The 144,179-nt window shown below is 36.0% G+C and overlaps 4 protein-coding genes across 14 annotated transcripts; 2 read left to right on the top strand and 2 right to left on the bottom strand.

The window, feature by feature from the left end:
* The first annotated feature begins 4,285 nt into the window (after nt 1–4,285).
* Nucleotides 4,286–38,489, top strand: LOC121427521 (kazrin-like). 9 transcript variants are annotated; one of them, XM_041623958.1, is made up of 16 exons: nt 4,286–4,833; nt 14,826–15,064; nt 23,827–23,947; nt 24,583–24,792; nt 25,290–25,597; nt 25,982–26,216; nt 26,885–26,899; nt 28,905–28,916; nt 30,457–30,657; nt 31,162–31,364; nt 31,838–31,950; nt 33,233–33,467; nt 33,790–33,891; nt 34,223–34,389; nt 35,664–35,796; nt 37,020–38,489. In XM_041623958.1, the coding sequence occupies exons 1-16, from the start codon at nt 4,761–4,763 to the stop codon at nt 37,155–37,157; spliced, it is 2,505 nt and encodes an 834-aa protein (XP_041479892.1). In that variant the 5' UTR covers nt 4,286–4,760; the 3' UTR covers nt 37,158–38,489. The 9 variants fall into 9 exon arrangements, with proteins under 9 accessions (XP_041479892.1, XP_041479893.1, XP_041479897.1 ...); XM_041623959.1 differs by lacking the exon at nt 28,905–28,916 and having other exon boundaries at nt 23,830–23,947; nt 30,445–30,657; XM_041623963.1 differs by lacking the exon at nt 26,885–26,899.
* Nucleotides 38,490–49,234: 10,745 nt separating this feature from the next.
* LOC121427209 lies at nt 49,235–78,011 on the bottom strand. Its single transcript, XM_041623487.1, has 5 exons — nt 77,875–78,011; nt 72,804–73,687; nt 59,648–59,788; nt 51,160–51,613; nt 49,235–50,663 (listed from the first exon to the last, which is right to left on the bottom strand). Exons 2-5 carry the CDS (start codon nt 73,192–73,194, stop codon nt 50,291–50,293), a joined length of 1,359 nt encoding a protein of 452 aa, XP_041479421.1. The 5' UTR covers nt 73,195–73,687; nt 77,875–78,011; the 3' UTR covers nt 49,235–50,290.
* A 6,032-nt stretch (nt 78,012–84,043) lies between these two features.
* Nucleotides 84,044–129,572, top strand: LOC121427659 (E3 ubiquitin-protein ligase MIB2-like). Of its 2 annotated transcripts, none has more exons than XM_041624173.1 (22): nt 84,044–84,552; nt 86,284–86,572; nt 88,025–88,196; nt 89,343–89,449; nt 90,621–90,815; nt 92,405–92,517; nt 101,198–101,305; nt 101,979–102,083; nt 103,210–103,450; nt 105,015–105,155; nt 106,846–106,949; nt 107,643–107,791; nt 108,420–108,576; nt 111,855–112,009; nt 116,726–116,852; nt 117,832–118,038; nt 119,590–119,768; nt 121,323–121,513; nt 122,467–122,653; nt 123,482–123,602; nt 124,489–124,611; nt 128,929–129,572. In XM_041624173.1, the coding sequence occupies exons 2-22, from the start codon at nt 86,332–86,334 to the stop codon at nt 129,343–129,345; spliced, it is 3,540 nt and encodes a 1,179-aa protein (XP_041480107.1). In that variant the 5' UTR covers nt 84,044–84,552; nt 86,284–86,331; the 3' UTR covers nt 129,346–129,572. The 2 variants fall into 2 exon arrangements, with proteins under 2 accessions (XP_041480107.1, XP_041480105.1); XM_041624171.1 differs by having other exon boundaries at nt 117,829–118,038.
* A 7,879-nt stretch (nt 129,573–137,451) lies between these two features.
* Nucleotides 137,452–139,196, bottom strand: LOC121427375. Of its 2 annotated transcripts, XM_041623738.1 has the most exons (3): nt 138,186–139,196; nt 137,794–137,940; nt 137,452–137,749 (listed from the first exon to the last, which is right to left on the bottom strand). In XM_041623738.1, exons 1-2 carry the CDS (start codon nt 139,037–139,039, stop codon nt 137,829–137,831), a joined length of 966 nt encoding a protein of 321 aa, XP_041479672.1. In that variant the 5' UTR covers nt 139,040–139,196; the 3' UTR covers nt 137,452–137,749; nt 137,794–137,828. The 2 variants fall into 2 exon arrangements, with proteins under 2 accessions (XP_041479672.1, XP_041479671.1); XM_041623737.1 differs by having other exon boundaries at nt 137,452–137,940; nt 138,186–139,195.
* Between the last annotated feature and the right edge of the window lie 4,983 nt (nt 139,197–144,179).

The raw sequence follows: 144,179 nt of genomic DNA, 5'->3' as shown, positions 1-144,179 counted from the left end.
GAATGTTGTTAGGCCACTTCCCTGGAGTGTACAGAGAGACACAATATGTATTACAACAGTTTGTTTTCATTTTTTTTGTACGACAGCTAGGACTTGAGCTGAGAATACAGTGTTGTGGAAAGAAATTAGGAGAATATTGAATTAAATTTGCCAAATGATTTACCTGCTTGGAGATCACTTATTTTCATATTTCATAGTAGTAGCGACGATGAGTCATGCATTAAGTCTTTACTTGGCTGGATAGTACAGTCCCATGTATAGCAATTTGTGTCATTAGATTGGTATACCTTGAACAAGTTGTATAGCATGCATGTAGTACATTGTTGATTTTGGATTGCTAATCCATTTCTGAAGGCAACGTACTATAGAGACGTACACTGTACCTGTAGTCTGTGCCAGGCAACATTTATGAATGAGCTCGGAGTGCTTTAATTGGCCCTTGAAGAAATATGATAAAAAATGGCCTGATTTTTATGGATACACATTTCATATTCAATGTAATGCCACTTTATTGCATTGAGAATTCATATTTCGTGTATCCAGCTTTAGTTTTTTTAATTGTACATGTATTATAAATAAAACTTTGTTTCACTTGACAAGGAGGAGAAAATTAGAATATTACTTATTTCATATAATAAAAGAAATAGTGAGTAGGTGACGTAATCAGTCTGCCAATTTGCATACCGACGAGGATGTGCATACTTCTGTGAAATTTTTAGTGTTTTGATGAGTAATGGGTCCACAGGTATGCCTACATAGCAGTTGGGTTGCTGAAACAGTGTCATATTTGGAAGATAAGACAATAATAACAAAACCACAGCCCACAGCTATCATGATGATCATGCAACATCAACTGGATTAATTGTTTTCTGGGGAATCTAAATATAGATTTAATTTATTAAGAGATACTCTATTCATGACTATTCAGCCTTAGGTATAATGTATGAACTTATTTATCATCCAGAAATTATACTGTATTCAAGTCAAAGTGTGTGATATTGATATCTATCAAAACAGCTCCATGCACGCATTCCATCATGACAAACCGGAGTCCCGTCTTACAAAGAGTTACGAAACTATCGACGGCCAGCAGTGCCAACATCTATTAGGCATGTTTATTCAAAATATTTTCTAGCTATGATGTTTATTCATGGAGGCATTGTTTTCTTGAAAATTCACTGTGCTTCTCTTTGCATACATTCAGAGGACATTGTGCAAGTTTTTCATAGAAAAAAAAATTATGGCACTGATGGATTTCCATAGAGTCACGTTTGATCCGATCGTAACTCTTTGTAAGACGGGGCCCAGAGTTACTAGTCAACAGAAGTCAAATATCTGTGGTCGGATAGATTCATGTCAAAAGAATCTGATCATGTGACATAATGACCTAAATATTCATGATCACATGACTTCATGAATGAAGAATAGCTAATTATATCACAACATTGTATCGAGGAAATACACCAGGCAATAGTATAGGAAATTCATCATCGGAAGTCTGAGTTATTCCCATAAGATGATTAAGAACAATTTGTATGTCATTTAGCAGAGTGCTACATATATACATGTAACTTTCTAGAAGTGCTTGCTTTGTCGGGCAGGTAAATTTTTATATAGTTGGATTCTACTTGCCCAAAAATCTATTTCACTTGCCCAAAAAATCTTTAAAAAAGTTGTACATGTACCTCTTCAAAAGAAAGTTTTGCGTTTTTTTACATTAACCATTGACCTTTTTCTCACTTTTGACATGAACTGATCTCCCTTGTTATTGCATGTCTTTTGCCAAAGTGATTTTATCTTGCCTCTCATGACCAAAATTAGGGTCAATGTCATATCGACCCTAATTTTGGTCATTCTACTGTGAGAATTTTGTTTTCTACTGTGTGAAGTTTGCTTGCCCAAAGCGGGCAAGTAGTTTTGGGCTTTACTTCAAAACACTTGCCTGACTCTAACTTTTACTTGCCCCAGGCAATCGGACAAGTGCTTATGTAGCACCCTGCATTTAGTGTGAGGAAGAAAACAAAATTGTGTTTCATGAAAGGACTTGTCGGACGTTTTATCCTACAAGTCCTGTTTTATGTGGACAGTTACCATAGTAACAATGCTTCTCAGCCAATCAAAATCAGGGAAGTTGTCGGGTCTGACAACTTGTCGGACAGAAATGTTGATGAAACGCTCCCCTGGGGAAGCTGGGGTAGGGGATTTTATTGAATATTGAATCTTGTGAAGTATGTACATGTACATGCATCCACTGTGGCATTGACATTCTTTTTTTCCAATTAGTTAAAGCTCATGGTTATGGTCCTATATTGATGATATGAATATTTTCTTCTCTTATCTCTTCGTGTGTTTCAAATTCAATCAAGGCTAAAAAGACAGTAGAATCATCTCACACATATTTTATCAACAAACATAAAGGAGCTAAATTGTATACCGTATGTACTGCTGTAGGATGATGACTTTGAACCCATGGCAAGTTCTCCTACCTTAAATTGCTGTTCCATTATGATTTAATTGGAGATATAGGACTTTAATGGGATCATTCTCCACTTATGAAGTGCTATTTTTGAAAACAAGATATAGACCAATAGACCGGAATCATTATTGTTATAATTTGAGGTGTGCTGTGTCATGGACGTGAAGCGTCACTCCAGTCGTTTCGTCATTATCTAAGTACTCAATACACACATCGTCGGATTTATCTGTCATCATTCGCGGCTTTCGCGCTGCAACTGGTATATAGTGTGCAATTATATCCCCCGGAGCCAAGTCACCCCCCCCTTCTCTCGCCCCTCTCCTTCGCTCCATTCATTACCACTCATCCAAACCTCATCTTAATGACATCTGACGGATCGACAGTTGACAACTCCCATAATCCTTCACCTGAGCTAATGGGATCGAATCTCCGCCGAGCCCACCGCAAACGCTTGCGCCGGGACCTCAGAGAGAGAGAGAGAGCCCGCCAGCGGTTACCGAGCATGGGTCTATTTTTGCCGTTCACCTGCGATCCGATACTGCTTTGAGTAATGTGTTAATTAGGACCACCTAAACTAATACTTCCTCCCTGGCCTCTGGATTGAGTTTAAAAAAGAATGATAAAAGTTCAGTGGACATTGTATGCCATTGATTTTTAGAGATTATAATGGAATCCTGACTCATTATTGAATAAAGGTAGTGAAAGTTAGCTTTTCATTTGCTTTATCTTTGTGCTGATATTGATTATTACTTGCAGGTAAACATAATGTATTAGAGGGCATTTGCAGATATATAGATCATGTTCAGTACCTACGTAGTTTTCTATATTATGGTATTAAGGTGGCTGCAATTGACTTTTTTGGAAATATTATTTGCTGTAGTGCAAGCTGAAACTACAAAATAAAAACTTTTGGAGATCGTATGGTATTAAGCTCTGTCACCATTTTAAATGGGCTCATCTAAAGGGCTCCTCGACTCTGTCAAACTCATCAACCAACCATGATTTAGTTTTTTTATTATACATTTTGAATATATTGGAGGATTTCTACTTGGATTTGTCTACATGCCTAAAGTTGTTAAATGATGCTTGGATATTGTCATTCAATCATATAACCAAACCCTGTTTCAGTATAAAAGTTAAAATATTGCATATTGAAATACAAAATACATGAATGTGTATATTTCTGTCACATAACTTTCTGATTAATTATGAACTAAATTAACATGGTGATTGTATTCATGATCATGAGAATCAGAGACAAATCGCCTAATTCGTCCTCGTGACAAATTAAAATTCTAGTTTTATTATTATTTTACAAGACTTTCTTTTCAAAATTACATGTATACCTCCTATATTTGACAGACATGAAATTTCAGAACCAAGAAATTACACTCGAAGAATCATTGAATAGATTTATTGTTATAAAAAAAATGATAAATCAAAAAGAAAAGAGAAAAATTAATAAAAGGTAATTGTGATCTTTATTGAACAGAAGAACAGGATAGAGTATGTAAAGTTTTTAAGGATCTAAAAAAAAGAAATTATTGACTACATGTACATGTCCATTTTAATCATATCCTACTTTAGGTATAGATTCCATTGAGATGACATAACACTAATCGGTTTATAAAACAATCCCAAAATACTTGAGAGGACAAGTTTAGTTTCGGCAAACTCAATCAATAGCACCCTAATCCTGATATCCATTCAGCCAGTTCCTGTCCGCATCAGCATTCACCCAGCCAAGCATGAATGAAAAGGCATTGGACTTTGACCCATACTTCGATTGTCCTGTTAGTCATAATCGGCGAATGCTCATTCTTCTACAGGACCCTTCGAGAGCAGTACCTAGTTCGGGGGTGGCTCGTGATTTGTTGTGAAGGAATGACGGACTGACTGGGCTTGGAATTGAAGCGAGCAAGCGAGGGGGTGAGTCGGAGACGTCCGTGGCATACTTCCGTGAGCTGATGCCTCTCTGTGGTCACTTTGGTGGTGAACAGTCATCGGAGCAGGATCTCCCCGCAAAAGATCCTTCACCCAAGCCAAGAGATAACTGTATTTTGGATCATTCTGCAACCAGCTTTCCAACTGATCGCTTGTAGTCTTTCCTAACCAATTAATAAAATGTCTTCTTTTCACTGAGGCTTGCATGCGCTGTACTATTGTTGAAGCTGACTTTGGTGTGATTTATTACAACTGAGATATTACCTTTTTGACAAAAACTCAATAGATTTGACATATATTATATTTGGAGGTGATTGATAATAGTGTGTTGATTGTATTTATGGGAGACAGTTATTTTACACCGGACAGTATGGGGAGTGAGGTGGACCAAAAGAAATCAGTGCTTTTGCCTGGTAAGTTTAACATTTTCTCTTTTAATTAAAAATAAAATCATGCACTAGTTTGTTGACTATGATTCAACGCGACAAGAGATTGTATGACCCAGATGCTGGCTTCAAGATGTGATATATATTAACAATTATCATAGCAACACATATTGAAATATTCAACTCTTTAGTTTTTAATGAATAATATTCCAGAATTTGTTACCATACAGTTATCCCTGCCAGACACCCCCTTAAAAAAATAACATCTGCCAAAATTGTGATTCAGTAATTAATAAATTTTTTTTTAGAATACCCAAAATCAAAACTAATTTTGAATCTTATAAACTGTTTTGAACAATCGATTCTGTGCAATCTACATAGTGAAACAGTAGACTTCAAGTATGATTGCCAAACAAAAATAAATCAAGACGAAGAATATTTACCGGTATATCTTGTCCGTAATTCTATGCCATGCCATTGGCACAGAATGTATGAGTATGATATATCACAATGCAGGAAATGTGAATTCTTTTTGAGGAGTAACATGATCTTGATTCTAGTACGCTGTTTTCCTGTCAAATATCAAATTCTATTCTGATATACAGTACAGTTGTAGAATGGACATCCAACATGAAATGCTAATTCATATCTTTGTATGAAAAGAAATGTCAGAATATAGGCCCTATTAAAATGAGTCATAGGTTCATGGAGGTTTTGCATTTTGTTTCTTATTTAAGAATTTGTTTATTTCTTTCTCAGAGTCCCTGTTAATTTTCTTCCAAAAGAGTTTGGTCTTTATTTTTTTACAGATTAAAAAAAAAGTTTATTTGTTGTTCTACTCTAATATAGGCCTTTATATTACACTCCACTGATATTTGGGATGCATGTAAAATGTCAACAAATTGAACGTTGGATTAAAAATATTATACATATAATGTACTAAACAGTGAAAGTTATATACATGTACATGTAAGAGCTTTGTACATTTTGATCTACTTTGGAAAGAACCTTGCACCAATTCAGTATTTGTATTTTATAATATCCTCACCGTAAAAGAAAATATGAACAATTATTGTTTTCGAGTATAGTAGATATCATTAATGATACCAATAGCAAAACATCTTTTTGTGTTTTGAATGCAATAATAATTTTATGCATGTTTTTGATGTATCAGCAAAACCTGTCAGAATCTGGTATGATTCGGTCTAGCCTATGGAGCAATTAAGTCATTTGAATATAAACAATCTGAAAACTGATATTTCTTATCAGTTTTTTTATGACTGCATGTGTCTGGTTAGTTCTGCTTCCAATGGGCGGCTGGATGTGTATTTACTTTATCATTCAAGTCCAAAGTACAATGAATAAACTCTGACTACATGTATATATTCATTGGATGATATGAGCAGTTTGCCGAGTGATTGGTTATTAATTACATCAATGAAATTGATATGAGAGATATATATGACAGAGATGAGATCGGAATGGCCCTTTTGATCTATTTTTCAAGTTTTAAAAGATGCATGTTGTTTCAGTTTTGTGATATCAACCATTATTTGCATTTGACAGCTGGTTGGATAAAAGGAAGTTGATATATGTGTATGTCATTTTTTTTAATAAGTGTGAATGCAACTCCTGTCATATAGCCTAATTCTGAATATAATTTATTTAACCCTGCCAGGAGTGCACATTGAGTGGGTTAGGAATGTTCACTTCTATTGTCATAATTGATCGTCTTTGGACGTTTTGACATTTCTATATCACGATTTCCCCCCTCAAGGCAAGCTCGGCTTTTCATAATAGCAGTGTCTAATGAGGCATGAAGTAGTTAGGCGCAATTTCAAAACAGAATATTGTTTTCATAATCTCCTTCCTCAGGCGTGCAGAAATTATGCCCATGTATGCATCCCTGGTTTGCTTTGAAATTTAGAAATTATCGGTTAACTTCATAGGGATTTTTCATGATTTCTTCTTTGTGAAAAATGCAGCAATATCTGATGTTGGTTGGCGGGATAAAAAGCGAAACAAAATCACATTACCAGTATATGATATCTGCATTATGGGTTGAACATTCAGAAAATCTCTTTTGGAAGGAAGTGAATCTGAAGTTAATTTGGAACTAATTTACAGTTATAATGAGCTTGGGTGAGGAGTTCATTGTCTGTCAGTACTCTTGAATGTGTCATGCTGCAAGAAATTTACAATATTACATTTTAATAACTGTAACCACTTTTGGGGGTATTTACTGCTGTTAATCATAATTTGAAAGGTTGTGTTTGCTGTGAGAAATGCAATGTTACATTTTCACAAACATAGTTAAGTGTTTATTGCTGGTAAAGTTTGAAATTGATCACTTGAAAATTTGCATTAATATCTCTTCATATTATCGGATATACTCGGAAATACAGTAATATGAATGTTTGACCATTTTTTTTAAATGGTAAAAAACTTTACTGCACAATTCTATGGGAAATACTTTCTTTCCCCATTTTTTTTTAGCAAAATCATCCTCATTTGCCATTTACATGGGTAATTGGGAGGTCTAATTATGGTAAATTTGAAAGTGTTTTTTTTAATGTAACTAGCTTTATTCTATGTTTTGATTTTGCCTTTCCCTGTGTACCTGTGGTAGACTGTATAAAGTTACATTTTCATCTTGATTGATAACTTCTTTAAAATGACAAGAAGATCAGCTTCCTTTGCGGTTAGGTGTAGAAAACCCACAACCTGGATGTTATGATCAAGTTGCTATGTACTACTACACATATCTCTATCTTTAGTCCCACACATAAACAAACATGACATGAAAAATGGGTTGTATTTGAGCTTGTCTGAATGAATTAAGTTGAGCGACTAAGATCGTGGGCATGTCAGCGTGGTGTAGTTTCCGTTTGCTGCTCTGGCAGGAAATTGTAGCAGAAATGATGACTTTCAGATGCATCCTTTGTTAAAAGATTAGCTAAGAATCTTCTTTTTGTTAATGGTTAAAGGAGTATAAATGTCAGTTTGGGGCAGTGTCATACTTAATAGTAAAAATGGAAAAAACAATACAATTTTAAGAGCAAGGAAGATTTTGTATGAATATAAAACTTGTATCAGATGATTTTTCATATCTCACTTCACATTGAGAGCTTTGCATGAGTAGTTGACAGGTTTCTTGAAATGATCTTTGCAATTTTAGGACTTATTTGTATCACTGATCAATGCATTATGTAGGTGCTTTTTTGTACATTCATTGTCAAGATTGAATTATTTATTATCTTTGAAAAAATCACTCATTCACATTGCTGCAAATGATGTATTGAAGATCTGTTGATACAAAGGTCTGACAATCTATTATTAGTGAAATACCATCACTAGAGAAATGACATTTATTGGCCGTTATTCACGTAACATATTTTCTCATGTGAAGTTTGTATGAAAATGTATGAAACATTTGAAGTGAATGTGTCGCTGAAACTGGTCCAAATAATTTGGTATCTAAAGGGCCGTCTGCACCAGCCCGAGTTTTCAAAATTAGTGCGCTATTTCTGATCTGGCAAATTATCACGATCTGAACAATCTTGAGATTATTTGTAGTGGAGACGCAATTATCGCGCTAGTTTGCGGGATTAATCTTGAGATTGCAATTCCAAGTCAACTAGGGATTATTTGCAAAATAGCATGCTATTTAACAAATTATCCCGCTAATTCGCCAGTGCAGATGCACTCAGGATGATTTTATTGAGGGCGTCAGACCATAATGCATCGATGCCTCGCTTGAGAAGGAATCGCTCTTGGATTTTGGAGACGGGGGTTTCTTAATCTCTAGAATAATTGCGAAGAGGGCCGATCTGGCTAAAATCTTGCGATTGAGCAAACTCGGGCTGGTGCAGCATCGACTCTCTAGGCTACCCATCTTTATGTCTTGCTTACAATGTCTTTCCAGGTCCAAGCTACTAGTATTTCACACCTATTTTCTAACTGGTAATCTATTCAATGGCTGATCAAATAGACCTTGCCCATTGAGTATCACTTTACAAGGATCCTGTTTGAAGAGGAACAATTTAAACCTCCCCAAGTTATTGTCCTAATTTATAAAGCCCTTTAGTGGTTTAGTGACTTCATTCATGTGTGCTGTGTACTCAATACAAACTGTCCTAAGTCTATAGATTTTATAGGGTTGTTGGGTATAAAAGATTAAACAACTCCTATCCTAATACCAAGTTCACAGAAATGCAGGTATATTTTCATTCTTTCATTCATTCAAGAAACTCATTCTAATCTCAGTTCATTGTTGAAGAGTACAATGAAATAGGTGCCTGGTACTGCCAGATGCATTTAATACCCTTTCATGTGGATTGATTAAAGTATAGATTATCCCAGATTTTTCAAAGCTCATTACAGGATTAAATTTAAAATCAGGTGTTTCAAATTTACTGGTAGTAGCAAGACCTTACTTGTTGGCCTACCCTCATTGTTTGGATCAAGTATTTATGGAAAGGACAGAGATTTTTTGCCCGGGGTTTCTCCTGGAGATCATTTCAACGATTGTCTCTGGACAGCTTTTCTTGGGCTAAAAACCACAGGTATCTGACTGTTTCTAAGGTGTTTCCAAGGTAACTATATCTGCCAAGTCACTTGTATAAAGTGCTCCAAATAATGTCATTTCAGATACTTAGATATTTGATGAGATCATTTTAACAATTGTCACCGGACAGCTTTTCTAGGGCTAAAAACCACAGGTATCTGACTGTTTCCAAGGTAACTATATTTGAAATATCTGCCAAGTCACTTGTATGAAGTGCTCCAAATAATGTCATTTGATTTCAGATACTTACATATTTGATGAATCTTTAATCTGACTTACTATACACATTAAAAATCTGGATAGAATTTTATACAATGCTGTTCACTCCATGCAGTTCATGAACCTAACATAAGTTGTTTAACAGTTTCAACAATCATGCCTAATTTATTAAGATTTGGATATTAAAATTAAACTTTGTTGTTTAAGATTTTAAACACCTTTTGAACTGTGTGAACGACCACTGTTAGGTTCATATATAGTATAAAACAAACAGCTTTGCATACAAATTTAAACAGCGATTTTGCTTTGTACATGTAGGTTGCAAGAACATTTCAGTTAAGTTCAGACAGGTTTGCAATATTCTTTTCTTGTCTGACATTGAGGAGGACACTTGTCAAATTGCCAGGGATGTTTTCTCCCTGGATGAGAGAGGAAGGATTTGATCTCTGTAAAATAAAGTTCGGTTGTTTTTTGGGTTAGGAATAGAATTGCCCATGCAGGCCTCTCCTAAAGGAAGGAAATACAAATCAACTCCATGAATTTAGCCATGCCTACTTTGGATCTACATGTACTTGTCTAAAAATAATGTGATACCCAACCCCTCCCTTCCCCACACCTGTCCAAGGTCTCCAAAAGTTTTGCCTGAAATAACATTTGTTTGATATATGTTTGCATCAGTTCAAAATGTGTGAACAATTTCTTCATTGGATTTTGACTCTTTGAGGCGTTTGTTTTGGCCATGTATTATTGTGCTTGTTATCGATTTCATGTTACAATAATGTATAGAAAGCTTCTGACCTAATAGGAGCAGTTTTCATACTGAGTTACTCCGGTGTAACTCCAGATTGAGTTGACACGCTTGTACTGTGAATGGACATTAGACCCCATTTTCAAACTGGCAAGCTTCGCAGCGGTGTATCTGCAGTCCTTTTCGTGGTTTCCAAGCGAGTTTGCACCAAATGTGTGGCACGCAGAATCTCTCCCATGCGGAAATGAATGAAGTTACGCGCCAGATAGGCGATACCGCACTTTCTGTGCGGACGAACACTGTTTGTAACTCTCTTCTCGAATTTGGTTGAGTACTCTGCTTTGAATCCGGATCGAAATAATCCTAGAATTTTTACACTGCCCTCCAAAGTGGAGCAACCCTTTCTGGACTCTGGAGTTACTCCACTTTGGCTGTCAGTATGAAAGCGTGATATGGAGAGTATTATCAGAACTCCTCGAGTGCAATGATATGTGAATCTATGCTTTATACCAATATCCATTATCATTCTCTATTGATATCATTCACCTTTTTTATGAAATTAGGCCCTGATCTAACTTGCATCCCTGAGGATTGCTTGATAAAAATATGAACTTTTTATGAAGGAAATGTGAGACCCTCCATCTTCAACTTGATCACTGATGTTTTATGATTAGCGAGTTGCTGTGTAGCTTTACTTGGGAGTTGCGGAAACATTTAGTTTTTAATCAGAGATCTGCTGCACCCACTTATATCCCAAGTTTCCCCAGTGGATGGAGATTAAAAGCTATTTTTACTCAAAATAAGATCAGAATCGAAAGAAAGTTGTCTGCACGTGATCAATGTGTAGCATAAACAGCATGAAGTCTCCAATATTTTGATGGTGTGAACTTCTGCTCTGTTCCCTCAAAAAGAAATATCTGGTCTTTTTTTAAATATGAAATATAAAGACATATAAAATGAAATGTAATAGAGAGTTTCCATTGAGAGGTCAAAACATACAGTGTATATTCATTTTTCTCTTTTTTTTGAGAGGGGGTCAAAGTGTACACTAAGAAAACAATTGATTAAAATTACTTTGCTAGAGGGCAATAATAAAATGATTGATTCATGTGACAAGATCAAATCTTTATCAAAAAAAAAAAATCATTTTTACTAGAAATTATATAAAAGATGGGTGTAGAAAAATATGAGTAGATAGTTATAGTCTTTCTGTAGTGAATGTGTGTTAGGTCGCAAATGCATTCTTTCTATTGCTTTTGGATGGAATAGTTGTATGTATGACTGATGAGTGAACTTAAAGTTTTAAGAGAAAGAATAGGACATTTCTGTAATACATGATTTTTCTTTATTTGAAATAGATATTTTCTGAAGTTTTGAACCAGAAGGGCATAGCTTTGAACTTGATATGTGAACAAGGAGCAACCCTCTGAACAGGAAGTTCAGTATTTCTATTTCAAGGGTCTCAGATGAACAGGGAAACTATTTAGATATCAAAACTGCTTGAATTTCACTTTTTATTGATCCAAACTTCGCTATGATACTGAAGCGGGATAAGATAAGCAGGACCCATAAACAACGACTCGCCGGCCCAATCCCTGTCAGAGCTCCCTTTATCGGAACTGTGAAAGGAGATAAGCGCCAATAAAAGCATAAGTTTGTGGAGTGAAAGTCACCGTTAAAGTTGTGATTTTATTGCCACCTGGAAGCGTTGAGCTCCCTGGTGAATTGATGTTTGACGTCATTGCTTACCTGTCCTGCCCGATTTGTAAAGATCTTTCTCGATTCCCCTTTTCATTTATTTATTTATTTTTGATGAAATGTGGTTGTAAAAAACATTTTTGTATCCCAGTAATTCTTGCCACCTTGACATGAACTTCAGAGGCAGGCAAAAGTTGCATTTATATTTTCATTTCTAATCATTTCTCTTTCATGAAAAAAGAGAGGTGTGGGCAGATTTGGCATTATTGCTTTTTTGAGAGGGGGGGGGTTAATACTTCCATGTTTTCATCGTTGGGACAGTGGAGACATACCTTTTTTCCTTCACTTGTTTTGCCCTTAATAATAATTCATAAACCCTTCTCCAGACTCCCCCACATCTACAAATAGCACTGGTACCTAATAAGAAAAATGAAATACAAATACTATGTCTGTGTGTTGTGTTTTATTGTTGTTTTTAAAAATCGTTTTGAGCCTTACGATAATACATTTATAATAATCTGTCAATTTGTGTAGCGCAGTGACTATGTGCATATACTCAACTGCGGTTTGATACTTGGTATCATACTATTACCCCGGCTGTAGCTGACCTGCCATATTTATAGGCGCTAAAGCGTTCAAGGAAAAATCCTACCGGGTACCCATTCACCTCACCTGGGTCAAGTGCAGCACAATGTGGATAAATTTCTTGCTGAAGGGAACTACGCCATGGCTGAGATTCAAACCCACGACCCTCTGTTTCAAAGTCTGGAGACCAATCCCTAGGCCACAACACTCCACTGATATTTACTTTTAGATCCAACTGTGTGGAAGGGAAGGGGCTGAAGAGGGTGAGAAGAAGCAAGGATTTCTTTGTCAACATGACCTGACTTTCTAGCCATGTTGACACACTAGTTATTGACCATGTGCGGGAGTTGTACCAACCATATATTGTTGCACTCTTGAGGGGTCAAGTTTAATGCAGTGATAGAAGTATGAAACCCCTTCCGAATGGGGATAAGATTGTTGGTGTGAAGGGGCCTCAGACATTCCCAAACCTCGTGAATGCCTTCCAATGCAAGGCCTTGAGTGCTTGATCAGACCAGACAGCACTCATTCACTTCATATCAGAGGTAGAGAAAGGCTGAAACGAACTTCACCTCTGTCCTCACAATGGATTTTGCATAATCGTATCCGGATATAAATTCTGAGTGCTTTTTCTGAAATTGGTTTCAATCACATATTCATGGAGGAGCATCGGCTTGGAATAATAGGATGTTCCTAGGTTGGAAGTGATTTTGCCTCAATGATGGGCTGGTATGTACTCCATTCTAATAGATGCTTGCGGCATGTACATGAAATTATCCATGTACTCGTGCACTGACAATGTGTTTTGGCCTACCGGTTATTGTCTACTGGTTATTGTCTGGAGTTATCATCACGGTTGAATGAACGTAAATATTTTGATTGAAATGATTGAAATATGACATGACAGGCTTTCCCAATTTGAAAAGGATATTTTGCTGTCAGAGATCAGTATGTGTATAAGTTTTTTTTATTATTTTGGTTTGTTTGAAGGAAATTTGCTTTCTTATATCAGATATTTTTCAGAAGTTATGTAATTTTTATGCACAATTTGATTGTGAATACAGTTTAATTTTGATAATCACATGACTATGAAATTCTTTTTAAAGGGGCAGGATGTAATTGTACTTTAGTAATGAATAGCAATTTGAAATATATGATACTTAACTCATAATCCCACAAACTGCGTCCTTGCTGGAATATCTTTAGAATTTAAAAATATGAACACTCAATGATAATTGTGGTTCTGAGGTCAGGTATTCCATATATGGTTGAACTTGGACCCAGCCTCCTTCCCCCTCCTGCAAAAAGATCTTCTTTGCTGAAAGTATGTGCACAGTGCCCACTTTATTCCTACACCAAGTAAATAAAATCTTAAACCTTGTACTGAGACTAACTTCTTGTTTGAATGAAGGGTATTCTATTAACGATGGCATGTGTATATGTCACCTCCCTGGTATTCGTATTACTGGTTAGTACTCTTGCACCTGCAACATGCGTAATCGTCGGCCTCTACCGGTATCAGTGTCTTTAGTTTGGTCATTCGCCGCATCCCATGGAGAAATGCTAAGCAATCTTGTCTTAAAAACATGTTAGATTGCCCCCAAAAATAGAAAAACAAATTTAAAAGATAGGAAAAATTTTAAATAGAAGAAATAAAACAGAGAAAACATGCTTTTTGGCAAATGAATAATGTTTGAAAAGTAAAATTTTGAAAAATCATCAAGTTTTTACATCGCTTTCTATCCATTACCTCACTTTCCTTGCAATTATGATAGCACCATCAAGCCAGAGGTCCCCCACTTTATCTTTAAAAATGGGACGCATGGTAGACAATCTTACTGTAAAAATCTTTCAAGATGTTTTAATAATAATAATGATATGGATTTATAGAGCACTTTTGGCCTTAGGATACAGAGTTTTGCTATTATTACCCCGGCTTTAGCTCAAGCTACCATCACCGGCGCTCAGTGCATTGAAGGAAATAATCCTGCCGGATACCCATTCACCTCACCTGGGTCGAGTGCAGCATTATGTGGATAAATTTCTTGCTGAAGGAAAATACGTCATGGCTGGGATTCGAACCTACGACCCTCTGTTTGAAAGGAGAGAGTCAGAACCACTAGACCACGATGCGCCCACTTTATTACTTTTACAATCTACTTCATATGAATTTCATTTCTTTTCTTTCTCTTTTCCTTACAGCCATCCAGTCCCTAGATTCTCTCAATGACCAAATCGTCCAGTTCATCTTCACCCCGAAGTCAGCCGAATGCGACGTCAGCGGAGCTGGCACGGGCGACAGCCTCAAGCCACTAGAGCGTGACTCGCTGAAATCCAACCTTGCGCTGATGCGCAGGCTCCTCGTCGATGCACAGGCCAAGTTCCACCGGATGATGGACGATAATAAGAAGTTAGCGGCAAAGATTGATAACTCCTTACAGGTGAGGGTTTATAAACTAATCTAGTTGATAGTTGAAAAGTATTACAGAAGTTACACCAAAGTCACATTTGTTCTACGGCGGCCGTACGGCGAGTCGAAAACAGCCGTTTTATCAATTTTGATTCAAACCACGTATATGTAGTTGGACAAATTTTTTTCTAAACGGCTGTTTTCAACTCGCCGTACGGCCGCCGTAGAACAAATGTGACCATGGCATTACTTCAAAGTTCCTACTACATGTAGATGGGGATTTTGCAATTGTTTGGAGAAAGACAGACAAGAACCTTTTGATCAAGAATGGACTTCATTTTCTACTAGTACTTGATGTTGACATCAGTTGGAGGGTTTTCTATACATCACATCCTTTGCTCATCGACTACATGCGCAAGAATGGATCCACTAAACGTACCTTGTCAGAAGTCAAGTTTTTTTTTCTTTCATGCAAGAATCCTGGAAACGGTCCTTCGTTACCTATTTTCATGCTTCATCGTAGACAAGGCAATGGGTAATGCAGGAAAGTTGCTATGTAAAGACGAATAGAACCTGTATGGCAGGATTTCTGCTAAACCATGCAGTACAGACTTATGACAATGTACCTAAAAATGTACAAGATACCAATGTACCATGTCAAGATATCAAGAATATCAATGACACAAATGTTCTGTGGAATTGTAGCGGATCGATGACTTTAACTTTTGGGCACGATCTGGCCATCAAAAGCACAGTACTACAGTGTATCAAAGCACAACATAAGCAAGTCTGAGGGCAGTTTAACAAAGAGTTAACTTAAGTGTGACTTAAAAACATGCTAAATAAGCCCCAAAATGCACATGTTACAATACGTAATGTCATTGATTATGAGACAGATAGCGCACGTACCCTCAGCATGATCTGACCAGTGCGGCAAGGAAAGGCTGTACATGGGAATTCTAGTGCGTTTTTTTGTGAAGTACCCCCCCTCTACCACTGTATATTGTTGCATGGAGACTTTGATGATGGTTGCAATGAAATAATCCTGAATCTTAATCTTCTTATAGATGGCATTGGTGGAAGCATTGAAGACTTAATACCAATCCATCACATGCATGTTGTTTGTACAGTGAACAAAACAGGGATCTGCACTGCCACATGACTATTGAAAACTCGTGAAGCATTCATGTATATCACCATGTAATACCATGTGTCATTGACAACACAGTAATGGTGCGTGTCAGTAGCTTGTCCTTGATATAAAAGATTTTGCCTCGGTGCGTTAGAGCATTAGATGATCTCAGTCATTGAATTTAAGCTCCATCAAGGGAGCTTTGGTTGGATTAACACCAATTCAGAATGTTTTTGGAAGGTGTTTTCTTTGAAAAAAAAAACCTGTACAGGCCTGTCAATCATCATGAAGTTCCATTATCACACAATTTTTGATACCCACTACATTTCCATAATCATGTCTCCTGTTGATGATAACCTTGATTCTGAGAAGGCCCTTTTTCAGACCTCACCTTCAAGTGAGAGTATAAAGTGTATGATATAGTTCGTCCATGACATGATGTGTGCTCACTTTGGAGTATGAACATTTTAGCAGTCAAGTTTGAATTTTGATTTACTCCTTAAAAATACAATGTGGCATTTCTCTGTTGTCTGGGTTTATCTCATCTGTCAGTCTTTCTTATTCCATTTGACAGTTGTCTCTTTTTCCCCCTTTCGATACGTTTTCAACTTTCTTGATAGCTCCTTGCTAAAATCTCAAGGTCTTCTTGCCTTTTTTTCCTACTCATGTGCCCGCTCATCCATTAAGGGAAAAGACATATAGATGCTCATAGAAATTTTCCCCCCTGAAATGCTTGAAAGAATCATGTAAAATAAAAAATCAACCTTGTAAAATCTAAAAACTGCAACATTAACGCTTTCCCAATGTTTGGCCAAGTAGGTTGTGTAAAGTAGCCCCCTCCCCCTCAAAAAAAATGCCTTCATCCAATGACCCCCTTCCCTTCTCTGTGTCACATCTCTACATATCTGTCCACTTCAAGTATGGTTTCCAACCATTGTTCTGGTCTCTTCATATCACACAACACGCCACTTCCCTCTCCGTCTACTTCCTGTAATGGGCCTTTAATTGATCTTGAGAGTTTGTGGTGATGCACCAATCCATTATTCATGTATCCATTTCAGATTCTATTTTTTGGGGTTGAAACCGCCACCCGCCTCAAAACATGACTCTCCAAAATGAGCGAGATATCCTGTGATGAATATTGCATTCCTCTTGAAATCTGTGTGGCTTTTGGTGAGGCTGACACAGAAAAGATGACTGGGGTATCGGGAGGGGGTGGGGGGGGGGGTAATGTAGAGAAGGGACGGGGAACTGTCTACTATCAGTCATCGAAAAGCAATATTAATTGAAGAAAGACAAGCCCCTCATCAGGAGCTGTTATTTGTAATACATTTTCATTATTTTTTATTTTTCAAGATTTGTGGTCATTTTTATTTCAAGTAGGCCATAATCTAAGGATGCATTACACCCCACTAAATGTGCACTATCGGGTGGTAATAGCTCACTTCCAATCTTAATTAGAATCTTGGGGAGCATCTTAGGAATGGACTTGTTGGACAGTTTTATCCGAAAAAGTCCCATTTTATGTGACAGTTACCACCTATAGGCGTAGTAGCGGTGCTCCTTTATAGTCAATCATAATCAAAGAAAGTTGACAGGTCTGAAAACTTGTAAGACAAAAATGTCAATGAAATGCTACCCTAGTCCATTGAATGATTGCAACGAACCCTACACTGGTATCCCCTAAAACCTAAGACTATTCTGGAACCTCATTAAATCTTCTTAGTCAAAATAAAAACATCACATAAAAGCCAATCCTAATCCTATTTCGAGGGCCAATAGTAGCAGGAACAATTGCTAGGTCACTGTTTGGATGGTCGGTGTCCGACACAAATCTCCCAACTATGTCTTCATGTAGGCCTACCCCTTATAAATTTTCCTTGTGCATACTACCTGAGGCAGTTCATGTTTATATCAAGTAGCAGAGGGTTTTTTGTACCTCAAAGCTACATACCCTTGAAGGGTTGTCTTGATTTCCAAACCACTAAGCACCCAATTTCCTCACTAGATGAGCAGTGGCAGCTCATCATCATCATATCCCCCCTCAAGACACACATCTCTTGATCTGCTTGACGAATCCCTCAAAGGCAACATGAACCCTTGCTGATCTGCCAAGGTTGCGGATCCAGAATTAGAGTTGGGGATGACGTCAAGGTACGTGGCTCAGGGGGCCCCCGCGAGATGAGACCGCTACACCTTCTTTACCATGCCGATTAACCTGTTCAGGTTATCACACTAAAACACCCCCAATTTAACAAATTCTTGAATTGGATTTGACTTCTTCACACTTGGTGTTCTCGAGATAGAGAAACGGGGGCAGAAAGCAGTCTTTGAAAGTTGCCACAAATTGAAATTGTGGAATGATTAAGAAGCTGCAGAGGGGTTAAGTTTTCATGGCACTGATGTTTCAGCTGGGACTGGAATAATATTTCTAAGCAGTATAAATCACTTGGAGAGCGATTCTTGATGATTCATGCCTGTCTGGTGATGACTTTGAGATTTATAGACACTTTGGCAATGAGCTGAAAGTGATTTGATTTCAAGAAGTGTGAAGCTCAAGACATGGAAAATACAGGACTGTATGTAAATAGAACAGAGTCATAAACAGAACTACCAATCATTGATGCGACGAATTAAGATTGATTTTAAAAAGAGAGATTTTCATCAAGTAATGGGTTTATGCTTGAGTTTTAACCAAATGTTGTATTTGTATCTGTTAATCTGTTTATAGATGAATAGATAACTGGGTTTTTCTTTACTTTTTTTTTTGGGGGGGGGGGTGGGAAGGGTTAGTATATTACAATACTTACAATACAGGATTATGATTTTTTTTTCAATTTCAAATCATGTTGATTAATTTGGATAGACAAATACAGGCCTTAATGTCCAGCAGAAGTGCCACAATTATTGACTGGTATGTTCCTAATGGACACGATATTCACAACACAACTCAGCCAAATAATTGGAGTAGTTGATTCAAAGTTCATAACTTCTTTGCAAGAAAATGTGTTCTACAGCTGCATTTATTATGAAGCATTTATTTGATGCTGGTTGGCCAATTGAATATTTTGATAGTTACAAATCAAAGTCGAAGGCTGTAATCTTTTAACTTATTTGAAAAATCTATGAATTATTGAAGCATTTCTGTGATGCTGGTTGCATGGCCAATGGGCTGTTTGATATTTACAAATCAGAGTCTGAAGGCCGTGATCTCTTAAACTTCTCTTTAAAGGAAGTTTTGAACAGAGAGGATGCTGGGAAGAGGATGAGGGGGATTGTCTGCGATGATTAATTGCTTGCCTCCAACACGCCACTTGGTCGTCATAAATAAATGCTCCCTTATGGAGGCTTAGTCATCTCACACTCTGTCTGTGGGAGGCTTCATCAATCAGAGCAGATGAGCTCTGTTCCAATCAGCCCATGAATGACCAAACAATTTGTGAATCTGATCAAGAGGACTTGGGGAGACCAGGCACCCGTTGCAAAAAGAGTTGCGTTTAAACGCAAGTCAAAAAATCAATGGCAAGTTCCAAATGCGTGCTGTTGATTGGTTGAAAATCAAGTTGTGCATGATTTTAGAGTTGTGATTGATTGCAACTCTTTCTGCAACGGCCCCAGCTGTATAAAACATAATCAATACTAATCAATGCGTATTGATGTTATCACCAAATTTCATGTGACAGAAGTAAAAACTTGGCCAGCATTTTGTCCCTGCACTTCAGTACACACTCTGTATTAGACTGCTTTGGCCCTGTTGATTGGAGGGCGAATGGGGGGGGGGGGTGTTCATTGAGCCAGGCCTTGTTGTCTTTTCATCATTAAATTCATACACACTACAAACAAAGTGGAAGTAGTGTTAAAGAGAGGTTAGGATGGATGTGCCATTGGGCTTTATTCCTATTATAAATTCTCAAGAAGCAGAAACGTTCTTTTGGTCAGCTCAGGCTTGTTCCCAAGAAGTACAATACAGCATCCAATAGCAAAAAAAATTCGCAGTTGAATACAACCAAGAGACCAAAAATCAAACACAAATAAAAAAATCTCTTCTTTTTCAATCAATTTAATCAATTTCAATTCAATTCAATTTATTTTTCTCAGTATAAAAACAATATAAATAGTACAAACATGAAATAAATTAGACATAGACATAAATGAAGTATTATACTGAAAGGGTAGCAGCCAAGAAGAAGTTAACCTTATGTACGGCCGACCCATAGGTTGAAAATCAGGTTGCATTTAATTTGTAGACTTGCCTTTGATTGCAACTTTTTTCTGCAACCAGCCCCTAATTGTATTGATACCCCAGAGATCTGGGGCCCTGTTTCATAAAACTTGTCTTTATAACACATAACAGTGAAAAGCTACCGAAATCATTCAATCTGACTGGCTGGTGATTAACTTGTTATAGATACACTATTACACATTTGTTATAACACGTCTTTATGAAACAGGTCCTGCTTTGGTTCCATGACATTTGCTCCGGCGACAAGTGCTCTGATGGAAAAGCTGCACGTTAAGCCAAGCAAAGCCTAACCTCTAAAACTAAATAAACCCTAATCTTTACAGTATTCAGAACCAGAAGCTGTATTCCAATCCTAACCATGTACCCTCTGATATGTTAAGACCAGAGCAATTGTCGTGTTACCCCTGCTACTTCAAAGCTCTATTACAATCCTAACTCTAACAATATACCCTCTGATATATTAAGACCTGAGCAATTGTCGCAGGAGCAAATGTCGTGTTACCCCTGCTACTTCAAAGCTCTATTACAATCCTAACTCTAACAATATACCCTCTGATATATTAAGACCTGAGCAATTGTCGCAGGAGCAAATGTCGTGTTACTCCTGCTGCTTGATGAGAGGCTAATGAGGATAAAGCCCCTGTGATGGGGACTGGGCGTGGTCAGCGTGGTGATTAGGGGATTGAGAAATGGTGCCTCACTATCTCCCAAAGCTCTAATAATCATTATGGAAAAAATCATCCTCTTTCAAGATGATCTGTCTCTCATGTTCGTAGATGATTATGATGCTCTATTTTTTTTCATTTTCATTTGTTCTTTAGACTCTTTTGTTATTCTATGCCCGTGTAGGTGTCTTCCATCTGTCAATGTCACGTTTCTATTAATACTAATACTTCTCGATCTGTCTGTGACTGTCTACCCATTTCCTTCTTTTTTTATTAATTTTTTTTTCTTTGTTTCCATTTTTCCCAAAGATTGATTATAAAAATACTGTTGTGCTCAAAAGTTAGTGAACACCACCTCGAAATGCACTTCTTCATAATGAGTGTTGACTGTAGACAACAACATAATGCAATGTTCGCTGAGCCCAGAGGAATAACTTTTATTGAATGTAATATTTTATCACCTGACTTCACAAGTAAATATCTAAAACCTGACAGAACTTGAACACTTGAATATGTTCATTTTTCTGGTTGGGGTCCCTAACTTTTCAGCATCACTGTATTATTTTGTAGACACCCCCATCCCCTTTTCCCTCCCTGCATCAGCTGACAGTTACTCACCCCTCTAACTGTTGTCTCATCCCTCTAACTATTGTCTCATCCATCTAATCCTCCTAATTTTCACGACTGCCCCCATTCATTCATTCATTCATTCATTCAACTCACGTGTCCTTTTATAAATCTACTCCACGCTGTCCCCCCTCGGAATCCATTCAATGAGATCGATAATGAGAATATATGATTGTTGACAACCTAGTGTCCGAGTCTTCATTAGAAACATGCCTCGTCTTCATCTCTCTCTCTCATTTAATCATTTACCAACTCCTTTTCTTTCAATAGATACTATCTCAGTGTCTCTTTCCCTCCGTCTCCATCGTTATTTTGTTAATCTATGCTTCATCGTTATTCAGTTCCTTCCCCGTCTATATGCCGGCTCCCCACTAGGTTTCTATCTCGAGATTAATCTCTCTATTCATAGTCTATTTCATATTCCTCTGACTATTGTCTCTGTCTTATCTGAAGTTAAATCTCGTCTTCCCCTCCTCCCCTTCCCCGTTTTTCTCTGCCTCTCTCCCTCTTGCCTCATCCCCCAGCTATCCTCTTCCTATTTATATGTCTGTCTTTTGTTCTCTTTCTTCCACCATACAGATCTAGGGGTGGCCCATGCTTTAGTTCTCTACACACAATTCCTTTACCCCTTCACCTTCATTCTCCCTTAACATTCTGTTCTTTCTTGATGACCACTGTTCTGTAATTCCCTGTTAAAGTCTTTATAGGCCTACAGTGACAACTATGTTTCAGAAGGCAACGGGTAAATACATTAATACTAATCATGATGATGTTTTATTTACCCATGGTAGCCACTTCAGTTAAGAAATTGCTCTTCAGTACCTGCACATAAGATGTTATCATTACCCTTCTCCAATCTAAATGCTAAGCGCCTAGCAAGAAGGCAAAAGGTCCCATTTCTGTATGTCTTTGGTATGACTCGGCCATGTATCGAACCCACAACCTCCCGTTCATGGGGCAGGCAGTCAACCACTGAGCCACACCACTGGATTCTGTGACTCGTAGACATTGTATGGGAACCGCCAGGTTTCAGTAGGCAATGTGTTAATCCGTTGACTTCTATATTCTGTAAATCTCATTATGTTCCAGTGAGCGTTAACCTGTTGACTACAGATTTCTGTGTTTCCTACAGGATTTGTACATGAACCATTATGCTCCAGTAGGCAATGTGTTAACCAGTTGACTACAGAATTCTGTAAACTCACATAGAACTTGTACAGGGACCCCAAGACTTGTCTTTTCCAGCAACTACACGTCGATGAATGATGTGGAAGCCGGTGCCTTTGAAGGTTTTTCACAGATTCATGGCGCTATACAAATGTTGTTCATCATCATCACCTGGTTTTATTAGGTAAACAAATAGGACTGCTGGTTGACTACTGATTTCTGTAGCTACCATAGACGTTGTTCCTGGGACCACCACGATTCCGCCCGTCACTTTTCATCTGTCTCCATCCAGGATCTCCTTCACCATACCCCCTTCTCTTCCACAACTCCTGGAATCCCTCGTCCATCTGTAGATAGAAAGGATCATGAGTATTATGGGCAATGACAGCTTGGTGTGGAGAGCTCATTAATAACATGCCTGTTATACCAGTGGCTATAAAAACAATTCTGCGGTCATACCGCACTGTAGCTTGCTTTCTGTGTCCAGAGTATGGAAACACTATCTTGGCCTTATTTCTCATTGTGAGATTGATTATCTGTGTGCAAAGACAAGTAATATCCTTAATCAATCGATACTTCTCTCTTCTCTAATTAACATTAGCCCATTATTAATTAACTTTAGTTATGTCTATAAATTGAGGAAATATAGGGCCTACAACTCCATGATTACAAAATACCAGTGGAAGTCAAGTATGTGCTAACCTCATATCACATCATTAAATAGTTCTTGTTTGAATTTCTGTATCCAAAGCAATGATTAATTGCTCCAACTGTAGTTGCACACAGATCTTAAGTGTTGGATAGGCTTATTCGAAATTTCATTCTAGTGTATAATGCTCACAACTCTATTACATCAAATTATCTAAAACATTGATAAAATTCAGGAAGAAGAATAATCAAGTAAAGAGTTATTGATTTCTCAAACCATAATTATTATTTTTTTGTTACTTTATTTTCAGCAGAACGCCAATCATGAAGTAGATTCCTTGAGAGAAGAACTTGCTGATACCAACAAGAGATTAAGTCATATGAGCACCGATTCATCACCCACCACACCCGACAACGACCAGGATAACAAAGGTAAGAAAGAGGTGTGGCACTTACCTTGCCCCTCCCACTTTTCATCGATGAGCATTATACTTGATGTTCAAGGTAGCTTTTCGATTTGATCTGCATGTGTATTTCTTCCTCATTTTCCTTCTGTAACTGCAAATCTCAAGAGATATATTGTACAATCGATCTCAAATTTTCAGTTAATGATAAACTATCATGGAACCTTGATTGTGACCGGTTGTTATAGTTCAGATTGATTTGATCAATTGCCACTCTTTATAAGTCGGGTCCAGGTGGGTGTTTTATAATGCTGTTCGTAAGTTAAGAGAGACTTTAAGAATGACTGGTGAACCTTTCTTATGCGCTAAGTAATCACCAATGAACATTTAACAGTGAATATCATTTACCACAAGAAAGGATCACCAGTCGTTCTGAAAGTCACTCTTAACACATGAACAGCGTTATGAAATAGCGCCCCAGGAAGATTGTGCACTGAAAGTAAGGAGAGAAATCTGTTTTGCCTTTATAGAGATAAAATGATTTGATCCCGTAATTAAGCTTGACTAATCTGGTTGAGTACCTCTATGCTGAGAATGGAGGTTATAAATCATCATACATATCAATATGATTCTCATTGATCTTTGAACTTTGACCCTTGACAGAATGGCAGAAGCAACAGGACCAGCATGAACTGCAGAAGCTGAGAGACAAGTGCGCCAGACTGGAGATGGAGAACAAGAGTCTGCTCAAGCAGGTGGACGATGCTCACATCCTAGAGCAAGACCAGGATCAGGTTCCGACCGCTCAGGATCTCAAGATACAGCTGACCCAGACGGAACATGAGCTCGCAAGGGCCAAAGAAGCTCTCACCGGTAAGTCCTAGTCCTTAGTATCGCCTCAGGAATGTTGGAGGAGTTTGACGTTAACCTAACGATTTTCTTCAAATTCCTATGGTTGGTGAAAGGGGCTCAAAGTTTACTTCAAGTGGTGTGTTAATGGATGAAACGTGCCTTGATTATTGAGATCTGATTCGATCACATGTAGCACAATTTTAATGATCATTATTGTGTTTATCTCATTTTCCCATCGATCACAACATCATTGTGATTAGTTCACTTTTATCAGGTCTTCTTATCCATTATGATTAATGTTAGATGAACTCATTATTTTATTTACCCTTGTATTATGAGGGGATATATATATTGGAGCAAAATTACAAAATGGCATAGAAATATTGATATGAGAGATTACTATTGATTCAGTCTCCTTTGAAATTGAATGGAATGGTCCTTGGCATGAAAATTCTATTTGATAAATATTTCACATTATTGAAACAAATGTATAACATTTTATATCTGTCTTACTGCAGCAATGAAAGCAGATCGGAAGCGACTGAAGAGCGAGAAGGTGGACCTCCTGAACCAGATGAAGCAGCTCTACTGCACCCTGGAGGCCAAGGAGGAGGAGATGAGGGACTTCATCCGCAACTACGAGCAACGGATGACGGAGAGCGACGCCAGCCTGAAGAAGATCGTGGCGGAGAAGGAGGAGGTGGAGAAGGACCGGTGGGAGATCTTGAAGAGGGCGCGGGAAGCGGCCGAGAGGTCGGTGGCGCTCAGGGAGCAGCTGGATAAGAAGGAGAAGGAGAACGAGTCTTTGGAGGAAGAACTTGAGAAGGTGAGTAAAGAGAGGTGGTCTTTGAATCTTGAAGATGATCCTTGACCATTTACCAGGATGCTAGTTCAAGTTGATTAAAGAGCCTTTAGTACCTTAGAAAAAAAAAATACAGATTAAATTCAGTTTCTGGTAGGTAGAACAACATGTATACATATATGAAGTATAATGTTAAGTGCAATTTATCTAGTTGCCTATTGCATTATATGTGACCCTGAGTTAAGCTCCAGGTGCTGTTACCAGCACTTGGGGCATTCAAGAATTTAATCCTAGAACCAATTCACATCACCTGGGTAGAGAGCAGCACAATGTCCGTCAATTCCTTGCTGAAGGAAAGAACTTAGTAACCATTTGAGAACACTCTGCCAACTTTCTCTAAACCAACAGGTCAGAAGGCAGCTCATATCCGAGAGGAATGCCCCTCGCATCATGCTCAGCAATTCAAGCAGCGTCAACGACTCCATGATTCTTGCCTCTCACTGCCGAGACGGTTCCATTGGATCTGATAGCGTCCTCTCGCAAGGCCCGGATGCTGCCGACGTCAGCAACGCAGGATCGGACCTACCAGAGACCCCGCCCCTTTCAGCACGCAGCGTCCGTAATACCCATTCTTTCATATCAGGTGAGAATCATGATACATTCCAGATAAAACCAATTTCAAAGTTTCTTAACCAATTATGTCAACCAGAGGGATCCCTGTTTTACACATCTCGGTCATGTAACACAAAGGCTAGCAACCGATTGTATGGCTGGTTTTTATGGTTGATTGAATATTGTGATTCATGCATCAGTTGTAAAAGAAATGTTACTGATATCAATTGTATTGTGTTATCTGGTTCTGTGGCCTGTAACAAAAAGCTTAGGAATCATTGTAGAATAATTTTTTTCTTTACAATTGATTGCATTGACTACAATATTCAATAAATCGTGAAAATTAAGTGTATGATTAATCACTAATCTTTGTGTTACGCTGCCCAGGGCTGTCATGAACTGCGTACAGGAAAATTCATGTATGTTCTGTATAGAGATGAAGATAAGCAAGATTAAAGAGAAAATTGCTAAATTTAGATAGATCTTTCTGATCTGTGACAGAGATGCTTTAGAATTACATCATGAATGAAACTTCTGATTTACCAAAATGTGGATGGTCAGCATAGAAAATTATTTTTTGAGATTCATATCATGGCGATTCCATCCAAGCAGAAAATGATCAATTAACCAATGATGGTTAAACGACTGACTTATTAAGCTGTAAACGCTTTCCTTTTTACCTTTTATGCTCATCAATAGTTCAAGAATATTCAGGTAATATACCCTTGCTCAACAATTTTGTTACAAATTCTCATTTGGATTTGGTATGCATTTCATAGCATGCTTTTTTTTTTTAATTGGCTCAGGGAAGCAGCATCTAACTTATCAAAATCATTTAAACGTATTCAAAAACAAAAATCTAGTTCATTCAGATTCCCCCCGTAAAAAAAAATAGATAAAACTATCAGGAGCTTGGCTGCATAACCTTTCTAAATCAAATTCTTTAAAGTGATTGGTTAACATTGGTTTGACTTTAAAAAAATCTGAGCTAGAAGGCCACACTTGTCACCTGTGTCTGTGAAATGATCCAAAGATGAAGCCCAGAAAAAAAATTGCGTTCGAAAATGATTATTTAGTGCTTCAAAAATTGAAATGTTAAGTGACCGGAAACACCATCTTAATTTCATCCCATACACTTATGCGTACTATTTAGGTGTCTATAAGACGCCTATTTACAAAATCTGGGTTTGCCTTGTAGTTTTAGCTTTTCATTCTCAATAATGGTTGTTTTCAGGGTTTATTAGTTCTAATACATGCACTTGTACACATGTTTCATCTTGGTTTGAGAATTTTTTAAATCGGCTGCTCACAAAGTTAAACAATACCTTTAAGGATCATGGTTTGACCGAAATTAATGCTGTTCAAAACAGTTTACCATCATGATATACAGTTGAAATAAAGTCATGCGATATGTGATTGATATGATAATAAATGAAAGATATCCATTATCGATGACATGTAAGTTATTTGACTCACTTTGGTTTCTCTATCACATATCCGATTTCACCCATATGTATGATCAATGGTAACATTATATATATATGCATTGGTTGTTATAATCTCAGGAAGCAATTGGGGCTTGATACGTGAATGTGGGGGAAACATTCTTTCTAATTGGCCCCTTTTAAAAGTATAGTTACCTGCAGAGAAAAAAAGGAGGAGCATTTGCTATTTAATCTCTAAAATGTCAAAAAGTATTCTTGCGAAGTTGCAAAATAATAGCTCATGGAAATTATCTTTGGAGTCTATATAGAAAAAACATTTTGGGCTGAACAGAAGCAAGAAAGTTATTCCCCTCACAGATCGCCTCCCCCCGAACATTTGCTTTAAATTGCCATTTTTATGTTTAAAATTATTAAAACAGAAATTTTAAATGGATGAAACATCATAAGCCATTGTCTGGTTTTCTTCCGAAATTAACCCCCCCCAAAAAAAACAAACATACAAACAAAATAAATTTCAGCACTTTTCAACCAGTTGATTATTGTTCAAATCAAGGCTCATTTAATAGAATCAACCTCATATGGCAAAGGTACATGTAGTTGCAGCAAACAATTATTTCATGAGAAAGCTTTTAAAATCAAAGTTAATTACCACAATATTATCATACATCTAGATCTGGTACATTGAAATCAACTCATCTTTGTGAAATCATTAAATCTTTATAGCTGAAAACCGATAGTTCTGATAACTAACATAGAAAAGGATATGTGGGACAGTGTATTAATATTGCTTCGAAAAATAGGAATTCCGTGCTTATTTTGCAACTTTCTGAGCAATAAGGCATTTTCTTCCAGAGCTATTTGGCACATATTTTTTATATATCCATACCAACAGTTTGGTTGTGATTTCATTGGATTCTCTTCAAACTCATTTTGAGATCGTAACCACAACTGGTATTTATCTTTAATCGTGGAATGGTTGCATTTTACTGTTCGCAATACTTCTGAAAATCAATTCAAGTCAAATGATTTCCTGATGAAGCTATCATATATATATATATATGCCCCACAGCAGAGGCGGCGGAATATCAGGCTCGGACAAAGAAAGTGGAGGGGCACCTTTTGTCTGCCGAACAATAGGTGCCCCTCCACTTTCATTGTATGAGCCTGACAATCCGCCACCTCTGCCCCACAGGCCATGTTGCTTGGTTGCTTGCTTGTATTGCCCTATTTATTCTTTCAAAACATTATCCTGTCTTGTGTTAACATGCCCCCAGGTCCAAATAAAGGTAAATAATGATACATAATCATAGATTATAACAAATATATGAATACAAGATTGCCTTCTAAAATTTCAAGGAATGCTAAAACGTTAAATGAGGGAAATAATCTGTTTAGAGCAAGGGGATCATTTTTGTGGCTTTCATTTTGTGTGTTGCTGTGTTGTTATAAGCAATTCCATTTGTTTTCTTGCTGTTTGGCAATTTAAATTTCCCATGTAAGCCTAAAATTTAGTTTAAATTATTATCAAGAAGCAAATCATATCTGAAATAAAAAAGAAATAGGTGAAACAGACATTTTTATCCGAGCTGCATTTAGGTTTAGTTTCATTTGGTCTACTGCCAATTCGTCCAATTGCCATCTCGTCTACTATCATTTGGTCTACCATCAGTTCGTCCACTATCTACGTGGTCTAATTGCCATTTCTTCCACTCACCATTTCATCTAAAAGCCAGTTGGTCCAATAGCCATTTAGTCCATATACCATTTGGTCTAATTGGACTAGCAAAATGAATGAAAATAAAAGAGGTATTAGACCAACTGGTTATGAGACGAAATAGTCCTAGATGAACTGGTGATTAGACAAAGTGATGATTGGACCAAATGGGTATTGGACCCAGTAGCTGTTAGATGAAGTGTTGATGGACAGAATGGCATTAGACTAAATGAAGGTAGACCATGTGGTGAGTGGACGAGTTTGCACTTTACCTGCATTAAATACTTCTCTGTCATTGTCTTGTTATTTTTTGTGGAATATAATATATTTTTTAAATTCATGTGACAAAATCAAATAATTCATTAATATGTGTGTATTTAACATTTTTGTACAGTGCCCTATTTCATTCTTTTGCACTTCTATCTCTCTGATAACTCGCATACTTGCATTCTTGTTTTGTAATGCTTGCTTTGTTGTTCTTGCTCTGTTATTCTGCATTGTTTGTGCACTTATATTTACAAAACATTTCTCTTTGTCTCTTTCCCTCTCTCTTTTTCTCATTTTATTACCCACTTCATTATCAACATTCAAATTTTTTCCCAATCCACTTCAAACTTTACACGCTACAATGCACCTGTTTTCCTGATTGCTTCCTTCATCACAATCTTTGTTTCTTTTTCTACAATTTGAGTGTTTTGTTTACTCTTCCCTTTCCTCTGCAAAATATTCCCCTGAAAATGTTTGTAAATGCCTTGTGACATGATCTATGTGCAATTGTCATAACTGCCCACAAATCTCCAATGTTGCTATCTGGTTTCCAACAACTTATAAACGTGCCTTCAATTCGAAAACATGGCCTATGCAACCATTTCAAACATCAAATTCTCTTCATTTTCGTTCATAATGAATTTTTTGAAATGTTATTTCTGTATTATCTGATATCTTTATTTTTGAAATTTTCCACCAAAACGACACTTTGACCCATTTTAAATTTCCATAAAATCTATATGACCCAATACATTATTGAAAAATTAAAAAAAAATATGAAATGATCATTACTATCTGTGAAAACAAACTGGAACCCCCATTAAACCATAAAGATAATACTTCAGCCGACAGCGAAAGCCGAGAGTTCCTGCTGTCACCGGCCGAACATCTTTCCAGGTCTTCTGAAGAACTATGCAACATCGAAACGGCTTCTACAACATCGTCAAGGGAACGCTTCAAGAAGAGGAAACAGAAGAAATTCAACTCGCTCTCCAAGATATTTGGCAAGAAGAACCGGGCAACATTGGAACAAATAGTATTTGATGGTGAGTTCTGTAGCTTCATTTTATTCATAATTAGTCTTGATCTTGCTTTCCTATAACAAGTTTTCATCCAATTAAGCAGAAAATATTTTCAATATCTTTTTCCTCCGCAAACTGAGAAAGAAACCAGTTCATGAGAATAAAGGAATAATGAATTATTAATCTTTCCTTTGTAGAGATTTCTGTAAACACAGCCCCACTCACATCGTATGTCGTCAGATAATTCAGGCCAGTAAGAAGCTCAATCAAAGCTTGTTTTCCAAGCCTGCAAATTTGGGATTTTGGGGGCAAAGCACTTAGCTGGCAAGCAGTGAAATACACAACAAAAGTTGCACTGTTGTGCTTTGCAGCTTATAAGCTTTGATTGTCCATTTCATCTTTCGCTTTGGATGTGTTCTTTTAATAATCAGAGTTTTACAAAGATTTTAAGCTAGTTTTCAGTGCTCTATGATTCAGCTGTGTTACATTTGACTTTGTTTTTAAACAATAATTGATTTGTTTCCACAGACACAAATCTTTCAAGTTCAAGACACAGTAGCACCTTAGAGCTATTCTCATTGGATGAACAGGAGAAAGCGAGACTAGCTGAGAAATGCAAGTCAACGCCGATGTCGCAATGGAAGGCAAATATGGTTGTGGCATGGTTAGAACTCACAATGTGCCTTCCACAGTACAGCAAGGCGTGTGCAGAGAACATCAAGAGTGGCAAGGTAGGTAGTTCTATCCTTTGAGTAAGTGATTTATGGTGTCAGGAGTGGGATGTTAAATAAAACATTAGAAGAGTTGTCGCAAGGTCAGTCTTACAGAAATGGTAGCTTGGTAAGAACTCACAACGTGCCTTCCGCAGTACAGCAAGGCATGTGCAGAGAACATCAATAGTGGCAAGGAAGATAGTACTGCCCTTTGAGTAAGTGATTTATGGTGTCAGGAGTGGGATGTAAAATAGAACAATGGAACAGTCTGTCGCAAGGGCAGGCAAACATGAAAGGGGCTTGGTTGGAACTCGCAATGTACCTTTCACAATACAGCAATTACACATTCATTAATCGCTAGACTAATTACGAACTAATCAGAATTGTTTTTTTTCAAGTTAGTGATTAATCACTAACCCTTGTTTTACGGGGTCTTTTCCAAGAGAGCCGATAAGAACGGACTATGATTATCTTTTTTATCTCACTTTCAGGTTCTACTAGGTCTTTCAGACAGTGAGTTGGACACAGGGATGGGTGTGACCAATGTGCTTCATAGACGGAAACTCAGGCTTGCCATCGATCAGAACAAAGTGCCTAGCGAATGGTAAGCATTGACCAAAGAAGAGTCTGTAGGGCATTTTGGGGTTAGTTTCTCTGTGGGGGCATAGTGGTCTAGTGGTTCTGAATATCACCTTTTAAACAGAGGGTTGTGGGTTTGAATCCTAGCCATGGTGTGTTTTCTTTCAACAAGAAATCTATCCTTACTGTGCTGCACTCAACCCAGGTGAGGTGAATGGGTACCTGGTAAAATTTATTCCGTGAATGCACTGAATTCCATTGAAAAATTGAGAGCTCGAGGTAAAGCCAGGGTAATAGTAGCATCATCTACATATTGTATCTGCAAACCCTTTCACCTAGTCTTAACCACCACGCATCCTTTCAAATCTCTTTTCAGAAGATTCCCCTATATTTGTTTCTATATTAGTGTCTCTGCTGTCTTCACATATTTATAGAAGCCATCAATCAAATAAACAAAAATATCCCTATGTAACCCTTTACATTTCACTTCATTGGATAATGAGAAGGGAAAAAAGGAAAAAGCAGTGGTTTACATCAAATAGTTTTTTTTAACAGCTTATAGGGCAATGCTCTTTATCAGAGGGGATAATGTGTTAATTGATATCTAATTTGCATTTGACATTCTTATCTACCTGGGTCCATTTATAGCTACACTATGGTCCTTCAAATAATCATTGATCAAACAAATGTAACAATGGACACTTCAAGAAGTACGAAGACTTTAATTGTTTAGAAGCTCTTAAGGGCCTGTTAAAGTCAATGACACAACATTTGCTCCTGCGACAATTGCTATGGGCTTTATTTCATCTAAAATCTAGGAATATGGTTTGTAGGTTTACGATAGGGTATAATGTTAAATCCAGGGTTGGAGTTTGTCATTCGATTAAAGTGTGGAATTTATGGCAGAGCAATTGTCGCCGGAGCAAATGTCATGGAACCGCTTAAGTTATCCTATAAATACCAAAGCATTCTAGTGTATCATCATACTGATCAAGAGTTCTTTTCAGAGCTACAATCAGCCAAGAAATATAACCCAACAGTCCTTTTCAGGTCTATACATGGTGTTAACCGTAGCATAATTATCTTAGTTTCCTCTCCAACATGAAAACATTCAAAGATCATCTTAGAGGCTCTTGTTTGGTTGATTATTTCAAGATGAACCCTTTCCTTTTGTTCCTTGCAGCAAATTCCCCAAATCAGCTGATCTTGACCATTGTTGAGGAGCCAGTACTTGGTTGAATGCCCTTGATATAGGCCAGCACTTGTTGATCTTTGAAGAGTAACCCTTTTCCTTTTGTTTCTTGCAGCAAATTCCCCAAAGCAGCTGATCTTGACCATTGCTGGGTAGCCAGGACGTGGTTGAACGACCTAGGGCTCGGCCAGCACTCGCTGATCTTTGAGGCGGAGAGAGTGGACGGTCGGGTCCTATCGACCTTGACCAAGAGAGATCTAGAGAAGTACCTCAAGGTCACCAGGAAGTTCCACCAGGCTAGTCTACTACATGGCATTGAATTGCTGAGGATGCTCAAGTTCAACAAAGCTGTGAGTACTTACCGGTACAAATTTTGACCTGCCAGCCTCAAAACCACCACAAAGTAGCCAGGGAAGGTTCTCTGTAAATAGCCAAAATAATAATTTTGTTTGTTCAAAAATCAAATTTAAAACAAGTAGGTGCCACCAGGCCAGTCAATATGAATCAAAGGTGTTGAAATTACAAATGATGCAAAATAACAACAAAAGAAAAGAATCAAGATGTTGATTGCCAGATCGTAAAAAGCAGTGGCATCACTCGAGGGCACTTATTGCTTCCAAGGATTGTGAAAGGCACTTATCAAATTGATGTGATTTTCTCTTGTTCTTTCAGATGCTATCAGAGAGACGAACCCAAAGTGAGGACATTGATATGGATCCATTAGTCTGGACCACACAGAGGGTCATGAAGTGGGCCCGATCAATAGACCTTATTGTAAGTACTTCTCCCTTGACAATGTTAATGAGGAAAATAAAAGTAAAAGGAAGTTTTTACAGCGAAAAACAGATTCAAGAACATAGAAAATGTGTGGTCAAATGCCCTTCATTTTATGGCAAAGAGCAACAAAGAAGTCTTTGTCGAAAATTGTTGAATCAATGAATGACTTCAGACACAAATAAGGCCAAACAAGCAACAGCACACACCATTGGTAGAAGAAAAGAGAAATTGAAGGACAATAAAAAGAATATTGATATATCTGAGACAGAATGCACACTTATTTGGTATTGATTCATCACAAGTTTACTATTTTTAACGTATATTTCAGGAGTATGCAGACAACCTTGTCGACAGTGGTGTCCACGGCGCCCTCATGGTCCTAGAACCTTCCTTTGATTCTGATGCCATGGCCAATGCACTAGGAATCCCATCTAGTAAAAACATCATCCGAAGACACCTTACTACAGAACTCAACGCGCTCGTCCTACCAGCGAGGTAAGTTCTCCAAGGCATAGGATGTGTTCTATAATGATGTTTGTAATTCATGAACAACTGAACGTTTGACTGGTCCATGTCATCAGGTGCTAAGTCAGCAGTGCGTCCCAAAAAAAATCGAGATTTTATCAGATGAAAGAGGAGACTGAGCTTTACAATGATAGGTCATACATGTATTTCTGTTGCATTTGTTATTGAGTTATGATAAATCTTTGATTATTCTCTGTATTTATTTTTTTTGGTGGGACGCACTGTTTTGGGATATATATCATATAGCATAAGACATTGTCACCAGCCATGCGTAACACTATACGTAACTTTACGAACATCTTCGTGGAGTGTAGTTGGTCACACTTTTCAGGACCAGCATAAGCCCACAAAAGAATACATGGTGTACCATGAAACCACTACACTCCTTTTTCTTCATGGAAACCTTCAGAAGTTCCATCATCTTCATGGAACGGCCCAGAGGAATGTAGCATAGAGGCCTCCTAGACATGTCCTTTGATCTTGTGTTGTGTGCTTTACCTGCCTGGCATGGCTAATACTGTGAAGAATTGCTCTGAAATAAGTTTGAGTGGACCTATTTTTCACTAAACTCTTTTATCATTGGCAAGTCACCATGTAAACTGGTGATCCTTTCCTAGAAGCTTGAGCAACACCAGTGAGAATTTGCAGTGCATTTTTACCTCAGGAAAGGATTACCCAAAATGTTCGATATGTTTTCCCTGTTTTGGTGATGACATTTTAATTGTGTGTTCCCTCCATAACTTGAAGTGTGACTGCAGGGTACAGTAAATCCATGAAATATTCAACATATTTGTACATCCAATTCCCTGCTGGAATCCTGATTACTTGATTGCAGTACAGCCTATTATGTGTATCCGGTGGGTGTTTCAAAAAGCTGTTCGTAAGTTATGAGCATCTTTAAGAATGACTGGTGATTAGTGATCCTCTCTTGCGCTCTAAATAATCACCAATGAACATTTAATGGTCAATGTCATTTACCACAAGAAAGGATCACCAATTGTTCTTAAAGTCGCTCTTAACTTCGAATACAATCAGCTTAATGAAACGCCCCCCCCCACCCAGGAAAAAGAGGAGACAGACCATTTGATGAAGGTCCCACATAGAGTTTTGCCGTGAACGCTTTCTGGAACTTCCCCTTCAGAGTGTTCTTGCATGTGCTTCTTGAGTGATCCATTCAAGTAATATAATTTCTCCTCCTCCTCCTATCCCCCTCCCCCTTCCTGTGACTAACCCTTAACCTACAGAGCTTCCCTGCAGCCTGTCAATGGTACCATGGACGCCAGGCATAGGCGAGCCAGTTCTGGGGCGCTAGGCGGCGGAGGGTTCCAAAGGTCGTACAACACCAACGGAGAGGGCCGGAGTAAACCAACGTTCAGGGTGAGTTTGAATACAGGGGTTTCCACCAACTGAAATGAGAGTGATGATAGTGGAATGGTATCCCGCTTTTACATACCGCCTACCACATCACAGCAATGTCTCCAGACGTGTTACAGATTATCTGATTGATGGAATTGGTGCCTGGCCGCTTACATTGTATGCACACTCCACTACATGGGGAATATCCAAACAATGATGAATTCTTTCGGTCTTCCAAGCACTTTAGAAGACATTAGTTATTGGCTTTTGGCTTACCGCTACATTGTATGCACAATTTCCACTCCCTGTGGAGTATCCCAACAATAGTGGATTCTGTTGATCATCTTGCTGCTTTGGAAGATATTAGTTATATCCCCAGTCATCGTATTCTTGTTTGCCCATGAAAGATTATGCTCATTCCCCACTCCCTTTTAGTGTATTCCAGCAATAATGAAATCTTTTGATCCTCCAAACAAGAGCTGATCATGAGCAATTGAAAATCAAATCAAATCCTGGAACTTGTTTTTAATCCAAGTTTCATAACTTCATCCAGTTTTCATCCCAATTATTTTATAATTTCCACATTTCTCCAGTGACCAAATATACATGTACAAATAAAACTGAATTTAAAAAACAAATGTACAGATACCAAGGATTAAAATGAATTAATTATTAAATAGTAGCATCAAACTGGGTAAAAAGAGCTTTCCTTTTGAGAACATTGAAAGGAGTTTGAGGTCTCTAACCTACCAAAGTCCCTTCCCTCAAAATTGCTGAGGTGAAAATAATCAGGCTATCCCCTATATTTCAAAGCCATGGGTCCAATTAAAAACTTTTATTGAAGAGTCTTAAAGACCTTTTGAAATTCAAAGAAATTTCACAAATTAGTCCATGTTTTATAATCATGAATGATTAGAAATTTACATGACAACTTTTCTATTTTCCTTCTTTGTTTTTCTTTGATTGGATGATTGTGTTTGCATGTTTTATTTTTGTGTTGGTTTGTTTGTGCAGTGATCAGGATGATTGTTTAAAGATTGTGCAATGTATTGACCCAATGATTTCAAACTGTTGATTAACACGACAAGTTGATGTACAGACATGTTAATGTGGAGCGTTGTGGCCCAGTGGATTAGTCTCCAGGCTTTAAAACAGTGGGCCCTGGGTTTGAATCCCAACCATGGTGTATTTCCTTCGGATGCAGCTTTGATTTATTTTTATTTCCATTTCGTTTTTCTCCGCAGGGCTCACTTGGACGAGCTCTTGGACGGAAGCTGCGTCAGGATATGAACACTTACAACTCGAGCTTCGGCGCCATGCCTGAGCAGATCCGCTCTAAATCGCGAAGCCAGGAATTCAGCCAGGAGAGCACCATAGTATAGGACGCCCCCTTGTGACACACCTGGTGCATTCTTGCTCTGAACATATCGTGGTAGACTGACAGATATATTTTGCCTTTTGTGTGGATGAAAGAAAGGACTCCAGATTGTGCTATTTTTTATATGGAGATTACTAACGACAAACTCCGAAGGAATATTGAAAGAATATTGAAAGACTTGCCAGGATGGAATAAAACTTTACTTTTTGTATGGAGAGAGGAATGAATAATTAATGAACTCTGATGATTTAACAGAAGACAAGAGCAGAAGTTGAATCAGAATCAATTGATATACGTGGAGCATCATTATTTGTCTTCATGTCATAAGGGTCACCAACTTTGGGATCTTTGATGGCTTCTTTAGAATGATCCATGCTTGAGTTGCCAATTTAAAGATGGCTCTGATCATGATGTGATGAACGCAACCACGAAGCCAATGATGAAGGAGTGCTTTATTGTATCCTATCGTGCTCTAACTTGGGAGGAATACAGGAGAATCAAAGAGTCGTATGACTGTGAAATGGATTTAATAATGAAACCATGAAAGGTTCCCAACAACACTGAGGGATGCAACTAGTAGAGAGAATTCTTTAAATTATCTTCATTGAAGGCACTTACGTGTAGCTACATCGATGATCATTTACATTTTGATGATTACATGCAACACTTTTTTCAAAAGCGCTGTAAAGATACTCAAATGATTAAATATATAGAGATAAATAAATCTTAACAACTTACATGGGCAATTCCATAAGATAATCAATTAACATGTATGTATGTCGAACCCCCCATTATTCTCCAGTCTTGCATAACTTTCACTGCTAATTCTGTGATAATTTGAGAGCATTTAAAAAAAAATTCTTAAAAACTAGAAAATACAGATAAAGGAAAGTCCCAGGGGGCCAGACATAGATATTTTATGGAATTGCCCATGATTATGAATATTCAAATCATGAAATGATCATGGCACAAAACATCGTCATGGACTTCGAGAATTCATAGATGTGTTTGTGCCCCCAAAGAAAATTAGATACGTATTAGTTATCTCAGGATGTATTCATAGTCTTCATCTCCAGGTGTTTCATTGGACAAAATGTCTAATTCGGTCTTCTCTTAGACTTGTGATCCCGATACTTAATTCATCTGTACATACAGAGATCATCATCTATGCAGTTTATTAGTGAGAGTTGTGTTTGTGTGAATGATGATTTGCGGATTATTATATTTGATGAGTGAGTGAGTGTATACTGCCAAAAATAGTGGGTGTATTAAAATTGGAAATGAGGTGTTAGCGAAAGTATAACCAGGAACCGATTGCACAAAGAGTTGCACTTGATTGTTACTCCAAAAATCGAATGCAACTTGATTTTTCAACCACTCAGATGTGGACATTTAGGATTAATTCATTGTTTGCATTTCTTTCAAATTTCACTTTTTGTGCAACTAGCCCCCGGGCATTGTTTTAATAGCATTCTTTAAGAAATGTTATCAATCTACTGAAATCATAACCAACTGTTGGTTAATCTTGTCATTGAAATTCAGCATTAGTTATCGATGATAAGCTTGTTAAACAGATCCTTTGCGTGTTTGGCTTAGGAACATGTTAATTGAATACTGTATACGTTGTGTTGACACATTAATGGTAAACAATAGTTAATATCAATTGTAAAATTGAAGTAAACATTCAGAAAGATTCAGCTATATTTGATTAATCTTGATTGTTGAAAAGTAATAAAGATATAACAATTTTTTCTTTGTTCAAAAGAGGGTGGGATTTTTTCTTTAAAGTTACCTTCTATTTTATCATAAAGTGAATTTCATAATTCTGTAGATTAATTCTGGAACATGTAGAATATGAAATCATTGAAAATATTGAGATTTTGAATATTTGAAATTAAAAGTAACAAATTTTTAGGTCACAGTCATCTAATTACTTGGTGTAAAGATAGAAATATTCTCAACTTAGTGTTGACCTCATTACATTGAAATTACAGTCATCAAAATAGATATATGTATGTACTGTATACATCGAGTGCTGATCATGCTAATTGTGTGTATATATTTTGTTACATTTCAGCATTGCTAGATTTTTATGTACATTTGAAGAATTTGAGTTATGTTAATGTGCAATCTACATATTAAGTTTGACATTATGGCATCACAATATTATTTCAACAGTATCATATTTTTTTTATGTTTTACCCAGATATAACCATTTTGTATGCTTTTAATGTGGTAATGAAAAGGTCTAAACAAATTCATAAATTGCAATTTTCAAAATGCAGAAGATTCTCATCAAAGCTTTTATAACTAAAGAGGTATTATTTTCCACTCCTATTTTGTTGTTATTTTGAAGATATTTATGCTCATCTATTTGCACAAGATTATCAGTTTATGCGACTCTGTTGGTACTTCAGCTGTGTGTTAAATAAAGCACATGTTTTGTTTTCATGACCAGGGATTATCTAATCTTTCTTTTAAAATAGATTTCCGCACTTTGAATTAGAATTTCCAATAAATCTGTAATTGAATATGCCTATGTTGAGCAATAAATAAATCACAAGTATTGTTTCGAGAGGCTAAGAGCTCATATATATATCAATATTTCAAAAGATTAATAATATCAGGAGACAGAAAGAGGAGGAGATGAGATCATCTATAGCGCCCTCTAGTGGTCTTTCACATACTATGTTAACATTCAATTTTTTTTTTTCATTTTCCAAAGAGAGTTATGTGTTTATTTCATATTCATTCTTTTCTTTCATTCATGAGCTTGCTTTCACACAATGTGTTTGGATGTTATGATTTTTCCAAATTGTGGTGAAGAAATTGTTTTGGAGTACACCATCTTATATTAATGGGACTGTAGATACAAATTCGTCTAATCAATGAACGTAATTGGGAAGTACACAAGCACTGATATATGACTTGTTTTAATGCACAAGGTGTGTATTTAGATTATGCAAATAGTATCACGCAACTGCCGAAAGTGGGTGTTTTGATTGTTTTCTTGTAAATTGGCAATTTTTTTTCTTTTCTTCTATGTATAACAAATAATTCTGAATGCATGAATTTGAATTTCAAAGGTAGTTCATGAATCTTTTTAGATTATTCAGTAATCAGGATGGGATTATCAATAATTTTTGTCCTCTTCTCTTTTGAAATAAATTATGCTTTATGATATCTATTTGTATATTTTGCACTTTGGAAAGTTTTTTTATAGAGTGGAGTTTTTGGTTTGGTTCCTATTTTTCATCATTTCATTGCCCTGTTACTTGGCATGAAAACTTTATTAAATACTTTTTAAAAATTAATTTGGTCTGGGGGGGGGGGGCAGGGGGAGGGGGAGGGGGTATTGTCTTGAGAAGGTGAAATTATGTTCTATATTCTTTTATAAAAGGTTTCATTGGTAGAATTTATCCTGTGTTTGGTTAAATTTCCATCCAAGTACAAACCTTTAATGTTTTAAGAAATATTCCCTTTCCCATGGATTATGTTGTTGCTACCTTTCCATTTTTACAATACTCTTTTTAAGACATATCTCTTTTTTCCCCCTTTAATTATATACGTTGAAATAATGAAGTTACGAATTCTTCATGTAATTTGTGTTTGGAACCACAATGCTACATCAAACTTTCATACTTTGTTGAACTATAGGATGAACATACATGTAATATGATATAACACAAGAATCTGTTGAAATTTTTACTACTCTGAAATTTGATAAATCACATAATTTCACGAAGGAGGGAGTGGATGTTATTAATGATTCATGGATGATTCCCGTCTGGCTCTTTGTGATTTTACACATTTCCAATTATTTATTGAAATCCCCCCGCAGAGACTGCCTTATGTATTGTAATTATAGAGGAGTACGAGTGGTGAATGAATTATACATTTGATTCTGAAACAGAAAGATGTATTTTGGTGAAGCTATGATTTCGATGATCATGGTTTGTGATTTATATAAAGATCTATGAATATATATATGATAATAAAACATGAATTCAGCATTTGATATATGAATTTTAAAGTGTCCTGTGTGGTTGTGTTTCAATTTAATCATAATGAAATTTTGGTTATTACAATATTCATTGATAATTATCTGTACCTTATACTGTTAATGTGAGACAATGTTCTTTTATTGTAGAGCATGACTGTGAACTTTGATTATGCCAAGCTCTTTGTTTTATTTTAAATTTTGTGATGGCAATGCTACACACTCCTTGGAAATGCAATTTATTTCCTTATTTTGAGAAAAATCCTCCTTACAGGTATTTCTATGATTCAAAGATGATCTTGATTAAGGCTAAATGAAAAGAGGCAAAAGTAATGAGAGAGGAGAGATGTATAAGCAGATGATGTGAAACAGAGACATTAGTAGAGACTGTGATAGAGAGAGATGGGCAAACAGATAAAATGAGAAGAGAGGGGACAAGATACAACAAATCTAAGAAAAAAGGACATGGAGACTGGGAAGAAGGGTGAAGAGATAGCTAGATATTAAGATAGAAAGATGGAGGGGGGGGAATAGAAGGAAAAGAGGAGAGAAAGAGAAGGAGGAGAGAGAGATAGACAAACAGATAAAATGAGAAGATGGGGGAAATGATATGAAGAATTTAAGAGAGAGGTCATGGAGATTGGGTTAGGGATAATAAAGGATGAAGAGACAGCTAGATAAGAGTTGGGGAGAACAGTGAAAGCGAAGAATAGAAAGAGAGGATAGAACTGAAGAGAAAGAGGGGAGAGAAAGAGATAGACAAACAGATAAAATGAGAAGATATGAAGAATTAATTTGAGAGGGAATAGAGATCTAGTTTGGGGGAAGGATGGATAGATAGCTAGATAAGGAGATAGAAAGATGGAGAGACAATGTAAGTGAAGAATAGAAAGAGAGGATAGAAGAGAAAGAAGAGAGAGAGAGAGATATAGAGGGGATAGAGAGAGAGAGAGACAAACAGATGAAATGAGAAGAGAGGGGACAATATGTGAAGAATGTCAGAGAGAGGGCATAGAGATTGGGTTAGGGATATTCAGGGAATGTTCACCAGCTCCAACAAGTTAGAGTGAAGAGGTCCTGGGGTGACAGATCTTTTTCCGTTGCTGGTCCCCGTTGGTGGAATTCACTCCCATCGGACATTAAGTTGTGCCAGTCAAGAGAGCTCTTCCACAAAAAATTAAAGACTTTCCTCATGAGGGAAGCATTTCCTTTAACTGTTGTGTGATAAAGCCGAATTGTTATTTTGACTACCATCTTTAACTGATTGTGTATTTTTCTTGTCAGTTTGTTCAATTTTTGTGTATTTATTAATTTTATTTCTGTTTTATATAAGTTGTTAATTGCGCGCCTTGAGTGTCATCGACAGATATGTGCGCTATACAAATCTTTAATTATTATTATTATTTAAGGATGAAGAAACGGCTAGATAAGAAGATAGAAAGATGGAGAAAACAGTGAAAGTGAAGAATAGGAGAGGATAGAAAAGAAAGAGAAAGAAGAGAAGGGATGTGACAAAGGATGAAATAATGGCAACTGTGAGACACGCAGAGAGTGGAATTTATAAGCAAAATATAAATTCTTTCTTTGTAAATCAGTTTCACTTCTTCACTTTCCTTACGGGCACAGTACACTCTATGTTTGCAAGCTGGAATAAAATGCGAGAATCTTCCTTTCAAAACTTTTAAATCATCATTTTTAATCACTCAGTGTGCTTATGTATAGGCATGGAGGTGTACCCATGGTTTTAGGATACGTTGAGATAATTATTTGCATTATTTTAAAACAAATTTTAAAGACCCAGACCAAACCCAAAAGTGAAGTACCAAACGGAAGCTCATAAACTACTTAATACAGAAATTCAAGCTTTTATGCATTTTCACCACTTGAGTCTTACCAGTTCAGTATTTTGCTACAGAATAGCTCTATTTAATAGGCTTCAAACATAGGCTTGCTTTATTGCTTGTGCGTTTCACTGCCCTCAAGACCGGGACGTCATGTTGTTATGTTAGAAGTGGCGTGATTCCATTGGTTTGTGCAAAGAAAACTGGGGTGATTTTTTTTCCCTTTTCCTGGAATATGCATTTATTTCATTTATTTCTATCACATAGAGATATCACAAATGTCTTTACCTATGCTTGAATCAATGAAATCAACATCTTTTAACAAGTCTTTACCATATTTTATTTATGCTTATCTGGCACAGTTTTCAATTTCTATCTGCATACAGATTATGTGTAACAACTTTTCCTGACAGCAATTTAGGCCCAATAAGAGTCAACCAAACGAAGCACAAAAAAAAACTTGGTGAGGAGTTGTCGGTTTCCACACATTCGAGCACTGAATACTTGTCAGTGCCATTTTCTCCTACAAATTAAAAAAAAAACAATGATTTCATAATCTGAAAAGCAGAAAAATCAATGTTTTTCGGTATTCAAACACATGAAACCACAACACTTCTAACACAACATGTCACAGTCTTTAGGCAGGTGAAAAGCACACAAAAGCCTTTTGTTGAGTAAAATACTCAGCTGTCAAAGCAGTTAATATGCATAAAACTTGCATTGTTGTACTATGTAGCTTACCTTTCTTCCATTTGTCAATTTCACTTTTAGCTCAAATCTGGGTCTTTAAAGGTCAAGTCCACCTCAGAAAAATGTAGATTTGAATCAATAGAAAAAAATCAGACAAGCACAATGCTGAAAATTTCATCAAAATCGGATGTAAAATAAGAAAGTTATGACATTTCAAAGTTTCGCTTATTTTCAACAATATAGTTATACGAACGAGCCAGTTACATCCAAATGAGAGAGTCGATGATGTCACTCACTCACTAGTTCTTTTGTTTTCTATTGTTTGAATTATACAATATTTCAATTTTTACGAATTTGACAATTAGGACCTTGCCCGAAGCACAAAATTGTTGAAATAATGGAATTCCACGTGTTTAGGGGGGAATGAAACTTCATTTCACATGACAATGATGAGAAAATAAAAATATTTTATATTTCATATAATAAAATACAAAAGAAATAGTGAGTGAGTGATGTCATCAACTCTCTCATTTGGATGTAACTGGCTCGTTCATATAACTATTTTGTTGAAGATAAGCGAAACTTTAAAATGCCATAACTTTCTTATTTTACATCTGATTTTGATGAAATTTTCAGTGTTGTGCTTGTTGAATTTTTCTCTTTTTATTCAAATCAAGTTTTTGTTGGGGTGGACTTGTCCTTTAAAGAGATGAATATAGGATATTAATGATGGGGGGGGTCACTGGGATATCAATTGTAGAATAAACATCCTCTCTTAAACGGTGACACAACATTTGTTACTGCCATAATTGCTCTGGTCTAAATATCTCAGAGGGGATGGGATTAGAGTTTATAGGATCGTAATATAATTTTTGGTTCAAAATGATGAAAAAGATAAAGAGGTTTCAAAGGTTAGGTTTCAGTTTTATGTTTGGCTCAACATGCTGATTTTCCATCAGAGTAATTATCGCCAGAGAAAATGTCATGGAACCCTCTTAACTGCCGCACACAAATTCTCTGTCAAACATAAATCAGACATATATGAAAACAATATACACAAATTTTTGCTATCATATATTTCATTCAACTTTTAATTGAATCAAATTCTACCTCAAGTAGATCCTCTATTATTTACAATACAAAAATCTTTGACAGGAAAATGACATCAAAAACAAAATGAAAATGTCCAACAGAAATAAATCAAACAAGGTGCTGAAAGTATAATGTTACCATGGCAACAAATTACATATTGAAGAGAAGGACGGAAAGGGGAATATAGCGCACACATTAGGTAGATCTATACATAATATGGAAAGGGGAGGAGATACCAATATATAAATGGAAAGATATTTCAATTGTCTATCCACTCACTTGAGTACTCAAGGAGCTAATTGACTTATCAAAACTTACATTTTTGTGATCCCTAGGACCTACTAAAAAATAATCAAGATGTTAACAAGAAAAAAGGTGGCTGTTCTATGTGATATTAAAGGGGGCAGTCAAAAATTCTTTTTCAATATATATTTCTTTCAATTTTATATATAGCTATAGCCTGCTACCACCTAAGCACTTCAAGGCATGAACTGTAACATACATGTATATTTCTTGCTAATTTGCATTTTTGACATACCTTAGTTTATTTTTATTTATAAATTGATTGGAAATGATCCTAAGATATCTTAAGCTGTTAGATACATGTTCACGTATACCTCAGTTGATTTAAAATTATAGGTTATTAATCTATGTCTGTTTTTAATACACTGATATCAAAGTTTCATGACTTTGAATATCAAACCACCCACTTTCAGAATTAGATAATCTGAACATAATCAAAATGGCCATATATTGGGGAAAATACATGCAGTTTGATATGCTGATTTTTATAAATATTTTTAATGAAGTTTGAGGATCACTATGTTGATTACAAACAATTTGAAAGAGCAGGCAATTCCTAAACGTTTTTATTTCTTTTTGCTTTCATTATTTCAGGGATATATCTTTAAGTCTGTGTTCTTTGAAATTTATATCAGCATGATTGCTTTGAATTCATTTTGATATTAGGAATAAAAATGCCTATTATTAGACAAGCAATTGTTCCTTATCTAAAAGCTTATACATGTATATGTCTTCACTTCCCCAAGTTTTATTTGTTCTTTATTTCTAAAATCACACGGACGTTAAGGTTAACATTATGATGTTGTTCACATTGCTATACATGAGTAATGAGGTTACTCTGTATATTTTGCGAGGTGTGAATTGACGCATCATTTCTAATGGAAAAACAAATACAAAAAAGTGCCATTCACAACAAGCAAAAGCATCAAGACTGAAAAGACACCTAAAATCAAAGAATGATTTGGTATTGACCTGAATACACACCTCGAAACTACTAAAATATAAGACATATTTCAGTCAACTTTAAACACTCAAATGGCATACATTGTGCTGTACATGCATAACAGCAACAACGGTGATGGTGACTACGATGACGACTACGACGATGAAGAGGTCGACGATGTCAGTTTGCAAGGTGAAAAGTGATGATTCTGTGCAAAAGATTTTGGTGAGTAGCGTGTACATACATGTATTTCCTTCACTGTTCATACTACCCAATCTTTATACATACATGTATCTCTCTTATCATTGTTCTTTGTGATTAAGAATACTGAAGGGTTTTATATAATCCTAATCTAACTACTCTGTCATAAAAAAAATTTCATGAGAGGACATGTAAATATATAAACACTCTCTATACAATAGTTAACAATATTACATGTACCTGCATGAATATCAATGAAATGCAAGGCTTTTGTGAGATATATCTACTTTTAAAGATTCGTACAGTAATTAAATGAAGAGTAACATATACAATGAATCTGGATTAAACTATGAAGACAAACATAATCTATTTGAGGTTGACTTTGAAAGGAAATTTAGGACATGTAATGCTGCTCGATATTAAGGACTTTATTACCCTCTGGTATGAATGACCAGTTTTTATTGATTTCAAGTCCGATTACAAGCTTAAATGAAGAGTGCATTCCATACGAAAAGAAAAACAAATGGAAAATGAACATAAAGTTCCTGCATAATGTATGTTGTGTAGGTTACAGCAGGAAGATGTATCATAAGAAACTTGCAAAACATTGCAAGGCAATTCTTGCTCTCAAAAATCAAGCTCAAGTTTTGTAATTGATTGCAAATACATGTATGCAGATCATTTAATAATAATCCGCTTTTATATAGCGCTTAATACATCAGAATGACGTGTCTAAGTGCTTTACAGATATATTATCACCCCAGTCATCGGATTCAGTCGGTCATTCCCCCACACAATGTGTGCACATCCTCCACTCCCTGGGGAGTATTCCAGTCAGTCGCCTGTGAGGCGAACACAGTACTGGACATGCTACAATGACTTTTACATCCGGGTACCCATTTAGCACCTGGGTCGAGAGTGGCAAAGTTGAATTAGATCTTTCAATTGTAAAGCAATTGAAATTTATGATTAATTGAAATTATTATTCAACATATTGAAATTGATGAAATTAATGATATCAATGTTTGAATACAGTGAGTAGAATACTCAAAACCATACATTTTCAATAAATGGATAAGAAATATAATGGAAGGAGAAGCTATATGATATAAGTCTCTGTTTGGAGCAGTTGATCCATGAATTTGATTTAGTTCTCTTACAAAATATAACTCTCACATAATTTTTACCATAAAACAGTTATGATAGAATTTTTCATCTACAGATATTTATTTTAAAGACAACAGAACATCTCTTTTTTAGTAAACACACTTTAAAATCTGAATAAATACATTTCTATACTTCTCACATAGTTCTCCTGAAGACAATGATAAAAATAAGTATTTACAAATGCAGTGACATTTATAAAGAAAATGTTATCATCCACATGAATGAATAAGAGTTTTTTTCCTGGCAAAATTCTGATTACAATGTTCAAGGCATTTTATTTACAAATACACTCAAACAGCTGATGAAATAAAGAAAATTCTTTCAAAACAGGTTTAAATCCCTTTTCATAATTCAGAAATATAAGACTTGTACTTTAGCAATAATCATCAGATATGATTAAATTTTCCTTCACCGACAAAGTTGTGAATGTTTATATTAGACTTGAAACCATACTGTGATTTTCAATGTAATTCTTTTCTGGAAATAACCCTTTCATGGCATCTTTTTTCGAATTCCTACTTTTTTGTTTTTCAGAGAAATCATAAATTCATAATCAAGAAGTAGACTCTTTTAATGGTAAAATTTGACCACAAAAATGATTGACAATGTTCTGGAAAGGGAATCTTTGAATGCATAGTGACAAAATTGCAATCAGCATGACATTATAAATTTGAAAGTGAGTACTCATATTTGTGATTCTTGTAGTTATTTAGTCTCGAAAATAGTGCCGGATGGTAAGACTAGAATTTCAAATCTTTGTCTTTGACAACCAAGATTTTTTTTTTCAATATGATTTTTAAAAGAATTAAAGGAAATTCAAATCAAAAGGAAGAAGTGCTGCTTTAGAAAAAAAAATACTCCATCTACAGTGCGTATCAAAAAAAAGTTTACACTTAGAAAAAATCCTGTAAAATTATATATTTGTAATATCGTGAAGATTTTTCCACATTTTAACATTAGTACCGATCCATTTAAGCAAATGACGATATAACTGTCGAAAAATATTTCCGCTTGAGTGAGCACCACATACTTTTTAAAAAGTTAGTGAAAAATGATTTGCGCAGAACTTTAAAATAGTTATGTGAATAAAAATAGACCTTAATCACGAAAAACACATGGAATTTAGCTAGTAAATTGATTTCAAGATATCTTCTACTTTTTTTAACCTGTTTCCTTGCCCAAAACACTTTGAAGAGTGAATTGCGCCCCACCCCACTCCCCGACACACCGAGGCCATAGTGACGATATTTGCTTTACACTGAGCTGTGATTTACACGAATGGTTTAGGCTTGATTTTTATTTTGTTAATCATTGTCAAGCTTTGAAAAAGTGTGGAGAAACAAGTATTAAATGAAAAGTGAAATATAAACCCACTTTAAATGATAAAAACTTAGTGGAAAAATGCTGGAGATTTTTGTTCAGATTCAATATTACGTCCTCAGATCCAGCTGGCCCAAATGTGTAAAGATTGTGCTTACTAAGTGTTGAAATTTTAATTTGGGTGGCAAAATTGTTACAAAATGCTTGCATTTATCCCTTTTATTTAAATTGACTTAAAGTGCAAGGGAAATGTATGAGAAATGTTTCGCAGGGTAAGTTTGATTTCGCCCTTTCACCTTGACACAGCGTGAAAACGAGCATTTCTGCGCAAACAGATTTCTGCGAGCTTTACAAAAATGGACAGTGCTCACTCAAGTTTGACATTCTGTCAAAACTTTTACTTTCATTGGATAGATGAGACCCAAACCCAAGATTATATGTGAAAAAATTACCCACATGTTGTATATTTTTTAATTCCCAGGGCTTTTTCAAAGTGTAAACTTTTTTTTGATACGCACTGTAGTGCAAGTATTTTATTGTAGGAATTTCATGATAATTTCTTGAAAATTTCAAAAGTACTATATCCACATGAGGAATTATGTCAATAATTTTCACACACAATTAAAAACTGGAAAATAAAAAGTGAATACTTCACAACTCTTATATACAAACATTAAAACTGCTACATCTGATGTACAGGTACGTAACATAATAATACCACATAAGTGTCAGGTCTATGGTATTACAAATTTACATGTACAGGAATTAAAGCAAGATCTAGTAAATCGATTTATTCCATTACTTAAAAAATCCTTAAAAATGGCATGAATATTTTTTTTTGTATCAAAATAATAATTAACAATTTGATTTATAAAATTTCAGTCACACAATTGTTGAGGATATCCACTATGCACCTAACTTTTATTATTTCAGAGGACAATGGCATAATAAAATCTTAATCGGTTATTAGTGACTGAAATATATTAATTATGTGGAAATCTACACGATCTAGATAAATATAAGTCAAATCCATAGCTAACTGGAAATAGGTCATTTAAAAAGTCTATGGAAATCATGGAGTTCAGTATTCCATGGATTGAAAATGTAATAGGTGGGTTCTTTTCTTCAATTTATGTATCAGTGCCAGCCGCACAGAAATGTACTTGTTAGCCTAACAGATTGCAGTACAAACAGTAAGCCGGCCCAGTCACATTTTCGTGATTGTGAAGTAAAACATTGATTTTAACGTATAAGTAATGCATTGTTGTAACATTTAGTCATCGCTGCCACATTACCGATTGTAACAGGGCCTCTATTAGCGCGCTCTTAGCGCTAGCAACATTTCTGTGCAATCAGTATAGATGTAGAGCTTGATTGTGTAGGTTACATTGTGGCTTATATTGAAGAATAAAAAGTGATATTATAAGAACATAGAGGGAATACTTCTTTTTCAGTTTTCAGCAGTGATATCGTGCAAAAAGCTAAGCAATTAATTTCTATAAAACAGAGTAGACACAAAAATTTAGTTTTCTTAAAAACAACTTTTGGCAATGTTCTTTAAGTTCATCTAGGGATAAATCTCATAAAGCTTTAACAAGTTCGGAAAGTATGGCGGAATGATTCTGCTCGACACTGAGTGAGGGTAACGACAGCATACGGTTGTTGTCACCGCGGATAGACACGATGGCGAGCTGCGACGATGGGCCGCTGGTCTGACGACTCGTCTCCAAGGATAGCATTGGAAGGAGGCCCTCTGCGACGTTGTCTATCATGTAAGGATCATCACCGGTTAGGTAGGGGTGGTGATGCGTGGGGGCGGGGTTGCTTGCATTGGTACTGCTGGTGGCGGAGGTGGTGGTGTTGTTGTTGTTGTTTGAGGCATTGGTTGCAGATTGAGCTGCCGCTGCCGCCGCTGCTAGTGCAGTTGCTTGAGGGTTGTATTCTCTCTTTGGCCTGACAAATAAAAAAAGAAAAATTAGATTACTGAATAAATGTCATATTTTGTGTTACAATATCAAGTACAAGATAGCACAGCATTTATTGCTATTAGATATCTTATACTTCATTATTTTTTCAACATGATAAAAAAGTGGTTTGCTTATATTTGAAGGTAGACTTTTCAACCCCCCCCCTCCCCAAGAAAAAAAAATCAGTGATTTGGGGAGATATTTCATCAAAAAGGCTCATTAATGTACACCAATAAAGATATTTGTGATTTCTGATTACTCTTGGTATTAAACTCATTGCTTATCAATGACAACAAATATTTCAACATTTTTCTTGGTTTCTGTTACTTCCATTACCATACTACTACTCGTATAGTATTATAAAGTTACCATTTTTCAGGGATTTTTTAAACTAATGGTGATAATTTAGAAATACTTATTATAACAAAACTTTCTGGTTTTGAAAACTAGAAGAAAAAAAAGGCCTTTGTACATGTACCCACCTTCCTCTTCTAACAATCTTCTTTTTTCCTTCTCCATCAAACCCTTCAAATAACTTTGCAAGCAGTTCAGTATTGGCTGGTGACACTCTCACTATCCTTGGCGGTGGCCTAGGCTGTTTCTTCTTTGCCTCAAGAGGGAGCTGTTTACTGGACTCCAGCCCATTCTCTTTGAGATCGCGCACTTTTTCTTTATCCCGTGGGCTCTCCTTCTCCCGAATCGTGTCTCGGTCGCGCGGAGAAAGGTCTTTTTCCCGAGGGGAATAGTCTCGGTCTCTGGGGGATATCTCCCTGTCTCGCGACAAGTCCCTTTCTTTATCTTTCTCGAGTTTGAGGGATAACGAGTCTTTGTCAACAACGAGGGCGTCCTTCTTCTCCTTTAACCTAACGTCGGGTTGATCCGCCTCTCTGCATTCGATGACCTCGCCGTCTGAGGGCGGTGTCACTGGTCGGATATCTGGAATCAATGAGAAACAAAAACAGACTCAATCTTTTAGAGAATCTACGAAACTTTGTTGCAAAAAAGACATTCTACCATGAAGATACATTGCTAAGTTATTATCTTGGATTACAAAAATATTGAAATTTTTTAACGAATATCATATTGGCTTTATACTCTCAAAATAAAATCATCTCAAAATCATAATGACATGCAACCTCAGTCAAATATCCCATACAGCGAACGTACGCTGACTTGAAAACAGCCGTTTTAACATTTTTTTACCAGCTTCATATAGGTGGTTTGAATAAAAATTAATAAAACAGCTGTTTTTGGCTTGCCGCCATACAGCCATCATAGGAGAAATGTGGCTGAGGTATAGCAATAGGAAATTGATTGAATATCTGTAATTGTGAACAACATTCACGTCATGTATACATGTATGTTGAAAATTGATGGTATACTGGTAAATCTACAAGCTGAGTAAAAAAAATACCAATCAAATTTATTATAATTTATTTATAAAGAATAAAAAGAGATTTAGAAGGAAAAGAAAAAGGGAAAATGCTACACAAAATGCTGCATGTAGCTAGAGTACTATGCCAAATTCATAAAGGTTAGCATCCTTTCAATGCCATGACACATTTGAAGATATGTGACACAATTGCACAATTAAGAAAAATGAGAAACTTCGACAAGAAATAAAACTGAGCCAATTTCTCTAAAGATGACCTTTCATGGAAGCTATTCCACATTTTTTTGACATCTCTCTTTCCCGAGCCCAATGCAGTTACAGACACCATTGAAAAATATTTCTGACATCTTTATTCTTAGTTTTAGGAGCTGGACGCTGAATTGCAAACGATCATTTAAAATGAAAGTGAAGTGGAAATCTATAACATCATCAATCATCGAATCAGGGCTCTATCGACTAGCTTTGCTCCATTAGGTCTGGCTGTGTGCAGCCTTGGAAGTGTAGATCATAGTAAAACACGCCATCAACAATCCTGGGTTGCTATGACGATGGGAGTAACCACATACATGCACTCAAGCACACCAAATTGATGGTTTGGTATTTGTGCTCGGCTGAATTCACCGATTGTAATTGCACTTGTATGGTAGGTTAGTTTGATAGGCTGTGTTGAAAGACCGTATCACGTAGCAAGTCACAATGCCTATAATGTATGCATATCATTGAGTTTGCTTCTCTCCCGCTTCCCCCTCCTCCTTCTTCCCCTCTCTCATCCTCGTTCTCATTGTTGTTTCCCTTCCTCTTTCTCCTCTTTCTTGTTTTTTCCCCTTTCCCCCTTTATGTTTTTGTTACCCCTTTCCTCTTTCTCATTTTTATTTCCCTTTTCCTGTTTCTCATTTATGTTTTCCTTTTCCTCTTTCTTCTCCTCTTTCTCTCTTCCCTCTTTTTTCTCTTTTTCAATTTCTCCTCCTCCTTATTTCTTTCCTCTTACTCTTTTTCAAACCAAAATTCTTCATTATTTTTAGGTGATCTGTCAATCGACAGATCAACTATTAATTTCGTACAAATTTTCTTTTTTATTTATTTATTTATTATTTATTTTCCCACCTCTTCTTGTGAGCACAAAATCTCCAAATCTACATCATCAATTATCTTCAAAATATCATCATATGGGGACCTATCATGTGATGTGTATAAAGCAAGTTCAAGGTCAAAAGGTCATCATGAGTCATCTAGTTCTAAATTCTTTTCTTTTCCACTTTCTCTATTTTTCATCATTTCTCCTTTTACCACCTCCCCATCCTGCTCTGTTTTCGTTTTTTTTGGTCTACAAACCTAAATCTCCCTCATTTTCTCATTATTTTTGTGTGGTAAATATGAAGTATGAAATATAAAATGATTTCAAATACTATATCAAACAGCATACGATTCTCTCCTTTCAATTGTTTAGACAAATTTACAACCTTTTTAATTTACATTCACTTTTGTTACCTTTTCTACCCTTGAATAATTTTTTTTGCTATGTTTTATAAAAAATAATTAGAGTTTTGAAATAAAAAAAATCACGTTAAAAACTATTGTGGTGTTCATGACAAACAATATATCTACCTGTATTGGCAAACAGTCATCGAACGTTCACTCATGCAATGGTATGTTGAGATTTTAAGTGTGAAATTGATTTTGCAGATGACTCAAGAAAGCTTTAAAAAATACATGTAAACCCTTTTGTATTTCACAAGAATAACAAGTTCAATTCAAATTCAACTTATGCAAGACTGTACGCAGAAATTCTTCGCTTTCGCTGGGGTGGGGGGGGGGGGGCTGCACACATTTTTTTTGTAAAAAAACTCAAAAGTGAGGGAGCGAAGCAACCAAGTTCTTCAATGGGGCATTTATGCATTTTGTCAAGTGAAATGATAGATTTTGGTGCATACTTTTGGTGAATTTTGTGACAATTTTCAGTAAAAAAATGTTGCCCCCCCCCCGGCTACATATGGCCATGAACATATGGTATACATGTACATGAGTAAACCCTGCCCCTGAGAGCATCAAAATGAATGAGAGCATCAAAATGAATGAGAGAGAGAGAGAGAAAGAAAGAGAGAGAGAAAGTGAGTCTTTGATCCTACCCCCCCCCCTCCCCTCTCCACAAACACAACATCATACATACATGTACATTGACACAGATTTTCTGGCCATATATATACACTAGTGGATTCTTATTTCACAAATACATATCCTTTTTTGGATTACATGTATATATTGTCTATTTTGTATATCCTGGTCAGTTAATTGAACCAGTATGATTTGATTTTTTAATATCATATCTTTTTTCTCCTTCAATGGTCACATGTTATGTATTTATTTATTTCTATCAATTCTATGTCATGTGCTCTTTTTTTATTGTAAACTCACATTGTTAGTCTTCGGACTGTTTCATGAGTATTGTTGAATAAAACCGAATTGAATTTGAAAAAGTAGAATAGGGTCTAAAGGTGAAGACTACAAAAGCGGCACAAGGGCACGTACGCGTAGCAATCAATAGATTGTTCAATGGTAGACACTGTCACGGAACATCATCGCATAAGAGGCTCTTCTTTGAGATAATGAGCAAAAAATTACCCAGCTTTCTTCCAATTTATGGGATCTACAAGACAGATGTGAGCTGTAGGAAGATTTGAGATGAGATTTCTTTTGTGGAGTCTGATGCTGATAAAGATTCGGTTACGAGGATAATCATGATGACGATGATGAGGATGATCATGATGTTGATTCTAGTGAGATATATGATAATGAAAATAATGATGAAAATAGAGATGAAGATAAATGAAAATGAGAGTAATGATGATAAATTTATATCAAATTCAATTAGTATAGCTATGATGATTGTGATGATGATGGTGGTGGTAATAATGATGATGATGATAATGGTGGTAATGATGATGATGATAATGGTGATGGTGATGATGATAATGATAATGGTGGTGATGATGATGATGATTATGATGATAATGGTGGTGATGATGATGATGATGATGATGATAATGATGATGATGATAATGGTGGTGATGATGATGATGATGATGATGATAATGATGATGATGATAATGATGATAAATGGTGGTGATGATGATGCTGATGGTGGTGGTGTTGGTGGTGATGGCGATTGGATGATGGAAGATTTGATGAGATTTATAATGTGGAGTGGATTTGTATAGGAAGAAAATGGTGATGACGATGGTGGTTGTGGTGGTAGTGATGATTAGGATGATGATGATGGTAAAGATGATTTTCATTCTAGTGATATACATGATAATGAAAATAATTTGAGATGAATATAAATGAAGATAAATGAAAATAAGACTAATGATGATAGATTGATATCAAATGGTAGTGATAATGATGGTGATGACGATGGTGATGATGACGGTGGTGATGATGATGGTGGTGGTGATGGTGGTGATGATGATGGTGATGTTCATGATGATGATGATGATAATGGCGATGATGATGACAACGATGATTGATGAGAATGATGATGTTGATGATGAAAGTGATGATGATGATGATGATGATAGTGATGATGACGATGGTGATCATGGTGATTTTGATGGTTATGATGATAAAAGTGGATAAAAGATGCGAGGATGAGGATGAAACATTTGTGAATTACAATACAAATCAAACTGACAATGACCAAACAAAGAAGATAAATGACAATTACGGTGTTTATGATAGACAATTATAATGAAGCTGCATCATATCTGAACAAAGTCAAGAACAAATATTTGGTATTCATTTTTGCCGAATGACACAGGTCTGCAGAATACATTTGTACGGGCAGTGGATGACCGATGCCTAAAAGGTTTCTTGATGAATAGGATGAGGGGATAGTTGTCGCCATGGCAACTGAAGAGGATGCGGTGACAGTGGTTGGCAGGGATGATTGAGATGGTGGTAATGGGGGTATCACCGAGGATAATAGAGGATCTCAGGTATCCATGTTAGATGATACAGGTGGATGGAATAGTGAATTATTTGGTGAATTCAGGGGGGGGGGGTTGTGGTAAAATACAATTTAATGGGATCATGGTAAAAATAATGTAACTGTAAGTGTGGCATGAGTGCATGTCAATATCAATAAAAAATATTTTCAAACAGTTTGCTACATTTGGTCATCCTATATACATGTACCCATATACTAGTACCTACAGGAGTACATGTACATGTATGTACATATATCTTCCATTTGTCTTGTCACATGACCCACCAGCCCTTCCCCCCCCCCATCCTCTCTCTTTTCATTCACACTGAATCACAATGTAATAAAGGCATGTGGTCTAGTGGTTAGAGCGTTGGACTCATGATTGTGAGGTTGCGAGTTCATATCCCAGCTCGGCCATTATCTCCACTTTAACCATAAAGGCCCGAGATAAATTTCTGTCGTCTCTTGATAAGGACAGCCACTATGCCTAAGTAGATTAGACGTAAAAGGGTTTCTTTGTAATTGGTCATAAACCAGCTCAAGGTTGATGCGGCGACAAGCTGCTTTGTAGAGTTCGTACAAGAGTTACTTCAGAAAGAGAAGAACAGAAATAATGAAAGGAAGGCAAGTCACAATACATTAATAGAAAATGGAAATCTTTTTTTCAACAGCATTTGAAATGGGTCACAACGAATAGATGCTTCGTCATTCTTTCATGTCAGAAAAACAAATCTGTCAACAATGATGAACCAAAATACATTGGAACCCCATGGAGAGCTATTACAGTCTCAAATTATTAATGTCCATTATGGTAATGGATTGGGGCTTCCATTAAACATGACACACTTGTGCAGTGTTTCTACTGTCGGCATGGTTACCAATAAAGCGCCTATCCACAATTTTTCTTGGAACAAGACCGCAAGGGTGTCATATATTAGGCTAGTAATGACGGAATACAATACACGACATTTGTATGGTCGGTGAACATTACCATCTTACAGAGAGGAAACGGAGAAAAAGGGTGAGAGACAGAGAGAGATAAGATGATATAAGATTTATTAAACTCTATCTGTTTTTGTTTATGGTAATTCCCTTAGGAACTCGGTAGGACAGCATTTTGCTGGTAAACATCAAGCTGGTATATAACCAATTTAATACCTAGAAAACATTTTGCGTCCACGTTAATTATTTATAATGGATTTGTGTATAAAAATGAACATATTTACAATAATAAATATATGTATAAAAATTAACATATATTTACAATAAAATGAATGTGATTAAAAATGTACATATTTACAATAATGAATATATGAACATGTTAATGAATATGTGTATAAAAATGAACATATTTACAATGATATGTTTGCATTGTAAAAGTACATTTTGCAAAAGACTATTTCACAACATCAACAACAACAAACCCACTTTAAACTAATATATTGTTGTGATAAGCACAATTACATTGTAAAACACACTGGTTGTTTAACCACCCTACCATGTCTAGTACATGTAGTTACATTTACTCTAATAAAACTGCATTGTTATCAAAAACCCTTTCATCAATAAATGATTAAGAGAAGTACAACATTACTATTCTAATGAACTTTACAAGTTTTTTATCAAATGGCACCTTTCTCTACATGTACACTAATCTCTACTAATTTGGTATAAAGCACAAGGAGAGAGAGCAAGAGAGAGAGGGGTGGGACGAGGGAGAAGGGAGGAGGATGAAGAAAAGGGGTGAGGCCATAGTACCCCATGCAGTGATATTCTGAGCATCAATCATATCATCCATTGTATAACAAGACAATATTAGCGATGACTTAAATTGCCATAATTGTCAAAATTTTAGCAATAGCCTTTTATTGGTGTGGTTTCCTATTGATACAATTCTGATACAATACTGAACAACCCTGCTGAGTGATATAATCTCCTACAAAAAACATGCATGATGCATACTGGTAGTACAGCCTTAATTTATGAACTGGCCCTTTGTGTTGTTCTCTTCTTTATATAGTTTGTTTGTCTTAACTTTATATTGTATACTTTAATAGGTTTGTTATATGTTTATATTTTTCTTACTTTAGGGCCTCCAAGGAAAACAGTATGCCAATAACTGATGGAGCCACCCTACTAAAAAAAAGACAAAAAAATGAATAAATAAATAAAATAAAAAGATAAATAAATATATATATTTCTGAAAAGAAAAGTATTACTACATTAGAGAGACATTTCTTAAAAATACAGCACAGAAAAAATACACGATATATCCTTCCATACATGACCTTGTACTGCATTTTTTACTTCAAGCAGAATTTCTTTTTGTTTATTAAATGATAAGTTAAATCAAATATTAATAATTTTATATTCTCGGTTGTTGTTGAATTTTTTTCATTAACACTTTTATGTGTAGAAAACATCAAGACTATTTTTAATCAAAATCCAGAATATTGCTTCCATCATTTTGCTTTTTTTGTATTTATTTATATATACTAGCAGAGCCCATGGAAAATTTCATAGGCGCTACCGTTTGATAATTATTTCACCATTACTTGGTATTAAAAATGAGTGCTAAAATCACTCAAACAGAAGAATTTTTTCTACCATCAGAACTACATGTATTTGGCTTTTTCATCAGGGCATTCTCACAGAGAAAAATAAGAAAAGGGAGAGAAATAGAAAATATGCCTTGCGAATTGATTTGATTTGAAGACTAATTGATCAATTTATTCCATGACCCTCACTTTCCTTTTTATTGTCTTCCCCTTTCCCACCATCCTTTCCAATTCTAATTTGTCATATTTTGATTAATTGTCCCCTATTCACTCATTTATTACAGATCATACCAATTTACTTTCCCCTCGTATCTTCAGTTTTTTCTTTTTTCTATTCTGTACTTCCTTCCTTGTTTCTCCTTTAACTTTTCCTTTCTTTCTTCCCTGCCCTCCTTTACTGTTTTCTTCTGTTTCTTCCTTTTCCCCTTTTCCTGTTTTTTCTTCTCCTGTGTTATCACCAGGGGGCAGACTCTTCCGTCCCCCTCCCATTCTTGTAGCCCGGCCTTGTTTTTATTTGTTCTTTTCCCATTTCATCTATTTCAAATTCAGCTTTTCCTCTCACCTTTTAGACCATTCCATAACCTCACTTCATTTGATTTTACTATTACCACTTTCCTGTCATCCTTTCCCATTCCATTTTTGCCATTTTTGAATTTATTTCCATTCATATACTTTGTATTTTTCTCCATCATTTTCCCATTCTATTTTGCCATATTTTGATTTATTTCATGACTGATTTATTTGATTACATTCAATTATTTTGTATCCATTTTCTACCAATTGCCATGTTTAATAGTAATAATCTATTGTATTGACATGTATTACAAAAATTATTTCAAAAGGCTTTATAAACAACTTATTGAATTTAATTCAACTGAATTGAATGTACACATACATGTAGGTGAATAATATCATGGAGGTAGAATTCCATGATAACATCATATTCTTTTATCAGCTCCAGAGGATGGAACAAATACATGAGGCAGAAGCCATATTTTTTTCATCAAAAGCTAATCATTCTACTAGATATACTGTACCTGCCAAATCCGAGTTGGACTGTTCCATTTTGCAGAGAGGAGGTAGAACGGAGTACATGGAGCCGGGAGACGCTGAATTGACGGTGTTCGGCTGCTGCCAAAAGGATTGTGGGAGGGCGCGCAACCTCATCGGAATCGGTTCTACAAAGATCAAATAAAAAATAGAAATAAAAAACATTAATGATTGCAAATACTACATTCAACAACAAAAATAGTAATGAGAGAGTATGAATGATAAAGGCTTGCTGGCTGCACCCAGTGAAATACAGTAGATCAAATATTCAATTTGAAAAACATAATTCTGATTTATTTTAGATTTTCATTTTGATCACATAATCCAATTCAGCAGATATAAACTAGAAATAAGTACTCAACTTCAGAATGAACTGACTTTTCTCTTGAATATACACAAATATTAAACTGGTGCACATTCCTAGGAAAAGAAATTATTTGATATCAAACAAAGCTTTTTTTTTTGGGGGGGTAGATACAGAGATGTCAACATTGTAAAAAGTAATTGCATCTTTTCAGAGCTAAAATATGTTTTAATGATAAAATAATATTTTATAAATTGAGTTAATGAATTTGGGAAAAGCTCTGAAAACACATTTCAAATTTGAATATATTCTTTTTAAAAAAAAATATCAAAAAAAACATGCACTGCCTTAATACTGTCTTAAATGTGGGAACTGAAAATTCTATATTGGAATAAATATATATTTCATCAAAAAATTGATTTATCTGCATTTGATATGCCCTCCAAAAACTACATGAATATACTGCACAAATCAAATGATCTGATGATACAGAATAGGCCTATACATGTAGGTAATTGCCTTTCATTTCTAAGATAAACAAATAGCAGTATTGATCTCAGAAACAGATGTATAAATTGATAAATAATCTTTAATTGTATATGTACTTTAAACCAGCATCCTAAAATAGGACACACCTATAGCAACATCCAAATACAGATGATTGCTATTCATACATGTACATGTAGCTCTATTATTATAACCCTAAACCAAAAGAGCTGTGTCCTCCTTCAAACGTATTATTGATTTTCAGGCATGCCGCAGCTCCTACGTTTATTTCTCGCTCCACGATGGAACAATGACTTTAGTTTTTTCAGGGAGCTTGAAAAAGTCAACATCGTAAGGCATATATGAGCTTTTAGTTACGGTGGCAGATGATGGACTTTTGCACAGCTGTGAAAACCAGCGTAGTATGTACGTGCATGGCAGAAAGTATCAAAACACTTGTTACTCTTTGGCATACAACCTGAAATACATCTACATCTATGGAGTTGCACCATACATGTACATTATATGCATGACATGTATTATTATGTGTACTACTTTGTTGTTATAATAATGGTAACGCCAAGTGAGATGATGAGTTTTAATATGAAAAGCAATGTTTATTACATGTATAGTGTATGCATTTACAAATTATGTTTATTTATTAAAAAAGACTTCACAAATTTGACTTTCACTGCATTTTCAAATGTAAGAGGAATTCACTGCATTTTCAAAATGTAAGAGGAATACATACGTTGTGTCACTGTTAAATACATGTACAGATACATGCATGTGACACTACAGAATCTATACAGTATCATACAAAATATGATATAAAAAATGCATGTATTGCAACTTCTTCTGAAGATATGAAAACATTGATGATAAGCACGTAAACATGTACTGTGCATAAGAATCTTTGATACCAGAAATGAATCTAATCTTTCTCGTCAATGTATATATGATCACTATTTAGAGATGATAAAATGATTGAAATGAAATCTGTTATTATCGGTACTGTACATGTAATGTCAAATTGTAAAATGGTAAAGAGTAATCACAAGTTTGGAACGGTGAAATATCAGTTTTGTTCAGAAACACCACGTCAGGTTGAATCTATGGATTGAAATATCACATACATGTAGTCAATCTACACTACATTTTAAAATATGATGATGATGATGATGATGATAAGCATTTGTAAAATGTTGTATTGCATCATTTAACTGTATGAACATTCAAAACATTATTCATAAAGTTTAATCATATGAATGTTCATTATTATTTTTCACGGTCACCTGAAAGGTGATCTCTTCTTTAATTTCATATTTAGTTGCCATTAATAAATCAGCATGAAAAAGTTCATTCATCTATTTGAATAATGGAAACAAGGGAGGGGGGTCGGAGAAACTGAGGTAACATCTACAGTTCTTTGTGACAGGGTGCAAAGTGCTCTTAAAGTGTGTAAATGTAAATCAAATCATTCATTTCCACAATAATATAAAAGACATTACAAATATGTACAAAATAGTAAACAAACATAATTGAAAAAGGAAAGTGAACCGAGTTGATCAAAAGTAATAAAAAGAAATATACATTACTGTGGGGGAGCCAAAGAAGACAAAATAAGTCTTAAAATCAGGCACCCAACATAAAATAAACAGATAAGTGCTTTCAAAATAGACATTTCTTAACAATATATAACATGTGAATATGGCTCTCATTTATAACTTTCAAAAAAATAGTTAAGAAAAATCAACACATACATAAAAAAAAAATGAAATAGCGTTACGTATGGAAAATACATGTAGAATTTAGAATGATAACTTATTAATGACATAAAAAATTTAAAAAAGAAAAGATAAGTTTGATTTTTAAGCTCTACTGTTACAGTTATTTGTTAAAATTTGTATCAATCAGGTACTTTTTATAATTACGTTTAAAGAAATGGAGTGATACTGAGTTTTTAATTTCTTTTGGTAAGGAACTCCACAGTTTAGGGCCAGTGAATAAAAGAGTGGATTTAGCAAACGATGTTTGAACCTTTGGATAAAGAAAGTCATTGGCAGAACAGGTTTCATAAGAATGTAATTCTAGATTAAGGGGAAATAAATCAGAAATATAAGGAGGGTGTAGACGATGTTTGCATTTATGCAAGAAGACCTACATGTAGCTGTAGGAAAAAGAAAAACATTATAGGACACAAAATGAACATAAAACACATCCATGCCAATATTTCAGACACACAAAAAAATTATGCAGTATTATGAGAGGTTTTTTAAAGACCCATACAAATTACAATTGGGGAGGAGATTTAGACGATCATTAATCTGTCATGAGACACTTCTTGGTTGCCCCTAGCAATATACATACATCATGTGATCAATTAGTAATTAGCATTAGGATAGAAGAAACAATTGGGAAGAGAGAAAGTGAGAGGGAGACAGCAAGACAGAGAGAGAGAGCTACTTGGACAAATCAATACAAGCATTGCCTAGATACAATCAAAAGTGACCACAGATGTCAATAAAAAGGCTAAAAGGTTCAGAATAAAAAAGGAAAGAGGGGGGTGGAGAAAAATGAGATGGACTACATAATTGGAGTGTTATTTATTACATCACATTCATGCCAATAGGTGTGCAGAGGGTATTAAACACAAACACTAAATACTGCTGCGAAATACAAGTATGAAAGAATAAGTATAGGGTAACAGGGAGGGGGTGCAACAGGAGAAATATTTTTTTCTTTTAAAGTGGAAGTTCACCCTGAAGAAAAGTTTGTTGTAAAAATAGTAGACAAAATAATAGAAAATATTGGTGAAGGTTTGAGGAAAATCCGTTAAAGATTAAGAAAGTTATTAGAATTCAAAGTTTTGGATTTGTGACATCATATGCGAGCAGCATTCCTACATAGCGAAAGGTGAAAAATCTATGAATTTCAAATTTTGTATGGCTCCTGATGACATTATTTTTTTTTCTATTTATGATCAGATGTGAAATGATTTGTCTATTGATATACAAAGGGCAAATTAAAAAACATTTTCAATTTTCTGAGAAAATGACATTTCATTGATTTTTTTACCATTCGCTATGTAGGAATGCTGCTCGCATATGAGGTCACAAATCCAATACTTTGAATTCTAATAACTTTCTTGATCTTTGACGGATTATCCTCAAACCTTCAACAATATTTTTTATTACTTCTTCTGCTATTTCTACAATAATTTTTTGTTTAGGGTAAACTTCCCCTTTAAAAGAGAGAGACAAACAGGGGGAGAAGAAGAGAGAAAGAATATGAGAGGGTAAAGAAAACAAGCAAGAATAAATGAAGACAGAAATAAAGAATAGAACATAACATTTTAATAAACGGAACATGTTTTGAGGTGTCGCACCTCATCCTCAGCCTGAAAATTATAAACAGAGTCATTGGTATTTATACAGTTAGGATGTCAAGTAAAAGTTTCAAGAATGTAGTTACACAAGATTACAAGGTGTGAATTCAATTGTTAAATGGAATGAAGTTAACTGTATATACCAATGACTCTGTTTATAGTTTTCAGGCTGAGGATGAGGTGCGACACCTCGAAACATGTTCCGTTTTAAAAATGTTATGTTCTATTTTTTATATTTGTCTTCAATTTACTATTGTGTCATTCTTTTGGAAGAAGAAATGGTAAACAATTAGGAAGATCATGATGATGGTGAAGAAGAAATAAAGAAATAGAAAAAAAATAAATGAATAACTGAAAGACAACGTACAGAAATGAGGGCAGAACAGCTCAAGAATAGAAAGATATAATGAAAATATGATTTTTTTTTCATTTCAAGTCAATGCTTTATTAAATCCCAGAGTAGTATAGTATAGAGTAATAACATTGTTCATTGTGAACAATGAATAAAACAGATTATAAATCTCACTAGAAAATGGTCTTAAAATGCAAAATGTATCATTGTACATGTCCATTCCATGTTCAAAATGTGAAGAAAGATATCAAATAAGCAAGAAAATACCACAAAATGTCTGGGCCCTGTTACATAAATTTTGAAAGTTACCATTATGGTATAGCTTTGACATCCAATGGTGTCTTTCATGGAATCCTTGATTTTGATTGGTTAATGAGCATTGTTACCATGGTACTTACCACTGGATGGCAAAGAAACCACAATAACAACTTTTATGCAACAGGGCCCTGAAACCATTAAAAAAATGGCTCCATATCTACTGTAGATGTTTAGGCTATTACCGGTACATGTACATGTGTATATCCATGTACAGTTTTGTCCTTGAATATTTGTCCTCATGTACATGTAAATGTTCTGTAAATTGCTTTTTATTGGAGTGTCAAATAAAACAAAATGATAAAAACCTGCAATTAAACAGTCAAATTTGACTTTTAAACGTGTTAGAGCCTGAATGATTTTGCTACAGGATATACACGTTTTCCATCCAGACGTAAGCCTACATGTGGGTTCAGTCTCTTAATAGGTTGATGCCAACCAAATGAAACAAAAAAAGTGGCCACTAAAAAAAAAAATTGAGACAAGGCCGCTGGCCGGAATAGATTTTGTTGGCCCCTGAAGATAGGTTTTTACTCTAATAAATTACATGTCATGCTGTAATTTGAAAAAACACGTGCTACATAAATAAATGCAGTCGAATGACAAAAAAGTTTCTTTTAGGATGAAAATTACTAATATCACATTTAACTAACAGTTCACAATCAATCTAACAATAAAATAATTAAAAACCACATGTGCATGTACCTGTACACGTAAATGATTGAATAATTTTGACACAGAAGTTACATTGTAGCATTCTCAAGTATTCTTAGCACTGGAAGGGTTAATATATGTAAAGCCTTTGGTCCTACATTGCACTTGACATGAGGAATGAATCATCGGCCGGTTCTTTGCCGACGTTCTCCTCCAAATCATGCCCCTCGTTTATTTGCTTGCCTCCGATCAGGTTTCCATCAATAATGCGCCAAGTACTGAGAATCATATGAATTCTATTCCATTCCTATATATGCATATTCTTCCCTTTGTATGGTGTTCCCCCCGAGGGCAGTATCTTCAATACATGCTCTCAAAATTATATATCATGGTTTAAAGCATTCTCGTTTCTCATTTACAGTCTCAGAAATAAAAATGAAATTGGGTGTGGTTGAAAACTCACAAGATTCTCTCCCTCAAGTTGTTTTTCTTGTTCTTTCTTTCCTTCTTGCTTCTGGCAAATTACGTAAATTAAACCTTTAAATCAAATTGTATCCAGTTGAGGATTTGCTTTGCAACTTGATTAGTTACATTCATATCACGAGTATACTCCTTTTTTGCCTTATTAAAACTGTTTTCATTAATAATTGAATAAACAGATGTATGCAATATACTGTAATCCCTCGAACAAATCATTATGAAGTTTTTTGCTTGTTCATTCTTACAATGTACACCAAATTTTGGGATATTTATGGTCACTTTTATACCTTAATTTTCATTAAATGATTTTCAGGCACAAATGCAATATTTTTTTCCTGGGCTTTATATTTACAACATATCAGAGACACAGGTGACAAGTTGGACCTTGCATATAAATGTAGCACAGGGCCCCGTCTTAAAAAGAGTTACAATTGATCACATCAACCTCAAAAATATAGAAATTCATCAGTCACATTTTTTTCTACAGGAAATTTGTAGAATATCATTTGTAAATAAAGAGAAGCACCCTAACTTTTCAAGAAAGCAATAACTGTATGAATAAACAGCATACATGTATATAGGAAATATTTTTGAAAAAACAAGCATATTAGATGTTGACATTGTTGGCTTTCCACTGTTGTGGTTGTTAGGATCAATCGCAATTCTTTGTAAGATGGGGCCCAGAATTTAAAAAGTATCAATTTTATTTGAACTATAAAAGAAAAATCACTGACAAGCCACTTCATGAAACAAATTCCCTTTACAAAATAATTCCTAAGCCAAATGACTATAAAAACAATTTTTTTTCTCTCAGAACCTACGTGTAGCATCCCTCACACCCTTTATGCTAATCTACAGCAGAAAAATCCTCGGGCATCGTCGAGCCACGGTTTATCTCTCCATTTATAATACGCAATGAGCATGGAGTTGGGAATTATTCTGACATCGTCGCCAATTCAATGATCATTTTCTCTCTCCACGGACTATAGCCCCATGTCCCCTGCAGAGAAAGAGCACAATTCAATTCTGAGCAGACGAGTTCAATCTTTCTGATTGAAACTCAAAGCAGTCTTGGAGAATCAAATGGGGATTTTTCACTCACAACTGTTATAAGCTACTGAAATCCTTGCATCTGATTGGCTCAGAGAAAATTTGTCAGTGCAAACAATCAAAGAGATTCTTCAAGAAACCACCCCATTTCAATTATATTTGTAGGACACACTAGGGTGTTGTTCATCTTTTACACATTTGGGATGAATAAGACTGGAGCCTGCTTTTTTCTAAATGTCAATCCAAAATTCTGATGCATTATCTATCCTAATTTAATTGCAAGTGAAGTAAAGTGTAAGTTGTTGAACTCCACATTACAGCATATTCGGAATAATACCTTTAATATTTTCTTTAACTTTGAAATCAAAGCTCATTGCCATCCCATAATTCCCAGGGTCCGAGTATAAAGGAAAATGACTAGAATACAGTAGAATGATGCTATTGAATACAACTTGAAAATTTATTTTGATCCACTTTACTGCATCATATCTACGTTTCTAACTATTACATTTTGGTGACTTTTTTTTGTAAAATATCACAAATAAAAAAAAGAAGTGTGATTAATCACAAATCAAGAAATGAACAGAGCGGAAAAAGTGTTGAAAAAAGCTAATATTCCATACTTTTGTACAGCTACGAAAAGCAGAGAATCAAAATCAAAACTGAATACATGAAATCATCCCCTTTGTGTCTTTTATCAAAGTATCCAAGGCTTCCCAAGGCTTCAGAAAGAAAATTCAAAATGTATGAATTATACAACAATGTGCCTTAAATCAAAATGTACCTTCCCTTTTCATATCAAAATCTGCCCAACTGAATACGTTTTCAGAAGCTTGCAGGGCCATGAGTTTTTTTTGTTAATTAAAGCAATATATTCAGGCTGCAATGTTGGGTTAATTATTCACTGAAGTTAACTCACTCTCCATATTATGCGGAATTTCCTAGCATCAAGTGATGATAGGGCTTCAGTTGAGCGTTCATACTAAACTTTAAGTTCTGGTATACACTGTTAAAAATAATTTAAATAAATCATTTATACAAACGCTGTTTACTACATGTATGTGAATCGCACAGTAGTTGTTTAAACATTTTAAACAAGTGTTTGAAATCTTAAACAACAAAGTTTAAAATTCAAATATTTAATATCAATAATTTCTTTAAAGCATGATTGTTTAAAGTTTTAACACTTTATTGAACAGTTGAATTATAAACAAGTGTTAAAAATAAACAACCAAAATTATTGATAAATTAAATATTCGAATTTGAACTTTCTTGTTCAAGATTTTTAACACTTGTTTGAAATGTTTAAACAAGTACATGTACTGTGCGATGCACATAGTAAACAGCGTTGTTCAAATTATTTTTAACAGTGAAGAAATCTAATTTCCATAGGTAATCAATGGTAGGAAAAATACTACAGGTCTAAAGTGTTATATCACATGGAAGAATGCTACATGTATGGAACAATTAAGTTTCAATAATCAAAATAATATAGGTGTGCTTGGAATTATATTAAATTATATTCATTACTCAGTACAAACTACAATGTACAGGAAACAAAATGTGATACCAAACTAAAAATGAACAGGCATTTTCATTAATTTTTCTGATCATTCTTTGCCCATATCTCTGTAATTATTCATTTTCCTGAAAATTGTTTGGCAAATATCTTTATTTAATTCTTTATATAATTCTGAGAAAGTATTCGGTGAACATTTTATTTTTGTGGTATTTATTACCAGTAATAACCAGAGCTTATCTTTAAAGCGGACTTAACCTATTGTCTACAGAATTCGGTAGCGAATGGGTTAAAATATCATTCTATGATGAAACCCCGATTTGATCATCTGAACGTCTGACCACACATGTAGAAAAAAATTATAATGAGGATGGTGATTTGAATTGCACAAAAATAACAAAATCATTAGTACATGTACAGACAGTGTAAATACTGGACATGGTGGTTAGAAACTTAGAAGCAGAAGAAAACATGCTTGTATGGGGGGGGGGTTGCTCTGGGTGATTTAGCCCCATAAATTCTCAAAAGAACCCTGCAAAATCCCCAGTGTTGAAGATTTATATCAAATTTTATTATTTTTTAGGCAATTTCTTGTAAAAAGTAGCCCTCAATTTTTTTTTTTTTTGGGGGGGGGGGTGCAACATCATGTCCTACATGTACATAAACTCATATTCAATTATCAATAATTGGAATACTACATGTACTACGTACATGTAGATATATATGGGAGATCTCCAGTGATGACTGATGAGTCATTGGGTGGGGTGGGTGGAGTGACACAAAACACTTTTTCTATAACAGCAAACAGTCTTTTTAATTACATTGGTGTGGGCAGGTAATGAAGATGGCTATTGAAATAAAGAAATGCGCCTGATGGTATTGAAAGGGAACACAGATGAGGGGGGATAGGGGGAGGTTAGTTTAGTAACAGAAATTGAGTGGAAGCAAGAATGTGAGATGGGGGAAAAGAGTGAGATATAAAGATAGGGATAGAACATGCAGACATAATACAGAGAATGGAAGAGAGAAAGAAAAAGATTGAGAGAGAAAATGACAAAGATAAGAAAAAGGACAGGGACAGAAAGAGAGAAAAAGAAAAACAAACCAAGAAGCATTGCAAGTGATCCAATGATATTTGGAAGAAAACTGGAAGAAATGCATGGTATACAGGTGTATTTTTTTATTTTTTGAGGGAGAGGGGTGGAGGCTGACTGGCTGAGGGACTGAAGGCTACATGTACATAAAACAGAGAAGGAAAAGAAAAGGAAAAGGAAAGTGGGGGTAGTATTAAAGAGCAGGCTTCCAGCTGCAGTAAAGTGGCACGTGTATGGAGTGCATCTCTCTCTCCGTGGATCTCTCGGCCCTTCTCTCCGAGTAGCGGCATAGATTAGCACTGAAAAGCGACAAGGACTCCTGTTGCTAAGCAACAACCACATCACATGTAAACTCCAGGCAATTTTTTTTCTCCTCAGTGTGGCAGTGTCCTATCTGATGAGGCAATTACAGCACAGACAGTGTGGAGATTTTCATCAATTCTAACGAGCTGAGTAACGATTTTAATAAATTGGAGTTTTGGAAGGGTGCTTCATGAAAAACAAAACCTGTAGTCTTTTGGAGATTTGTGTTTTACTTTTTGGCCATTATACTTTCCAAATACAAAAAAAAGAGTATCTCTTCTGTCAATACATCTACTGCAGATAATTGTATAGATTTTATATTTTTTTTGTATATAGTTGTATATATATAGTTTGTCTATAATTAGTATTGAAACTACGTTTAGGGGCTTGCCTTCTCTACAAGCTTTTGCTTTTCTTGGCAAGTCCCTCCCTCCGTTCATTTCTTGTTTCTTTTCATTGATAAAATTACTGCAACAAATTGTAGTTTAGTTTAATTTATATTCAACATTTGTTACGAAATTTCACTGATTTGTCATGGTCTGTAACTCTGTATTATCTATTACATGTATATTGAATATGTATTGTTACTTTGATTGTATTTTGAAAAAAATTGTTTAACTGAAATAAATAAATCTAAATGTGAACAATATGGAAGCACACAGGTAAATTGTACATGAAACACTATTCATATGCAAGAGTTTTTTATAATTCATATGCCTTTCTTTAAAGGCATATTATTGTTTTAAAGAAGCTACATGTATGGAGTATCTTTCTTCTTTTAAGAATAAAATAAATTAACTTATTAACAAAAATTAGAAAGATAGTGTGAACTCTACATCTCATAAAACCTATTTACATCTACAGTCGGTTGAGAACTCCCATGTGTAATTTTAATGAAATGTGAGTTGATACAATATACACATGAACTTGTTGGCATCGTAAATTTCAATGCCCAGTCCTTTACTGAGTATCTATAGGCCAACACTCCTACAGGGATATGCAATGCTGTCAGCATCTCGATCTTCTGTGTAAACAGTGATGCCTGCCTGCCCTTGTACCAAACTCCAATGCTGTATCAACCCCAGGATGTGTTTACACTTCTCTTTATTAGAGAAGGCATATTGAGTGTTTTGATTTTGAATGAAATGTAAACGTGCTTTTGCAACTACTATATCTGCTTTTTTTATCAAGGCAAATTTGCAAGGCTAAATACAGAAATAAGGTAGAAATTAGGGGAACTAGCTGCCATCATTTACTATAATTTAATGATTGAAAAATATATTTCTAGTAATAAAGTCACTTGTAAAACACACAAAGGCTACAGGTACATTAACTATGTAGGATACTTTGTGAACAATTTGAGGAATAAGAGTGAGAAAGAATAGGATAAAAATATCCCAGAATAAAAAATAAGTACAAGACATGTAAGAGAAAATTATCAATTTGGCTTCAATCATAATAGTACTTTCAACCAAAGGGTACTGAACAGCAAAGTAACATACAGAGACATTCATATCAAGTCTAAGTTGTCGCTATTTTGAAGTATTATTTAATAGATACCACTACAATCCCATTCATTTTTTCCACATATTATTATTAAGTACATCTGCAGGTTTTCAAGTTTTGTCTTGCATGTGGATTTCTTTATTGCTCACACGAGTGAAAATTAAGAAGTGTTGCCATGGTAATAAATCACCATATTTAGACATTGGCATTTTACTGTTTGAAGGGCACAACATTTGTGTAAAGTCGTTTTTATGCACATGGCATCAGATAAGCAGTGTGCGATGCTGTGTATGTATATCATTGTAATGTCATTTAGTCAGTATGTAAAAGGGAAGTTTTTCTTGAAAGTGCTACTGCTCTGAAACTAGAAAAGCACTACTCAAAATAAAATTGGAAACATGATGCAGAACATTCTTTCTAGAAACTCTTCAGACAAAAATGAAGTGGATAACTCCCCCCCCCCCCCCCCCCTTTTCCATATCTGCCCTATAAATACTGCTTTTCCTTAAAATGTCAATCAGTTTAATTTGTATCAAATTTAATATAATGGTACTTTGCATTATGTTTGAATAGAAATCAACATACAGTTCTATAAAACTGACTTGAAATGAAGTTCAATACCATGTACATGTATACAGTATGAATAAAACAAACTCCATGCTGAATGACAAAAAATAATATAAAAACAATATAAAAAATGAGGGTTTTCACCTTTTTTATCACTGAGGTGAAAGAGCTTCTAGAAGCCTTCAGAGAACATGAAATGCAATCTCATTATCCATTACCAAAATGACCCGAATCTCAAATCCCTATTGAATTCTAGCATGACTTTTCCCCCCATCTATTGTATCAGAAATACAACTCAAATTCTGTTAAGAATGGGCAGGTCATTTTGCCAAACAAATATTGGGTTACTCCCTGCTCAAATTACGACATACATGTACAGGACAGTATTTGTGATCTGAAAAACACTTTATACCTCCATTTAATAAAAAAGGCTAAAAAGCACAGTGTTGACTTGGAAATGGAGAGCTACATGTAATGTGCCTCATTTTTAGGAACTGTTTTAATTTTGTTTTTGCCAATATATGAATGCAGTTAGAAAAAAAAGACCCTAATATATTGTAAAAAAAAAGGATTTTCTTGTCCCTTTAAACTTTGTTCATGTGTGGCTATCCCAAGTCCAAAGATCATGATCTTGAATACCTTTAATGTCTAGCATTAGTACCCTTTTCGTTGGCTCTTTTATTTGCCCTTTTCAAAAGTGAACTTGTCCTATAAAACATTAGACCTGATGGTGCTGTTTCCCGATATCAATTTATTTAACACTTTTCTCATTAGATTTGTTTGTTTTTGTTTATACCCGATTATTGCAAATTGTAAATATTGTAATATTGACATTTGAAAATCATTAAACACAAACATATACATGTAGGCCTGAATACATTTTCCTTAAATTTTCCTTTAATGGGAAACATAGAATATTGACTGAGCACTTTTGTATATTGGAATGTTTAATATTTGAGTCTAATTCCCATTATTTACCAAAGGTTTATCTAGACGAGCTATGTAGGCCTACATTAATGATGGACCTGTTAAGTCTGGTTTTACCTTTAAAGTTCAACCACCACACACTGAGGAAAAAAATAAAAATTCTGTAAATGTGTTAAAGTTATCATTTCTTTGACCTACCTTTCCTGACTTTAGTTTTCATCCCACTAGGCGGCAAGACTTGAACACCCGTCTTCTCCTCCATCGTCACCTTGGCAACGGGGTGAGAGGTCACATGACTGAGTGGCAGAACGTCCTTCATCATAGACTGTCTCTTGATCTTGCGCTTGATCCGCACATTGACCTTTGGCTTTGGTTCCTGGACTTTGATCTCCTGTCCATGGTGCTTGAACCCCGGAGGACGCACGTAGGTGGGGCCACTGGAGGTACTGCTACAGGGGGAGGGGGGTATCTCCTCGTGGTCCGACCCCTCCCCCTCGCTGGAACTACTCCCGCTCAGGGAGCACGTTGGTCCCCGCTTGACACTGTTGGCCGACGGAGACGTCGACGATGGCTTCTCCAGCTTGTCCATGTTTTATTCCTAATCTTCAGTCAATCGCTGATGAAGCGATCACTTCACAAGAACGAGGCACCAGAAGTCGTAACCCCTTGGTCTGGTATTCGCATCTACGGTGTGAACATGTGAAACAGGCATTTCCTGTTTAAAATGGTAATGTCCTCGTAATCGACAACAAAGTTATTTGTTGTCTGATAGCAGTTTGATGATAAGAACACAACTGGAACCCTCAAATGTCTACATGGCTTCAAATCCAATTGCATCGAAGCTACACAGAGTTTTATGTACATGTATTACAGCTGCACTACATTCCAATACAGTTGCTTGATCCATTAGAGTTTATCTGATGAAAACAAAAGCCTTGGTCATGAAAGAAGTCATCGTCCTCGTTTCCATGGAGATGAGTAGCTTACAGGTCAGGGTCTCTGGGATTTACATCTTTGACCTAGTTGTTCAGAAACCTGATGACTGGTAGGATATATCCAGTTTACCTGTTCTTAAAGTAGGCCTATACATAATACAAAATAAAACACAACATAAGTCATTGAATGCAGAATCAAATTTGATAATTTAAGTAGAAAGTTTCATGAAACGGGACCCCTGGACAGTCAGGAAAGCTTCAAATGAAGAACCTTTAAGTTACCATCAAGCTTGGAACTTGGAGCCCCTTGAATTTCTGGAGGTTGTGATGATTTCTCATTCTTGAATTAATGAAGTTCAAATTTCAATGTATTTCTGGCAAAACAATTTTTATTTTTTAATAGAGTATATTTCACAATCCTATCATCAAAATGATCAAATTATTTCTGCAAGGATTATAACACGGGTTATGCTACTATTCTCAAAAATATTATTCATAATGTAGTCTTAATTTATAGGATTCTAGACAGCAGTTTGTAAAATAATCTCCAAAATAGGCCTATGTAAGAGATGAGATTCATGATAGGCCCATTTCTAATGGAAAATTGTTGTCGAAATATGAAACCTGCAATTGAAAAATGCATTTTTTTACAATGCCTACATGTTTGTATTTTAATGAAATATAAATTCATCCAAATATTCTAACAATAAAAGTAACAAATGAATAACCATGGTGATCTTTAATAATGTATTAACGTGAACAAAAGTTTCACAAAAAAGTATGATATATAGACTACTTGACACCATTCAAATCTGCACCTGAATGGACCAGAGGCAGGATTTATATGATCTCTTTTGTCAAATCAACAATGTCAATATAGAGCTGGATGATTGCCATCTTTAAACATCACAGAGAACAACTTGCCTCCAATTACCCACATATTGTTGGCAAACAAATGAGATCCAATAAAAACATTTAATTTGTATAGGCCTACATGTAGTCTCTGTTGGTTCATTGCAAGGTTTGATTATCTCGGATTAACTCAGAATAAAGGATGAGACATATGACTAAATGGAGGAAAAGATTGGATAACAATGCTATAGTAATAAAAACAAAATCATGATAATATTATTAATGATAATAATAATAATCAATATTAATGATAATAATAATGACAATATTCCAAACAATAACAATGAATAAAAACAAAACAAAACCAATATATTACAGAATGTACAGTACTTGCAAGCAAATGAATAAACTGGAACAGTCACAGAGAAGTGATGACAGTAATCTCCAGTAAATTGGTTTGGGTTTTTTTCTGAAAAGTTCATAAAATGCGGTTTACAATAGTAGTCACAATCATCAAAAGCAAAACTGCAATGAATTATCATCAACATCACCACCATCACCATCAAGCACTATTTTCATCATCACCGATTGTCACCAGAATCATATTTCTTGTTGTCTTCTTCATCATCATCACCAACATCATTAATCAGTTTTAACCTGAAAACAACTACCATTTTGGCAATCACCTAGCTTTAATCAAAATCATCATTCATCACCATCAACATCATCACCACTATCGGCAGTAGTGTTAGAATCTTTATCAGCAATCATCACCATCATCATCATCTCCATCATCATCAACATGATAATGATGATGATACACAATCATCATCTCCATCATCATCACCATCATCATCATGATGATCATGATGATGATGATCATTATCATCAACACCATCGTCAACATCATCTTCATCATCATCATGGCATCATCATCTACACCATAATCATCATCATCATCACCATCATCATCATCATCATCATCATCATCACCATCATCATCATCAAACTCATCATCATCACCATCATGGCATCATCATCTCCATCATCATCATCTACACCACAATCATCATCATTTCCATCAACATCATCGTCATTATCATCATGATCAAAATCATATCATCACCATGCATTATCACCTCCATCATCACCTCTACTGGCATCATGATAATCATCATAATCATGATCATCATCATCATCACCTCCACCACCATCATCATTCACCACCACCATCATTACCTCCATCATCACCTCTACTGGCATCATGATGATCATCATAATCATGATCATCATCACCACAACCATCATCAGATCAGATCATCATCACCTCCACCACCATCATCATTCACCAGTCACCACCATCATAACCTCCATCATCACCTCTACTGGCATCATGATGATCATCATAATCATGATCATCATCATCATCATCATCACCACCACCATCACAAGATCAGTTTATCTTCACCTCCACCACCATAATCACCAACTCATTGATGAATGATGATGATATTCCATCATCATCACCATCACCATCATCATCAAACTCACCATCATCATCAAACTCACCATCATCATCATCAAACTCATTAACCATCATCATCATCATCATCATCATCATCACCATCATCATTACACCATCATCACCATCATCATCATCATCATCATCAAACTCATCATCAAACTCATCATCATCACCATCATGGCATCATCATCTCCATCTAATCAGCTACAACATAATCATAATCATCTCCATCAACATCATCATCATCATCATGATCAAAATCATATCACCATGTATTATCACCTCCATCATCACCTATACTGGCATCATGATAATCATCATAATCATGATCATCATCATCATCACCACCACCACCACCATCATCATTCACCACCACCATCATTACCTCCATCACCACCTCTACTGGCATCATGATGATCATCATAATCATGATCATCGTCATCATCACCTCCACCACCACCATCATCATTCACCACCACCATCATTACCTCCATCATCACCTCTACTGGCATGATGATGATCATCATAATCATGATCATCGTCATCATCGTCATCATCATCATCATCACCTCTACTGGCGTCATGATGATCATCATAATCATCATCATCATCACAACCATCATCAGATCAGATCATCATCACCTCCACCACCATCATCATTCACCAGTCACCACCATCATAACCTCCATCATAACCTCTACTGGCATCATGATGATCATCATCATCACCACCACCATCATCAGATCAGATTATCTTCACCTCCACCACCATAATCACCAACTCATTGATGAATGATGATGATATTCCATCATCATCACCATCACCATCATCATCATCAAACTCATCATCATCATCAAACTCATTAACCATCATCATCATCACCATCATCATCACCATCATCACCATCATCACCATCATCATCATCATCATCATCACCATCATCATCATCATCAAACTCATCATCATCTCCATCTAATCAGCTACACCATAATCATAATCATAATCATCTCCATCAACATCATTATCATCATGATCAAAATCATATCATCACCATGCATTATCACCTCCATCATCACCTCTACTGGCATCATGATGATCATCATAATCATGATCATCATCATCATCACCACCACCACCATCATCAGATCAGATCATCTTCACCTCCACCACCATAATCACTAACTCATTGATGAATGATGATGATATTCTATCATCTCCATCATCATCATCACCATCATCATCAAACTCATCATCATCATCATCAAACTCATCATCATCATCATCAAACTCATCATTATCATCTACACCATCGTCAACATCACCTGATTCACCTCTCCACAACACAATATTCAAACTCATAATTTGCAGATTTGGGCGTCAATTTGATTTAACTTTGGCTTTTTTAATTTAAATGAAACTAAAAGTTATTGATGCCGCCAAATATTATGCAAAGCAAAACCAAACTTCAAAAGACGTCAAAGAAGAAGTCATCCATGAATTATTGTCTGACATTCATGATTCAATGACAATGCTATTGCCCCCACCCACCCGGGCCCCCACCACAGCAAGGCCACGGCCGCACAAGACAGGGACTTAACATCAGAATAATGTGACTGTCACTGGCTCGCCTGTTTATCAGCTCAAGATCAAGATGCAATGTCAAACTTGCTCTTAATCTTCAAGAGGTAATTCGACACCACTTCCTGACAGAGGCAGAGGCTGAGCGCATCAGGAATAAGCTGCACGACACACTCAGGCATACTGTATCCCTGTGCTGTAGTACCCGCACACAGCCCGGTAGCGGCCTGTAACGATCGGTGGTCTGGCACGGACAACCGCAACAACTCAGCGCGCGAAATCGATGTCGCAAACTCACACGATAAAGCTGCAAACAACTTCTAAGACATGTTCTATCCATTAAAAACACAATAAATCCGTTCTAAGATACCAAACTCACCTTTTCTCAGCTAAAACATAAAAATCCAAATCCCAGAAAGTATATTTTTCCACAATCTATTGCACAGAAGTGCATAGTTTTTGCAGTAGCGCGGGGCAAAGTCCGTTGCTTATAAACATCGGCTGTAACTAGGGTTTCTCACACGGTCACATGCTGTGAACGGGGATAATTGATTGGTTAGTGCTTACGTCAACACATAGGAATACGATGTCCCCACGTGAACTGAAAAAACATACCTTTTTGTGTTCACTTGTGTGTACAACTCTATGTTCTGGTATAAATTACTATAACATGTACACGGCATGTTCAACGGGGTTCATATCAGGTTAAAGGGGAATCCAACCCAAATAAAAACTTGTTTTTATAAGGAAAAGAAAAATCAGACAAGTTGATAGGTGAAAGTTTGAACAATATTGGACAAACAACAAGAAAGTTATGAATTTTTAAAAGTTGTAAATATTGGTAATCACTATACCCATGGAGACTTCAAATTGGCCACATATTGTATATCATAGTGATGTAAGGCAAGGACTACTCTTCCATGTACTCCAATACATATTATGGCTAAAATGTCATTTTTCTCAAAAGTTTTATTTCAAATTATATTTTTCTTTCATGAGGACATAAAACAATATACTACCTGGGTTATATTTAGATTACTGCCCCAGGGGAATGGGTACTTAGGAGAAAACCACAAATCCCTGATAATAAAGTACATGGCCTATGGGAAAGTTGTCCTTGCCCCTTGTCATAATTTACTTACTCAGTTGCCAATTTGAAATCTACATCGTCTTAGAGATCTCAATTTTAAAACAGCCATAACTTTCTTATTGCTTGTCCGATTTCTTTCAAACTTTCACCATTTTGTTAAATCTATTTTTCTCCTTCCCAACACAACATTTTATGGCCAAGGCTGGGTTCCCCTTTAAATGATAAGATTAGAAGGAAAATCTAATTGAAATATATTTATACGTAATAAGTTTCTTCTTATTTTATTATTTAAGCAAATAGCAAGAAAAAATTATATATATTCATATATCGACATAATACATTTTGAAATGTGGGAGACCTTCATCTTAAAGCTTAGAGCTTCATGAAAATTGATAAAGGCCTCAAAAGGAAAGGGGAAGGAAAATCAGACAAACAGTGCAATAAAAGAGACTTATCTTTTATTGCACAACATAATAGGAATATTATAAAAAAATCATCAATTATTGAATTGAATTGTATTGAATTGAACTGAATAACTTTATTGTCCATGAAGAAAATTCTTTTTCACTGGTTTTATCAAGGAGAAAGAGGTGATATCTCCTTGGCTTTGTATATACACAAAACAAAACACAAAATGGTGACACTGACATGTCAACATAAGGAAATTATTTTAACCCGGGTATAGGCCCCGTATAGGCCTACATGATTCACGCAAAATTTACAACACCCAAGTAATTGAATTACAAGTCTAAGTTAAAGTCTGTTTTTAGTATTTAGTATATGTCAAAATGGGTATTGTGGTACAAAAAAATATTTTCACCATGATATTAGATTGTAAAAGGGTAATAACATCATTATTTAATGCAAGCTATAGGCCCTCTGGTAGAGCAGTTTCCTAACAAAAGTGCATGGCTACCCTGCATATATAATACGGGCGTAAATCCGTGACGTCAATATTCAAGGGGGGGGTGGAACAATAAACAATTTCCCCCGAGCAGTAGTGTGACGCAAGGATTTACGCCTGATATAAAACGTTATTAATTTCTTGGTGAATTATAGTTTTGTTTTGTAGTAATTTAGTTAAGCAAAGCCTTTTTGAAATAATTTCTGATTGATAAGTTATATATTTAGGCCTCGTTTTTTTCCCACGAGCGATCGTAGCGAGCGAGCGATTTGTTAAGAGGGCATCCTTGCGAGCGCGAATCACGAGCTCAATCGAACATCATTGCGAGCAGTTGTGTGATTATGGATAAGATGTGTATCTAACGAAAGAATTAACAGGCGACCAGAAAAGGAACCTTTTAGAGACTGCATAGTGCTTCGATGAATAGGATACATATCTCAGCAATTGACCAATGCAAGCGCAAAGTGCAAGAGGAAAATTTGGGATATTCCAATCTGAAAATTGGAAATTCTAAACATTTTTCAGTGTAACCAGGAACAGAAGAATAAACAATAATTGATGCGAGCGCTCGAAACACGAGCCAAAAAATGTGGAATATTCCAATTTGAGCATCATTGTAACGGCCGTGAGTTTACATGCAGGATTACTAAACAATTTTTTTTAGATGCGAGCGCAAAGCGCGAGCCAAAGGGTTTTTGACTTTCTAATCTATAATGTATTATCTTTTACTTCATATAGGGTATTTCATTCTGAAAAAGGGCACACTTCATTTTGAAAAAAAAAAAAATGCATTTTTCATACGGGGAATTTTTGCCCCCCCCCCCCCGGTCCCGCCTTCATTTGGATCATAAGGGGGGGGGGCGGGATTTCAGAATGCATAGATCGAAGAACAACTAGGGGGGAAATTTCTTAAACTTTACCAAGGCAGTAAAGCGAGGCAGAAATTGAATTTTAAACATCAAATTTTGTGGTACAATTTTTGGATGGAGTTTAAAAAAATGGTAGGCCCTAATTATTTCACCCTATTCTTGCCCCTTCTTTTTTTTGCGCTATCACTTTCCTTTTATTTTCTCGGTCGATGATTTTTTTTTCTTGGATTGGGGGTAGGGGGGGGGGCAGTCATTATGTTCCCAAACCGCGATCAATATACACTTGCCAAAGTCCTTCATCATAATAATAATTTCATGCCCGGATGAAACGTCTACTTCGTTATCGAATTGTGAGACTATCGCCAGTGACAATTAGTTTGTCGCCCTCGCTTGATGTTATCCGTAAAGTGATTGCACCATTTCGAGGGGGTGCAACACTTACTGCCTGCATTATTTCCTAAATTAATTTCATTTTTCTGTCGGCCTCCGGCCCCCCCCCCCTTCTCTCTCTCTCTCTTTAGGCTGGACGAGGGGGGATGGTAAAAATGGTAAACGGTGGAGATTTTTTTTTAACTGCTTGCTATGAAAGCATGAATTGTTGCAAGTAGAAGAAAGCTCCGGAGAAAGCTCTGTCTCAAGTTGTTCAAACATATACAAAACCCCAGCCACAACTGTCTTTATTACCTGCAAAACGGGAAATTAGATACGCACTTTGAAAAACCAATGGTCTTGACTGGCTAAAGTGTAGGCCCGATAGGTATAAAATAAAATAGTTTCATTCCCTGGTGCTTGTGTAATTTGCAATTATATTTCAAATTCTTGTTTGTGTTTGGATTGAGTTGATGGTATCATTATGGGCATGCAATTTAAGACAGCAATTCTTGATTTTATGTATGTGTGTACTTGTTTTTCCTTTTAAATGTATAATAATCATGATTTCTTACTTAGATTTTTATGATGCTTTTAAAATTAATGTTTATTTATTTCAAATACATAACTTATCATTTTTTGTAATATGGAATGTTTAGTTGTCAACCATTTTTATTTGTACATAATCCAACCATGTAAAGTTTACAATACGGTTGCAATAAAATATTGAATTAAAAAAAAAATGGTAAGCAACCAGAGGACCGACGGCTTAAGATCCTCTCCGAAGGACATGGGATTGGTGCCTCACCAGTGGGCACGAGCGCACCAAGTGCATGGTAATCGAACATGTTTCACCAGAATCTGAAACCCCCGCTCTATACTGACTGAGCTATCGCGCCTTATTTAAAAAGTATTATTGATATATATATGCCCAAGGAAATAACAACTATCATTCATTCACCCAGTATTATGCTCGTAGTATATTTACCATATTCAATTTGTTGTTTTCATAAAATTTTGGCTAATGAAGAAACGACTTCGTTTCAATTCTGGAGGGGGGGGGGGGGCGTGACTGATCTACGGGGGGGGGGGGGTTAAGGGGTTAACCCCCCCGTCCTCATTTCATAGTGAAACCTTTTGTTTTTTGGCTTGTCAAATTACTCGGTCAAACGCTCTACTTGGAAGGGGGGTAGAAGATAGACCGTCCTCCTCTTTAAGGCCTGGTCACACCGCCGGAGCGTTGTTGGAGCAGAGAGAAAAAATCATCACCGCTCGCTATCGTTTACCATTTTCGATTTCGATTGTTTTTATTTTGTTTTCGATTTTTGTTTTCGATTTTTCCCTCAATTTTGTGAGCGAAATTCGACCCTCTCTCCCTACCGCCACACGACCGCTCCAACAACGCTCGGGCGGTGTGACCAGGCCTTAAAGAAGAAGGTTGATAAAAGTTCTACATGTATTACACTTTGCCATCAAATTTGATGTTAATCGCCCTCTCTTGAGCATGTTGAGTAAATAGCTTGCACCATAATTTCGATGGTTCAGTATTAATTTGAACGTCTGCATTATTTCCTTAAATCATTTTGCTTTCTGTCGGGGTGAGCCGTGGTGTCGTGGAAAATCGTTTGAGACTGAAGCAAATCGAACTCAAACCCATCAAAATGGTGGGTTGTCCTCTACATTCAATTTGACACTCATCTTTTTTCTTGCTTTTTTTTTGCTGGAAGAGCGGGGGGGGGGGGAGTGCTAGGTAATTTTTTTCATTGAAAGTCGAAAGCATACTGCTCATTTACAAATATGCCTCCAGGAAAATAACAACTATCATTAGTTCACCAATGCAGCATTATGCTTCAAAAATTCTGGGTAATGAGAAACAATTTTGGTTCTAACTCTGCTATAAGGGGGGGGGGGAGTATAAAGAGAGAGAAAAAAAAAATTGAGACAAGAATATTTAGGCCAATTCAACCACGGATGAATACCAATAGAGCATATTCCTCAAACAAGTATGCTGAAGATTTCATAATATTGGATGAAAATAGATACGAGTTTGGCCTAAAATATTGACTAAATTTGCATGCAGTACTCTCTCCTGGCTGCTATTACTTCAAGCATCTTTGTACTTAAAGGACAAGTCCACCCCAACAAAAACTTGATTTGAATAAAAAGAGAAAAATTCAACAAGCGGCACTGAAAATTTTATCAAAATCGGATGTAAAATAAGAAAGTTCTGACATTTTAAAGTTTCGCTTCATTTCACAAAAAAGTTATATGAACGAGCCAGTTACATCAAAATGAGAGAGTCGATGATGTCACTCACTCACTATTTCTTTTGTTTTTTATTGTTTGAAATATGAAATATTTTGATTTTCTCGTCATTGTCATGTGAAATGAAGTTTCATTCCTCCCTGAACATGTGGAATTCCATTATTTTAACATTTCGTGCTTCAGGCAAGGAGGTCCTAATCATCAAATTCGTAAAAATTGAAATATTGTATAACTCAAACAATAAAAAACAAAAGAAATAGTGAGTGAGTGACATCATCGACTCTTTCATTTGGATGTAACTGGCTCGTTCATATAACTATTTTGTTGAAAATAAGCGAAACTTTGAAATGTCATAACTTTGTTATTTTACATCCGATTTTGATGAAATTTTCAGCATTGTGCTTGTCTGATTTTTCTCTATTGATTCAAACCAACACTTTTCTGAGGTGGACTTGACCTTTAAAATTGCTGGCCCCATGTGTTTTTTTCTGAACTTACTGTATCACATGCTTTATGTATAATTCAGTTATCATTCTTTGTCAGTATTATTTATCTATTCGTTTATCACATTTATAAGGTATCCATTTATATATTTATATGTAATATTCCCTATATATATATATTTGTTGTTATGTGAACATGCTAATTTGATATTGATATGAATAAAATGCAGAAACTCCTTAAAAAAGATATATTCACGATTCTTTTCACTTCCTTTGAATCTGGAAATGGTGTGTAGAGCGTCAAGAACTTGAGATTGAGGGCAAAATTTGTAAAAAGTTGCCAGCGAATTTTTGACTTTTTGACATTTTTATTACAAAAATCCAATCGATGTTGACATATCAGAAAATAACCAAAGTCATGAAAAGCCCCCCCCCCCCATGCATTTGTAGTGTACGCAACTGATCTTTGATCTCACTAACAATTTCATGGATGTACAGCGACTTCCAACCCAAGGAGATATCTCCTTAACCAAACAAAAGATAGCTAACAGTTACAATGTTTTGTCGAGATCGAGTTTGTTACGATTGTCCGGGGAATCCCCTGGTTTTGTTATGACGTCATGAAAGATTGGGGAATCCCCGCACTTCTCCACACGCGCGCTTTACATGACCTATATTAGATTTTTATACACCCGAACACTGACTGAAGTCACTGAGTTTATAATTATTTACGCCTTTTTCAAATCGCTTTTGAATCTTCTGAAGGTCACATGGTTAATCTGGAAAGTAATTAGCCTCAATTATTTCAATTTGGAACTACTTCATTTTTTCTGCCCTGGCACTGGTCTTCACTCACGAAATACTGACTTGCCGATTACTGTAGTCTGTACTATAGTCTGTACTTCAGGTTTGTTTCCCTCCGACAACGCTGCGCGGCTCTTTTCCCTCGTCGCCGGCCGGGGGCCTGGCCTGATTTACCGTTTCTCAGTCATAGCCGCTGACCATGACTACATGCAGCTAGTGCAGTGCAGACCTAATTTTTGCAGGCCTGGGCTGTGGCTATGAGTATGAAAGTGACACTTGGTTTCATCGTTGACTAAACCACTACTTGATCGAGGTCAGTATTGAGGGACCTTTGAACAAGAAAGAGATTGAATTTATTTTAGATTTTCAGTCTTTCTGTTAGATTTATTATACTAGAGTCTTGATCTTATTTTTTTTTTAATCTGGAAGGCCGGGTGAAAACAAGTAAATGGATCCCCTAGGCATTCTATCAGTGGTCAGTGTCAATGAACAAGTCTTGATTCTTTGTGTATATGTATGTTTAGAATTATGGGCAGAGGATTATCCTTTGTTCATGGCCTGGGGGGGGAGGGTGGACATCTCCCCCTAAAAGAAAATAATCGTCTGCTCCACCGCCCATGTTTAGATTTACTAAATCCACCTAACAAAAGTTTATTTTTAATAAAAAGAGAAAAAAAAACAAGCTCAACGCTAAACATTTTTTTAAAAATTGAATTTAAAGAGGAAGTTATGTATTTCAAAGTTTAATTTCATTTTACAAATATTGTGAACATCTGGTTCTAGACCAAAAGCTTCAGTCTCTGTATTTTGGTTGTTCTGCTGAACTGTGTTGGCTCAGAATGGGGATTGTAGTAAAATGTCAGAAATTGTTGAATAAATCCCCAGAAACTACGGTTATTCCTGTCTACTGATCGGTATGCAAATGAAGGAACTGAATATTCTCTCATTTATGGCTAGATCTATGCTTTGTATTTTCTTTTAATTTTATAAGCAAAAATAAGCAAAATTTTTTAAATTCACAGTATAACTTAATATCAGATTTTGATGAAATCTAGAGTGTTATGTTATGTTTTTTTCAATTTTCTCATTTGATTTGAATCAACTTTTACTGCCAGGATGGAGTTGTTTCATGTTTTCTTTTTAATGATGTATGGACTGAAAAAAAACCCAAACAACTTTTATTTGAAATGGGCAATATCCAGTGAAAATTTACTTTTTGTGGATACTGGTAAATGTAGAGAATATTGTTTGTTTAAAGTTGTATGTGAATGTTATGTGTCAAAAGTAAAATAAAAAATAAAGTCAAATAATTTTGTAGATCATGAGCTTCTGTCTCGTATTGAATTCTATTCAATTAATTTATTTCCATATTCAAATTCAAATTGTACAATATGAAAACATGATAAAAATACAAACAAGAATTAATTAAAAATGACAGAATACAAAAAAAATACCAGTACCAAAACCTACAAAAAATACCAAAAAAACACCAACCAAAGAAGCAGAACATAATATTTAATCTGAATATGGAGAATTGCCAAAAAGCCAAAGATGCTTTTCAAGGGCAATCCCAGAATAAAAGTAAAAAAATACATTTATATCATGAGATACAGGGAGTGTGAGACAGACAGGCAGAAATTTGAGAGAGGGGATTGGAAAAAAAGGGAGAGAGTTAAGAAAAGATGAGAATAGAGAATTGATATGAAAAAAGATTACGAAGAAAAAATAAACATGCTCAGTATATAAAAATATTTTTGTCGATGGGTTGTTTTGCTGAACCATATTGGCTCCACTTTACCACTGTCCATGATGTGATAAGGATGGCCAACAAATGCAGACGATCAATTCTGCTTAATTGTTCTGTAGATCTTCTTCTTTTGTTGCATACAGTCTTCTTTGCAGAATATAGTCATAATAGATTGTGTGAGGTCACAATCACAAAAACACATGACATTAAGTGCAGTTGAAGGACGAAATATTTTTTTTTACGAGTACGAGGAAAAAGATGCAACTCAACCTGCTTCTTTCCATATAATATTTCCAGTAGGCATTGACCCGACAGGAAGTAATTTGAATCTGTGCAGTGGAGAACATGTCGCGGGTCATTGGAACACGCATAATCCGGGGACCTGACTGGACGTGGGGCAATCAAGACGGCGGAGAGCGCCATCTTGGGACAATCGCAAACGTGATCCCAAATGATCCTGACAACGATAACGGCGATGAGGCACCAAGGGTGGTGAAGGTCACTTGGGATACCGGCAAGAAAGGAAACTACCGTGTCGGTTATGAGCAGAAATATGATCTCAGATTGTATGATAATTCAACTATAGGTAAGATCATTTTGTTGATAAATTCACTTCGTCCCTCAAATTCAATCATTATATTTGATTCATTGTGTTGATCAGTAGGCCCTATGTATGCTCAAAAATATCTTGCACTGTATAAAAGTACCAAACTACCCAGAGGTCTGTGCTACGCTTTGGAGAAAAAGAATACTTGGGAGTAATTATTCATTGGTTTTAATTGATTATTTGTCAATTACTTGTTACGTAATTTGTTTATTCAGGTTTATAGTATTCTTTTAATTGATGCCATATTAATTCATTTATTTCAATTATTGATTATTTGATTATTTATCAGTTCATATTTTCCTTTAATCATTTCTAAGTTTGATTATTTATGATTTTTTATCCACACTCTTTGATCTATCCATCCATCCATCCACTTATGTAATTGGTTTACATGCCATATGTAGAACCAGCCCTTTCATCCCACTACCTTTAATATCACTATTTTTAAAAATAAACTGTAAAAGTTTTATAGACAGGTAGGTATTCTGAAGTCTAATTGGTCTAAATATTAAAGTGCTGAAGTTTAATGCAAGAAGCCAAAAATTTCAGAATTTTGCTTAGACTATATTTATTGTGTTGTTGCCCTAATGGTGTAGAGAATTATTTTAGTTTTCGTTCTCACAGTTTCCAATGATGGGAGTGCCAGATAATTTGATAAATTCAAGCTTTTCTGTGAGAGCCTTAGATAGATAGATAAATGGTTTATTTGATAAAACTCATACATCATGGCGACCAAGCTGAATTGTGATGCATTTACATATAAATTAAAATAAATCAATACATTAAAAATGGAATACATATCATTGAAATGAATAATAATTAATAGGCGCAAATATTGTGGAATAGAAATATCTATTAAAATGCATTGATGCATTAATAATTGCAATTGGATAATTGTGAACTAGCAGAAATTGAATTGACTTGAAACTGAATTAAAGTGGTTTATTGATAAATATAATATAAACATTGATTTTGAAAAGTAGTTTAATGCATATATCAAAATAAAATAACAGCAATAATTAGGAATGATTTTAATGAGAAGTTGAGAAACTTGCAAATTTGTCAATAATTGCGATTGTGTCATAGGTGGCTTTCCATTGTTAAACCACACTTTAGACCAGAAATAAAGTAAACATTTTTTTTCCCACTACAGGCCTAACTGTTTACCAACCCTACCAGCATGATGGTTAGAATAGAGGGGTTGTTTCTAAAAGGACTTTTAAATGTTTTTTTCAAGCAAAGTCTGTTTTATCTGACAATTTCTACAATAACAGTGCTTAATTCACAGCCAATCATTATAAACCAAGAAAATTTGTCATAAATATTTTTTTTCAGATGATTAAATGTTGATGAAATGCATCCTGAGCTCTGCCAGCTGAATGCTTAAAACGCTTCATACTTCTGATAAATTCTACTTTATTTCCATTTCAGGTGTACTTCACAAGTTTGTTCGTTGTATCGGGTGTGCCTCGGACAATATTGCCGGAATTCGCTGGAGGTGTGCCGAATGTGTGCACTGTGACCTCTGCACCGAGTGCTACATGTCGGACTCGCATGATACGTCGCATGAGTTCTTACGCATAGACGGGCCTCATGACCCTGGGTAGGAAGTTGCTATTGATTTATTTTGCTTTTGGGGTTTTGTTTTGTTATTGTTGTGCACTGTAGTAGGGACCTCTTTGAAAATGCATCCCCATTGTTATTAGTTTCATTTAGTCTACGTAACTGGTAATTTTTTGCACTTTTCAATTAAAAAATAAAGCTTAGTTATACTAGGGGGAGTTTCACTGGGCTTGATGCTAGTTGGTGACCAGGTGGATGTTTCATGAAGCTGTTTTTAAGAGCTACGTTAAGAACGACTGGTGATCCTTTCTTGTGGTAAAGTCGCTCTTGTCTGACGAACAGCTTTATGAAACGGCCCCCAGTTTTCACTTTGCAACTCCGGATTTTGATAATAATGATAATAACAATTAAATGCTCTTGTATAGCATTTTGTGTTGCGCTTCCAAAGGACTTGGATATTTATGATTACCCCGGTCAGGTAACTAATTCCTTCCAGATGCCCATATACTTCACCTGGGTCAAGTGCAGCACAGTGTGGATAAAAATTACTTGCTGAAGGACCATGGCTGGGATTTAAACCCACAACCCTCTGTTTCAAAGTCGAGAGACTAATCCACTGGGCCCCAAGTTAATGCTCATTTGAGTATTTTGCTTGTTGCAGGGACATGACCACAATATTTCCTATAAAATATGAGTCATTGCTAGAAACTTAAAATATATTTGATGTCTTTGGAACTGTTTGGAGACTTTTCTCCAACAGTTTCAGAGATTATTTTATTTGTGAGATGTCACTACAACTAGGTGTCTCATAGACTTCAAAGCTGTCCTAATGTATATAAGTCGATGACAGGTGATTTACTGTGGTGCTACAAAGACAGTGAACCTCAACAGAAAATGCACTCCTTCATGCTGAGTGTTGAATGGAGACAATGGCACCACAATGTTTGGCGAGGTCAGAGAACAAATTTTTTATATCTTACCCCTGACTTCTCATTTAAATATCTAAAACACGACAGAACACTTGAAATATATTCACTTTCTGTTGGGGTTTTTAGCACCTCTGTTATATTCTGATATCAGTGCCTTTTAAACACCAAAATCCTTGAATCTGAAATCTTGAATCGTGAATCTGATTGTTTTCCCCATTAATTTACGTGTATTTATCATTCTTTGTTTGATATTCCAGTGTCGTGGTCAAAGCGAGAGATGCAAGTAATCATGTGACCTCTTATGGTATATTTGTGGGCGCAAAGGTGTCCAGAGGTCCGGACTGGTCGTCAGGCAACGAAGATGGTTTGTATACCAGTACCACCATGTTGTGCACAGTGCGAAATGAGCCAAAATTTTAAGGGGGCCAGACAAGATTTTTTTAAGCTGCAAGCGAGGAAAGCAAGCGAGCAAAAACTGTGACCAATTTTGTCTTTTGATATGATAATCTAATTTTGTGATAGATTTTGACATGCATGTAGTATTTAGAAATAATATCATATTTCACTCCTTCCATTTTTACCTGTTTTCTTGGTTGTGATTTTTTTTTTTTTTTTTTTTTGGGGGGGGCTCCATATCCCCCCAGGTCCCCCATCTGCCTACCAGTGGTTGTATGTATGAAATGCAGATATGGTCATGGCAATTGTACTTTTGTAAAGAAATTTTCTTTCTTTTCTCTCCATGCTAACTGTTCTGCTGTCCTTGTTTCTTTCTTTCTTTGTTCATATATATATGCAGTTCTTTATTTATTACCAGTTTGACCTCTTTTTTCCTCCTTCTCTACTTCTTTCTAATTCCTCTTCTTGTTCTCCACCTCTTCCTCATCATTTTTTGTCTCACCTGCATAGCAGAGTGAGACTATAGGCGCCGCTTTTCCGACGGCGGTGTCAACATCAAATCTTAACCTGAGGTTAAGTTTTTGAAATGACATCATAACTTAGAAAGTATATGGACCTAGTTCATCAAACTTGGCCATAAGGTTAGTCAAGTATTACTGAACATCCTGTGCAAGTTTCAGGTCACATGATCAAGGTCAAAGGCCATTTAGGGTCAATGAACTTAGGCCAAATTGGGGGTATTTGTTGAATTACCATCATAACTTTGAAAGTATGTTGGTCTAGTTCATAAATCTTGGACATAAGAGTAATCAAGTATCACTGAACATCCGGTGCACATTTTAGGTCACATGACCAAGGTCAAAGGTCAATGAACTTTGGCCATAATGGGGGTATCTGTTGAATTACCATCCTATCTCTGTAAGTGTATTGGTCTAGTTCATAAAACGTGGAAATAAGAGTAACCAAGTATCACTGAACATCTTGTGCGAGTTTTCAAAGTCAGCACTGCTGCTATGTATTCGCGTGATGCAGGTGAGATGGCCAGAGGCATTCCACTTGTTTTAAATGATAATTGATGATACTCTAGTATTCTAATAGTGAAGTAAATGTAGGAAAATTAATCTTTTTGGTCTCATTAGCTGGGCCTAAAAGTGTGGGTACTGTGACCGATGTCTGCGATTGGTCGATGTGCTTCAAGAATTGTGGTGCCTCTGTCCAATGGAATGACGATGCTACATTTAAATACCGAGTGGGACACAATGGAAAGGTTGAGATCAAAGCGATTCAGTCTTCAGAAGGACATGATTACTATGAGGCTCATCTCCCACTAATAGGTAAAGAAGTTGAGATGATGATCTTGATGGTGGTGATGATGTTGATGATGATGATGGTGATGGTGATGATGATGATGATGTTGATGATGATGATGTTGATGGTGATGATGACGATGTTGATGTTGATGATGATGATGATGATGTTGGAGTAGAAGGATAATATAAAATTGGTATTAGTAGTGATAGTGATGATAATGATTATGATAGTGATGCAGAAATAATGCTGTTGATGAAAATACAAATTTTTGATGGTACAGTAATAATTGTGATTAATTTGTTTATAATAATAATAATTAACATTTATATAGCGCTTAATACAACAGTTTCTAAGCGCATTGGAAAGAGAAAAAAGAAGTAGCAAAATACAGTGAGAGAGAACAGGATATGGAATTAAGAGGACTGCTTTATGATGATGGTGGTGATGATAATGTTGTTGATGATTATGACCATGATTATGTTGTTGATGATATATAATGCTAGTGATGATGGTGTTGATTATGATGTTGCTGCTGATGATATTGTTGATGTTGATGGTGATGATGATGTTGAAGAAGCTGATGATAGATGATTATGATTTTGATGATGGTGATGTTGATGATGAAGATTATTATGATGATGTCGATGGCAATGATGATATTGATGTAGTTTATGATGATGATAATGATGGTGATGTTGATGATTGTGATGGTAATGAATGGTGATGATGATGGTGATGATGATGTTGCTGGAGTTGTTGTTGTTGGTGATGATGATGGTGATGTTGATGGAGTTGTTGTTGCTGGTGATGATGATGATGATGGTGATGTTGCTGGAGTTGTTGTTGGTGATGATGATGGTGATGTTGATGGAGTTGTTGTTGCTGGTGGTGATGATGATGATGATAATGATGGTAATGTTGATGGAGTTTTAGCTGGTGAGGATGATGGTGATGGTGATGATGATGGTGATGTTGATGGAGTTGTTGCTGGTGATGATGATGGTAATGGTGATGATGATGGTGATGTTGATGGAGTTGTTGCTGGTGATAATGATGGTGATGGTGATGATGATGTTGATGTTGATGGAGTTGTTGTTTCTGGTGATGATGATGATGATGATGGTGATGTTGATGGAGTTGTTGCTGGTGATGATGATGGTGATGTTGATGTAGTTTTTGCTGGTGGTGATGATGATGATGGTGATGATGATGTTGATGGAGTTGTTGCTGGTGATGATGATGGTGATGTTGATGGAGTTGTTTTTGCTGGTGGTGATGATGATGTTGATGGAGTTGTTGTTGCTGGTGATGATGATGATGATGATATGGAGTAGGATAATACTGAATTGGTGTCAGTATAGGGATGATGATGATAATGAAGATTGTGATAATGTTGTTGATGAAAATGTTGATAATGATTGTGATGAGGATGATGATGATAATGATGGTGATGTTGATGATTATGATGATGGTGATTATAATGATGATAGTGTCAATAAGGATAGTGATGAGGATGATAACATAATACTTATATAATAATGATGTTGATAATTGGATGATAAAGATGAGCAAAAGGATAAACATCTCATTCCTACACCTTTTCAATCGCTAGGAGAATCGGAATCATGGAGGAAGGGAGAAAAGGTGATGGTTGCCATGGATACGGAGATGCTCAGCATTTTTCAAGAAGAAACAGGAGAGAACTGGGACAATAGCGTGGTAGAGGTATACTTCCGAACCATTTTCCATAATATATCTAGCATTTACTATCACCATTTGACTAGCTGCCTGTTCAAAGGTGCAATATATAGGCCTACATGTATTATGCCAGCTTGGCACGTTCTGTTAGATACCCATAATTCATCTCACTTGGGTTGAGTGTAGCATGATGTAAAAGAATTTTTGGTGAAACCACATTTGCACGTGCGACAATTGCTCCGGGCTTTTATAATTTCGTTTAAGATGTAGGGTTAGGTTTGCACTAGGGTTTTATGTTATGTTTAGGATAGGGTATGGTGTTAAACCCAAGTTTGAAGTTGGTCATTCGATTTAGTGTGCAGAGCTACCAAGTCTCACGCATTATGCGTGAGACTCAAGCATTTTGGACTCTTGTTCATCCCCTCAAATCTCTGTCTCACGCAACTATCACAGCCTATCCCCATATACTTTGTACACAATGTCTGTGATCTCACTCAGATTCACAGAAAATCTCACGCATAGCTGGTCTTTGAACTTGGCATCTCTGAGTGTGTGGAATTTAGAGCGGAGCAATTGTCGCTGGAGCAAATGTCATAAAACCGATATTGAAAAAAAAGAAAAGAAAATCCATATTTTATTGTTCGAAATAGACGTCAGAAATGAAATACTCCAAAAATTTATTTTGCCCAATTGATCGTGGGCCCGGCAGCTGCGGTGCAGCGCCAGATCGACGAGGCTCTATCCCTTTAATTGTTGAACGCCAAACAGGGTCGCAGCAACTCCCATTTTTTAACGTCTTTTGGTCTGACATGGCCGGGGTTTGAACCCCCGACCTCCCGGTTGTGAGACGGAAGCTCTACCAACTGAGCCAACACACCGGTCTTGCTAAAGGAAAACAAACCATGGTTTAGTCATGAACCCACAGCCCATTGTTCGAAAGATGAAGCTGGGACCACCAGACCACTGGCGGATCCGGCTGTACCCCCCTCCCCCTTTTGAGAAGCAAATTTGAAATTTGTAATGTAAAAATGCCATTAAAACAAAGGTGTGCCCCCTCTTTTGAAAGTGAACATTTTTTTTGTTTTATTTACCTTTTTTGCTTGTCAAAATTTTCCTCCGAAAAATGTGCCCCCCCCCCCTTTGGAAAATCCTGGATCTACCCCTGCACCATACCACGATAACTCCACTCAATAGATGAGTTGTGGAGAGTACACGTCGACTTCATCTAAGATAATGGGGAGTTTCCGTATAGTGACTTATGGAGGATTCAAGAACAGAGTTAATATATTGTCAAATGCCCTTCTCGACAAAGAACAAATGCCAGTTTAGCCTTTAGCATTGAGCGTTGTGGGCAAGTGGATTAGTCTTCTGACTTTAAAACAGAGGGTCGTGGGTTCTAATCCTAGCCACGGTGTAATTTCCTTCAGCAAGAAATTTATCCACATTGTGCTGCACTCAACCCAGGTGAGGTGAATTGGTACCCGGTAGGAAGAAATTCCTTGAATGCATGAGCAGTCCAGCTAAAGCCGGGGTAACAATAATAGCAGGGCCTGCTGGGAGAACGGTTTTCAGAACTGAAGTGGCTTCCCTGGGTAAATATACCTGTTTTAGCATAACTTTCATCATTCTTTACCAAGTTATTGTCTGTCAGGGCAAACTCCTTGTTTGGAGATTAATAAACCTTCTCAGGTATTTTCCTCCTTGTTTCCACGCTGTCTTCTGAGATCAGTGTTACGACGCTGCGTGTAATGTAACCGTGTGTTTTTTCATAAGCATTATCAAATGGGGTCTAAATTTTAGTTTCAGTTTGGTTTATATTCATATCAGGGGCTGCAGAACTGGGGGAGGGGGGTTGGGAGCTTCAGCCCCTCCCCTTCAAGACTGTACAAAAACAGAAATTACCATTGATTGTGATTACTGTTTGCATCTATAGTACAATGCAATAATGCAGTGGGAATATGGTTTAACATTTTAAAATGCAGAATGGAGATACATATATGAAGATAAGAATGTGAAGGGAAATTTATTTTAAAAGCAGAGCTTGTAATTTGTATTCTCTCTATGGATGACTCATGAATTGTCAGTTCATCAAGGAATATTGTAGGGACAGTGATTTTCTGTTTTACCGGTAAATAAAACGGAAATTCAGTTTGGTTCTTAGGGTTAGGGTTAGTAAAAATTCATGGAATACACCGTTACAAAACGGAATTCAGCTTTTTGCTGTGTACATTTTCAGTGACAAAATAGAATTTCCATTTTTAAGTCAAGTTGAAACGGAATTACAGATTTTCAGAAACGGAAAATCACTGTCGCTAATATTTGGAATTTGGAATTTTAAAAGACACATGAGTCATGAAGTGAAAGTCACGCTTTATACCTGCTCCAGCTTTTTACTTGGTAGATCATACTCCTCGTGTATGGATGACCTTGATTCCTATATCAGTGTCTTAATTATATGTCATGGATGGCGCTCGACTCTTTTGAGATGATTTTGTGAACTCTATGAGAACTCATTTAGGAATAAACTGAAAGTCTTCTCAGTATACTTTCCTCCATGTTGTACTGTAGATGGCAGCCATACTGTAAGTAGAACATATAGTCCAAGTTCACTCATCCATCTTGTAATTACCTGCCTGATAAACCTATTATCTGCACTGATTATCAGAATTTGATCACACATAATGGAACTCCTTACCTTGATCATCATTGTTCTGAGCTTATCAAGGAGCTTATCCCAGACAGAGCATTATGGAGCAACTGCCTTAATTCCTGCTCAAGCAATGGGTTTACCACCAAGGAACTTAGTCTCTACTTTCAGACATAGTCATTATTTGCATCGTAGAATTCATTACTATCATGGCAGCACAGCAACCTTTCAAATTAACCTGTTGTTAGCTGGTGACATAAATCCTCATCCTGGTCCTCCAAAGCGGTCCGGTAGGTCTACAAATGATGCTGGACCACCTCCAGGAAAGAAGAGAAATTTATCAGGAATTTGTATGAATGCCCGAAGTCTGAGACATAAAGTTCCCGATCTTACAGCTTACCTTCATTGTCATCCTGTGGATATAATATGCATATGCGAAACATGGCTGAATGAAAATTGTGACTCATGTGAACTTGATCTATCGGCAGATTGCATAGTCTACAGACGAGATCGCCATACTGTGAGTATAAGTTGTAGCTCTAATCCCAGAATTAAAGGCGGTGGTGTACTTCTTGGTCTGAAAGCTAGCCTATGTCCAAAACGCCTGCTGAACCTTGAACATCCTCACCTCGAAGTAGTAGTTGCTGAGGTTTCTTTACATGGAAGTAGGTGGTTATTAATTGTGATCTACAGACCACCTAATTCTAATGCAGAATACTGGGAACTGCTACAGCAATTTGTTGACGATATTCAGGCGGTATCTGCCACATACCAAGGTATCATCTTGACTGGTGATCTCAATGTTGATCTTATATCTCCTACTTCTACCGATCGATGCAACTCGGCTTACATCGATTTTTGACTCGCTGGATATGGTACAGCTAATAACTTCAGTGACAAGGCCTGCAAGTGATGACCCAACCTCTGTTTCCATTATCGATCATCTGTTTACCTCCCGTCCTGATTTTCTTGTGGAAGCATCTACATGTCCTAATCCAGTAGCGAGTGACCACCATGCTTTGTCCTTCCAAATGAGGATCACTAGACTTTATGTCCCTAAAGACGTCTTTCGTGAATTCATGTTGTTCCACAAGGCAGACTTCCCGCACTTGAACAATCTGCTAAGGCTTTCGCCATGGGAGATGGTTTTCAATGAATCTGACATCAATGCCACTTGGGAGGGCTTCGTTGACTTGTTCCACGCTGCCTGTAGAGATGCCATCCCTTATACTCGATCTAAATCGCGCAAGACGAAACCCTGGATCACTCCAGACATTAAAAGTCTCATAGTGAAAAAGCGGAAATGCTTCAAGCTCGCTAAGCGGAGTTCCCTTAGCCAAGCGTGGTCTGAGTATAAGAGAGTTAGAAATGATGTAAAAAACAAAATCACTGCATCATACTGGTCATATGTTAACAATTTGTTTTCTTTACCAGATAATAAGAAAAGATTCTTCTCATTTGTCAGATCCCGGAAATCTAGTCCGCCGCCTCTTTCAATTTTAGTTGATGGAAATACGTTGTTCAATCGGCCTTATGAAATTGCAGAGGAATTCTCATCATGTTTTACTAAAGTCTTCTCAGAGCCTGGAGATTGCCTTTCTCATCCATCAAGTTGCGCCTTTCCAATATCTGCTCTAAGCTCAGTACCGATTACTGCTGGTGATATTCATCGACGACTTATGCTTCTCCCAAACAGTAAGGCACCTGGGCCCGACGGCATCACCGTATCCGTCCTCAAACACACTGCAGCGGTTATTGCTCCCATACTTCAGCGGATTTTTACTATTTCCCTAGCAAATGGTGAGCTCCCTCAAGACTGGAAGTTGGCTAACATAACTCCGGTCTTCAAATCAGGTGATCGTTCTCATCCTGGGAACTACCGTCCTGTAGCTTTGACGTCAACTGTTTCAAAATTAATGGAGTCATGCGTGGCTGAGGCAATTGACATCCACCTTCAGCTTAACTGTCCTATTTCTCAAACCCAGCATGGCTTTACTAATGGCAAGTCGTGTGTAACACAGATTCTACAATTAACTAATGATTGGTTGACATCACTGGATCATCGACGACCAAAGCCTATAGATGTGGTCTTCTTGGACTTTTCTCGTGCGTTTGACAAGATACCGCATGACATATTATTACAGAAACTTTGTAGAGACTTTAACATTCAGGGTAACTTATGGTACTGGTTGCGATCATTTCTAATTGAACGCTCCCAGCGAGTTATATTCAATGGACACTACTCAGAGTGGGTTGATGTTCATTCAGGTGTCCCTCAGGGGAGTGTACTTGGCCCGAAGCTATTCAATATGTTCATCAACGATATAGTTGGATGTATGAATTCCTCCCATGCACTTTTTGCCGATGATACACTCATATATCAATCCATACAGTCACCCGCTGATGAAAAGATATTGCAAGACGATTTAGATAAAATATGTTTATGGTGTACAGCAAATCGCATGGTACTAAATGTTAGTAAAACAAAAATTATGCGCATTGTTAGTGGACTTAGAAATGTCAATAATCCCAAGTATGTCATGAATAATAAGCCCCTGGACTCTGTATCACAAATCAAATATCTTGGGCTAATATTAAACTCTAAACTTACCTGGCATTCCCATGTATACACAACAAAAAAAAGTAAGTCCCCCCTAAATGAAATTGCTGTAACTTTTGAACGAAATCATGTTGAGATATGATATTTGGTAGGTGGTTTTCTACACTTATGAAGCAATTGCTGGGAAAAAATGAGATTGATCGGTTGAGTCATGCATGAGTAATTAAAGATTGAATTAGAAATGACCATATTTGAAAGTCACAAGAATCGTTTTCCAGATTATGCAAATACAAAGTTTGGCAAAAGTTGTTTTTAGGTGAATTTTATGGTGTTAATGCTGTTTTATTATCCATCATTTAGCCACTCCACACACAATTTTGGTATTGCATGTTCATGGTTGAGTGAGCACAATATTGCAGGGGCCGCGGAAACGGGGGTGGGGGCTGGGGGCCCCCACTTTTTTTTCCAAAAGCATGTAAAAAAAAGGAAAAATGACCATACGATTGTGATTATTTGCATGGTCACCCCCCACTTTTGACTCAGCCCCCCCAAGTTGAAAACTGTTTCACAGCCCCTGAATTGTGACGTATCATCATAGGGGGTTTATGGTAGTATCCTCTACAACTTGTTAGATTATGTTAAAATTTGAAAATGTTGGTGCCTCCTCCGATTATAGGCCCCTCCCCCATTTTAAAATTCTGGATCCACCGCTGATTCGTCCATATATTCAACTGATCCTGAGAAATTGTTTTAAAAATACATTTATGCAGTATAAAGAGTATTCATTCCTAAGTTTTCGAATGTGCTCGCTAAACCATGAAAATGTTTAAAGTTCGGAAAGTGTGTGGTGATAGAAATAATGGATAATAAAAGAAAAGCAATTAAAGTCACATTTGAAACCGAATTTGCCCCTAATATTCACTTTATTACCATTTAAAATGAGTCTGTGACATTGAAAATACCCATTTTCCCACTTTGATGCGTGCTCACTCATCCATAAATAAACAAATCGATTTCATTTTTGCACAGAATTCTGCCCATAGGTTGATAAACATTACTGCCAAACTGACATTGCTAAAGACAGCCTCGAAAAAAAGTTCCACCATATTGAATAAGGGGTTACTTATTCTTAAACATATGCACCCATAATGTACACAAGCCTATGGAAGAGGAGGTCAAAATTTCAACAAATATGAAATGAGGGTTTGTTTCATGGACGGTTTTTGTTACTTCTACCAACAGTTATTTCATGAAACTTCGCACATGGCTTCGGAGTAATACTATCCAAAAGGCGCGCACACCAAAATAACAATTCGATACGGCACAGAGTGGGGCCAAGGCCTTGAACTTTCTTCTCATTTGCATAATTTTCGAATATTGTGTGCTCACTGATGCATTAAACATCGGGATTTTCATAAAAATCAAATCAAATGAACCATGCAAGGAGGTTTGTGACAGATATCCATAGTTACAAATTGCATTTTTTCCAATAACGTAAAAAAGAGCTAATCACATTCCACATGTTCATCCAAGCGTGAATGTTTAATTAAACGCATTTGAATCATTGAAGCATGTTAATTGGTCATGAACATAAAGAAAAAGCTGATAAAAGATCAGTTTCAGTTACCAAAAAGAAACAATACCTGCCTATGATATTTGAAAATCGTATTTTTTGTTTTCAATAAATGTTCATTGAACCGTGAAACGTTGAATATTGTTGAAAATACTCTTCTCAAAAATAACTGTCACCATATTCTATCATTTTTATTGATAAAAATGTGTAAAAAAATCCAATTATAGCAAATCTGGACTTGTGTTTATTAAACCGTGAAATTTAGCAAAAAAGTTGTATGGTCTTTTAGAAAGTACCTTTTACAAGCCTTCTGACTATTTTTCATGATGGGAATGTGGAATCAATTCCAATAAAATGGAATCAAAGTCATGATATTTAGCTTGTGACTTTTGAAAAGTGACATTTTTGCCTTCTGACGGTGCTCACTGAAGCATGACGTAAAATACGTAGATAATATTTACTCAGAGGGTAGCTTATAAAATTACCTACACGCTCATGTAAAAATATATCAAAAACTCGCACTGGTTCGGAAATTATTGATGTTTGTTCAAGGGGGGACTTACTTTTTTTGTTGTGTATAGAATATGTAGTATCCAAAGCAAATCGACTGCTTGGTCTCATCACTACTATGTCACAGGGTTTATCTACAAAGGCTTTATTTGCATTGTATAAAGCCCTAGTACTCCCCATTATTGAATATGGCATGCCCACGTGGTACCTACACAACAGGTGTCTGATCGACAGAATTGAGTCTCTGCAAAGGAGAGCCACCCGTATGGTGTTAAAGCAGAAAAAACAACAGATGTCATATGAAGAACGTCTTCGTATTTTAGAATGGCCAACACTGGCTTCCAGACGCAAATTTCTATTGATTTCGTTTTTTGCCAAGTCCCTGTTCAGACAAATTGATTCTACTATCATAATCTCCAAAACAATAATTAACGACCGTCATCAAGAAAATGTACTGTTCAGACACCTGCTGGCTAGGACCCAAAGGTTACACTGCTCCCCAATCCACTATTTCCCAAGAGTGTGGGAGGAATTAACACCTAGTCTACGAAACGAGTTTGTCCTGGTCTGTGGATCTTTAAATCCATGGCTAAGATGCTTACGGACTGAGTTATTTGAATAAGATGTATAATGATTACTGGGGGGGGGGGGGGGCTCTATGAGCAACAGAATGGAATATTGGTCAGCTTCATCTTTCCTATACTCACTGCATTAATTTGTCTAATCTAATGTTCTTTAATCCATTTGCTTTTATATACTTTTAGTTTGAATTACGTTAAACAATGTATATTTATTGTAATTCCTAGTGAACTGTTAACCTGACAAATTTCTGTTTAAATATACACTCATTTACCGGTACATTATTCTAATATTCATATTTTCTTCTTTTTATTAATTTCAAATCTTATGAGGTTTCCCTTTTTTTACTGCTTATACACCTTCCCCAATACAATGTTCTTTAAAGTTTATATTTACCTGGCTAATTCAAATGTATATCTAAATACCAATTTACTACAACTTCTTTAAGTTGCCCTTTAATTACGTTTCAATCACACTATATTGCATTCTTCTTATACATATCAATTTCAATATGCTTTTTCTATATGAATTATTGCTTGTATTAATATAATAATCTATATACATGTTTTTATTCTTGGGGTGTTTACATACAGGTCCAGGTCGGGAAGGATAGCCTGCGGGCTACAGTTATTTATTTAACTTTTTCCTTTTCCAGGCAACCTGGACTTGTTCTGCAAACATCCCTTTCCACTCTGTAATTGTATTTTCTCCTGTAAATTGATTGTAAACTTTTTTTTGTTGAAATGCCGAATAAAATAATAATAATAATAATAATTTGTTACAATATTTCAAGATTCAAAGTTTAAGGTCCTCTCCATTTCATTGTCTTTCGATCTAGAAACTTGGACAACCCGGCGGTGTGGAGGCTGTTGACCAGCGAGGTTGGGTGGAGGTTATCTATGATGACAAGACCAAATGGACAATGCCACCTTTTACCCTCAAAAAGGTGACGTATCAAAAAATAGGAAATGTCTGGAATGTTTTGATAAATCTGAATCATTGTCATCATTTTTCGTCAGGATAATCTCACTTTCCTGATCTTTTTTGTACGCCCACAATCGTATTGTGCAAACCCTCTTTTATCCCCTCTCTCTGCCTTTCTTATTTTCTCTCTCCAAAAACAATCGCCATCTATTTGATTGTAATAATTTTCATCAACCAATATTTATATTATTTATGTTTATTAGTATTATGTTTGAATTGAAATAAATCAATTCTTGATTATGATTATATTTGACAGACATGGTTCATTGTTATATCGATCATTATTATCATCAATATTATAATCATATATAAAGGCTTCCTTTTCAGGCAAAAGTGGCACTTTATGATCTGTAAACTTATAAGGTTCTAGATCATAGGATTTTGATGTGGATGGAAAGAGTCGAATCAAAATGAAAATTTTGAATCAGATGTAAAATATCAAGGAGCTTCTTGATTCTAGGAATATTGATGATGTAAATATGTGAAGTATTTATTTAATTTGAATTTGAAAATGTTTTAAAACTATTGTGTGCAAAATTAAAAAGTCCCCCAATACTACTTTGTCCAACCTCAAACTCTCAATTGTTAATATAATGCAGAAATAATGTTTTTATTTTCCTGCGATGTTTGAACAGGTGATAAATTATAAAATAGGAGATCGAGTCAGGATCACTGCAAACATGGATATGATTGAAGATTTACATCGCAAAATCAAGAAGATTAATGAGAGCATTGAATTGGTAAGTTAAATTTCTTGCTTGTACTTTGAGTTTCCGTAAAGGCCAAGTGTAATTAAACGGTCCTTGAAAGGACATCTTTAACAGAAAATATCTTATGGAATAAAAACAGAAATGACAATCTTATTGAATGGAGTGTGTACACATAGGAAACTTGTAAAGCTACAGAAAAGTCTAGTTTTAAAATTGAAGTAAGTGTGTTGCATATAATTGGGGAAAATATCCCCCTAATTGTAGATATGCTTGAGTACTTTGCAATTATTATTATTATTATTATTGTCATTATTATTTGTTTGGTGTCACCTGTGCCTGGGAGGTTTAAAGTGAGCTGAAACACTGACCAGTAGCGGGTCTCTCCACCCGATATTTCTCATTGGGGAGCAGGTGGACCACTTAACCGGGGTTTCCCCTTACTCTTATACAAATAGTGCAGTGGGTTCTTTATGTGCAGAGGCGGTAACTCTCCTCTACGTGGGGCCTCCATTTAATGTCCTTTCCGAAAGACGGAGTGTTTTCCATCGTAACATATCATGCATCTATGGAACAGGGGAGAGACTTTAACAAACAAGGCACTGGCTTCAGTCATCCGCCCGGGGTAGACTCGAAGGCACGATCTTTGGTTCGACAGGCAACGATTTACTGACTGAGCGGACTTCGCTCTCTGCTCTTGCAATAAAAATTACACCATTCCTGCTTTTCATTTGATATTTCCAGGTCCTGGGCTCCGTAACACAAAGATTAGCGATCATTCGCTAAATGAACTGACCAATCAAGATCATTGTTACAGGCGAAGTTGGTTTAAAATTCTGACCAGGGACCAATCAGTGCGGTTCTTTCATATTTGCAATTCATCGCAAACCTTCGTGCTACGGAGCCCTGAATATTTGAATTCAGCCGAAAAAAGAAGGATTCGAAGAAAAAATATGAACATATTTCTTTTGATGGCTGATAAATTAATCACTTTCCAATTTGAATTATTTTGAGGGTTTTGTCGTGTTTTCTGCTTACTGAACAAAATTTCCACAGCTTTCATGTAGTTTAGTTATTCTTATCGGGGGGGGGGGGGGCTGGCCTACTGGTACCATATGGATAAAATTTATTCATGTTGGGTCATTTTTTGTCCATGCAGAGCAAAATGGCGGGAGAAGAAGGGAGAGTTGTGGAAACGGAAGACAGCAACGGCTGTGTGAAAGTTAAGGTCAGAGGTCAATCTGTGAGGTACCACCACGCTGCCTTGACCCTCCTTCCAAAACGAGAAGGAGATGACGAGGAGCTTGAGGAGGAGCCGGAGGTGGAGGAGCAAGAAGAGGAGGAGGAGGAGAAGGATGAAGAGAAGAAGATCGACGAAGAATATGAGATCATCTCAAATGGCAAGGAAATATTGTACTTATTTTCTTCTTATTTCATCACTGTCATTATCGAGATGACAGTCAAGCTGCCCAGGGGAGCATTTGATGGAAGGACTTGTCAGAAGTTTTATCCGACAAGTCCCATTTTATCTGACAGCTACCATGGTAACCATGCTTCTTAGCCAATCAGATTCAAGGAAAGTTGTCAGATCTGACAATCCGACAACTTGTCAGATGAAAAGGATGATGAAACGATCCCTAGAACTCCTCATTTCATCTACTCATTTCATCTGTCAACCACACTACCTTCAAGATTACATTTCTTCATTATTTCAGCAACAAAGATCTACTTACTCTCTTCATTCTACTGCTGCTCCTTCCTATGTAATTCCAAAGTCCAGAAAACAGGCCGGTTTCAACCCCTTTCAATCTCTTGCCCCCCGTCTTTGGAACAAACTCCCTCCATCTCTTCTTAACCTCTTCAAAAAACATTTCAAAACACACTTATATATAACCATAAACCTTAACTTGTCTTATCCAATTAACAGCGCTTTGTATCCTCTGGAAAAAGCGCTATATAAATCCAATTATTATTGTTATTATTATTACTCTTTGACTCCTAAATCGTGGCATCTCACCTTGTTATACTGGTCCTTTCAAGGACATCTCCTTATCCTGTGAGAGAGAATTCTCCTCACAGATTTCTCGCCTTTCAATTCCAGTTCCTTCATTTTCATATCTCACCCAAATTTCCATTGGCCATCAAATATTCCAACAAAGTTTGAGCCAAATCAGTTCCTGCAACCTGCTGTTCATCCAACATTACATCAATTGACAACATTTTATTAACCCAAGCAGAGTGGTCACTTGAGCTCTTAGCTGATCTTCTAATAAGCTGCACGTAATATATTACCTCGTCTAAGAAATTTATAATAACGCTTGGCATTATGAAAATTATGACTTTTATCTCAGAATTAGGACTTTTGAGCTTTTGGATAACTGCTTTTTTATTATTATTTGTTTGGCGTCACCTATGCCTGGGAGAAGAAAAGTGAACTGAATCACTATGACCCGCAGGTCTCTCCTCCCGATATAACTGATTGGGGAATGCAGGTGGACCACTACACCGGGGTTTCCCCTACTCTTATACGAATAGTGCAGTGGGTTCTTAACGTGCAAAGATGGTGACTCTCCTCCACACAGGGCCTCCATTTAACGTCCTATCCGAGGGACAGAGTGTTTTCCATTGTAACTTAGCCTGCATCTATGAAACATGGGAGAGACGTTTACACACAACGTACTGGCTTCAGTCATCCGCCCGGGGTGGACTCGAACCCATGATCTTTGGTTCGACGGGCAGACGTGTTACCGACTGAGCCAACATATTTTAAAGGTCGGCATCTCTGCCCAAATTGCTTCATCTCCTTAACAAAGATTTGAACCTCATGACGTAGATCCATCATGCAGTAATGCTGTGAAGAAATTATGAAATTAAACAAAACAAAACATATAAAAACAACAGATTGATATCAACTACGATACTTTCAATAATGATAAATCCAAACTTTTCCCTCCCGCCTTCTAGCTCCAAAGGTTGGTTCCAAAGCGGTTCCGATTCCAGAGCCTGCCGGTGCAGATGACAAAGAAGCAGTTCATAGGGCAATGGCAAAGCTCAAAGAGAAGCTGAAGGAAGCGACCATGTCTGGACTCAACCTTAAACTTCAGGGTAATTATATCTCATTTATTACATGTATGTAGTTAAGATAAAATGAGTGGCTTATTTTGTTTCAACCCTATTTGAAACCAATTGTGGGGTGAAGTTAAATTGACTGCACAAAATTTGTGATTGTTGAGCCAAATTTTTCGGAAATTCTTTCTCTTCTTTTGGGACCAGTCAGCTGTGATTTTTCACCTAATGAAAAAATGGAGAGGAGAGGGGAAAAAGCTAGCTCATTCAAATTTCTGACGCAAGGCCCAGGCATGTGACCATTGCCTCCTCATTCCCCCATTGTATGTGACGAAGGGGATTGTGGATACATGTAGTTGCTCCTGAGTGGCCACTATAGAGGCCTCTGAGCGGAACTGACTATCTAGAGAAATGGAAATTGATGTCTTAACCCTAATTCTCCGGGGGGGGGCATGCCCCCCCCCTCGACAATTTTCGCGATATGTCTGCTGCACAAATTTTTTTGACCTCCGCGCTCGCTGACTGTTTACTTTCAAGACCAAATATGTGACGCCCTGGTACGCGGTTACGACATTACGCAACATTATGTAAGTGCATGTCTGACCCAAAATTGCTCAAAAACGTGCATGATTTCATGTACAAATCCAATGCAAATTGTGTACATGTATTTAGCCAAAATTCATAAATGTATTATTATTTCTACTTTTACTGATTAAACTTAATTAATTTTGCCTTGTTTATGATCAGAATTAAGTCTGGAACAATTTCCATCGAAAAAAAGTAAAAAACAAACAAATACATAAGAAATTAAGAAAAAACAATAAAATACATAAGAAATTGGTCTAGGTACCAGAATTTTTTTATTCACAATTGTTAGGAATGCTATAAAGAATATTTTCACAAAAAATAGCATTCTAGGAGCTATATTTAGCGAATCAGAGCAAAAAGTATGATTTCATGAATAAATTAGCATAATTAATTCATATAAAATAAAAAGAAAATTAATTCAGTGAAAATTACTAATGCAACTGCATAGATTACATCATTCTCTACCATCATGCAAATTTTCATTGTGATCGTGCAATCTGCGGCCAAGATCTTAAGGGGGGCCATAATGCCCCCCCCCCCGGGAATGACAAGAATCAAAATACCCCGGGAGATTTAGGGTTAAATGAGTCATTAAAGTGGCAATCGCTCATTATACATGAGTCTCTCCCCCCTAACTGTAAGTCTCCAGCTAGAACGAAAATCTGCTTCAGAAGTGTTTGTCATAAAATGCAATTGAATCTCGTTCTAAGTTCAATTAAATTTATTTCAATTGTAAAATCATACGAAGTAACAAAACAATTCAGATGTAATCTGATGATGACGTTGGAGACTAAAAGGAAAGTTAAAAATCTTGTTAAATATAGTCTCTTATAAAAGGAGAAAATCCTTACATGGTTGAACAAGTTACATTACAATACAAATACACACACACACACAGCTACACCCACACCCTCACACACGTAATAATAAAGAGATAAGTGGAATAGGAGGAGACAACCTGTCTCTTCAATAAAACCTAATAAAAAAATGACTTAGTAGTGCATGACATTAAATCCTTAGTTAAATTGATCTAAATTTGGGGACCGTTGTGCCTAAAGGAGTTGACACTACCTTTAGGTAATAGTATTTTATACATGAGCAGGTACATGTATTACGATTGAATGACTCCTCATTGTCGCAGATATTGTTGCAGATGCAAAATCGGACGAGAAGCAGATGGTCAAAGCCGCTGCGGCGGGAAACATCGAAGCAGTAAAAGACTTCCTGAAGCAGAATCCAAAATTGGTAAAGCATTCTATACTTCATGTCTATGCTTTTCTGATGTTCATAAACATAATTTTTGATAAGGAAATCAAGATAAAAAAAGATTTTCATGAATTAAACAGAATACATGATTCATTTTACTTAGATAAAGCTCGTCTAAAACCAGTTTGTTGACTAACCGTTTGGTCTCTACCACTTTGTCCATTTTTCATTTGGTTTGATTCGCCATTTTGATTAATTTCCAGTTAGACAATACCCATTTGGTCTAATATCCAATAGGTCTAATACCACAATAGTATATATAATTTAAGATTTATACCATATGCTAGTAGACCAATGTGGATACAAAATTTCTGGTTACAAAATGTAGTGTGGAACGTTGTGGCCCAGTGGATAAGTCTTCTGACTTTGAAACAGAGGGTCGTGGGTTCGAATCCTAGCCATGGCGTAATTTCCTTCAGCAAGAAATTTATCCACATTGTGCTGCACTTGACCCAGGTGAGGTGAATGGGTACCCGGTAGGATTAATTCCTTGAATGCATGAGCGCTGAGAGGCAGCTCGAGCTAAAGCCGGGGTAATAATAATAATAACAACGCGCCTCGGAATAGAATATTTCTAGATAGATAGCGCTATATAAATGCCTATTATTATTATTAGTTGTAATTTGTTGTCAATGTTAAATGGAAGTAATAACATCATCTTATTGTGAAAAGGCAAATGCCACACACAGGGCACGCTCAGCTCTTCAGGTAGCGTCACACGAGGGCTCCCTACCCATCGTTCAACTCCTAGTAGATGCTCATGCTTCCCTGGAGCATAAAGACAGTGATGGGGATACCGCCCTTGCCTTTGCAGTTATTGGGTGAGTTATAGTAAAGTAGGCTTACAGAAGTGTGACGTCATCAATCGTCACTTTTGCATATCAGTGTTTTTTATACCATATTCTGGTAGAGCATGATGAAAAACCCCCACAACCTAAATTTAGTGGAAATCGGTCCATGCATAGGGCCGATATGATATGATCTCATGAATACACATTTTACAGACATGATGGCACACACACAGAGAGCTACGCCTACCAGAAGAATAATGATTTGTTGGTACACTATTTAGATACACATTTTCTATCATGAATATCTTGATTCATGAATGATGTCTTATGTAGTCACCAAAGCTCAGGATATTCATGTTTGATAAAGGTGGATTTGATTTTGATTTGATCCTGGTCAGAACTATACTTTCTTCAGAAATTAGGATGTTTATTGAAAACTGAAATATTTGGTAGTATTTGAGGATATATCGTAATTTCAATCTGCTGTAGCAGTGATTTAGCCTTTAGGCGATAAACATAAATCTGTTTCTTATTAACCTTGTCTCTTAAGTTGCAACAAAAGTTGTAATTGATTTGGATCCATTGCATCTTTTGAGATCAATCTCAAGTCATAAATTACACAACTGATGTCAATCTCATATTTTGAACTTTCACTCAGTAACAATCCGTCAGTGGCCGAGTTTTTGTTGGAACGGAAAGCCTACGTCAACACATCCAATGGCAAGAGACGAACACCTCTCCATATCTGCGCCCACAAAGAACATCTTTCGTGTGCGGAGGTTCTGGTCAAACACGGCGGCAGTGTTAATATGCAGGTATAGTGGGTAGTGCTGGTCGATATTTGATTTCAGTGTTAGTCGATTATTGACAGCAAAATACCGCATTGTCTCATTATACATTTATTATGAGCTGCAATTGCTCGAGGGCAGGGAAGGATAAAACTAAAGTAAGACTTTCATCGTTGTTTTTCTTTAAATATTTTTGGTGTCATGGTCACAGGTCAAAAGGTCACTGGGGTCATTTTATACCCGAAAATGAATTTTCTTGAGATAACTTAAGAACTGTTGTTCAACTTCAAGCTTATCTCATATGCCGACCGCTATGCGTATGGGAGCGGTAGTGATCTGATTATATATTGAGGTCAGGAGGTCAAAGGTCACAGAGGTCATATATTAAATATATTTACATATCTCATTCTCTCAGTAACCAATGAGAGATCATCTTCAATCTTGCATCGTGCATGCATATTTCAGTGAAGATGATCTGAGTAGATATCGTGGTCATCAGGACAAGGTTAAAGATTGTAGAGTTATAATTTGAAAATTTTTGGAGTGGGTCTGTAATATAGTTTTGGTCAAGCAATGTTGGAGGCAGAGATTTTGATTGTCTACATTAGACAACCCAGCTAGTGTCATATGTGAAGTAAATGTTTGAAATTTAAAAAAACCACCAAGAACGTCTCGCTTATTATTGGCCATAATCATCATCATCATGTACATGCATATAGAGTGTTCTAGCAATGCATTAAAAATGTGTATTTTTGTCTGTATCGATTGCCCATGCAGTATCAGAGCGTATCCATAAAAAGGACCGAAATCCGACGAATAACCCATAGGCTCCAGTACAAAATTGCTGTTGAGAATGAGACCATATTCAACAGTCTAATGCACCTGCGCGAATGCGTGAAATATACAATGCGTACAAGAATGAAAGCAGAGATGTGCAGCATATATCACAATTACGCTCAATGAAGTCTTTATGAACTACATGTGAGACGCAAGTCTATGACTAAAGTTTATCCTATGAAGTGATGATGCCGTAATGTGATAAGTGATATGACTTGTTAAATCGAATTTCTCCCTCTTTTTTTGTTGGAGGGGGTGGGATAGATGATGATAATTATATTGGATGGCTTTATTTCATGAAATACCAGATATATTCCATTTGTAAGGGCCAATATTTGATGCACCACGCCGTACACCGGGGTACGGCGTTGTGCAGCGCCATCTCGTCTTGTAATAGTATACAGTTACATTGTTGTCATGGTGATCACGGTCGTACGATCGGTGCGACAATCATGACAATGAATGGGGACAATGATCATAACGCCTATTTCCTTTCTTTGATACAATCTATTGCCAATAATAGTAAACAAATTATGTTATGCTTAAGAATTTAAGTATACTTTTCGACAGCTAACTTACACAAAAGATTAGTTTATAGTCCCAAAACTTGCCCTGGTACACGCAATGGGGGTGGTGTAGGCTTATTACTCGTCCTTCACAGGCACAGCGCAGTGCATGTGCAGCGCATTTGCAATGGTATTGCATGAATTTTCAAAAGTGAAGATAGCCATTAGTTTTTGTATAATGATCGAGCAATGTTGGGGGAGTGCTAAAATTAAATTTATGGACTTTGATTCTTGTGATTATCGTCAATAGTTATAATTTACGTAATAAATAATATTAATGTCATGATTTTATAATTTTATTTTCATTCACTCACACAGTGCTGGAAAATAAATGAGAGAAACTGACACTGAAAGGTTTGATAACAAACAAACTTTAATTTCCAATTTCATTCAAATATTCAACTAAATAATTGAATTGAATTGAATTGAATTCAAAGACATAAGATCAATAATGACAACTACAGGTATCATTATTGAACAGTGAAGATTAGAACAGAACAAGAAAATTAGAATAAAGTTATCATTTGCATGCAGTAATTGTTACATAAGATCACTAAAGAGAAAAAAAAATCTGTACAAAATATTAAAATATACTTGTACACATTTTTTGGTAACCCAGGGTACAGCGCAAAAAATAAAATAAATAATTCAACAAAATGGCGGATTATTATTTGGTACCCCAGGGTACCAAATACTGCATCATTTCACTCATCTACGATTCGTGGAATATTTTCCCAAACTCGTGGAATATTTATAGTATTCCATTCTGAGCCATCCAATATAAACTCCTCAAAAAAAGTTTGGAAATCTGACTTTGATCGATAATCCCTTTTCGATTTTAGTAAATGTCAATGTGTAATTAATATCAATTAATAGAACATTTAATTCCCTTTAAAATGATACCCTACATGATATGATTATGGCTCACACGGAGGTGCAGTGCCTTGAAATGTGAGGCAAGATCAAAATTCAAAAGCTGCAAAATGGCACAATATTGAAAGTAACTGTTCTTTTTTCTGTGGTGATGAGTGAGTGTCTCAGCGGTTTTGTTTTTACTTTGACCAATAATTCCTCAACGGTTTTAGTAAATATCAATGTGTAATTAATATCAACGAATAGATCATTTAATTTTTCGTAAAATGATAGCCTATATGATATGATTATCATTCACATGGAAATGCAGTGCCTTGAAATGTGGGGCAAGGTCAAAATTCCAAAGTTGCAAAATGACGCATTATTGACATTCACTGTTATTTTTTCCGTGGTGATGAGTGAGTTTTTCAGTAATTTCTTTTGTTTTCATGCACCTCTACATCAACATTAACATGGAATCAAACACACCTCTGCACGAGCAAAAACATAACAAACAAACCTGCATGGGTATTTCAAACAATGACACAAATCATGTTATCCCACAGAACCATCACAGGGCTGAGGGAAAAATATAGCTTCGGAGGGGAGTTGAAGTGTTATTTATTAAAAAGATAGACCAGGCAATATCTGTTATATAGTCTATGTGGATTCGCCATCAGAGATTGCATTTATTATCTGGCTCCAACTCGAAATTCTTACTACAGCTCTAATCCATAAAATTCGTCATAATATAATTTTTTTAAAAAATACATCAAGTGCATTCTTCATGCAATCGACACGTTAGCACCAGCGCATACATCAAATACATGTACACTACCTGATTACGCAACTAATCAGCGAGTGACGTCACCTAAGTGAATATAACGCTGCAATTGACAATACAACGCTGTTATATTCACTGAGGTGACGTCAAATCCTTGAATATAACAAATGCGATCCTCACAGCTATGGTCACGTGATGGCGTATTGACCTATCACTGATTCGAATCTACATAACCTATGTAATATATACCTATATTTTTTTTTCAGGACAATGATGGTTATCTTCCTATCCACCTGTCAATCAAACAGAAAGCCGCTAAGATGTGGCCGCTCTTCGTCAATCATCAGTCGGCTGATCTCAAGCTCAGAACCAACGCTGGATTTACTCCTCTCCATTATGCTGCTAAAAGGAACTGTCTTGAGTAAGTTAATAATACTGAAAATAATTATTCTTGCTTACATAGCACTTAATACCGTACTTACTTTTATCAGAAGTCTCTAAGCGCTCTGCAGTAATGCAGCATAATTACCTTTTCTTTAGCAGAGCACCGGTATGGGGTAATGCAATCCAAGGAATAAATTCCTTCCAGGTACCCATTCACCTCACCTGGGTTTAGTGCAGCACAATGTGGGTAAATTTCTTGCTGAAGGAAAACATGCCATGGCCTGGAATTGAATCCATGTCCCTCAAATTAAAAGACGAGAGTCCTAATTTTCTAGACCACGACTCCCCCACCTAAATTGAACTTATTCTACAAATTTTACAATTCCATTCCATTGTACAATCAACTTTTTTTTTAATGCAATGCAGAACCCCATTTTTCTCCATACGTACGTGACCTAATGAACTGCTCAAGCCTTGATGATTTTATTGTTTCATTATCTTCTGGTTGTGATGGCATTAACATGTCTCTTCTTAAGCAAATAATTCACCCTCTTGCTAGCCCTCTGACTCACATATTTAATAATTCCCTATCTCAAGGTGTTTTCCAGATTTATTAAAAGTAGCAAAAGTTAATCCAATCTTTAAAAAAGACAACCCTCATGAAATAAGTAACTACCGTCCCATTTCCTTACTTCCAACAATATCTAAAATTCTAGAAAAAATAGTTTACACAAGACTTTATAAATTCATAAACAAATATGATATTCTGAATTGTAATCAATATGGTTTTAGAAAAAAATTCTCAACAGATTTAACATTACTTCAAATTTATGACAAAATAACAAATGCCACAGCGAACAAAGAACACGTTATTAGCATTTTTTGTGATATTAGTAAAGCATTTGACACCCTTAACCATGATATTTTACTCTTCAAACTCAACCATTATGGAATGCGAGGTCAATGTCTCTCATTTTTTAAAGACTACTTAAATAATCGAAGGCAATATGTAAATTTTAACAGTTGCGACTCTGATTCTCTTTTAGTCCGATGTGGTGTCCCTCAAGGCTCAATTTTAGACCCACTTTTATTTTTACTCTATATTAACGACATCATTAGAACCTTCTCTATTTTGTCCTTCGTTTTATTTGCCGACGACACCAATATATTTTATTCTCAAAGAGACCTAAATTCATTAAACAATATCGTAAATTGTGAAATTAATGAAGTATCAAACTGGTTCAAAGTCAATAAACTCTCTCTTAATACAAAAAATACACATTTTATGTACTTCAGACACCATTCCCATAACATGAACACACCGATTTACATTAATATTGACGGCACCCCTCTAGAACAGAAAAACAATCTAAATTTTTAGTTGTTATTATGGATGAATCTGTGACTTGGAATCAACACAAACACCACGTTACGATGTCCGTTTCCAAAAGTATTGGGATAATTTACAAGTTAAAATTCACTCTTCCTGACAGTACTTTTCTTGCTATAAAATTCGTTAGTCCTCCCTTATATAACATATTGTAATGTCGTCTGGGCAAATTGTGGTTCTTTTAAAGTCGATTCTATCTTTAAATTGCAAAAAAGAGCAATCCGTATGTGCACAGGATCACAATACTTGGCTCATTCTGACCTATTGTTTCATAAACTCAAAACTTTAAAAATATTTGATATCAATACAATTCAAGTAGCCATCTTTATGTTCAAATACTTTAATAATCAACTTCCTCCATCCTTTAATAATATGTTTAGGTTTAACAGATCTGTTCATTCCTACCCAACCCGCTCATCAGGAAACCTTCATCTCACCAACCATAAGTTATTAATAACTCATAAATCAATTCGAAATTATGGTCCTGATATTTGGAACAACTTTCCAGACAATATTAAGTCATGTTCAACAATATACTCATTTAAAGCCACTATTAAAAGAAAAACCATCAAATCATGTGCATCCCCCTCTTTAAGTTAATTATTCAACTGCAGTTTACTTCACCTGCACCTGCACCTGCATTGCACCCACTTGATCAATGAAGAAATATATTTATGTACCATTTTACGAGGCCGCCATCATTTTCAAGGTTAACCGCTCACGATGGCGGTCTCCTGCATTCATTTAAACTGTTATTTTCTTTTGATTGAATATTGCTTCTTGTTGATATTTATTTTTCATTGCTTTATTATGACTATTGCTTTATTACTTTGTAAAACTTAAATGTATCACCTTGATGTTATCTTGCATATATCTTGAATGCAGAAATAAATCAAATCAAATCAAATTATTATTTTTTTGAAGTATGAAAATGAATAGAAATTAAATAACTTACCAATTTGAGGACCAAAAGGAGAGTAATTATGACCTCATTAAAGCTGTGTACCTCTATGGATTAAAGATTTTTTTTTTCAAAGTATGAAAGGATAGAAAAAAATGACTGTTGTCAATATGAGAATCCGATCAATAGACATGACGAAAAACTTCCGTTTGACAACACTATACCACAGTTCCGCTTCTCATCAATTCTCTTCTCCAGCTGTAACTGCCTCCAGAAAGCAATTTAAGTATCAAAACACCTGTTTCTTGACGTTGGTCCGAAGATAAAACAACAGCCCGGCATATACAGTCACAGCAGGGGGCCACACACGATGGGATGCATGCGCAGCGCTGAGTGCGGTCCCTGTAAGCATGCCGTCATTTTTATTCGCTTACTTTCCTTATTCCGAGGTAGATTTTCTTCGTTCGAAATTGAAAATGGACTAACATCGGGTTACTGAATACAATATGCCTTTGAAAAAGTGATTAAATATGGAATACAATAATTTCATTCTGAAGGTCCTACTACAGGCAGAGAAGTCTTACGTAATAGCGCAGCTGTTGTTTATCTTTTCGTCCTTTGCTCAACGCTCATATACTGGCCTGTGGGGATGAAATTGAGACAGCGGGGATTACCCCTGGACAGTGGCGTAGCTACGGGGGGGCCTGGGGGGGCACGTGCCCCCCCTGAGATTTGGTGTGCCCCCCCCAGGTGCCCCCCCCCAGAAAAATTGGCAGACCAAAAAAAAAAGAAAAAAGGGAGAAAGAAAAAGGAAAAGAAGAAGAAAGATAGAAGAAAAAAGAAGAGAAAAATAAGAGGAGGAAGACGAGTGAATGACATAATAAGAGGACTTGCAATTAAAAACAAAATCTTTTCATGTTACTATATAAAATTTTTGCTGGCGCTTCGCGCCATAATTTCCTGTTCGATGGTATTCATATCTTGCTCAATGGGCTGATGTGGAGCAAGTTTTAAGTCAATATGCAAAACATATTTTAGCTCGGACATCGAGCTTTCTTATTATTTTTTTTTCATTTACAAATTTAAGTGCTCTGTAAAATGTTCGTTTTATGGTCTACATATCAGCATTTTAAATTCACGCTGCGTGGTCACATTGTTTGATTTGCCAAGTTCATATTGTCTACGTGTATTCCATAATGTTCAATTAAACAAATGTATTCAGAATGCCCAGATTCTAAATCTAAAACATGCGCGATAGCCTGCATGTTCTTTATTCAAAATGTACTTAATCCAGTTTTACATCAGAATATCACGCTTCACGATCGCATTATTAATGATACCCAATTGACTATATCCTATTTATGACTTACAAAATATGAATAGAGTGTCCCACTTTTAGGTCTAAATTTTTCTAAAATCTCAATTTTCTTCCTCTCGCACTTCGCGCTCGCATCAATTGTTTAGTTACATACCTATCCCATTAATTAATACAAAAAGTGCTTTTAGAGAATGACCATTTTTTTAGGTCGGAATTTCAAAAAATTTGCTCGCGCTTCGCGCTCGCATTATTGAAATATATACCGTCTTCGTGGGTAACTGTATAAGCAGTCCTTAACAGGTCCCTTTTCGATAATGCTAGAACAGTTGATAAAAATTTCTGTTCGCGCTTGGGGGTTCAGGATCACACATAACATTGCCCAGAAAATTAAATTTTCAGGAAAAAATACATTAAAGTTAAAAAAAAATCGCTCGCGCTTCGCGCTCGCACTTTTTATAAGGCTTATGAGATTATTTTATGTTTACGTTGTTTCATAAGAATAAAACTAAGAAGTGACTGATATAGGTGAAGATAATTTCGGGCCCCCGTCCCCTATTGGCGAAAGTCGGATCCGCCCTTGTGGACACATACCGGAAAAATGGCCGGTGCCCCCCCTGAAAAAGCAAGGACCCCCCAGTGCCCCCCCGGGAAAAAATCCTAGCTACGCCACTGCCCCTGGATTACATGGCCAAGCGCGGTTGATAAGGGCTTGGAAATGAGTTTTAGGAGATCCAAATGGAAAATGGGGCACAACACCGCAGTTCGCAATCCGAACTGTGGTATTGTTTCAAAGGGAATTTGACGTAATGAGATTAATTTTGAACTCATGAAAGCTGTATATCTGAATGGGTTAAAGAGTTTTTTCAAAGTATTAAAATGTATAGAAATTGAATGACTGTTGCTATTTGCAGATCAAAAGAAGACTAATTTTGAACTGTGTACCTCTATGAGTTCAAGATAGAGTTTTAATTTTCATAGTAAGGAAATGAATAGAATATTATTAATGATTGTTGCCAATTTGAAGATTAAAACAAAACTAAATTTTGAACTTTAAAAAGCTTCCTATTTCTATGAGTTAAATGACACACTTTGAAAATGTGTTGATAATCTGAATTCCAATTGTTCTTCCTCTTTTTGTTGTTAGGGTGGTGAAACTGATGGTTGCTAAGGACCCGTCTCTAGCTCTTATTGAGAAGGATGATGGTTTTACTCCTCTGCATGTGGCTGCTGTCAACAATCATCTTGAAATTTCACGTGTTCTCATCAACTTGGTGAGTAAAATACAGCGTTGTAATGACCAGACTTGACTCAACTGAACTTGAATCCAGTTTTTGACTCAATTCGATCTCAATTTGACTTGAGATTGTCTGAAGAATGACTCGACTCGACTTGAGACTCAACCCACTTTCGACTCAACTTGACTCACAACTCAAACCATTGATGATTTGACTTGACTCACGACTTGAACCACTGAAGACTCAACTGGATTTGTGACTTGAACACCGAATGACTCTGACTTAGTCCGAGTTGACTCGACTTGATTACATCACTGGTTCAACATTTTAAAGAATTATAGAAAGCTTGTTAATACAGAGCAAACTATTTTTTTATTATTGTGTGTTACATTCAATTAAAAACAAGAAGAATATACATGTTACTAAGAGAATTTCAACAATATTCAAGATTATGATAAACAAATCATCATCATCATCAACACTATCATCACCACCATTATCACCATCATCATTATCATGATCATCACTATTAGTACTTTCACCAATTCATTGTTATCCTACTCCATATCATCATCATCAGCAGCAACAACAACTTCATCAACATCATCATCATCAACACCAAATCACCATCATCATTACCACCACAACCACCACCACCATCATCACCAGCAACAGTATCATTGTAATCGTAATTGCCATCATCACCATCATCATCACCATCATCATCATCTTCTTCACCATCCTTATCATTATTATCACCACCACAAACACCATGGCCAACACCACAACGACCACCACCATTATCATCATCATTACCATCATCGTCTCATCATCATCATCATTACCATCATCGTCATCATCATCATTACCATCATCGTCATCATCATCTTCATCATCATCATCATCATGAGTGATAAAGGCAGTAGAAATTTGAAATGGTGCACGCATGCTTGTATTACTGTAAAAGATGGCAGAATAATAAGTACTTTCTATTTTCTTGAACCTCTTGAAGAAGCCTGCAACTATTGATGCGGGAGAAGGTCACTCCACGCCCCTCCACTTAGCGACCTGGCAGGGTTACTCTGAGCTAGTTGAACTTCTGGTCAACCATGGTGCAGCGATCAACCTCAAAGACACAGACGGCGACACCGTCTTGCATCTTTCCATTAGGAGACGAAAGAGTGGACAGAAATTCGTCCAAGATACTCCAGAATTGCAAAAGGTAATTTCTCATTTTCATGTGCCGCCTCAAAGACACCGTTCTCATTACGCTTTCTAAAACTAGTTTAGGAAACCAGTTTGGAAGATCGCTTTGCTAGCGTTCCCATTTGATCACCCAAAAGTGGTTTTCAAAATCACTTCACGAAAAAACGATCTTGTTGCTATGGAAATGCTCTCGGTGGGCTGACATATTTTGCGCGAAATTCAAAACCGCAGTGTGAGCATTTTACACTTGCCGTGTGGAGTAGCACTCTCAAAATCGCTTCCCGAAGAAAGGTTTTTGTCCTCACTTATGCTAAAACCAGTTAAATGAGGCAAAGCAATCTTGAAAACTAAATCGCAAGGTGGTTTTATGAGCCGGTTTGGAAGATTGCTTCCAAGATCGCTTTGTCCATTCTCATTATACACGTTAAACTATTTTCCAGTAAACTAGTTTGAGGAAGGTAGTGAGAACGGTGTCCTAGTGTGTTGTTGGCATTTTATTATAAAGATGTCTTTCGATAAATCTATCTGAGCCAGCTAACATTTTGTCAGTCAAAATGGATGGATAAGAATGCAACCATTCGAGTGGTTGGCAAAGTGATTAGATGTTGGGATCATGAGGTCAGATAGGTCCCACAAACTTGCAGACAATATCTTGCAAAAGTACATCAATGTTGTTTTACCTCTCTTATTTTACATCCAATTTTGATCAATATTTACCATTTTGCTTAATTGCATTTATTTACATCAACTTGTTTGTAAGTTATGCACAACTTTACAGAGTAGTGGGATCCTTTCTTGTACTAAATAAGATGCATCAAACTTTGTATTTCAATATACTGGTATTGTGACCAAGTCTATGATTCTCATGAAATATTGAAAAATAAAAAAAAAGTATTCGATGCTTTTCAACAACAAATGACTTTAATCTAAAAAAAATCTGATATCAAATTGATCCATAGAGGTAGATGCCCACCATTCATAAGGCCAAAAGTCATCTCCTTTTGCTCCTTAAATTGGCAAAATCATTGATTTTCTTTTTATTGCCATATCTAAATAAAAGATTAGAATATTAATATATCTTGAGTCAAACTTAAATAAATTAGAATACGTTTACTGAAAGGTTGCTAATTTGCATTTATAAATATTCAATTCAATTCAAAATTTATTTCAATCAATCAATCAATCAAAAAAATACAGGTATATACAAAGTAGGTAAAAACATGGGATTGGGAGCCCCTAGAGGTTTTCATTAAAAAAACTTGTGGGTGGGGCACCACCATGGTACAATCAAATATACAATTAATATAATACTTACATAAAGAGTGAAAAACAAATAACATTGAAATACAATAAAAAAAACAAAACAAAAAACAATGGGCTAACATAGGGGAAATAAACAAACAAGCAAACTAGGAGTAATAATTATAAATCATAGTGACCTACAGTGAGCTATTTGGAGGATTTTGTTATTCGTATTGTGTTGCCAATTTAGAGTGTGCAGTATTATTGTTGATATATATACATGTATTTTATCGCATTATCACATTTATCCTAACTATTTCTCTAGGTGTGCAAGGAGGTCAAGGAAACGGCAATCACCACGCCCAGAGATGCCCTCATTGCCTACTTTATCCAGCATGGCAGTGATGTCACAATAAAAAATAAGAATGGCCACACCCCTTTTGAGCTGTTGGATGAGGAACCATTGCTATTGAATGCTTTGATGAGGGTTGCTGGAATCAAACCGTAAGATAAAGTTATCAATATCGCACAGTAAATGCACTCTATTAAAAATGTGAATAATTCATTCAGCACCTTGGCAATACAGCTACACAGTAGGCCTACCGTGGTAACAACATGCACTTTGATGCAAGGTCATAGGTTATTAGGGTCAATGAACTTAGACCATGTTGGGGAAACAACATCGAAATCTTAACCTAAGGTTAAAGTTTCGAACTTAGAGAGTGTATGGACCTAGTTCCTGTAACCTGGGGTGGTATTCTGGAACTCTGTCATAAATTTTGTCATTTCTCTCTGAGATGTGACACCGCCATGATTGTCACAAATCGGTATTCTGAACATTATCTGTTCCCTGTCATATCTTTCAAAGTTTCCACCCATCTTTTCGGAAGCAAACCAAAATCATCGTTCCCAGTGGGAGCCCTTCTAGCCAATAGAAAGGCCCCGTGGCAGGTAGGGCATATCCCCAAAACATTTGCTGGCATCGTAAAACTACGCGTATATTGATGCGCTTAATTACAAAGAGAGGCAGGGAAATGTAAAGGATTTTAGAGAAGAAAAGTAAGGAAAATATAGAAAAAAAGGGGAAATAAATACATAGGGCCTAACTAACTGTAGCATGAAAAAATAATTTTGAAAATTGTCATGGATGATGAGTGAAACTAATACCACAATCTAATCTAAATGATATAATTATTTGCTTGACATTAAGTTAGCAGGGTATCGGGATATTTGGTACTAAAAGATATGACAAAATTTATCACTGCTACCCCCTGTCATAACTGGTCATATCTTTTGCTTGTATAATGGATTACGCGCATTTATAGCCGCATATTTTTGATGTGCGCTTAAGAGAAGAGACAAAATTTATGACAATTTTTGTGACAAAAGTTATGACATCACCAGAATACCGATTTTGTCATATCTCTGAGAAAAGATAAAATATGGAGAAAAGACAATGTTCAGAATACAGCCCCTGGACAGAAGGGTAATCAAGGATTACCAAACATCCTGCCTGAGTTTCTGGTCACATGACCAAAGTTAAAGGTCATGTAGGGTCAATTAGCTTTGGCCATGTTGTGGGTATTTGTTGTATTGCCATCATAACTGTAAGTTTATGGATGTGGTTCATGAAAGGTGAACATAAGGATAATCGGATATCACTGATTGTCTTGCAAAAGTCGTAGGTCTCATGATCAATGTCAAATGTAATTTATGGTCAATGAACATCTAGTATTTTGCTATCATATAAATTGTGGTTTTGTGAATAATTATTCTGTAGTCATTTTCAAAGTCAGCAATGAAAGTCAGAGCTGCTGCCAGAATCGCAGGCGAGACTGCCAGAGGCATTCCACTTGTTAATCATGTTTGCCAGACTTGCTAAAGACACATGTAACAAATATTTGAGGAGAATGACCGCAACAAATTCTTCATAGTTATCTCATTGCAACTACGTCGGAAATGTAGTAATGCTGCATAATTTTATACTGCTATACTCTTTCCATAAAATATCATATTCTAGCAGCTTTTTGAAATTTTTCAAATTTTAATTCGGTATAGGGACAAGGATTTACCAGAACCTGAAGATGAGGCTAAAGTTCACTTTGACGAGAAGGAGGAGAAAAGAGAGGACAAAGGGAAAGAACAGAAAAGGAAAGAGGAGAAAAAGAAGGAAGTGCCGAAGAAGAAGGATCATGAGCAGGAAGAGAAAGCCTGTGAAGAGAAACGTCAAAAGACACAGAAGAAGCGAGGTACTTTACATGAACATTTATCCTACGTTTGTGTTTTTAACAGAAAACAAAAATAATGAAAAGAACACAATAATAATAATAATAGGCATTTATATCGCGCCATCTATCTAGAAATATTCTATTCCTAGGCACATTGTTATTATTATTACACTGGCTTTAGCTTGAGCTGCCTTTCAGCGCTCATGCATTCAAGGAATTAATCCTGCCGGGTACCCATTTATCTCACCTGGATTGAGTGCAGCACAATGTGGGTAAATTTCTTGCTGAAGGAAATTACGTCATGGCTGGGATTCGAACCCACAACCCTCTGTTTCAAAGTCAGAAGACTAATCCACTGGGCCACAATGCTCCAAAACATAACTTTCTTATGAACGGAGCGTGTTACAGGGTAATAAAATCCCTTAATCAGTTTTGAAATCATAAATTGAAGTGAAGTGAATTTGAAGTATGTAGAAATGACACAACAGGTAGATGTTTCATAAAGCTGTTTGTAAGATATACAAATGACTTAACGCACGATTGGTGATCCTTTCTAGCGGTCTATACCTATGTCACTGATTTAAGGAACTATGAACACGTTTCAGTCATGTGTAAAATGCCTAAGTTTACAAACAGCTTTATGAAACACCAATTTGGGGTTGTTTCACAAAGAATCAATTGTGACTTTAATAGAGTCGCACTTCATAGTTCCCTTTTGTGTGGCTGTTGTACAAAAGGCATGACTGCATTGATCAAATTATGCTCAGATGCGAATTTAATATCATGTGCGTGGTGTCCGTTAGCACAAATTAAAGTCACACAAAATATTTGGGAAACACCTCCATTTTCTTAAGAAAAGGTTTCCCATGGTTTCAAAGTCTTTTGTAACTCATAAATTGCCTTATGAAACACCCACCGAAAAGCTGTACTTGCAGTGTATAAAGATCCCCATCTTTTACCTTGCTCTTCTTCAGGGGACAAAGATTTCGGAGGGGTTCATATTATCAGCCCAGATGAGCTAAATTTGGGGAAAACAGTCGGGCAAGGCGGGTTCGGTGAGGTGAAGAAAGCCGTTTGGAGAGGTACTACAGTGGCAGTAAAGATCATCTCATCAGCTGGGAGCAGAGATGATGAAGTTGAGAAAGAGGTCTTTGTTCATAAGTAAGTTAGGGTTGGGATTAAGAAGGAAATAAGTTCTGATTAAGTAAGGGTTGATAAGAAAAATAATTCCCCATTTAGATGAAGAAAACAAATTTAGATGGAGACAGGGTCAGGAAAAAAAGTAAGGGTTAAGTAAGGGTTGAGAAGAAAGTGGGGTTTGATTAGGTTAGGATTAAGAAGAAAAGAATTTTGAATTAAGTAAGGTTTAAGAAGTTCGGATTAAGTTACATGTAGCAGTAAGTAGAAAATAATTTTGTATCAAGTAAGGGTTGAGAAGAAAGTAAGTTCTGTAATTTATTAGTGTTAAAAAGAAAGTAAGTTAGGGTTGGGAAGAAATTCAGTTAAGGTTGAAAAGGGAGGAGAGGGGGTGAAAGAACTGGGTGAGCGAAGGGGATTGGTGAAGACAATTAAGGGGGGGAATGATGTGGAAAGGTTACTAGTAGTTGATGAAGATAGGAGAGGAAACATTCTGGGGAAGGGTGTTAAGAATAGGGTGGGGTTAAGAGATAAAGGAAGGAATAACTGTCTGTATTGAGTTTAACCCCTTGAAAATATGATATTTCTCATTACACATCAAATGCATTGTCAAATATGTTCACATAATTTGCCTATGATATCATGCATATAACAAGCAAATAATATCGTTGGTGAAAGTAATGGGACCAACAATTACATGGATTTCAGATTGAAGCTTGTGAGACGGTGTATTTACATAGTCAATAAAGTAATCTGTCTGATTTGTTGCAACCACATGGTGTTTCTTGCTGTATATTCCACATTAGAATATTTGATCCAGGTTTCATAAATTGTCTCTCATTAATTTTTCAGACGTGCTAGACATCCGAATATTGTATCCTTAATGGCCGTTGGCCATAGAATTGGACAGGCTTTGATTGTCATGGAGTTCATCGATGGAATGGATCTCAATGATGTCATCTTCAAGAAAAAGGTATGCCTGTTTTGTGATAGGGAGCTATCGCACAAGAAAGTTAAACAATTCCCATGTCGCCAGATGTTGATGTGTGAGTGTTGGAAAAAGCAATAGAACAGTATTGTCGTAAGGGGCGGAGGAGGGGAGGAGGGGGATCAGGGACTTTTTGAGTTGTTTAGGGCTTGATTCCAATGCTAATACCAATGCCAATACCGGTGTGTTTGCTCAGTCGGTAGAGCGTCCATCTCACAACCGGGAGGTCGGGGGTTCAAACCCCGGCCGCGTCAGACCAGAAGAAGTTAAAAGATGGGAGTCGCTGCTACCCTGTTCAGTTGGGCAAAGCAAATTTTTCGAAGTATATCATTTCATTTCTATTTTGAACAATAAATTATGGATTTTCGTGTATGTGAATGTTTGCTCTAACAGACTTTCTTCAATTAGAGATTACAATTTGCATACAAGGACTGGTTGTACTGGCATCATCTGAACGACAATAGATGTATAAAGACACAACACATGCAATCATAGGACAAAAAATACTGGGCACAAAGAATAGTTTTGATGATGAAGAAAAATAGACAAAAATAGACAATAAACAAAAATACCAAACCATTTATGTGAATAACTCTGTATTGAGTAGACATAATGTTGAATGTAGAGAAATCAAAGAACTACATTATAGTGGAGTGTGAGAATTGGAACAGAGTTTGAAGAAAACAAATGATGCTCCAAATCAGGGGTGGTCCTCGGAGTGACCAGAAGAGGGGGGGGGAATGGAAACAGTCCACTCTTCCTTCTGTACCCTAGATACGCGCTTGCCCCAAGAGAGTCACAAATAAAAAGAATGGGTTAACAGGACAGATGGTGGAAAGTTATATATATATATATATATATATTTTTTTAGAAGGATGGTATCACCCTGACCAAAGAGTTGAAGATGAGCACCACGTTGGGTCTATTATCTGCCCTGACCTACCTCCATGCTTCTAAGATTCTTCATCTCGACATCAAACCATCGAATGTCATGGTAAGTTTAATATGTTTACATGTATGAGCAGTAAAGGGATAAATTTTCACATGGGATAAATCAATTTGGTCCTCTATCAGGAGGTTTTCTCATGGAAATCAATTTGGTCCACTATCAGGTGGTCTTCACATGGGATAAATCAATGTGGTCTTCTATCAATGTGGTCTTCACATGGGATAAATCAATTTGGTCGAGTATAAGGTTGTCTTCACATGGGATAAATCAATTTGGTCTATGTAGTACAGTCAATGTGGTCTTCACATGGGATAAATCGATTTGGTCTACTGTCAGTTGGTCTTCACATGGGATAAATCAATTTGGTCCACTATCAGGTGGTCTTCACATGGGATAAATCATTGTGGTCTTCACATGGGATAAATCAATTTGGTCTACTATCAATTTGATCTTCACATGGGATGAATTGATTTGGTCCACTATCAGGTGGTCTTCACATGGGATAAATCAATTTGGTCTACTGTCAGTTGGTCTTCACATGGGATAAATAAATTTGGTCTACTATCAGTTGGTTTTCACATGGGATAAATAAATTTGGTCCACTATCAGTTGGTCTTTACATGGGATAAATCAATTTGGTCTACTATCAATGTGGTCTTCACATGGGATAAATTATTTTGGTCTTCACATGGGGTAAATCTCTTTGGTCTTCACTTGTGACAAATCAATTTGGTCCACTATCAGGTTGTCTTCACAAGGGATAAATCAATTTGGTCGAGTGTGTGGTTGTCTTCACATGGGATAAATCAATTTGGTCTACGTAGTTCTATCAATATGGTCTTCACATGGGATAAATCAATTTGGTCTACTATCAGTTGGTCTTCACATGGGATAAATCAATTTGGTCCACTATCAGTTGGTCTTTACATGGGATAAATCAATTTGGTCTAATATCAATGTGGTCTTAACATGGGATAAATCAATTTGGTCTACGTAGTTCTATCAATATGGTCTTCACATGGGATAAATCAATTTGGTCTACTATCAGTTGGTCTTCACATGGGATAAATCAATTTGGTCCACTATCAGTTGGTCTTTACATGGGATAAATCAATTTGGTCTAATATCAATGTGGTCTTAACATGGGATAAATCAATTTGGTCTACGTAGTACTATCAATATGGTCTTCACATGGGATAAATCAATTTGGGCTGCTATCAGTTGGTCTTCACATGGGATAAATCGATTTGGTCCACTATCAATCGGTCTTCACAAGGGATAAATCAATTTGGTCCACTATCAGTTGGTCTTTACATGGGATAAATCAATTTGGTCTACTATCAATGTGGTCTTCACATGAGATAAATCAATTTGGTCTCCACATGGGATAAATCAATTTGGTCCACTATTAATCGGTCTTCACATGGGATAAATCAATTTGGTCCACTATCAGTTGGTCTTTACATGGGATAAATCAATTTGGTCTACTATCAATGTGGTCTTCACATGGGATAAATCAATTTGGTCTCCACATGGGATAAATCAATTTGGTCTCCACATGGGATAAATCAATTTGGTCTCCACATGGGATAAATCAATTTGGTCTACGTAGTACTATCAATGTGGTCTTCACGTGGGATAAATCAATTTGGTCCACTATCAGTTGGTCTTTACGTGGGATAAATCAATTTGGTCTACTATCAATGTGGTCTTCACATGGGATAAATTATTTTGGTCCACTATTAATCGGTCTTCACATGGGATAAATCAATTTGGTCCACTATCAGTTGGTCTTTACATGGGATAAATCAATTTGGTCTACTATCAATGTGGTCTTCACATGAGATAAATCAATTTGGTCTCCACATGGGATAAATCAATTTGGTCCACTATTAATCGGTCTTCACATGGGATAAATCAATTTGGTCCACTATCAGTTGGTCTTCACATGGGATAAATGAATTTGGTCTACTATCAGTTTGTCTTCACATGGGATAAATCAATTTGGTCTACTATCAATGTGGTCTTCACATGGGATAAATCAATTTGGTCTATTACCAATTTGGACTTATTGTGATTTAGTGTACACTTCACTTGGTTTAATACACACTTTACATGGGATAAATCAATTTGGTCTACTATCAATGTGGTCTTCACATGAGATAAATCAATTTGGTCTCCACATGGGATAAATCAATTTGGTCCACTATTAATCGGTCTTCACATGGGATAAATCAATTTGGTCTACTATCAGTTGGTCTTCACATGGGATAAATCAATTTGGTCCACTATCAGTTGGTCTTTACATGGGATAAATCAATTTGGTCTAATATCAATGTGGTCTTAACATGGGATAAATCAATTTGGTCTACGTAGTACTATCAATATGGTCTTCACATGGGATAAATCAATTTGGGCTGCTATCAGTTGGTCTTCACATGGGATAAATCGATTTGGTCCACTATCAATCGGTCTTCACAAGGGATAAATCAATTTGGTCCACTATCAGTTGGTCTTTACATGGGATAAATCAATTTGGTCTACTATCAATGTGGTCTTCACATGAGATAAATCAATTTGGTCTCCACATGGGATAAATCAATTTGGTCCACTATTAATCGGTCTTCACATGGGATAAATCAATTTGGTCCACTATCAGTTGGTCTTTACATGGGATAAATCAATTTGGTCTACTATCAATGTGGTCTTCACATGGGATAAATCAATTTGGTCTCCACATGGGATAAATCAATTTGGTCTCCACATGGGATAAATCAATTTGGTCTCCACATGGGATAAATCAATTTGGTCTACGTAGTACTATCAATGTGGTCTTCACGTGGGATAAATCAATTTGGTCCACTATCAGTTGGTCTTTACGTGGGATAAATCAATTTGGTCTACTATCAATGTGGTCTTCACATGGGATAAATTATTTTGGTCCACTATTAATCGGTCTTCACATGGGATAAATCAATTTGGTCCACTATCAGTTGGTCTTTACATGGGATAAATCAGTTTGGTCTACTATCAATGTGGTCTTCACATGAGATAAATCAATTTGGTCTCCACATGGGATAAATCAATTTGGTCCACTATTAATCGGTCTTCACATGGGATAAATCAATTTGGTCCACTATCAGTTGGTCTTCACATGGGATAAATGAATTTGGTCTACTATCAGTTTGTCTTCACATGGGATAAATGAATTTGGTCTACTATCAATGTGATCTTCACATGGGATAAATCAATTTGGTCTATTACCAATTTGGACTTATTGTGATTTAGTGTACACTTCACTTGGTTTAATACACACTTTGTCTGATTCTCACCTAATCTAATTTGCCCAGCTTGTCTAATTTCCACCCCATCTACTTATAATGTGGCACTTTTGTCAAATGTCAATGAAGTTCATTCGGTCACAGAGACGACCAATTTTGTTAGACCAAGTAGTATGGCCTTTAAGATGGCATGGGTAAACCCCAACTGGAAATTAGACAGAATGACAAGTGGTCTAAATGGTACTTGGACATAAGATGAAGTACTTGTAGACGATCTACCCTGCAAAAGCTCCGTTGTTGATTCAACAAAAGCCCAGAGTCTATATATGTCCATACCAGAGAAGTATTGAAACAACACCAGTTTGGAATCAAACTGATGCTGTTTTAGTACTGATTGGTGCTGTATAAACACCTACATGTACTGGTGTACTATTACCACCCACATGTACTGGTGTACTATTACCAAAACTGGTGTTGTTTAACACTTCTCTGATGTGGACATATATAGATTCCGGGCTGGTGTTAAGTCAACACTGGAGTTTTTTCAGTGTTGGATTAGACCATGTGGGATGAGACCATGGGACCAAGAAATAAGTCAAAGTGGGTGTAGACCAGGTTGGAATATACCAGAGTAGTTACCTATACAGAGTATTGGTGGAGTAACAAAACCTTTATTCCAGACAAGACAAATTTGCAGTAGAGTGAAAATGTGACTGCTATCACACTGTATTCAGTTTGTGCCCATATTGTGATATCATATTTCTGATTGAAAATGGAATATGCGGACTCATGCTTAGAAAGTCAGGCTTTTTCATCTTGAGAGAATATAGTATAGGTTTCTGAAAGTTAATTCTTGGCATTTCCTTGCACCTGATATTCAATGTTCATGTCAGAAAAATTCCATGTGGATTGATAAAGATGATGTTTCTTTCTATAATAGGACATCTCTCTCTCTCACTCTTTCCCACACACTTTCTCTTCTCTACCCTCTCTCTGTCTCTCTCCATCTCTATATGTGCAATACCCGTTGTTCGACAAAAGAAAATGTGTTTAATCACTAGGACTATTTTCCCTTTTCCAGATGGACCGTTCTTCAAAGCGAGCTTATCTTTGTGACCTTGGTCTGGCCCACATTAAGACCAGAAGCTCCATGTCCCTCTCGACATCAGTCGGAGGTCCACGCGGGACCATCAGCTTCATGGCCCCGGAGATGATCCAAAGCCAAGGGAAGGCCTGGGCTGGTCCAGGGAACGACATCTGGGCCATCGCTTGCACCTTCCTGGAGCTGTTCGTGGAGCAACGTCTCTGGGAGGGAATGGAGTTCATGGCGTTGTTCAGGACACTGATGAAGTCGGCCACGCCACCTCCGATTCTCAAGAAAGCTAAATCGGATGTGCGGACCATTCTCAAACCATGCTTCGAAGCTAATCCCTTGAAAAGGCCATCTGCGGCGGTGCTCCTTGAACAGTTTCAGGGGCTCGAGAAACCCAGCTCGTGATGTGTGAGGCATCCATTGTAGTTGAGGATGTTGTAACTTTAGGAGCTTAACAGTCTGCCACCACCAAGCCTGTGATGTGGGAGGCATCTATTTGAGTTAGAGATTGCATTGGGTGATTTCAAGTCTGGTAATGAGAGCATGAGAAAGGCTGCTGAACTGAGCCTTATCTTTCAGTTGGGTTCAGTGCCCCGTGGCATGAAAGTTACCATCATGGTAACTTGCATGAGATCCTTGATTGTGATTTGTTATTGATCAGCGTTACCATGTAGTTACCATTGTGTGGCAGAGTTACCATAATAAAAACTTTTATGCAACGGGGCCCAGAAGTACGATACCTATCACTTTATCTACAGCTTTGAGGTCATGCCCCTGCAATGCACTGCAGATCATCTCAACTTTACGCAAGACGTCTCGACGACGAAAGTGAAATCATTGGGAAATCGCGGTAAATTAGATAGAATGCAAAGTCTAAAACAACTGCAGAATCCAAAAGGGTTTTGTTATTGTTCATTACAATGTATGAAGCTTCAAATGATTTTCACTCGTCTAACTATAAAAGCTAGTTTTAGGAGGATGTCTATAATGTTTGCGGCCTGTTCGTAAGCTTCAGTTCACCAACATCAACATTGCAAACTTGAATTTATGATCTTTCCATTCACATGGGGTTGATGTTTAAATTAGTCTGCTAACCACTTACTAAGCATTGTGATACGGGGTCCTGGGGTCTGCTTCATAAAACCTGTTATAGTAACAATTTACAATAATAGTTAAAGCTACTTAAATTCTTTGATCTGATTGGATGATAGTAAATTTGTTATAGAAATCATGCATTTATTATTATTACAATTCTATATGAAATGGGACCTCAATGCCACAATTTTAATAGCTCCATTTTCCTCAGGTCTTTGAATGTATCTGTTGGATGATGTTAATATTGCTGGAACAGATTCAGATTGAAGCTTTCGGACAGTTTGGCCTCTGATGCATGAAGCTTCTCTGTGTCACCATATTCTTTCTGGAAGCTATATACAGTTGTGCTCAAAAGTTTGTAAACTCCACCACAAAATGCACTCCTTCATGCTGTGTGCTGAATATAGACAACAAAAGTACAGTGTTCAGTGAGCCCAGAGAAACAGACTTTATTGAATGTCATATTTTATCACCTGAATTCACAATTAAATATTTAAAACATATTTAAACAGTTTAAATATGTTCATTTTCTGGTGAGGTTTACTAACCTTTTAGCACCACATATGAGTTTGTTTCCTAGTAAAAGTACACATTTCCATTTTACACATGTGTGTGTGGGAAAGTAATAAGAGAAACTATATTGTGCTTCGTATTTGAGATCAGAAGTAAAACTTTTGTCCAAACCTAACCTGCCCCTTCAAGTTGCTATAGTCTGATAGCAACAGCTCAATTTTCATTAAAAGAGGATGCGGTATTATTTCTAAACTGATCTCAATTTATATTTATGTATTGATGTTGGTACTTGTGGTGATGATGACAAAGGTGATGGTCAAATCAATTATAATGCTATATCCGTGCAATATTTTGAAATACATATTTCCAATCTCATATTCATGTACTCAAGAGATCCAATAGTCTTGTCTATATTGTGTATTTTGTGTTTCTGAAGTGTGTATTGAATTTGAGTAGTAGTTTTACATTGAATTACATATATTTTTGCTTTGTTTTTATTACTCCGTTCAAAATAATACAATATCAGATATGACATAATTATATGCAATATACAAAATAATCCATAACATAAGCAATATAATCATAGTGAATACTAAATAGCGATGTGAGCATAAACTTGACTTTCCAATAATAATAATGACAATGAAAATATTCAATAAATGCAGGAGACTGCCATCGTGAGCGGTTAAGCCTGAGATTAATGGTGGCCTCATAAAAAGTTTTGTGACCAAGGTTGATATTTACTGATCAAGTGGGAATTAAATATATGAGTTTGAAGAACAATTATTTATAATAGTCGATCATCAATGGAAAAATGTAAGAATCCAACATTTTCCTTTCAAATTAATACCTTTGCTTAGTTTGAATAAGTTTGGATCATTGTCATAGTTTATGTATTTGGTTATTAACATTGGGTGATTTCAAGTTCATTGTTGACCTTTTGATGTTGGTGTTTAAGCCAATTTTTTTTATACGATTATAACACCAAACATAAAATGAAGATGGTCCCGAAAGTCACTCACTAGTTGTTGAGATGTCAGTAATGTGATCTTGATCAGTTTTACAAACTCTGAATAAGTTTTTGGGAGCCAGGGGAAGCAATCAAAATTTCATGTATTATATATTTTTTTGTTCTTCATACATGAAGTAAAATTTTCTATTTAGTAGACAATTTTTTCCTTTCTTTTTGATGGTACATTTATTGAAAATATAATTCAGGTTTCCTTTATTTTATATTAGTGTTATGTAGTATGTTATGTAGAATGAATATAACTTCCTGTTATCCTTTCAGTCATTCACCCTCACTTGTTTACAAACTCCCCCCAATGTCATCTTAGAATCCCAAACCCCCCAATACCATTTAACTGCTAAGCCTTGACCATAAAAAGACCAACCCTCAGTGACGTCAGCTAACTTCATGGAAGAAGTATGACTCACACTCCAGCCCCAGTCACTTGCACAGAGCATCACCACACCCCTTATACCAGAGAAAGTTTGATAGACAGTTACCTGTAGACCAATCAGATCAAGCTTAGATCACCCCCACCTTAAATAGGTATACCCCCAAAACAAAGGATATAAATAAGACTTCTTGATTATTAGAGGAGGGGAAGAGAACACCAACGATAGAATACTAGACACACACTCATCCAGATAGACTGACTGACTTCAAGACTTAGACGTCCATCGAATATTATATTAACTTCACTCCGAATCTTAATCTTATAATCTGATACCTCAAAATCATATTACATTCATCTTCCTGTAACACGACATGGCGGAGAACCCGGTTTTCTAATTGAAAAATACTTCATTAACATGGCTATGTGCTTCGAGAAAAGACTGAGAATAGCTCTTAATGGAAAGACAGTTAAGATACCATCTATCCTACATGAGTTTTAGCACCGGCATGAACCCCTGTTAGAACCTGAGCTACATCGGATGACAAAAATCGATGACTACAATTTACTACAGAAACACACAGACGGACGACGAAGACGGATGATACAGACGGAAGAGCAGACGGACGATACAGACGGAGGAACAATAGGACAAGGACATCGATGACAACACAGATGACAATGAAACTAACTGGAAACATGACAAGATGCCATCATCAACGCCACGACGCCGACCACTACGACCAACTCCATGCTACGACAACAACATAAATCCTGAACTATTGAATGAATGACTGACTTTGACTCTTCCCCTGAATATATAAAAACACTGGACATTACTTTAATTGTGCTATTCATGATTATACTCAATTTTAATAATTCTTTGAAGGATTTTAATCATTCTTTGAAGACATCTTCTTTATCTCTGATCGGTAAGTGAAACCATTTTCTTTATTGTTCCACTGGCATATGAGAGAGTGCGAGAGGCTATATGATTTAATGTCCATTACATGCGTATAATTGTATTTTCATTGTACACAGTTACATTGATTTGTTGTGATAACATCATCTTTATCCTTTGATTTGACATTGGAAATAGCAATATTTGACAAACACTGACTCTAACCAGCCTCATTTAAAATTGACCACGATGAAAATTAAACCACCTTTAAAACTTAAGACGAAGTCATTGACATTGACAATTCCAAATACCGAGCTAGATAAGGATTAATTAAGTTTTTTTTTTTTTTTTTTTTTTTTTTTATTATGTGTTTTATTGGTATTCAAAATCACATATAATCACAATATTTACAGGTAATTGGAATGATTCAAAACAGTTCAAAAGCAGTAAAATCACAAAACAAAGATGAAATAAAAATAAATGGAAAAAAAAATAAAAAAATAAAAAGGGTGACATAAATCAAAATAAAACATTGGACGATACAGGTTACTCTAAAGGAAATACACATCGAGATAAATTTACATGTATAATCAATTGTAGCATACTACTCTGTGCATTGTACAAGTCTCAATTTAAGATACAAAAACAAATAGAATGGAAAATGGGGAACTACCTGTATCTAAAATAAAAATCATATATCAAATCGCCACTTCTTAAAGTGTACAGTGAGTTTGTTTCTTTTCTTGGCTAGGTGATGCTCAATTTCCTTTTGTTTCTTCACAAAACTTTTAAATAAATCCACATTTGGTAAGGTGTTCTTGAATTTACAAATATAAATATAATATTTGGCCAATAGTAAAAGGTAAGTAACAAATCTATCCGTTGATACACCAAACAATTTTTGAAAATTAGTGAGATTGAAATCTGAAATATGTTTTTTTATCGTAGTCAATAGAAGATACCAAATTGGGGTTACCTTATCACAGTCACAGAACAGATGAATTATTGATTCCTCTTCATTATCACAAAATGTACAGTTTGGTAAATCTTTCCTTTTGATTTTATACAGAAATGCATTTAGAGCTATAGTATTATGAAAAATCTTAAAGTAAAAGGAACGGAGTTTAGTATCGATAGTACAAAAGAAATTGGCTTTATGTACCTTTTCCCACAAAGTGGGAACAGGGATTGATAGGCATTCATTCCAGTAGTTGTACCGTCTATCTGGAAGATATTGCACATTCAAAATTTTATAGGCATAACATGGTACTTTTTTCGCAGTAATCAGTTTAGTAATCAAAATATCATGAACGTGTACATTAGTCAAAACTGTTCTATTAAACCACTCCATTGGAATATTTTTCATTAAAAAATTGTATTTTCTCCTATCAGACACAGGAATATCAAAATCTAAAATAAGTTCTTCAAACAGTTTATGTCCAGGATGAGGTGGATTCAAAAAGTCTGAAATTACAACAACATTCTTCTCATGCCAAGATTCATAATAGAAGTATTTTTTGGATTTTGATCGAATTAATCTATTAAACCATAAGAATTGGCAATGCCCCATCTCAGAAAATTTACAATGAAATGATTCTATAGAAGCATATTCTCTGAAATAATACCATGAACGAAGCGAATCTGCAATTTGGGAATTACCTAAAGATTGTAAAACGGTTTCTGGGGCATATGATTTCCACAAAATATTAGGATCACTATGAAATTTTTCTAGAGCTGAGATTTCAATTGATTTCCAAACAGACTCAAAATTATCATCAAGTAGGTGTTTGACCCATGTCATTTTTTGGGATAGAGCAAATGAATAAGGATCAATCATCTTTAGTCCACACTGAGTATAATCATTACACATAAATGATCTCTTAACCCTATCATTACCACCACTCCAAATAAATTTAAAGAACAGACTATTAAGTTCCTTAAAAAATGACTGTGGTATCTTTATACTGAGAACAGAAAAAAGATATAACAATTGAGGGAGGATAAGAGATTTGATTACACATATCTTACCAATCAGCGAAAGATTTCTCATTCGCCAGCAATTTATTGATTGGGTCATTCTTTTTAATTTTTCTTTGTAGTTCAAATCAAATATCAACCCCAAATTCATAGAAAAGTTGACACCTAAAGATTTAAAACTTGTTGATTTCCATGTAATTCCATGATTACTTAACGGAAAATCTTGACAACCTCTCTTGGAACCAATCCAAATTGCTTCTGTTTTAGTTAAATTCAATTTACAACCAGAAATTTTACCAAACTTATTCAAAATATCCAACAAAATGTTAAATGAATCTCTAGCCCCGTCTACAAAACAAACCGAATCATCTGCAAATAATGATATTTTTACCTCTTGATTCTTGACCTTAATACCTTTAACCTGATTATTCTGTCGAATAGAAATAGCCAATATCTCAATAACTAGTAGGAACAGGTAAGGAGAGATAGGGCACCCCTGAAATATACCTCTTTGCATTGAGATGCGATCAGTCAAGGAACCATTATTCAAAACATATGTCTGTCTGTTTGAATACAGAGTTTTTATCCAGTCAATAAACTTAGAGCCAAAATTAAAATGTTTTAAAGTTCGGAAAAGGAAGTTATGATTAACACTATCAAAAGCTTTTTCAATATCAAGTAATATTACTGCTCCAGGAATGTCATTTGTCTGTGTATATTCAATGATATCAAAAATTAAACGCACATTGTTGCTAATATTTCTGCCCTTTAAAAAACCAGACTGATCTGGATGAATGAGATCATGCATAAAACAAGTAATGCGATTGGCAAAACATTTGGCTAGTATCTTATAATCAGCAGTCAAAAGAGTTATAGGTCGATAATTTTTAACAAACAGAGGGTCTTTATCTTTCTTTGGGAGAAGTGTTATAATTCCATTCCTCTGAGAAATTGATAACACACCATTTTGAAGGGAATAATTGTATGAATCCAATAGTAAATCACTAATATCAGCCCAAAATACTATGTAAAATTCAATAGGAAGGCCATCAAATCCTGGGGTTTATTCATCTTCATAGATTTAATAACATCAAAAATTTCATTTTTGGTTAAAGGATTTTCTAAGTTATGTTTTGCATTATCAGAAAGCTTGGGGATATCTAAATTATCAAAAAAGGCTTCATTTAGGTCATCATTTTCTGTTTCTCTGTCATGGTTAGAATACAGGTTTGAATAGAATGCACAAATTTCTTCAAGAATATTATCAGGGTCTGAAACAATATTGCCTTGGGCGTTCTGAACTCTAGTAATAGTTTTTTTTCGCCAAGATCTATTTTCTAAATTACAAAAATATTTTGAACTTTTTTCCCCTTCCTCTAACCATCTGACCCTTGACCTTGTGATAAGACCTTTAGTTTCAAATTCATAGATTTTATTCAACTTGTCTTCCAAGTTTTCAAGTTTTAATAATTCAGAATTGTTAGATGAAGTATTATTACCTAATTGTGACCTTAATTTATCAATCTCATCTAATAAATGAATCTTTTCTTTCTTTCTCTCCTTTTTCTTCCTGGCACAGTACTCAATACAGTTACCTGTTAAAGTACATTTGAGGGAGTCCCATAGTGTGTTTGGATTGCATTCTGAATCGTTATGAATGTGTTTAAAATCCCGGATACTATCCTTTATCAAATTAATAAAGTCAGAATCATTGTGTAAGTAAGAACAGTTAAGCTTCCAGTAGCCTCTTCCTCTGATTGGTTGATTATCAGTAAACTGAATAAAAACAACAGAATGGTCTGACTGAATTCCTGGAAGAATTTTGGATTTAACACAATTTTGCAAAAAATTACTAGAAACTAGAATATAATCAAGCCTTGATAGAACCTGGGGTGTTTTTTGATGTCTTGTGTACTGTCTCAATGCTGGATGATAATGTCTCCAAACATCAACTAAATCATATTCATCAATAATAATAGATAGCATTTCACTTGCCCTAGTATTAGAATGTTTTTGTCTTGTACCTTGGTAGTCAAGGGGGCCAATCACTGCATTAAAATCTCCACCAATAATCAGAGAGGAGTTGTCAAATTTATCTAATTCTGCAAAAACTTTTAGTACAAAATCAGGATCATCATTATTTGGGGCATATATATTCACCAAAGTGACTGGAACATCATTTAATTTACAATTTAAGATCAAAAATCTACCATCAGGGTCGTAAAAAACAGAAAATACTTTGACTGAAATAGATTTTCTTATAAGAATGGCCACACCTCTACTATTAGAGGAAAAACTAGTAAACCATGCAGATTCACCCCATTGGGATTTCCAAAAAATTTCATCCTCTTTGTTAGAATGTGTTTCTTGTAAAAATATAATATCACTGTTAAGGTTTCTCATGTAGTGGAAAATTTTCTTTCGTTTTGTATAATCCTGCATTCCCCGACAATTAAAGGAGCTAAGTTTGATCAACATATTAGGTTTTGTTCTAAACTTTGATTGAATAGATGCATGCAAATTAGACTAAGAAAACTATGCAGAGAACAAGTGAAGTCTAATAAGATTATACACGAGTTCACATTTACATAAAAATTCAGTTTGGTCACCAAAAAGAGAAAAAAGAAAAAAGTAAAAAATATCATTACAATAGCTTAAAGGGAGCAAAAGTGCAAGATGAAATGCAGAGCCTCAAATTAAGTAACAGCTCTGCATTCAGCACAAATCCAAAAATCAGCAATACAACAAAAAGCATCCAAAATTCAACGATGTTTAAAAGAGGGTAAAATAAATTTACAAGCTTCAGCATTAAAATTTAAGTATACATATACATTATGCATGCATATTTAATCACAAGTAAGTTACAAAAATGCACCTTTTATGTGTATGATTATGCATACACTAATACAAACAATCCTATGACCATATGAAAAAATAATAAAAATGAACATACAAGTATAAAGAGTTCAACTATGCTAAACAAACAAGTATAAAAAGTCCAACTATGCTAAACAAACAAGTATAAAAAGTCCAACTATGCTAGTAAAGCTGTGCCAAACAAGGTGATATAAGACTTTGGCATGGCATGATACTAAAAAAAGGAAAATGAACTGACATTTAAGTTCCACCATTCAGATCAACGTAACATTAAGTATACAAGAGAAAACACACCTCTAAAAAAAGTTCACCGAAAAAGTTCAACAAAATATGTTCATGAACAAAATAAAAAACAAGAACTTGGCAAAGTATGGCATCATAAGATATAATGGAACAAGCTAGAGAGTTATTTTACAATAACAAGCTTTCCTGAGGTATCTCTGTAGGCCAACTTGTCCGGATATAAAAAGAATGGCCTTTTCCCATTTTCCTTTAGTTTTTTTAATTCATCCATCTTTTCCTTCCTCTGCATCATTACCCTTTTGGAGAAATCTTCGGCGACAAATAATTTCCTTCCATGAAACTTGGCATCTTTGACTTTGAACTTCTGAATGCATGCTTTTCTGACTTGCTCTTTATCTGCGAATGATGAGAAGCACGCATGAATGATCCTAGGTTTCAGATCCTGGTCACCGGCTTGATCGCGAGGCTGGATGGGAGGTCCTGTAGGTGTACGGTGGCACCTTTCAATCTTGTACTCGGAAGCAGACAGCCCCACAAAATCCTGCAGCACTTTCTGTAGAGTGACAGCTACTTCTTCTCGTGAGCCTGGACCATGAGCTTGCTCTGGTATCCCATGGAATATTAAATTGTTCCTCCGACCCCTATTCTCTAAGTCATCTATCTTGTTAACGAGCTGGGTGTTATCCAGCTTCAACTTCTTGACCTGCTTTTCTAAGTCTTCTATCTGCATAGAGCATGCAGATAGTTTTTCATTTTGCTGATCTAGCGTGGAAGAGAGCTCGCTGAATTTGGCCAGAGTAATGTTTTCAATGTAGTTTTCTAGACGAGCCTCAAATCCTTTGAAGAAATCAACGAACCACTGTGGAGGTGATTGACCAGGCCCAGGGGCCAAATCACTAGTGAACAGGGAGCGCTTCATACTCTCTTGTGTACCCGGTTTCGCACTCAACGGAGAATCCATTTCGACAGTACCCTGATCTCCTGGGGAGGTAGAAGGTGTAGATTGATTGGGCTTCTTACGGGCAATCTTCGAACTTTGAGGTGTTTTCTCCGGCGAAAGAGGATGTTTCCTGGAATCTCGATTGGTCGACATACTTGAGGATAATATAAAGTTTAACCCTGCGGAAGCTCTCGAATCACTTTTTTCGAACACCGCTGAAAATTGGACGCTTTGTCGTGAACTAAATCACGGACATCTTGCCATACCGCAAGATCTATGGAGCGCTCCCAGGATTAATTGAGTTTATGTAACATGTGATATTTCATTATTTCTCAAACAACATTGGATGTGATGTACATGTAATCAAGGCAGATGATATTACGAAGCAAGAACGTTTTATATTTCAATCAAAATCATGATGATGTTGTATTTGGTTAACATTAACATGTAAAGCAAAGCATTTTCCAGTGATGAATGATACTGGACTACACATAAGGCCAGATGTGTCAAGAAATACAGTTTTATTTTGGTATTTATTATTTTCTTTTAGTATTTCGCCGCTTTGTGTATAGCATGAAACTTGTCAAGTTTGAATGTACTTGAAAATGACCATTAAGACATTATCAGAGCAAATTAGGAGTGAAACTCATATAGAAGATTTGGTGCGTAATCCTATGACATAAATATACTTCGGAATTTGAAGTGAAAATAGAAGCACATTTCCCTATGATGAGGACGCCCACCGCTCACAAATTGATTGATTTATATAATATTGTTGCGGAGTGTATAGAAACTACTTTGGTGACATCACTATTTTCTGGAATCTTAATAGTGTGAATAGGCCCTTACCCTCAACACAAGGCAATCTTTACCCCAAATCCACCTGTTTTATCACAATATCCAGACAAGCTGACATGAACAATGACATTAATGACATAAATGACCATTACTGAGAATTGCCCTATGACCTTTAAATTCCATCGAGACCGCTAAAGTTTACTGTGACCTACTGACCAACTTATCATACAGAGATTTTTCAGACAATTGTATTTGATGTATAATGTATAAGTGATTGTTTAATGTTTTGCTAAATGTATGATATGTATGTGATTGAATTAGAACTTAGTAGTAATTGTTGACAATGTGTTTAATTAAGTTTAGAACAGTATATATTTTGTTGAACAAATATTTATCATTGCAAGGTTGATGACCAAGATAAGTTTGAATTATACTTGTCATATGATGATATCTATCAAGTTTGAAAGTACTTGTTTATTTTGTTCTTTTATAACATGAATAAGGAAAGATATTCTCCAACAGGATAGGAATGATAGTAATAATTGAATTCTATGTTGATTGCTTCATTTGAATGAAGTACATAATAGGCCTTCCTAACATAGAGAAACTGTCAATTCTAGAGCGCACCTGTTAACTTTCCGCTAATCATGTTGATCAGATGCTAAGATTTATATAGCATACAATTTTTTTCTTGTTATTACTGTTATTGCTTGAACTAATTTAGTGTTATAGTTAGAGTGAAATTGATCTGTATTCTTCATTTAATTTGAAGGAGTTTGTACTATGTAGTTAATGAACATTGATTTAATAATTTTTGTTTCAAAGTGCATAGGTCTGCATGAGTTAATGTATATAGTATCATTATTGGTTGATAAGTTGATTAATTTACTTGTGTGTTACTTTATTTCAATATTATGTAGTGAATGCATTCGATGTGTTAGTTATATTTTTGGTTTAAGTTGGAATTAGTTAAGATGTAGAATAAGTTTAATCCTCTTAGTATAAATAGTACGTGTGAGAGAGATAGAGTGAAAGTACAGTGGACAATTGAGATGCACTATTCTGGTTTCACTCACTTTCCAAAATATCCTTTGTTATCTATTTGTATACATTTTCCCAAATGAGGAGAGGAGCCTCATTTTCCAAAGAAAGGGGATGTTATGTAGTATGTTATGTAGTATGAATATAACTTCCTGTTATCCTTTCAGTCATTCACCCTCACTTGTTTACAAACTCCCCCAATGTCATCTTAGAATCCCAAACCCCCCAATACCATTTAACTGCTAAGCCTTGACCATAAAGAGACCAACCCTCAGTGACGTCAGCTAACTTCATGGAAGAAGTATGACTCACACTCCAGCCCCAGTCACTTGCACAGAGCATCACCACACCCCTTATACCAGAGAAAGTTTGATAGACAGTTACCTGTAGACCAATCAGATCAAGCTTAGATCACCCCCACCTTAAATAGTTACACCCCCAAAACAAATGATATAAATAAGACTTCTTGATTATTAGAGGAGGGGAAGAGAACACCAACGATAGAATACTAGACACACACTCATCCAGATAGACTGACTGACTTCAAGACTTAGACGTCCATCGAATATTATATTAACTTCACTCCGAATCTTAATCTTATAATCTTATACTTCGAAACTATTATATTCATCGTCTCCTGTTATATCTGAATCTTCATGTACTTCAAAGTGTGAATTGTCAACTGCAACTGATGATTAAATACTTTGTGATTTGAACTGTATAACTTTCTGCAAAGTTTCTTCATTACGCTTCAATAATCACCGATCCCATTCCCCAACACGACATTAGCTTGATCGAATTTTGAACATTTTCATATTTTACTGCACATTATTTAAGATATCTGTAAATAGTTTTGTAAATATGAGTTGGAATCTGTCTTTTATCTTCTCTATGTATAAACTCAACTTCATCATCTATTTGATAGATTTTGTTTTTTTACAATATATATGTGAATTTCATACATGTATATGTTTTTTTTAGTCTCTGAATTGTTTTAATTTCATGTACATGAACATATATTTTGTCTGTCTTACTGCGTTTTCGTCAGGTGAGTTCTTAAAAATCTATTTTTATATTAAATATGAAATCGACATGCCATCCCCTAATCAATTAACAATTACGTTGGTTTTCTCATAAGCGAACCAGGGTGCATTAAGTCCAGATTACATAGATATCAGTTCATTTTAACCATGGAATGCTAGTTTTTATTTTCCATTTTTCATGAGGAAGATAAAAAATTTTTTCAAAGACTTTATTGACATATTTCAAATCATATTTTTTATCTCATTTCATAACAATATCTTTTGTAAGAAAACTTGTCACTGCAGGCATAGGCGGCAGAAGCGGGGGGGGGGGGGGGGGGGGGGGGGGGGGGGGGGGGACGTGTCCCCCCTTAATTTGGGGAGGGGGGATGGTCCCCCCCTAAGTTTGTTGTTGATGACCTTTTTTTTGCTTTTTTTTTTTTTTTGCTTGTCAATTTATTTTCCTACGTCCACCCTAAAATTTTTTGGTTTGAGAACCCTTTTTTTTTTTGGCTTGTCAAAAAAATTTGGTTGTCCCCTCCTAAAATTTTTTGCTTCCACCGCCAATGACTGCAGGACTGATATAGTTTGTACTCATTGAACTACTTAGCAACTGGCACACCAGAACAGTGTGATTTAATGGACCAGTTCACCCCAACAACAAGTTGATTTGAATAAAAAGAGAAAAATCAAACATGCATAACACTGAAAATTTCATCAAAATCGGATGTAAGATAAGAAAGTTATGGCATTTTACAGTTTTTCTTAATTTCACAAAAAGAGTTAAATGCACATCCTGTTCGGTATGCAAATGAGGAGGCTGATGACATCATCCACTCACTATTTCTTTTGTATTTTATCATATGAAGTATTAAATATTCTAATTTTCTCCTCATTGTCCAGTGAAATAACGATTAATTCCTCCATGAACGTGTGGAATTAGCATTGTTTAATACCATAGGGTTCAGTCAAGTTGGTCCTTTTATTGTATAATTCAAACAATAGAAAACAAAAGAAATAGTGAGTGAGGGACATCATTGATCATCTCATTTGCATGTAACTGAGTTGTGCATATCACTGTTTTTCTGAAAACTTTGAAATGGGCAATTTTGGTCAAATGACCTTTCATTTCTTTCATCATGATAGGCAGATTTCAAAGCAAGATATTACGTAAGCTTGCCTTACATAGCAGGATGAAGAAATTGAATAGACCAGGTGACTAGGATAGCACACCAATGAACACTTAATGAAGGTATTTGTTGCATTCCTACTTTGAATGCATATCTTAGCATGTTGCACAATGTACTTGACAAACTGTGAAATACCAGTCGTTCGTGGAAGCATTGTTGTTTTTTGTGGATGTAAATGAAAACGACAATTCAAAAGAATATATGAATAATCAAGACATCAAAGTTGGTGCTTATCTCATTAGATTTTAAAGCACCATGTCACTTTAGTACAAATGACCTTCTTCTGATCATGCGTAGAATCTTTTGATCATGCGCAGAAAGGAACTACGAACTGGCTTATTACACTCTATTGCCATCGAATTTGATGTTAATCGCCCTCTCTTGAGCACGTTGAGTCAATATGTAAAATGATTGCACCATAATTCCGATGGTGCAATATTAATTTGAACGTCTGCAATATTTCTTTAAATCATTTTGTTTTCTGTCGGGGTGAGCCGTGGTGTAGTGGAAAATCGTTTGAGACTGAAGCAAATCGAACTCAAACCCATCCAAACGGTGGGTTGTCCTCTACATTCAATTCGACACTCATCCTTTTTTTTTTTGCTGGAAGAGCGGGGGGGGGGGCTTGGTCAATTTTGTTCATTGAAAGTGAATAGCATATCTGCTTATTTACAAATAAGCCCCCAGGAAAATAACAATTATCATTAGTTCACCAATGCAGTATTATGCTTCTAGTAAAATTCTGGGTAATGAGAAACAATTGTGGTTCTAACTCTGCTATAAGGGGGGGGGGGGGTATAAAGAGAGAGAAAACAAATCAAGACAAGAATATTTAGGCCAATTAAACCATGAATGAACACCAATAGAGCATATTCCTTAAACATGTATGCTGAAATGTCATCATATTGGATGTGACAAATGAAAATAAATATGAGTTTGGCCTAAAAATACAAATATTGACTATTTTTTTTCATGCAGCCCCCTCTCCTGGCTGCTATTACTTCAAGCATATTTGTGCTTAAAATTGATGGCCCCATGTATTTTTTGGACTGAACTTACTGTATCACATGCTTTATGTATAATTCTGTTATCAGTCTTTGTCAGTATTATTTATCTATTCATTTATCACATTTATATGGTATTCATTTATATATATATATATATTTGTTATGTGAACATGCCAAATTTGATATTGATATGAATAAAATGCAGAAACTCCTTTAAAAAAAGAAATATTCACGA

This window comes from Lytechinus variegatus, chromosome 14 (assembly GCF_018143015.1).
Source record: "Lytechinus variegatus isolate NC3 chromosome 14, Lvar_3.0, whole genome shotgun sequence".
In the NCBI taxonomy this organism is placed as follows: Eukaryota; Metazoa; Echinodermata; class Echinoidea; order Temnopleuroida; family Toxopneustidae; genus Lytechinus; species Lytechinus variegatus.
The sequence above is the reverse complement of the archived record's forward strand: the minus strand, read 5'-3'. Positions and strand labels throughout refer to the sequence as shown.

What these genes read in the sequence shown, in the direction of transcription:
- LOC121427659 (XM_041624171.1), top strand. Translation starts at nt 86,332, where the DNA reads ATGTCGCGGGTCATTGGAACACGCATAATCCGGGGACCTGACTGGACG. An exon ending in CACGTGTTCTCATCAACTTG is followed by an intron (nt 116,853 to 117,828) that starts GTGAGTAAAATA and finishes AACCTCTTGAAG; the next exon opens with AAGCCTGCAACTATTGATGC. An exon ending in AAAGACACAGAAGAAGCGAG is followed by an intron (nt 121,514 to 122,466) that starts GTACTTTACATG and finishes GCTCTTCTTCAG; the next exon opens with GGGACAAAGATTTCGGAGGG.
- LOC121427209 (XM_041623487.1), bottom strand. Translation starts at nt 73,194, where the DNA reads ATGGACAAGCTGGAGAAGCCATCGTCGACGTCTCCGTCGGCCAACAGT. An exon ending in GTCCAACTCGGATTTGGCAG is followed by an intron (nt 51,614 to 59,647) that starts GTACAGTATATC and finishes CATTGATTCCAG; the next exon opens with ATATCCGACCAGTGACACCG. An exon ending in AAGATTGTTAGAAGAGGAAG is followed by an intron (nt 50,664 to 51,159) that starts GTGGGTACATGT and finishes TTTATTTGTCAG; the next exon opens with GCCAAAGAGAGAATACAACC.
- LOC121427375 (XM_041623738.1), bottom strand. Translation starts at nt 139,039, where the DNA reads ATGTCGACCAATCGAGATTCCAGGAAACATCCTCTTTCGCCGGAGAAA. An exon ending in AAAAAACTAAAGGAAAATGG is followed by an intron (nt 137,941 to 138,185) that starts GAAAAGGCCATT and finishes GGAACTTAAATG; the next exon opens with TCAGTTCATTTTCCTTTTTT.
- LOC121427521 (XM_041623957.1), top strand. Translation starts at nt 4,761, where the DNA reads ATGGGAGACAGTTATTTTACACCGGACAGTATGGGGAGTGAGGTGGAC. An exon ending in AGAACATCAAGAGTGGCAAG is followed by an intron (nt 31,365 to 31,837) that starts GTAGGTAGTTCT and finishes TCTCACTTTCAG; the next exon opens with GTTCTACTAGGTCTTTCAGA. An exon ending in AACAAAGTGCCTAGCGAATG is followed by an intron (nt 31,951 to 33,232) that starts GTAAGCATTGAC and finishes TGTTTCTTGCAG; the next exon opens with CAAATTCCCCAAAGCAGCTG.